This window comes from Podarcis vaucheri (assembly GCF_965113315.1).
Source record: "Podarcis vaucheri genome assembly, chromosome: 5".
NCBI lineage: Eukaryota > Metazoa > Chordata > Lepidosauria > Squamata > Lacertidae > Podarcis > Podarcis vaucheri.
The window spans coordinates 29,009,350-29,113,884 of NC_138763.1; the positions used below are offsets into that span (position 1 = coordinate 29,009,350).

The window sequence follows — 104,535 nt, forward strand, 5'->3', positions numbered from 1 at the left end:
ACAAACCACGCATGGTAACCTCCTGCATGTTGTTCCTCCCACACATTGTAACTGTCACACACACCCTTGTCCTCTTCCTCCCATGCATGTAGCCACCATTTGGTGTCCCATTCTTCAGACCCTTTCATGCCCCTGCTTTCATCTTCAAAGGTTAATTTGCAAGATACATTTCCCCCCCTGATATTTGCATTGCACTGTTCAGAACTGGAATCGTTAGCTTTATTTTGCTTTTCATTTTAGCTTTGGTGTTGTATATAGCAAAAACTATAACTAGACACAAATGACTTACCCCAAAAAAATTCACCAAAGGATCCAAGATTACTAGGTGAATCACTGGAGGAAAGTAGAATGAAGCGTATGAGTTTATCTTCCAGCCTTCAATTACTGGGACTTAGAAGTTCAATACTTTAAGAACAAAAGAAAACAAGATACACATATATAACAATCATAATTGGAGTCTATTGATCCCCATGTTAGGTGCTTTCATAAAATGCTTTGTGCAAGCAATACATGGGAACTAATAACACAAACTCCATTCTAGGAAATTTGACTTAGTCTATTTTGAAGTGTATACAGTGCATTTGATTTACTGCATCTTAGCTAGGATAATGACATGGTTTAATTAATGTTATCTGCAGTTAGGGGGAAACCAAGAAAGCAAGTGAAACACAAATTACTCGTGTGATCTGTTACATCCACCCTTTCATTTGTACCATATAGCCATCTTTCAAATGTTTATAATTGAGCATTGTAGTCATGGAAGATTTCAAGAGATGGACAGACTGTTGCATAGAGATTCCAGCTTAAAAAGGATGCCCCTGCATACTGATTAGGAGAAGCTGCCGGTCACACATTTTTTCATGGATACAATGGTAGAATTTGTTTGTATCAGAATGTTAGGGCCCTGTGATGGCAGCTAGCATCTTCCTTCACCAATCCAGTATTGTTAAACCCAAAGCAGTTGCAGCAGAAACTTGAACATGGGCCTGACAAATACACATCCAAGGATTGCCATTCTCAGTGCAAGCATGTCACAAGATCATGTTCCACACCTTTCATATGCGATCTGTCCTCCAAGCCAATGCATCTTCTCTTTAGGGACTGTGAAAATATCCTCCTGAAACAGATGAGGAGTAGTTCAAAGAAACAGTTTAATGAATAGAAAGTTTAATAATAATAATAATAATAATAATAATAATAATAATAATAATAATAATAATTTATTTATAACCCTGCCCATCTGGCTGAGTTTCCCCAGCCACTCTGGGCGGCTCCCAATCAAGTATTACAAACAATACAGTGTTAAATATTAAAAACTTCCCTGAACAGGGCTGCCTTCAGATGTCTTTTAAAAATAGGATAGCTACTTATTTCCTTCACATCTGAAGGGAGGGTGTTCCACAGGGTGGGCGCCACTACTGAGAAGGCCCTCTGTCTGGTTCCCTGTAACCTCACTTCTTGCAATGAGGGAACCACCAGAAGGCCCTCGGCCCTGGACCTCAGTGTCCGGGCTGAACAATGGGGGTGGAGACGCTCCTTCAGGTATACAGGACCGAGGCCATTTAGGGCTTTAAAGGTCAGCACCAACACAACAGAAAGTCTCCTATAGGAAGTTGGGCCATTCATCCATCAAGCTCAGTATTGTCTACACTGGCTGGAAGCAGCTCTCCAGGGTTTCAGACAGATACCAGGTATTGGACCTTGGACCTTCCCTCTCTGGAGGCTATATATGGCCAGCCTTGTGGGTTACTGCACATACAAATCAATGTGGGTGTGAATCAAGTCAAAGACTGAGAATACAGCAACTGGCTGGACTAGAGCAAGGTGCGTATTAAGTTGTAAAGAAGAAGGCGATAAGTGATTTAGAGAAACCATCGGCACCAGAGTGTTTCATTCCTAAAGCTAAGGTGGAGACAGGTGTGCTATAAACATGCACTTTATTTCTTCTTTGAAGTAAAGTAATTGGCTGGAATCTTTGACAAGCTTGAAATGAGAATTGCGGCTTTCCAAACTGGTTAAATCAAGCCTCCAGCTTTATGATGGGTTTTATAAGGGCTTCATGAAGAAAATTCATTTTATGTATGGAAAATTCTTAGAAAATCACCTTTCTCTTTAAAGGTGAAAAAATAGCAACTCGACAGACGCCTAAAGTAACCCGAATCTTGATTTTGACAGATAACCCACTGAACAGTTCTGCTCCACATCAAAAGAACTAAACTCGCTATTGAAACTGATGCACTCAGTAAAAATCAGTTGTATTGTCTAATGAGTCGGCTCATGACCCATTATAGCTAATGCCCTTCCCATTATCACTTCATATAGCAGCATCTAAGGCAGCATTGCCTGAATCACATTTAAGACTATAATACACAAATCAGACCCGAATAATGATTCACAGTTATAATAGATATCCACTTTTCAATCATCCTGCCGCAGTGCTAAATCAATCTGCATATTAAGGCTTCTGTTCAAGCTTTTACAAGATGAAGCTGAAGAGCGAAAGCTATGGAGTTGTGACTGCTCAGGGCTAAGGCAGCCAAAGGACGGGACAGTGCATACAGAATGGAACCTTTATTTTAATGCACCAAGTGACAGAACCCAGGACAAGAGGGGATGAGTTTCTTGTGCCAGAGCACTGCGGTGGGCAGGAAACCATCTGAATCCCTAATCTGTCCCGACTGCCCAATGCCAGGAACACATAGCCTAGATTTTCCCCCAACTGGGCAGAAAGCCTGGAAATGAGAGAATTTCTATTGTTGTTGTTTAGTCATTTAGTCGTGTCCGACTCTTCGTAACCCCATGGACCAGAGCACGCCAGGCACTCCTGTCTTCCACTGCCTCCCGCAGTTTGGTCAAACTCATGCTGGTAGCTTCGCTTCGAGAACACTGTCCAACCATCTTGTCCTCTGTCGTCTCCCTTCTCTTTCCCAACATCAGGGTCTTTTCCAATGAGTCTTCTCTTCTCTTGAGATGGCCAAAGTATTCGAGCCTCAGCTTCAGGATCTGTCCTTCCAGTGAGCATTCAGGGCTGATTTCCCTAAGAATGGATACGTTTGATCTTCTTGCAGTCCATGGGACTCTCAAGAGTCTCCTCCAGCACTATAATTCAAAAGCATCAATTCTTTGGCGATCAGCCTTCTTTATGGTCCAGCTCCCACTTCCATACATCACTACTAGGAAAACCATGGCTTTAACTATACGGACCTTTGCTGGCAAGGTGATGTCTCTGCTTTTCGATAGAATTTCTATAGACTGCAGCAACTCCTACTCCCTCAAACCTGCCCTGATGCTGCACCAAGTATCTAGGTGGGCACAGCTGGGTGAGACCAACTCTGCCCTGCTCACTCACCCAGGTCTCAGTGATATAGACCACATTGGCTTCCTCAGATCATGGATGAGGAAGGTCTTACTCGGAGTTGGCCTGGCATTCAGCAACAATAGCCGCAGACCCATGGACGTGTTGAGAGGACAACTGCAATTCCCCAGGTTGGATGAGGGGTTGGTACACAGCACAGTCACTAATTGTCTGTGCCATGTCCCCTTTACCCAGTCTACCCAACCTCCCACACCAAACCTTCCCTTGCCCAGAGCCATTGCGATTGGAGTTGCCCCTGCACTCCCTGGCACCTCTCTTCCCAGGTACAATATACACCCCTTAATTTGAAAAACAACAAAACCCGCAAATTTAAAAATACGCAAGTTAAAATGTAGCTAAAAAACATTTTAAACAATTAGGGCAATAATAACAGCATGAGAACCTCCCAACAAAAAAACCCTAATCTATACCCCAACTCATGTATGTAATAGGAATCTTCTTTGTATACACAAAAGTGCTGTGAAGGTGTTCAATGAATGTGTTCAAATATCCATCTTCCAGTAGAGGATGGAACAGGCTTGTTTGCTGTTTTTCCAGAAGGCAAGATGGCTAAACTATGAGAAATTTCCTAGTGGTAAAAGCTGGTTGACAGCAGAACAGGCTCCCTTGGAAACTGATGGAGCCTCTTTCATTGAAGGTATTTAATCAGAGCTTGGACAATGCCACATTTGCTGTCGGGCACATTGTAGTTGCATATTGCACTGTAGATCCTGCATTGAAGTTGGGCTACAGAACCCCCAAAGTCCATTAAACACTAAAATCCTATGATTCTACATGTAGGTCAAGGTGTTCCACCAGCCCATTCATTGAATGTGCTGCTTTTCAAATACCTCAGAAGGGATATAGCTTCTATCATGTATGAACAAGACCAAATTAGGAATGGTGCAGTTGTAGCAATTGCACCAATGCCCTGCCTGCAAAGGGGCCCAGACCCTGAGCTTTCCTTTCTTTTTAAAAATGTAGGTCAGTAAATCCCAATTTGCAGCCATATTACGCCTCCTATATCTTCCCAACAGCCATGTGTGGTTGGTTAGACTGGTGCTGACTGGCCCAAGTCAGAAAGTGAGAAAAAGAATAATGATAAGTTAAAGGTGTTTACAATGTGAAACAAAACATGCTTGGAGTATTTTTATTTTGTTTATCAAGGCTGGCAAAATGTATTGTGTGGGCATGTGCTTTGCTGACAGTTGTGAAACCCCACAGGCTCCTTGTATATTTTGTGGACCTTAAACATTTATGCCATCACCGTTGTTTTAAGTCTTTAAGATACCGCAAGACTTACTTTGTGATATTTTATTTCATATGCTTCTTATGGGGCAGGGACTCTTTTTGGAATTGCACCAGGGGCCCCAACCACCTTACAGATGATGCAGCCCTATATTTTCCCTTTGCTCTTGTAAATTCAACCCAAATAAGATGTGCCACTGAAGAAACATACAGAAGACAATGCATTGCACTTTGTCACATTTCTTTGAAATCAAACAATAGACAGCGAACTTGATAAAACAGGCCCTGAGCCCAGCACAAACACTTCGAGAACAGCTACTGAATTCCCTCTATTGACTTTCTGACACCTTTTATGCCACTTGGCTGAGATCATGGTGAAGATGCAGCTAAGTAAACAAGACTTTTAAAGCTCCATGTGGCTGATCATCCAACTGCAGGTTCAGGCACAGCCTTTACACATCACCAGGATACTGAAATGTACCCAACTTCATGACACATTAATTTAAATGGATGAACGAGCAACTCTATAGCCAGCCAAGGAAATGGCTTGTAGACAAGCACTGGGTTTCACAATGGAAGAAATATAATTTTAAGCACTGCTTCAGCCAAGTGCAAAACTGCATTATATCTGGCTTTTCTGAAAGAATATTCCAACCACTGGGTTAGACTTTCAATTGCTTTCTATGCAGGTGGGCCATGGCTCAGCCATAGAGCATCTGCTTTGCATACACAAGGTTCCAGATTCAATCCCTGGCATCTCCAGGTAGGACTGGGAATGCCCACCCCACCCCCACCCCCATGTGAAACCCTGGAGAGCTGCTGATGGTCAGTGCAAGCAGTACTGAATTAGGTAGATACCAGTGATCTGACTTGTTATAAGGCTGCTTCCTATGTTCCTAACCACTATCCTCTGTATTTGAACAGGCAAATGAATTGCTGCATTTGTTGCCAAACCTGCATCTCAAAAGGTGTAACAAATATTATCCAAGATGGCTGAATTACAGAGCTGGTCACTTAAATTCTGTTAACTTCAGGAATGAATATCAGTGTATATACAGTACTTGCAGTATGCATAGGCTCTACGTGGGTGATTTGGGGTTACTTTCTCCCTTCCCGAGTTAAAGTGTGATGTCAATAACTCCCTGCTCCCCCCCCCAAGTCATATTAACTGGGGTCCCAACAAAACATTCTATCTCTCTATTGCTTCTGACAATTAAAGCCATATGGTTCTCTAGATCTCTGTGTTTCTCCAGGTCTATGAATCTCTAAGAATGAGCACCCATCCAGGTGGGTCCTGCCCTCAAACAAGTGAAATACGAGGACAAATACGAGACAGGTAGAAAGGGAAATCTAGAAAATGGAAGTCCCACATAACAGGGCCTAAAACAGAGCCTAAATTCAGATCTTGTGTTGGGAAGCTTGGTTGCTCTTGTATGCATTCAACACCTTTTTGTTAGAAAGGTATGCTAACTTTCCCACCACTGGAGGAAAACTAGTCACTGTTGTGAGCTTTATCACCATGGAGATTGCAGAGTTAAGTGCCTCAGGGACACAACTCCAGTGACTCAAGAGTCCCCAGGCACCCATATTCAGGAGCCAGATGTCGGCAGATTCTTTGTCACTGACACACAAGTTTACAGAATGAATACTATCAGTCTCTCTCACAATTCACCTAGAGCTGCTTGGAGAATCATGGGCAGGTAATCCTTCAGTTTCAGATTACTGAGGTCCATGCAAAGAGAGGGGGGAACCTTAAACTGTTGTCCCCCACAGGGAGACGAGGTGACTAGCTGCTGGAGGAGGTGAGGGCAGAAGGTGAAGAAGAGCTGTGAGTGGAGGGGGGACACTTTACCCATCCTTTGGACCCCCTGGGAAACTCAACAAACCTGCTGCACCTGGAACTGGGTGTGGAGAGTACAACTGAATGGGGCACAGCTGTGGGAAGCCTGAGGAAGTGCCATCCACCCTCGGCCTGCCCATAAAAAGCAAGTCTAGGGTGAGAGACTAGGGTGAGGTCTGCTGCTTGCAGAAACTCTTCTCATTGAAAGATGTTTGTGGATGAGCTGAGAGTTTGTTTGGACCCTGAGTGAGAACCTGGAGTCTGAGAGGGAGGACGTGTCAGAAGGAAAATGAACTGATATCAATTTATATTTTTATGTACTAATAACTTTGTGTTAATGTAACATTTTTCTATGTGACTGTGTATTTTTGTAATACTTTGCTTCAGTTGTCTGTTGTCGCTGCCTTTGTACACTGCTTAGAGATATTTTTAATGGTATAGAGGTTAAATAATCAATGGTCTTTGGAGAGAAGAGGTGATGCTTCTCTTGGCTCAAAAGTCATTTGCTGACACAGCGGCCAGCCTTGAGTGCCATACACTGTATTTGTATTTAAGCACTCTTTAGCAGTCATGCCTTCTCCCAGTGCACAGATTCCCCACTGGGAATTGTAGTTTGCTTTTCACAGAGCTACAGTCCCCAGCACCCTTAACAAACCTCAGTTCACAGGGTTCTTACAGGGGAAAGTCATGACTGTTAAAGTGGTCGGCTGAGGAGGGGACCTTTATTCCAGCCATCCAGTTAGCCCCACACACAAACACACAAAACAACAACCTAACCTTTCTTCTAATCTCGCATGTTATGTACTGAGGTTCTCACCCTGGGCCAGCAGGGGGATACTGTAGATAGTTGTGCAAATAAGGGGTCGAAAGTGACATTCAGTGATTGGATAGTTTTAGAAAATTGTTACAGTTACATTGTACTGGAGCTCTATATAAGCAGGCTGACTGAACCCTTCAGTTCAGTTCTGTCCTGGCCTGTGAATAAACAAGAGCTGTTTGGAGAATCACTGTGTCATCTGATATCTTCTCCCACAACTTAACATTGCACATGATTAGTGGTGATTCTCACAGAAGATTGTGCTTGAAATACAGCATCAAGAATTGGGTTATAGCTTCTTCATGGATGCCTTTCGGAGACCTTTAGAGCAAACATGAAATCGAAGGAGAAGTGTGAATTGTTCCAGTGTGGAATATTGTCTTTCAGTTTTGTTATGCATGAAGGCTGGTGTGGGGGTGGATGTGTTGCACAAGGGACACACAAATAGGGCAGGCATTAATATTAACATCCATACTGAGTGAGGATCTCTATTTTCGCATATTAATCACACAGGACAATGGGTTGCCTCTTTGGCAGAAACTAAGCTATTGTCTCAAACAGATCACAGACCTTTTATCCCACACATTTTCCTCTCTTCATCACAGAGATTATTCATCAACTGATGCACAGAACATTCATCAGTGACGTAAGTGTTGCTGAGAGCTATAACATGAATGAGAATATGCTGATTCAAGAACAACTCAGAGTGTGAAAAGTCTTGTGTGAAGATTAATGTTCCACCCGAAACTCCAGTACTGTGAGGATCCTGATACAGTAAGGACTGTGAAATGCTTTCTCCTATAGTTTAAATTAGAACATAATTTCTGATCACTGATTATTTTCCTCTAAAAGGGAAATCTTAACTGTATGTTTCTTTGCATTTCTGTAACAACTTCCATCTCTCTTATTGGAGTTCCATCACACCAGATGTGTGCAACATGGGGTAAACTGATCTATGTTGAATGTGAAACTGCCGTTGCTGAGGAATAGTTCACATACAGCTCCCTAAGGGCCTTTCAGGAGTCACTTCCTTCTATGGCTGGATTACACCTCAACAGAAATGCGGGCCACCAGAACTAAAGGGAAGAGATACCAATTAGTGTGCAAAAGTCACTCTGCCACCTGAGCTGATATTGCTAGGCAGCCCCACTCTGTCAATTGGTCGAGCCGGAACCATCAGATCCCACATGACTTGCAAATACCAAGCTGGAAGCCAACACAAGCTTTTAAGAGAGATGAACGTGGTATAAGAGGCATCCTTTTTCTGTAGGGTTCACTCATTTATTTTGTTTCACTGCCATCTCTGGGATGAGTGAGTTCACCACAATGCTTCTATCACATCACCATCAACTCTTAGGACAGAAAGGAACTGTCCATTGTCCCTGTAAGCACAATGAATCAGTGTGCCTAATGCCCCAAATGTCATAGAATCATGGAATTGTAGAGCTGGAAGAGATCCCAGGGGTCATCTAATCCAAGACAGTGCAATGCAAGAATCTCAACTAGATCATACATGACAGGTGGTCATCCAACTTCTGCTTTAACCCCCCCCCCCGAAGGAGAATCCACTACCTATGGTGGGGGGTCTGCTCCACTATCGAACAGCTCTTACTATCAGAAAGTTTTTCTTGAAGCTTAGTCAGAATCTCCTTTCTTGGAACTTGAATCCATTGGTTTGGATCCTAGCCTCCAGAGCAGGAGAAAACAAGCTTGCTCCATCCTCCATGTGACATCTCTTGAGATATTTGAAGATGGCTATCATATCATATTAGATACTTGAAGATGGCTATCTCAGTCTCCTCTTTACCACAAGGCAGCAGAAGCTTAGGATCAGAGTTTTCCTTCTCCTAGATTGGCTACCTTCCTCGGTTGACAAACCCCATCTGCCACTTACTTCCCTCTACAGCACATGCAGAAACCGCCTTCTTGACTATTGACCCACTATTGGTGTTGTCAACTCAATCCACTAAAGCCTGTCTTCACATATAGGCAAAGTCCTTATCTCACGAAGGGTTTGAGGCCCATCAGCTACCCTCACCTGGTTTAGTCAGCGAGTGGCTGCTGTTGCATGCTGACAGCTTCTAGGAGCCGCAGGTGAGAGCTGAGTGCAAGGTAGGAACTACCCCTCCCCTAACACCCCATATGCTCCTTAATTGATTTAATTTATTGATACTTTTCTACTGTGTACTTGGAGACATCACAGTTTTAGTGCTATACTGCAACAAAACTCACCTGAATTATTGCAATGGCCCTAGTTCCCCAGTGACTATGCTTAAGATTATAGAATCGGTGTAATTAAACATTCTGTTCCATTTTGTGAAGTAGCCCTTATTCCGCTCACTTGCTTATACCAGCTAGTGAGAGCCTTCTTTGCTTTCTTGCTTTCTTGCTTTTTTGCAATGTAACAAGCTTTCTTAATACTGTAGTCTTACAATACATTACATATATATAGTACATCTCGTATTTCAATCATACACACACACACACACACACACACACACACACACACAAACATATACTTGTCTTTTCTCATATAGTTATAAACCTTAAGCTTCAGCTGTGTTTATGCTACTTTTTATGCAGTTATTAACAAAACTTATTAATAAAAATTATTAACGAAAAAAACCATAAAAACTTTGAACTTCCTGTCAATTCCCGTTGTATGCTTTTATTCTAATAGTGAATGTACCTACCATTATTAATCTATTCTTTATATATTCTTTAATACATTCCTACAACAATTTGTACCATTGATCTTATTTCTCCTATATTTCTTTATCCAAGGTCATTCAAATGTGGCCATAGACGAAGAACCATTGGTATATTTTTGTACATATCTCTTGCATTTATCCCATTTTTGTGCAAATTCTTGTCTTGAACTGCCCCTTAGGCTGTCGGTCAATTGCACCTTTTCCACATATTCTAGCAACTTATTCTGCCAATCCATTATAGTCAGAACATTTTCCCCTTTCCAGTTCTTTGCTACTAGTATTCCGGCCACTGCCGTAGCATATAGAAATATTTCTCTTAAATTTTTCAGGATATCTTTACCAACGATGCTTAACCAAAACGCTTCTGGCTTTTAAAAAAAATGTTGTTCCAAGGATTTTTTTCAGCTCATCATAGACGAGGCCCCATAATTCTCTTATTTTCCTACACATCCACCACATGTGGTACATATCTCCATTACTTTCCCCACACCTCCAACAGTTACTTGTGATATTTTTATACATCCTGGAAAGTCTTGACGGAGTAAGATACCAGCTATACTGCATCTTTAGCATGTTCTCTTTAATATTGTAACACGCCGTAAAATTCATAGTTGTATTCCAAAGGTTTTCCCATTCTGCCAGCATTATGGGATGCCAGCATTATGGGAGAGAGCCTTCTTTGCTTTCAAAGTGTAATTTCATCATGTGATCTTGGACTATTCCCTCAAAATTAGCTACTGCTGGATCCCTCCTGCTTGCTGCTGCCGAGGAAAAGCCCCTTCACTGCTAATTCATAATTAAGAATAGAAGCAGGCAGTAGAACCGATAGCCATGATGATAATGTTCCAGTGAGACTTAGTCCCTGGTAAATGGGAATAGGATTGCAAGTGGGCATCTCTGCCAGGCAATTTTTATTCACCTGCACCAATGCAGTCCCATTCAGTGGACTACATCACTATGAAGGGTTAATGACAAAGCCTCTCCTCTTCCCGGAGGGGAGGTGTTGTGAGCGAATTTTTGCAAAGATGCAACATGCAACAGGTAAAAATAGTGAAATTTCATATGATCGGTAATTCTACATCTGATCTTTATTTCAATCCTAGTCATCCTATCTATGGGGGATCTTGGTTGAGCTTGGGCTGCGTACACACTAACCTGTTTGTAAGACAAAAATGTAGTTTTTCCTCAGTCATACTCATTCATGCTCATACTCCACAAGCTGTTTTCCATCTTGTTTGATTCTAGTTCCTGCCCTCCTGCTATGGTATGTATATGACAATGTGTTTGATATGCCCTTGATCCACGCCTTTACCTCCCTGGACATGCCCAAACAAATGTAGGAGGATGTGGTGATTGCAATGTTGGCGCATGCTCACCCACGATGTCATTAGACAGGTGTGGATACTCTCTCCCTTTCTGGGACCACCCACAACTGATTTCATCTGTTTTCAAATGGTGACACTGCAGGATTATGCAGAGTCAATCTGCAATGACCTTGAGAAGAAGCACCTTTTGGGGGCAAAAAAATATGCAATAAATCTGGATTATGTGAAAGCATAGAAAAAACAAGTAATCTCCATTGACTCTAGAATAAAATGCCATGTGTACACAGGCTCTGTTTCACATTCCTGCTCTATATGCTAAAGCAGGCTTGTTTGGTTCATTTTTCAGGCAATCCTCTGCATACTCCTGTATAAACCGGTATGTATTATTATTATTATTAGCCTCTTGCCAATGGTCTTCAGTTTGGAATTAGCAAACTTTGTTCCCAGGATTCTATGCCACATTTTCGGCCAGGAAGGTAGAGAGAGAGAGTCATTTCTGTTTCCATATACAGTGGTACCTCGGGTTAAGAACTTAATTCATTCTGGAGGTCTGTTCTTAACCTGAAACTGTTCTTACCCTGAAGCACCACTCTAGCTAATGGGGCCTCCCGCTGCTGCCGCGCCGCCAGAGCACGATTTCTGTTCTCATCCTGAAGCAAAGTTCTTAACCCGAGGTAATATTTCTGGGTTAGCAGAGTCTGTAACCTGAAGCGTATGTAACCTGAAGCATATGTAACCTGAGGTACCACTGTATTGTCCTCTGCTATGGTGCTTATGGTACCATGTAAGCAGTAACTTACCTCCCATAGTAGATCAGGCACGGCCAGTATTAGAAATTATAACTGAGAAGTATGTTTGGTGTGGGACGCGGGTGGCGCTGTGGGTAAAAGCCTCAGCGCCTAGGGCTTGCCGATCGAAAGGTCGGCGGTTCGAATCCCCGCGGCGGGGTGCGCTCCTGTTGTTAGGTCCCAGCGCCTGCCAACCTAGCAGTTCGAAAGCACCCCCGGGTGCAAGTAGATAAATAGGTACCGCTTACCAGTGGGAAGGTAAACGGCGTTCCGTGTGCTGCGCTGGCTCGCCAGATGCAGCTTTGTCACGCTGGCCACGTGACCCGGAAGTGTCTCCGGACAGCGCTGGCCCCCGGCCTATAGATGTGAGATGGGCGCACAAACCCCAGAGTCTGTCAAGACTGGCCCGTTCGGGCAGGGGTACCTTTACCTTTACCTTTATGTTTGGTGTATTTTGTTAATAAGCCTAACTGTTTGGTTAATTAAGCATGTTCTGATTTTTGCTGGGGGGTGGGCAGAATTCTGGCTAAGCTTATCTCACCCCATATTAATGCTTTCATTCTCCGCTAAGTTACTTAGAAAGTGTGCTAACTTTCTAACTTTTGGAGTCGGAGGGACAGAGATTGGAAGCTGGCAGAATTGTAAGTCAGTCCGCCAACTAGATCTTGCCCCATGATACTTCAGAGTCCTGCTGTTCTTAAACTCAGTGATGGCAGCATCTGATTCACTGGGATATTTGAGAGTGAATCTAGTGCCATTGTTAAAGCTGAAACAATTAGATATCTGCCTAATTTGATGGGCATAGTGTGCCTTTGTTCCAAGAACTTTCCTAAGGTTCTTAGGGATGGCACAGCAAACATTTGTTGTCTTCCCATGTTTGGGCTGCAGAAGTGGGTGTGGGAATCTAGAATTTAAGCCTGAGTATATGCAATTTGTAAATAAAAGGAAACATGACTAAGAATTTTATCCACAGAATCTACTCTTCGGGTGAGAAACTGTTACGTTGCCAGGACACATATTTATTACAGCAAACTGCTGTTTACTCTTTAATAAAAACAGTACATTTAAAAAAGAAGCATTCATAAATTAACTAAAATGCTAGCAACCTCATTTGACATCAGGTTTTAAAAAACAAGATTCATCCCATGAGGGCTGGAAAGAACTTTAATTTGCTGCGGGGAGGGGGCCCTGCTTGCTTTATTTGTATTTTTACACCTATCTCTCTACTGCTCAAACAAGGAAACAAGTCGTCTCAAAGTGGTGTGTGTGAAAACAAAAGTAAAAAAAAGGGCAGAAGAACACAGAACTAGGAGAGAGGGCTCTGTAAGCATCTGAAATATAAACATTTTAAGCTGGCATCTAAAACCAAACACAGAGAGTGCCTGTTTAATATACAGAGGCAATGAGTTCCACAATACAGATCTAGTGAGTGAAGCTTCACACACAACACACTTTTGCATCATATAGATTACTCCTTTACAGCACCTGGAGAAGAGGAGGTTCATGTTGAGGCTCAAATGTCTTAATAGCTGGGTGACTAGGAAATCAGCAGGTGAAGCTTTCCCTAACATGGTTGTTCAAAGTATACCTGAAGGAGCGTCTTCACCCCCATCTTTCTGCCTGGACCCTGAGGTCCAGCTTCGAGGGCCTTCTGGCACTTCCCTCACTGCAAGAATTGAAGTTACAGAGAACCAGGCAGAGGGCCTTCTCGGTAGTGGCACCCACCCTGTGGAACGTTCTGTCATCAGATGTCAAGGAAATAAACAACTATCTGACTTTTAGAAGACACCTGAAGGCAGCCCTGTTTAGGGAAGCTTTTAATATCTGTTGAATTATTGTATTTAAATATTTTGCTGGAAGCCGCCCAGAGTGGCTAGGGAAACCCAGCCAGATGGGCTGGGTATAAATTATTATTATTATTATTATTATTATTATTATTATTATTATTAATTTTATCAAGGGACAGGAATTCAGGCACAAAATACATTAAGAATGTAAGAAGAGCTTTTGCTGGATCAAGCCAAGAGCCCATCTAGTCCAGAATCATCTTCTCACAGAGGCCGACTTTGGAAAATCTGCAAGCTGGACCTTAATGCAACAGCACTCACCCAAATGTGATTCCCAGCAGCCAGCAGTCAGAGGCATTCTGCTTCCAACAAGGTGATAAGAACATAGCCATCATGTCTACAATAGTCTTATCGTCTCTTCAAGCCACCCAGGGTGATGGGTGGGCATCACTACATCGCGTGGGAGAAAATTCCACAGTATACCATGTGAAGTACTTTTCTATTGTCTCTGCTGAATCTTCCAACGTTCCGCTTCATTGGATGACCCGGCATTCTAGTATTATGAGAGAGGGAGAAAAAATATTTGCCCTACTTAAACAATTAGCTGGAGACAATGCATAGTATTGTTTTCCACTTGGTAGATTTCTGGGTTAGTGACATGGCTCATTGTGCTAGGGAAAACAATAATTAATTTTGTTTCTTTAGTAAATTTATATTTTGGCATTCATCTGAGGATTGATTTACAGAATCTGCTAAGAAAGAAAGAAAGAAAGAAAGAAAGAAAGAAAGAAGAAAGAAAGAAGAAAGAAAGAAGAAAGAAAGAAAGAAAGAAAGAAAGAAAGAAAGAAAGAAAGAAAGAAAGAAAGAAAGAAAGAAAGACATCTAAATCACCTTGTTTTTTAGGCAGAATCTATATTTTTATTTTACAGCAGATGTTCTATGGGTAGTTACTGAATTCTGTCTCTGTAGTATCCCTGTCTCTTTTATTTTTCCCAGCCTTAAAAAATGTACATCTAGGAGTTCTTGCTTCTTAATTATGATAAACTGTCTTGTTACATTGCTGAGCTTGCTAGGACTACTTAGAAATACTCTGTTAACAGAACCTTTTCCTCCCGTTCTGAGCACTGCAGTCATCAAACATCCAATCCTTTTACAAGTTCTGCTATAATTTTCATTATATACATATAATATAATTTTGTGGACAGAAACTATAACAAAATACCGCCCACTATAAACACATGCTTATAGGGTTGGTTCAGATATTTGTAATTTTTTCCACAAGGAGCCACCCAAATGGCTCAAGGGGTGCAGCTGTATGGGGGGAAATGATGACTTCCTCAGCCATTGCACACATGGGAATTGTGGTCAGGGAGTGGTGTTCGCATCACCCAGATGAGGGCACCAGATCAGATGTGGCATCTTCTATGTGGCCGATTCCCCAGGGTCCATTTTTCTTCCTTTTTAAAAAATAAGTACAGTATAAATTTTATTTAAACAAGTTTAGAAACAGTGATGACAGGAACAGACTCTAAAACTAAGTTTCACATCACACTTAGACACCTGAACTCTTTCTGTGTGGAGAACCATATTTCTCGCTCTATAAGACGCACCAGACCATAAGACGCACGGCTAAGGCTCCCCCAAGAGCCGCGCTCCCTTTAAAGAGCACACGGAGTGTGTGTGCAGCTCTTGGGGGCTTTTCCACGAGGAGGAAGAAGGGCAGCCCTTCTCCCTCCTCGGGGAAAAGCCCCCAAGAGCCGCGCACACACTCCACACGGCTCTTTAAAGGGAGCGCTGAGCAGAGCCTCCCGCCTGCACTCGCTCCATCAGACGCACACACATTTCCCCTTACTTTTTAGGAGGGAAAAGTGCGTCTTGTAGAGCGAAAAATACAGTAATTAGTGAACTTATCAAGCAAAAAGTAACCAGACCTCATATACAAGCCAAGTATAGAAAGCCACTGTGTGCACATCTTGTGTTTAACTCCTGTTGGGTGGGTATCCCTTGACAGCATAGTCATTATTGAAGTTTTTTTTATTTCATTTGAGGTTTTTAAGCAGAGGTTGGATGGCCATCTGTAATGGCTGGTTTCACTGAGATTCCAGCATTGCAGGGGGTTAAGCTAGGTGGCCCTTGAAGTCCCTTCGAACGCTACAGTTCTATGATTCTATGATTTCTAGACTCACCCAATTGATTGTAATAATGTGTTGTTGTTTTTAATTGTTGTAACCCACCCCTGAGGTCTGTATGGGGTAGTACCTCTGTGGGGGACGCGCCATGCTCCTTCTTGGGTACTTCGTTCACCTTTGGTCCCCACTCTGTGCTCAGATCTCACCTGTGGCCCCTAGAAGCTTTCAGCATGCGACAGCATCCACACCCTGGGGAACTGCTTTGACAGGCTGGCTAAACCAGGTGAGGGTAGTCAATGGGTGTCAAAACCTTGGTGACTTCCCTTGCATACAAAGATAGGCTCTAGCAGATTCAGTCAAGACCAACTATGGGTCCAATGGTCAAGAAGGCAGTTTCTGCACGTGCTGTAGAAGGAAGTGAGTGGCAGATGGGGCTCGCCAACCTGGGAAGGTAGCCCACCTAGGAGAAAGAAAACTCTGGTCCTAAACCTCCACTGCCTTGCAGGATATCTGTGGGAGAAGAAAAAGCTAACCCTACACAAATCTGGAGTTGAGTCCCTAAGACAGTTCGATGGCTCATTGTACACCTTCTGGCAACTCCTGTAGCCAAGCTGGTGCCAAATGTATCGCTCTCCTTTCCTTTGGACCACATCAGCAAGGCCGAGAGCCAGGCATTGTCATCTGGGCAGCTCAGGACCTCCATACACCCTGCCCAAGCTTACACCCCAGGGAGGTCACTTTGGTGCTGCTAATGCTTTGACTTCACCCCCAGATGTGCACTGCATTGTCTATTGAGACAGACGGATGCCAACAACGCCTATGAACCATTTCCCCCAAGTGCAACCTTTCTTAGGTAATGGGTCACAATACACAAATGGAACTCATAGAATCATAGAGTTGGAAGAGACCACAAGGGCCATCGAGTCCAACCCCCTAGAACTAGATTCGTTCACCATAAGAAGAGTAGGGCTATTGTTCTCCTTTAACAAAAAGCAGTATCCCAGATTCAAATAAAAGTGTGCCTTTAATTCATTTATCATTTATTTATCTAACAAAGTTCTTTATTCTTCAAAGCTGCCTTTCTTGGAAAGAAATTCAGTAACTTCAGTGTGGGAATTTTCACACACTGCTCAGAAAAGGGGGGGGGGAGTGCATAGCTTTAGGCTAGCTATACACCCCTTTCCTTACAAGGAAGTGCAAATAAGAGCCCTTCAGTATGGAACTGTTGAGTTCGAAGATTGCTGCAGGCAAACCAGAGTCTTCCTTTTCCTTGATGATCAAAGCAGAGATTAAAGAAGCCCATTGTTCGCTTGGAGGGATCTTTCTCCTAAGCTCCAGGGATAGAAAGATTTCTGGCCTGTACTTTTGCTATGATCCAAGCAGCCATTTCCTTTGCACTCATTATCAGGACACCCACACATTCCCACATTATGCAACCAAATAGCAACAGCCTGAACGAATCATTAAAAACAATAAAGTGCCTAATGACATCTAACAGATTTAGCACAAGCTTTCATGGACTATTACAATGTGAAAACACTGAACTGCAAGATGTTTGATTCTATCACTTGTGGATTGTATTGGCACGATGGTGGTTTGTTTGTTTGTTTTTGTCATGCTACATGTATTAATTGGCTTCCCAATGCCATGATGTGTGTGTTATCAACACAATTGTGTTTTTTGTGCGTGAAAGGCTATTTTTTTCTAATGTCATTTGTAGTTTTCTGCATTTCATTGTTTTCCTGATCTCACTGTTTACAATGCCCCACTCCAGCTATGGATATATATACACCTATATCACAGGATAATACTTCATATATCCGATGAACTGGACTGTAGTCCATGAAACTTTATTCCATCCTAAGATTGCTTGTCTTTAACATCACACAAGACTCTGTTGTTTTTCGCTGCAAAAAGTTTACAGAGCTACTCCTCAATTTGCATATGTGCATTTTGCAACAACAAAGGTTTAAGCACATGGTAAAGATCTCTCACATTATAGAACATACAGGAAAAAATAAAGCAAGGTCTGGAACAAAAGAGCTTCTCCCCAGCCATCCAGCCTAGCAGTTATGTCTTGTGTGTCATAGCATACTAGTAATTCACAAATCATATGCTGGGAAATAAATCAAGATATGGAAGACAATACTACACAAGGATACTTGTACGGCTGAAGTCATGTCTTGGGGGCTGGAACAAAGGCAACAGTCATGGTAAGCCCACTTAATAAAAATGTGGACGTTACTGGCCTCTTGTAGTCAATAATATTAGATGTGAGCAGTACCGTATATCCAATCACATTTGATAACCCCCAGCCTTCATACCAACTAACAGGGAGAAAGCAAATTATGTAAGACTGCAACCTCCCAGATGTTATTGGACTACAACTCCATCAGCCCTGTTGGAAGGGCAAGGTGGTGCTGATGGGAGCTGGAGTTCAGCATCTGGATGCTTAGAGTTGACCCACTGAAATCATGACTGACTGAAGTCCCACTGAGTTCAGTGGATATACTGAAAGTCTGGGGACGTCTGGTTACAACATGTGTCAATTTGAATCAGGGGTGGGCAACTTGTGCCTTCCAGGTGTTATTGGATTCCAGCTCCCATCAGCCCCAGCCAAGATGGCCAATGTTCAGAGACAATGGGAGTTGAGGTCCAGCAACATCTGGAGGGCCACAGGTTCCCCACCTGATTTAAATTTATACCTCCTTTTTCAGTCATTAGGACAGCTGTTTAAATCATGCTTGCTGCAGAAGAAAGAGGCAGTCACCAGCTTTGGTTTGCTGATAAGCCCTAATGAGAGTTTCACTGACTACCCCTTGTAAAAGAAAGCATCTCTTTATGAGTTTGTATCATGGTTTTTTAAAAAAGACAATAAAAGCAAATGCTGCTATGCTTTTCACTTATGGAGATGCTCACACTGCAGTAATGGAGGCATTATTACTGTTTACTATCTGTGCATAGTTGTGCATGCATGCCACAATGTCATATATATTATAGAGAGATATAGGATAATTTGATCTAAATCCTACATCATCTGGCTCATGCCAATAGCATTTATCTCTCACTTTCAGGAGCACCTGAAATAATTGCAACATTATCACAGGTGCACACAGTAAATGATGTACACTATTCTCTAGTCTAGTTAGTTGGAGGAAAGCAGACAGATAGCAGGGCATGCATATGCATATATATATATATATATATATATATATATATATATATATATATGCTTTCGTAGATTTTCACGGGTACAGGAATGCAGGTTTTGGTGTCTTCGGGTGTCTTCCCGTGTAAGAGTCGGGGTGTCTGTGCGACGTTTCGACGAGGTCTCACTCGTCATCTTCAGGCTGGTGCTTTCGGCTTCTTGTTACTGGAACAGAGCAGAGTCTGGTGTTTGAGTTCCTATAAATACTGTTGAGGGGTGTGGTGTATAGCCTCCAACGTTCTGGGCAAAGAGGAAGTTCCTAGATTAGTGTGCCTTTTCTTCTTTTGTTCCTTAATTACTTGAGGGATATCTTGGGTGATTTCATGAGTGATATTCAGAATATCACTGGGTGGGTCATTAAGTGTAGATTAGTTGCTAAAGCTTTCGTGTCTTGACCTCTTGAGCTTGTGAAGAGTTTTTCTGAGAAGATGGCTGTGCTGCATTTAGTTGTGCTCTGGCTTGGCTTCGTGTATAGGGGCGAGCTATGGTTTTGTGCCTTGTGCCAGCCAGATCTGTGTAGGGATTGCAGGGGGATTGCAGTGATATTCTGAATATCACTCATGAAATCACCCAAGATATCCCTCAAGTAATTAAGGAACAAAAGAAGAAAAGGCACACTAATCTAGGAACTTCCTCTTTGCCCAGAACGTTGGAGGCTATACACCACACCCCTCAACAGTATTTATAGGAACTCAAACACCAGACTCTGCTCTGTTCCAGTAACAAGAAGCCGAAAGCACCAGCCTGAAGATGACGAGTGAGACCTCGTCGAAACGTCGCACAGACACCCCGACTCTTACACGGGAAGACACCCGAAGACACCAAAACCTGCATATATATATATATATATATATATATATATATACACACACACACACACACACACATATGTGTGCGCACAGCACACAGGGGATAAAAGTGTGGAAATGGACCTATAACCATCATGCAACCACAGATTACTGGGAAGCTTTCCTTATTGGATGGGAAAGGCCCATTAGTTGACAAGGGAGGAGTGCTTATAGCTCTATCACAGAGCCCATCCTTTGCATGCAGAAGAGATTGTGGTCTCTAGTTACAGATTTCCCCAGCAGTAAGCATGGGAAAAGTCTATTTCTTGAGACATTAAGGAGCTGCTGGAAGTCACACTAGACATGACTGAGCAAGAACCAATGGATAGGCTGAGTATAAGACACCCTCATATTGTTGCACCCCAATCCCTGAGTGGTGCAGGATTCCAGGGGTTCCAGACACTTACCCAGGGTTCATGTTTCCTCGGAATGAGGGACAGCGGAATCTGTGGTATCTTTAGGATATATGGTTTCTTTACACACATATACACCTGAGCCTACCATGGAGGGGTTCACAGCATTAACTTCCCAATAAGGTCTTGATTCTCCCATGGCCACAGCCTTGAATTCCAGCAGATATCAGGCATGGCTCTGACTCTTGGTCTTCCCAACCTGCTGCCTTTGCTTCCAGCTTTTAGCTCACGTAACTCAACTCTCCACTCTGGCCTTTGTCTTGACCAGTGAGTTGAGGGACCGGGCCCACTCATTTTCTGTTGGGCAGAGAGCCACTTCCTTTGTTACCATAATAGTCCATACTTAGAAGGCCATCACTTCACCAGGAAGCTAGCCTGGCTATTCCAGGAATTGAATCCATGCTGGACCCAGGAATTAGAAGGGTCTCAGACATACAGCCTACCCCACCACCAACTCATAACAGTTATGTTCCAATAAGCCTTGGGCAAGTTACTATCCCCTCCACACCAGATTCCCATCAGCCAAACAGGAATTACACCAGACTGCATGCAATAAGGAAGCAAGTTACTACCTGCCTTGACAAGAGCCTGAAAGATAGGTATGTTATAAATAAATACACAAAATGCTTTCACTTATCCATGTTATCTATATCCTTTTCTAATACACTTCAGTGATAAAACTCAAAATCCAATGACACCTAGTTAAACCTGTCCTACCTGGTGCTGTTGTTTCCTGCCCCCCCCCCTTTCCCCCTAGAGATGATCTTAGCTTTCTACAGCAAATGTATCACATCTAAAATCTCTCTGGTGGAGAGCATTTGAACAGGATGCGGGGAGGAAACTATTTGAGGATTAGAAGTACATTTCCGAATGGTAGGTTGAAATGGCATTTCGGACATAATATGCTGTGTGAATGCTTTTTATCGTGCTCTCGAGAATAAACTCATTTTTCCCAACAATGCAGCACCTGTTCCTGGCAAAGAAAGGTGAATGAGATTTGGTCTTAGGGAGGCAGAACCGCTGGCAGAAGGAAGCCAGAAACCAATATTCCAAGTCCCTTAGCACTTGACTCAGCAGGACTTCTTTCTTCAAGGCAATGCCCTCAGAAGAGTAGCCGGCATCCTCTCCTTATGGCAGTGAGCGCAGAAAGGCACCACAATCCCAGTAGAGGGAGCTCACCTCCTTAATCTCAGTGCTTATGGATACAGAGTGCGTCCATCAGCCGTGAATCAGCACAGCGTTCACCAACCTGGTGCCTCCAGATGTTTTGAACTTCAACTCCCACAGCTGATGGGAGCAGTGGTCCATAGCATCATAGGAAGGTACCAGGTTGGCAAAGGTAGAACTGGATGTATACAATGGAAGAAGAGAGGCACTTAATGGAACAGTAGGTGACCAGGGTGGGGGAAAACTATTTAGCAGCACAATCTTAGGCATGTCTACTCTCAGAAGCTAAGTTGTACATTCCATTAATATAAGTGCAGATGGGACTGCAGGCTTAATTGCCCGAAATCAAATGGTACCTCTGGAGGTGGAATTGAAATGAAGTGAGGCAAACAGCCTCATACAAAATGCTTGGGATCCTGTTAATACCTGGAATACTGATGTGGTAACAGGCACTTAGTTCTGCTGTTAGGATAATTCAATTAAGATACATGTTGTTGATAATTAACTCTTGAAGTCACCACTCAGTTTCCCCAGAGATGTGTTCAAACTCTAGAAGCTTTCCATTAGGACTATTTTTGAAACTCCGTTTTACAAGCAGAGCTGCCACAATAGCATTTCTTCTCATGCTGTTGGTGAGCCAATAGTAATTATTTCAGTTCTTATGAAGGACTATCATTAGAAAATAATCAGCAGCATTTGCTGGTTTCTTCACTGTATGAAACTGGCTAATTTGCAGCCCAATCCCAAACTTGAATATTAAGAAAATCAAGTCCCACTGGGCTGAACAGAGCTTACTCCCAAGTAAGAATAGGGCTGCAGACTTAAGATAGCATTTGCTTCTTTTCCCAAGCTGCAGTTGTACTATTATGAAAATATTAGCTCAGCAGTCTGTCTATCATCTGTTTCTTTAACGTAAAATTCATTGTTAGGATAAGAAACTTTATCACAGCTTTCACAGACAATCGCTCTTCAGTACCTTACTCCTAGAAATAGCTTTCCTAGATCTCATCATTATATTCCCTGGAGAAATTATCTCTGTTGTCTCACGGCACAATATCTAAGTAGGCAATGTCCCTGGGAAGCTCCATTTTCATTAATTGACACAGTATAGAAGGGAGACAATTTGATTTCATTTAAGCCTCAGACCTTGTAAGAAATTATTTTCATTTAAGAAAGCACTTGGAGAACAATGAACAAGACTGAAACAAAGTACGGTAGCTACAGTCTGCACATCAAAGGACATTGTTTAGGATTTTTGCAAAAAAAAGGCTCCTCCGGCAAATTAGTAAGGCTGAAAGTCTCTTACTTTTATCAGATATTATTGTAAGAGGCTGCAAATATCACAGTGGATGGGTGTCTCTCCAAAACCTTGCTATGGTAATGACTCTGGGATTTACCCATCACTTCATAGTAAGAACAATACGTTTCGCTTCACAGAATACACCTTATCAGTGCATGCAAGAGAAGAACGTTGCAACGTGATTTGAGCTTTCTACAGAGAAATGGCCTCTTGTGTCACTGCTTCCTTTTGACACTTGTCTCATGATGCCATGACAGAAATATCTATAAAAAGCTGTTTTCATTTCGCAACTGAAATAGGTATCATTGGAAACTATGTACATACAGCAACCTCCAAACTTCAATGCAAATACAAATACTGCCAGATTGGCAAAAGGCTGTAATGTTATCGCTATGGAAGTTTAAAACTATTTCACTTCTACTTTTTTTCCTCAACCTGGGAGTATTTACTAAAAAGTTCCTGCAATTATGTCTATCTGCCATTAAAACCTCCACCTGCACAGAGTCTGTTAGGGGTACTTTTTAACATCCCTAACTTTCGTGGGGATGGTTGCATTGTAAAACACACAGCCACACGCAATCCACGCTTTTCCAACTGCTATCTCAACAAACGCAAGCAACATTTCTGTAGCAATGCCCTGTAGATTCAAAATGAGCAGAAATCGATACGTGCAACCTCCCAAACAGTTAAGTCATTGTAAAATCAGCATCTTTTATTGATTTCTTTATTAATATCACATTTAAACATTTATACAAAAGTCCAGTCCTCTGAATTCTGTTTTATGGAGTATTCCCCCACCTTACCTTCCTCCTTGCTGCCCCAACCCTCCCCCCCCAAAAAAAAAAACACTGCTTCAGCAATTGTGCAAGTCCTTCATGATCACCATCACAACAAGAAGTATGTATGTAAAGGTTCTGGTACATACTGAATCACGTGCCTTGCACACTTTGGGAGAGAAAAGAGGCCTCACAAATACTCACTGGTGTGTGTGTGTGTGTTTTAAATTATTGACAGCCCAGCAATGGAGAAACATGGATGTATGTTATCCTCAATAGTCCCTGGAGGATTGTGGTGGTCTTCTTCAATGATATGTCCTCATGAAAGAGCCACGTTTTGCTTGCTCTCTGTCTCTCAGGTAAACATAATTCTCAGCAAAGTTGTAACCCGCTCTCCAATCCAACCCCTTTTCTGCAGAAGGCATGCAGCCCATTCACAACTTTGGCTTCCTGAGCAAGGTTTTGCTGAGGTCCTTGACTTCTTCTGGGCCGTTGACTCTCTCATAGCCTAGAATGGCCATGGGCTGGTGGCAATACTCCTCAACTTGCTTGATCTGCAGAAAGCTTAGCGCTGTCCTCCAGGCATTCACTGCCTGGCTAGCATTCCTGGCAGAAACCACAAAGGGCTTGGAAGAGTATCCAGGCCCACTGGTCATGTTGAGAGCAAACTTCTCCATCTCCGGGCTCACCGCCAGGTTGACAAACCCGTACACCTGCCGCAAAGTCTTGATGGGGTCCACTACCAGGTCCTCATAGCGGACAGCCATGTAGTTACCCTTCAGCCAGTCAGGCGGGCGCAACGCAGTTTGCAAGGTCTTGGCCATGCTCCCGCAGATCACCTCCATGGCCCCTAAGGCGTGGTAGTCAGAGCCACCTCCCCCTTCCTTCTTGCTGTTCAGCTTGTGGCCAGCATCCAGGAAGGGCATGCGATGGATCCGGGGGTCCCTGCTCCTCACCACCTGCAGGCTCTCACGGATCAGCCCGTGGCGGGACTTGATCCTGGAGCTGGCCACTGCGCGGGGGTCCCGGACCAAGTGGATGACTTTGAGAGCCAAGGAAGGGTCTTGCATGAGCGGCGCCAGCACTCCGATATCGAAGACCCTCACGCCCTTGATGACCAGAGTGTGATACTTGAGGCACTCTTCCTGGAGGAGGTGCAGCTGCTGCGGAGGGCACTTCTTGCACAGCTTGTCGTCCACCATGCCCACCACTTCCTTGCGGTAGGCTGGGCAGAGCGGCGAGGAGCAGATCACTTTGTTGGTGGCCGCCCCGAAAATGCCCAGCGTGGTGAGGTTCTTCCCCACCCCGGCCGTGCTGTAGAGCTGGAAGACGGAGAGGTCGCAGCGGTACAGGGAACTTAGCATGTCCCGCGCCGCGCCTTGCAGGGAGACGGCGTCGCCGGGGTACAGCTTCTGCCACACGTGCCACACCGGCTCGTAGAGGAAGAAGACCTCCGGGTTCTGGTTGAAGAGCTCCCCAAAGAAGGAGGACCCCGACCGCCACGTGGTGAAGATGTAGACCAGCTGCCGCTTGCGGGCGAGGGGCACAGGGGGGCCGTAGAGGGCCCGAGTGTCCGACTGGGACTGGTAGGTGTAATAAGGCAGCTGCTGAGGGTAAGGGGTGCGGCGGGCGGGCGAGGGCTCGCTGCACTGCTGAGGCCCCTTGTGCCACTTATAGTCCAGCAAATTGAGCATCGTCAGGAGCAGGAGGAGTACGTAGCCCAGGCACAGCACCAGCGCCTTCCTGCGGAACACCTTCATGCTGGCGGCGGTTTGGAGCCAGGGCGGGGGAACCAGCCCTGCCAACTGTTGCACATCACAGGCAGGCGCTTGCGCCAAGGTGGGTCCGGACGCCCAGGGGCTTTCTCCCGGGCAGAGAGGGCATGTCCATGTCTCTCAGGGAAGCTGGCTGTCCTTGGGGGCAGCCCCTTGTCGCCGCTGTTCTCCTGGGTGCCCACTGCACCCTGCTGGGGGCATGGGGCAGCTCCCCCCAGGGCTCTGTGGAAGCAGAAGCCGCTGTTCCCTAGCTACCTTCCCAAGCTCTTTTCTTCGCAGGACTTGGGAGCAGCCCCCCAGCGCCAGCAGATGCCCAGCCAAGCGGGCAGAGAGGAGGCAGAAGAGGAGGAGGAGGAGGGGACTGCTCTGCACCAAGTTAACGCATCATCCCAGCAAAGGGATGGTGCTCAGTCAGTTCCTCCGCCAGCCCGAGGAGTTTCCGCTCTGCAGCCCAAGCGCCAGGCGGGGAGCGGAGGCAGAGCCGGGGGAGCGGGGAAAGTTGCAGAGGCCCCTGTCGAGCCGCCGATATCCGGAAAAGTGCATTGCGCCTGGTTTTTTTCGGGTCGTTTTCCTAGGAGTGGGTGGCGGGCGCAAGCGAAGCAGCCGAGGCTCCCTCCTTCTCCCCCAGCCGCCTGCCTGCCTGCCTTGCGCCGATGCGGGCTGGTCCAGGAGGCTCTGGCCGGAGGAAGAGGAAAGAGACGAGGCCGGATGCGGGGATCCGCTAGGGCGATGCGAACGGCTCGCTGGAGAAGATCCCTCCGACTTGCGTGCTCCCGCCGCGGCTGCCCATCGCTCCCAAGCGCCTGCCAGGCACTCGATCCAGTCGGAGGGGAGGAAGAAGAGGAGAAGGAGGAGGAAGAAGAACCGGCCTCCCTGCAGCAGCAGCAGCAGCCGGCGGCGGCGAGGTCTCTGCAATGCTCAGGCGGCGCCGCTCCATCGCCAGCCCATGGAGACTTTGGGAGCGAAGCACTTCTTTGCCCGCCAGGCAGAGAGAGAGCGCGACGCAATCGGAGCCCAGAGGCACCAGCAGCGGCGGAGGCGGCAATAGCAGCGGCGCTCCAGCAGCGACGCCCGCCCGGCTCGCTTCCCCCTCTGCTGAATGGCCGAGGAGCTGCAGCCTCCAACGCAGCCGCCCGCGCCCGGCCCCCGCGGCCCTCTCCGGGCCTCCTCATTGGATGCCGCGCCTGCCACTCTTGCCGCTGACTCCCCTACCCCTCCCCTCCCTTCCCCGGGTCAGGGATGCTGCTGCTGGGTGTTTAAGGCTCTGCCGCGGAGCCTGGCTGGCTGGCTGGCTGGCCGGCTGGCAAGGAAGGGCAGCTCTGCTCAGCTGGCTGCCCGCATCGCCACAGGGCTCCCCCTCCCGCCCGCGTGCCGCCTGCTCCCACTCCAGTCCGCCCCGCCACACAATCCCCTCCGTTGGGAGATGGGCGCTGGGGAAAGTTTTCCCAAAGTGCAGCCCGCTGAGCTTCTCTGCTAGTCCCGATAGGAATCTTCCGCTGCTGCTTCTTTCCAAGGAATCGCAGGCCAGCACGCTCGCGTCAGACAGTCCCGTTTTATAAGGAATCTATTGAGCAGATTCCGCTTTTCTTTTTAGAAAAGTTTCGTCCTGCGCCTCTGTTCCTATTGCTGCTGCTGCTCCCGCAAGATACCGGCATGAACAGCAGTAGACGTGTGGAATGTTGACACGCGTTTAAATCAGGTTTTTAATTTACCGTTGGTTTTAATTGTTTTCGAATGCTTTAAATAGTTGCTTTTAATATTTTTATTTGGGGAAGTGGCGGTAATTTCATTGTTGCATTCTTTTTATATAAACAGCTTTGGGGTTTCCTTACAACCGAGCGGGATATACATTTCGTGAAAAACAGCCCCAGCAACAAAATCCTTGCTGTTTCTAAACAACCGTGTTAAACTCATGCAGGATACGGTAGAGTCAGGCAGACAGGCAAGCTGAAAACGCAGAACAATTTCGTGCACACCTGCAAAAGATTGCTATCGGCACATTCCTGGGCGTGCTTGCACAGAAGTAAGTCCCACTGTGTTGAGTGGGATTTCATCTCTGGAAAGAGTGCATAGAATTGCAGCCTGAAAGATGTGGTATGTTCATGTAAGAAACCGCTGAGAGTGAGATGATCCTTGAGATGCTTTTGCTGCTTAGGAGTATAGGAAACTGCCATCTGCCAAGCCAGATCATCAGTCCATCTGGCCCCATAATGTCTACACTGACTGGCAGTGGCTCTCCTGGGTTTCAGGCAGGGGGGTTATCCAGCTGTACCTGCAGATGTCAGGAATGAACCTGGGACCTTCTGCATCCAGAGCATCTATCCCCGGGCTTCAGCCCTTCTCCTAATTAAAATGGGCTGGACAGCTATCCTAAGATTGCGCTTTTTGCCTGTTGCCCCCCAGAAAAGAATAATGAGGCACTTTAAAGGCTGACAGGTTATTTGAGGCATTGTGGATTATAGGACATTCCATAAGATGCACTGAGTTGGCCGCAAAGAAACTAAATACTTAGCTCCAGAGATGGTGGTGGTTGTGAACATTTTGAAAGATGAGACTGAAAAGTCAGTGCAGACATTCCAACAGCAGAGGTATCGTATATTAGTCATCAAGTGAAGTAAACAAGAAACAAAGGGAAGATGTTCCCACACTGCAATATTGCATCTCTTAAGTTTTTCATGCAGCAGCTGTGTCCAACCCTGAATGCAATGCAATCAGATCTCTATAGTATGTATGTGATAAGGGGATGGGGGTGGATAGGGTTGGGCTAACTTAAAGTCCCATTGATTTCAGTGGGTCTACTCTAAGCATGGCGTAAGACTGGATCCAGCCTTTATTCATGTAGAACGTCATTTTTTACATGCATACACCCACTCTAAAATTGCATCTTCGGGGGGGGGTGCATCTTCAAAATACACACAAATCCAATGAAAGAGAACCCTTTGTGGTCCAAACTACATAGTTTTGTCTCTTTGAACTTCGGTGCTGCCTGGATACAGATATAAATTTTACCATATTGAAAAAGGAAAACCGCCCGACACAGGTATGCAAGATTATACTATTAATTCAGGCTATGCTTGCTGGAAAACAGTATGGATTCATTATACATTAAAAACCTAGATTTTGATGAGCACATCCAGGAATAATATACTTATGGTATTGGATTTAGAATGTAACTCAGACTCACATATTCTGCCAGTTGCAAAGGCCCTCAACATTTCACCTGCCCTCCAGCTTGCAATTTTCCTCTTCATCACTACAAGGCTATCCTACAACGCTTTATTTAATCTGAGTATAAAGAGGCTTTCACTATTCCTCATTTGCTTACACAGATTTTAAATTGCTTCCTTTGTGTCTCACATGGCATGCATTGTGGTTTTGATGCATTCACCTTCATTGTTTAAGGAAGTAAATATTTATTCTCTGTAAACATAGAGATCCGGGTGCCACATTTACACATATTTCAAACATACCATTTGCATTCCGGTTGTTTCTGGATTATCCTGAACTAAAATGTTATTCTGTAAAGAAATATCATTTAAACTAGGGTTACACTTCACTTCAGGCATCAATCTTCTGATTTAATATCTCTTTTAGTTGCATTATCCTCAAACCAGTGGTAGTCCCACCTTCTCCTGTTGGGAAAAGTTACCTCTGGTTACATTTGGTCTTGTCAAGCGAGTCTATCTGTTCAGTGCTCCATTTCTTATCCAGGAGTCTTCCTGGAGACAACACAATGCTGGGGGCAAGGGGAGCTCTACATAACAAGTAAAGGTAAAGGGACCCCTGACCATTAGGTCCAGTCGTGACTGACTCTGGGGTTGCGGCGCTCATTTTGCTTTATTGGCCGAGGGAGCCGGCATACAGCTTCTGGGTCATGTGGCCAGCATGACTAAGCAGCTTCTGACGAATCAGAGCAGCGCATGGAAACACCATTTACCTTCCCGCCAGAGCGGTACCAATTTATCTACTTGCACTTTGATGTGCTTCCGGACTGCTAGGTTGGCAGGAGCTCACCCCGTCGCAGGGATTCAAACCACCAACCTTCTGATTAGCAAGTCCTAGGCTCTGTGGTTTAACCCACAGCATCACCCGCGTCCCCTACATAACGAGCCTGCCATCAAATCACAGAACTGTAGAGTTGGAAGGGACCACAAGGATCATTTAGGCCAACCCCCTGCAATGCAGAAATCTCTTGCCCAAGTAAGTTTTTATCTGTGCTTTTTGCCATCCAATGGAGGCTAGTCCATTAGGCCAAGGGGAGCACTGTCCCACCAACTTCAGTGTGCTCTCAGCCAGGCTCCACCTGCCTCCTTACTTGCAGCCCAATCAGACGGGAGGAGGATGGGAACAAAGCTAGTTGTTTCTGTGGGTTTGTTTTCCTGTGAATTTCTCTTCTCACAGAGTTTGGTCTTCAGTGTTTGTAAATCCAATTTTCAAAAGAAAAGCAATAAAAGAGAAAGAGAAAACCACACAGAGCTGAAAGAGGAAGTAGGGAAAGCGATGCTCATCCCACTTCCTGTTTCAGCCTTATGTGCTTACCGCGGCTCAGATCAGCATTGCAAGGGCCAGTAGTCCAAACGTCTCTCTCTCTATCTATCACCACTGTCTGTTTCTGGGATAACGCCCCCACCACCACTTCATGATGAAGGGGGTCAGTGAATGGGTGGGAGAGGGGGACTCACAGGCTTCGTGGGCAGCCAAGGAAGTACCGTACTCAATAGCACCATGACACCCGCAGACGCCAACACTGGGGACCCCAGAGATGGACCAACAGATGTTCCCTGCATAGGGGATATTTTCAGATTCCTCACCCTTCCTATAGCCAGACTAAGGAAGCTTACAGTGTGTTACCGGTAATCATTGTGTTCAGTTAATCACAGATTGAGATATGTACGCCGAAGTGTAATATCCTAATCCTAAACTTCAGCAATTGCTGTAACAGAGTTGCCTTTATTAAGAGAGTCCCACTTTTTCACTCTTACGGCGAGTCTTCCCTGGTCCCTTTCAAAGTCCTGTGTCAAATCTTTATCCCTTGGCTTTCGTCCTGCTTAGCTTTGTATGCAGTTCTGGCTCAGACTCAGCAACCTCATTAGCTTTCTGAAGCAGGCTCATTTTCCTTGCATAAATGCATTTTTGCTCATGTGAAGTTCTGCCTTCTACTGAATTAACAGTAAGCTGCAAAATATGATTGATCTAGCTTTCGTAGATGTATCAGTCTTTGCATTTTAACTGTCTTCTTTTGTTAACACGCGACTTCTCTGTTAGAATATTGGGATATGTTTTGTCTTCAGTGTTGCATCGTATTATCTATTCTGCAGAAGGATATGTGGATCATAACAGCAAGGTTAAATGGAAAATTCAGATTTGTATTGCAGACTATATTATTCACTTGTTTTCGCCATCTGCCCCCTCTGGTGTCCAAATTGTTCCTGCTTGGTAAGAAAATAAGAATTTGGTGCCTTATTCAGGCAGTTTTAAAGAAACACCAGTCCATTGTCAAGCCACTGCCTTTAACTGTAACATTTTTAACTCCATGAAAAAAAGGGAAATAGACAGAACACAATCCCATTCATGTAATAAGCCCATTGGTGCTTACTTCCCAGAAGTAAGAGAGTTCAAAAGTGCAACCTAAGGTTTACCTGGGAGTAACCTTCCCTGAACGCAATTACGTCTGAGTAGATGTCACTAGGATTTTGCACTAGAGTGCAAACCTAGGCATGTTTGCTCTGGAGTAGCACTGTTTTCAGCAGGGACTTACCTTCTAGTGTGCATTTTAAGATTGCAGCCTTAGGGGGTGCCTTGTCACAGAAATCGTTATGTAACAAACTCCCCTGAAAGTTGGAGGAACTAATCAATAACATCCTTTTCATTCCTATTTCAATTAAATAACATGGAGCTTATATTTCCCATGTGTCCATTATAACTTTCTTTTCTCTTTTTTGTTTCTTAATATGAATTTATTCTATTTATGCCTTGCTTTGGTATCCACCATGTTACATTTACCGCCACCAGTAGCTCCTTGGAGGAGAAATTTAGGAATCAGCTCTGAACTATCTCCCTTCATATGAAGACCCTGCCCCTAAGATTGGTAGCTTCTATTTAAACCAAGCCACTGTGTCCCCATGGAGTGCAGCAACAGCCAGCATGAAAAATTAGGGTTGGGTTAGCAATTCATTTTTACTGTTAATCTTGAGAGGGGGGTTATTATCATTTAATAGTTGTTAATTTATTATTTACAATTATAGACCACTTACTATCCGAAAATCTCAAAGCAGTTTATCATAGATTTAAAAAAGCATATATCAACAATACAATAAAAATATGTCAAGTGATTAACATAATAGCAGAACAAATGCATAAACAACATTCCTGTACGTAAACAAACTCAATAGAAATGAAACCAGAGAGCATAATATAAAGTAGCATAATATAAAATTCATCGAACATAGCACACATTTGTTATGTATCCATTAGGTGTGGCTGTTCCATCTTGTATACTAGGAGTAGCCAATGTGCTGTCCTGCAGATGCTCCCATCAGTCTAGGCCAGCGTAGTCAATGGCCAGGGACAGGGGTGGACCTGGGTCATATAGCACCCTATGCAAGGCCAAAAGTTGCCCCCTCCCAGCCCTTGTGGTGCCTTCCAAAAGTCTGGTGAGGGGGCACCAGGCTTTGGGAAGGAGTGCAGTGCTCTGGCAGGGTCCAAGAGCCTTTCCCAAGGCTGAGAAAGATTTGGGAAGGAGGCAGGAGTACCTCAGGCCTCTGTTGGATCCCTCACACCTTCTTCACAAAGTAAGCGCTTACTGGGTGTTTTTATCTTGTATTTTATTCTGTGAAGATCCCTGAGATCTTATGATGAAGGGTGGTAAATAAATTTAATTAAATGATGTTGTTGTTGTTGATGATGATGATGATGATAGGCTTTGGGAATGAGGCAGGAAGGAGCCCCCTTGGGTTCCCTTCCAAATCTACAAATCTATGATAGGGATGTGGGTGGCGCTGCGGTCTAAACCACTGAGCCTCTTGGGCTTGCTGATCAGAATGTCGGCAGTTCGAATCCCTGCGACGGGGTGAGCTCCCATTGCTCTGCCCCATCTCCAGCCAACCTATCATTTCAAAAGGATGCCAGTGCAAGTAGATAAATAGGTACCACTGTGGCAGGAAGGTAAACAGCATTTCCATGTGCTCTGGCTTCCGTCACGGTGTTCCGTTGCGCCAGAAGTGGTTTAGTCATGCTGGCCACATGAGCTGGAAAACTGTCTGCAGACAAACACCAGCTCCCTCGGCCTAATAGCAAGATGAGCACGCGACCCCATAGTAGCCTTTGACTGGATTTAACCATCCAGGGGTCCTTTAGCTTTTATCTTTTACAAATCTATGATTCTATTACAGTGGTACCTTGGGTTACAGACACTTCAGGTTACAGACGCTACAGGTTATAGACTTCGCTAACCCAGAAATGGTACCTCTTTTTAAGAACTTTGCTTCAGGCTGAGAACAGAAATCTGCAGCGGTGGCGCAGTGGCAGCGGGAGGCCCCATTAGCTAAAGTGGTGCTTCAGGTTAAGAACAGTTTCAGGTTAAGAACAGACCTCCAGAACGAATTAAGTTCTTAACCCGAGGTACCACTCAGACACAATGGACTTGGCAGTGTTGCTCGACTATAATAGTAGGCCACCTGCTCAGGAAAAAAAATAGGATGTATGTTCTGTTTATCACACTTGTCTTCACCTCTTTGTGTGGCAACACTTGCTGCACTGCTCAGGCCAAGACTTTGTAAAACACCCCTCAGAGAAGCCTCTTTTCTTTAGCTACAGATGTGTCCACAGCTGGTTTATACTAGCAGACAGTTTGCCAGATAACTTTTACACATTTGTTTTTAACAGGCTCAGGCGTTCAGAAGCTCCAGGGAGAATTTTCCATGTGGCTTTCCAGCAAAGCCCAATAAAAAGAGCAGAACCTTCTGTGGCCATTCTGCTTTCACTTACTGAAGGACCACGTTCTGGGCTAAACACTTCTGATCCTCTTCCAAGATCTTAGCATATACTAAGGCTAAAAAAAAAAAAAGGAATAGTTAATAATTTATCTAACAAACGCAACCTATTTTTCTGCTTATTGAATATTTATGGGCAGATAACGTTTCTTCAAAACATTCACATTAATTGGAAGTAGTCTGTGAATTTTGTGGGGGGGTTTAAAATCACAGGAACATCCCTCAGTATCTACTGTGGGTCTCATTCTTCCTCCAATACATTTGTGCTACATTGTCCTTCATCTCTCAACACTGCTAGAGGTGAAGGGCCACTCCACACATTAGCTGCACTTTTCTAACACAGAAAGAAATTATAAAAGTCAGGCCCCAGAGGACCCAAGTCCTTTTAACATGAGTCAGCTTCCCATCTACACTTGCATTTTATACAAAAGACGAAGTAGGAAGGGCAGTAGCGCTCTGATAATGAATCTGCTTGGCTCACAGAAGATCCCAAGGTCAATTCCCAGCATCTAAGGGAGCGGTTGGTGCTATGGTCTAAACCACTGAGCTTCTTGGGCTTGCTGATCAGAAGGTCGGCGGTTCGAATCCCCGCGACGGGGTGAGTTCCCGTTGCTCTGCCCCAGCTCCTGCCAACCTAGCAGTTCGAAAGCACACCAGTGCAAGTAGATAAATAGGTACCGCTGTGGCGGGAAGGTAAACGGTGTTTCCATGCGCTCTGGTTTCCGTCGCGGTGTCCCATTGTGCCAGAAGTCATGCTGGCCACATGACCCAGAAAGCTGTCTGTGGACAAACGCCGGCTCCCTCAGCCTGAAAAGCAAGACAAGCGTCACCAGGGTCGACTTAAGTATATCTGGCGCCGTGGTGCAAAGATCCCTCCAGCGCCGCCCCCCGTTTCCCAGAGTTGCCAACCTTTTTACGGCGCTGCTGGCAGCTTTGCAGGGCTGGTGGATGTGGGCAGTGGCTGGAGGGCAGCTCCTCCAGGGGGGGGAAAGGCAGAAGCTCCGGGCACGGCGCTGCTTCAGCGAAGTGGGCGAGGGCAGCGAGTTGATGCGGGGAGGCACCGCGCCCAGCCTCCGCCTCCACCTCTTCCCTGGCGCCCTCCAGAACTTGGTGCCCTGGTGCCCCACGCCACTTGCCTCTATGGGCAAGACGCCCCTGAGCGCCACACCCCACAGTTGCCTTTGACTGGACTTTACATTTACCTTTTACCTCAGCATCTCCAGGTTGGGCTGGGAATGTCCTCTGAGTGCTGCTGCCAGTCAGGGTAGACAATATGGAGTTAGATGGGCTGATAGCCTGACATGCTCAACATCAGCTTCCTATGCTCGTAAGCAGCTAAAGGACTTTATGAGTCCCGTTAGGGGCCAGTGGGGGCAGCAGGCTGCTCAGCCCTATATCCCAGATGGGATCACCTCACTTTCCCTGTTCCATATAAACTGTCTTGAGCATCTCTTTTGAGACAGAAAATGCATTGTATAGGGAAATTTTTAATGTCTGACGTTTTACAATTTTTTATATGTGCTGTAAGCTGCCCAGAGTGGCTGGGGGAAACCCAGCTAGATGGGCGGGGTATAAATGATAAAATTATTATTTTTATTATCATTATCATAAATCACCTATAATTGCTTTCCCCTTCTCCCTCTCATTACTTTTTCCTCATGTGTCTTTTTAGATTGTTACCTCAGACCAGGGTCTGCCTTGGTCCTGATTTTTGTAAGCCACTCTGAGAGTGATTTTCGGCTAAAGAATGAGCTATAAATGCCTGAAATAAAATAAAATCAATGAACTGATTCGCATGATCACACTTTCACATGTTTTTAGGACTGCTGTACGACTGAATTAAGTCTATATACCCAGAGGTTGCTTAAAACTGTCAGTAAATTGGTGACCAATTATTGCAGGTGCTTCACACACAGCACCTAGCCTAAAAATTAGAGCAGCGAATGTGGGAATTTTCAAACTAATAACTGCTGCAAGGTGAGCAGGCAGGTCTACTTTTTAATCTGTAATGGAACTGTGTAGTTCTGTGTATCCTTTGTGGGACGTAGGTATTGTGATACAATGAGCTATTTTAGGTACCACTGCAATCTACTGTTCCATATATTTGTTTCCTGACAACGTGTGGAGTTCATGTCTTAGACTTCTATTGTAATAATATCTTTGCCATTATAAATGGCTGAAGCATGGTGACTCATGGGTCAGGATTTTGAAAAATATTGATTTTTCTATGATGGGCACCCTTCACACACAGCTTATTTAGAGCTTGAACAGCTAAAGAACAGGTTCCTTCAGAATGGGATTTTTGTAGCAGCACCAAGTTGCTGGAAAATACCGTAATTTTTGCTCTCATTTTTCCCTCCTAAAAAGTAAGGGGAAATGTGTGTGCATCTTGTGGAGCGAATGCAGGCTGCACAGCTATCCCAGAAGCCAGAACAGCAAAAGGAATCGCTGCTTTCGTTGTGCAGTGATCCCTCTTGCTGTTCTGGCTTCTGGGATTCAGAATATTTTTTTCTTGTTTTCCTCCTCCAAAAACTAGGGGCGTCTTATGGTCTGGTGTGTCTTATAGAGCAAAAAATACGGTAACTCTAATTCACCAAGGAATGTTCAGAAAATGGTTATCTTTCCTTCTAATCTATATTTTTAAAAGCCAGCAGTACTTCTCAACTGATCATTTTCAATCCTCTTGAGATGCACGGCACTGATTAACACATTCATTAAGCAGTGGAAATAAAGAAACCATTTGCCTTCTCATGTGAAGAATAATACCTAGGTAAGCTTTCTACAACCTCGGCCATGCTGACGGCGGTCCTGGGTCTGATGGGATTTGTAGTCCAAAATAAGGCTGTCCTAGATCATCATAACCTTGATGGTGCTGTTAGGGGAAATAAATGGTTTTCTAATAAGAGAGGAAAGCAATTAGAAACCTCAAGCAGGCACCTGTTTTTATGAAGCAGATACTGTCTTGAGGATTTTTAAAATTGCTAATCCTATCTCTTTTGAAATTGTTTTGTTATGTATTTTTTATACATTGCAAGCTAACTTGAGTGGCATGTTTACACTAGAAAACAGGGCATAAACACTCAAGCAAATAATAATAAATAATAGCTTCATGGTTTGCCATATCACTGTATAGTGAGAAAAGAAATCCTTTATAAGAGGCGAGCAATAGTATACAGAATGGGTAGAATCTCTGTCATTTGTGGTGGAACCCTAAATCCATTCGCATAAATGAGAACGCACCTATGACCCTTGATTTCTTTGCTGAAATTAATGGGCCCATAAAACCTGGGCTGCATTCTAATGGTTTCTCTTTATTTGTCATAGGGGATCCATATTCCGCCAAATAAGCAATTCTAATGAAACAGCGTTCCATAAGAATTTTGCCTACAGAATTCTTCCTGAAATTTCAGCAACACAGCCTTTGTTACATATTTTTAGGCAAAAACATCTCTCTTCTTCCAGACCTTTGGCTCATAAAACTATCTATGGCCTTTTAAACAATTGGGGGGTATTGTTCTTGTTTGTTATTATAGTTTATATTTTTTCTCTTTTTATTTTTATATTGTAAACTACCCTTTCACAAGGGTTTTTCCACACCAGTCAAAGAAAATGCACTCCAAACTCAATTTAGGACCTAGAATTGAGGATGAAGGAGAAATTTAATTCAGTTCACATTTGAAGGCAAATGTCCCTCCCTTAAATCACACTTTCCAAAACAATCTGAAAGCCACAACACAGCCATCCTTCAAAATTTACAGTTCTCTGAATTTGCAGTGCAGCCAGTTGCAAATACATATACCAGATTAAAGTGCACACAAAATGCATATGTCAAGGTAAAGTGTGCACAAAAATGCACATTTAGTGACAATAACATATAAAAATGCATCAGGGAAAATATAAATATTTGAGAACATGTGCAGTGCAAAAATGTATATATTAAGTGTAATTGCATACCAAAAAGTCTGTGTTAGAGAAAATGCACACTAAATTCTGGTTAATTTTCATGTGACTCTTTTAAACAACGGTAATGATAATGATATCACAAACTAATGTGGAGGTCTGAGCTTAAAATTTCAAAAATGAGAAGCTGAGGAAAACAAAGTATGGCAGATCCCGCTCCCCTCTTCTTCAGATGATAGGTACTTACTCAAGTCTCTTTGGAAAAGATTGATGAACTTCATGCAGCTATGGCCTTGCTAAATGGCGTGAACTAGCAGGACAACGAGGAGGAGGAAGAGGGTTTTAGCTGGGACTGGGACATACCAGGGCAAGCTGGAGAAAGGGAATAAAAGATGGGTGTAGGAAGTACTCACAGGATGATGGGGGATGGCAAGGAGATGGAGGCCAGTGCACAGGAACCAGATTAGCAGGACCCATCACAAACATGGCAGGCTCTGAGACTTAGGGAGCAGTGGGAGGGGTGCTCCAGGAAACTGAGGCAGGGAGGGGCCCACAGCCCAGCTCCCTTGCTGGCTAGCTTTGGGAGGAAGTGTGAGATTCCTAGGCTGGAGTAGGCTTGGAACAGGTGAGGGTCATACGCCTCATCAAGCCCAGATGCTGCAATCAGCATGCAAAGTTCCAAAGGGTAGCAGAGCTGAGGTGCTGTGTCTGCTCAGCTGCCCATGTTGAGGGACCTCTGCTTGGATGTTGTGAGACTGAGGTTCACTTTGGACGTGTGGACTGACCCTGGACTGGGGACTCAACATACTGATTTGCAGCCAGGTAGGCCAGGGGTTCAGAACACGGGGGAGGGCCCTTAATTTATGAATGGTATTCATTGATGGTTTTAGTTAAGGAAGAACTTTCACTTTAGCAATAAAGAAGGGACACGGATAGCTTGCAAAAAGCACAAATCCAACAGCTTTGCTTTTAGAAAAAACAACATTTGGATGTCTTGGACAGTTATCTTATGCTATGGTTGCCATACTTCCGGAATATCCCTGACATAGCTGGTATTCAGCAGTTGGAAAAAGTGTCCGGGCAGAAACTGGTGAATTTCCTTAAAAATAGTTCAGAAACTTCATATATATATATATATATATATATATATATATATATATATATATATGCTTTCGTAGATTTTCACGGGTACAGGAATGTAGGTTTTGGTGTCTTCGGGTGTCTTCCCGTGTAAGAGTCGGGGTGTCTGGGCGACGTTTCGACGAGGTCTCACTCGTCATCTTCAGGCTGGTGCTTTCGGCTTCTTGTTACTGGAACAGAGCAGAATCTGGTGTTTGAGTTCCTATAAATACTGTTGAGGGGTGTGGTGTATAGCCTCCAACGTTCTGGGCAGAGAGGAATCTAGGAACTTCCTCTCTCATCGAGATAGAGAAACACCCTCACAACATGAACAAGCGTGACGACACGTCCCGCCTGCCAGACATCTGGAAATTAGCCCTCCCCACAAAAACCGACACCAGAACCAGAGGCACACAGAACGCCGTCACCAATCAACCACACCAGACCCAAACCCAGACCCTCTCCACAGACATATTACAGACTCCATCCAGTAGCCAAACTATAGTGGCACCTCCGGATGCTGCACCCCCCTGCAATCCCTACACAGATCTGGCTGGCACAAGGCACAAAACCACAGCTCGCCCCTATACACGAAGCCAAGCCAGAGCACAACTAAATGCAGCACAGCCATCTTCTCAGAAAAACTCTTCACAAGCTCAAGAGGTCAAGACACAAAAGCTTTAGCAACTAATCTACACTTAATGACCCACCCAGTGGTATTCAGAATATCACTCATGAAATCACTCAAGATATCCCTCAAGTAATTAAGGAACAAAAGAAGAAGAGGCACACTAATCTAGGAACTTCCTCTCTGCCCAGAACGTTGGAGGCTATACACCACACCCCTCAACAGTATTTATAGGAACTCAAACACCAGATTCTGCTCTGTTCCAGTAACAAGAAGCCGAAAGCACCAGCCTGAAGATGACGAGTGAGACCTCGTCGAAACGTCGCACAGACACCCCGACTCTTACACGGGAAGACACCCGAAGACACCAAAACCTGCATTCCTGTACCCGTGAAAATCTACGAAAGCATATATATATATATATATATTCTGCAAAAAAAATCTCAACAACTTTGCCTTTTGCTTTTGCACATGTGCCTATGCAAGATTGTTGCCAGTAGGCCAAGTTCATGATCTCTAATAAACATCCTTCATAGACTAGTCAGTTTTAAAATATCCCATACTGAGATATCGGGGGATGCAGACGAGAGGAGAATAGTTTATCCTTCACTGAACCAGATTCACAGCTGCACTACCAATTTGACACCAGAGGGAACAGCATCTATTTTCAGTCTCTATGAAGATGTGGCAGTTCAGCAGCTGCGGTCACAGTAGGACTGAGTTGTGTTGTTTGAATTTAAAGGCCATGCTCACTAGAACAAAAAATAAAATAAAATCAAGGCCTTTTGTTGAACCTGCTTCTTCAGAAAAGTCTTCCCTGAGTTACTCTAAACCTGTTTGTTCTGCTGAAAGCCTAGTCACTTCCCTGTGCCATATCCACTATTCACTCATCCTTCGGTGTTTCATAGATGAAGACGGAGACACACTTGTAGTAACACTAGGCTTGCACACCGAGAATCACAGAGAATCTCCCCCACCCCATTACACAAGTCTGAAGGCTCTTTCCTGTCTGCTGCACGTTGTATTCATTTACTCTCGGCGACTGCCTGCCCCGCAGTGTCTTCTGCAGAAAGTGTTCACCTGATTGTACTTATTATAGAATCATTATAAAAGGTAAAGGTAAAGGTACCCCTGCTCGTCAGGGCCAGTCGTGTCCAACTCTAGGGTTGTGCGCTCATCTCGCTCTAGAGGCCGTGAGCCGGCGCTGTCCAGAGACACTTCTGGGTCACGTGGCAAGCGTGACGAAGCTGCATCTGGCGAGCCAGCACCAGCGCCGCACACGGAAATGCCATTTACCTTCCCGCTAGAAAGCGGTCCCTATTTATCTACTTGCACTTAGGGGTGCTTTCGAACTGTAGGTGGGCAGGAGCTGGAACCGAATGATGGGAGCTCACCCCGCGGCGGGGATTCGAACCGCCGAGCTTTTGATCGGCAGGTCCTAGGCTCTGTGGTTTAACCCACAGCGCCACCCGCATCCCCATAGAATCATTATAGAATCACTGCAATTCAAACATGTTCATCAATATTTGGTGGGAAGGGGGTGGAAGGGTGGTATTCTACCGAGTGCTTGAGATCAGGGTGCCTGCTGAGTAGGTAGAACACAAGACTCGTAATCTCAGGGTTGTGGGTTAGAGCCCTACGTTGGACAAAAGATTTCTGCAGTGCTGTGGGTTGGACTAGATGACCCTTGTGGTCCCCTCCAGCTCTACGTTTATAAGTTTTACCCAGAGGAGACCCATTGAAATTAATGACCCTAAGTTAGTCATGTTGATTACTTTAAATGGATCTGCTCTGAGTAAACCTTCGTTGAACACTCTTCCTTGTGTCCATGAGCAAGCATGTTTATATGCAGGGCTGTTGTCAGCACCCAACAAGCTTAGGCTGCTCCTGGAGCCCCATTGCTGATGGTGTCCCCTTTTCCTTGCATTCCAAGTACTGTTGGATAGTTGAGAGAACCACCATTTAATTTCCCCACAATACCCTGAGAAATAGGAATCGGCATCACTCCAGGGCATTGTGGGAAATCAAAATGGAGGTTCCAAGTCACCCAGTGTTCATTGGAGCAGTTTGCCTGCCTGCAGGTGAGCCACCACAGCTCATAAGGGAGGCCACAGACATAGAAGGGGGGTGCTCCAAAGGGCACTATGCTGAAGGCCCCCCAAAACCTGGAACTAGCCCTGTTACATGGGCATCAACTAGAGACAAGATATATTAGCTTTCCCATGAAGATTTGAGTTTGGAGAGGGGACTAAAGCTTGAAGAACTGTAGTGCTTTCCATGGTACAGTGGTACCTCGGGTTACAGATGCTTCAGGTTACAGACTCCGCTAACCCAGAAATAGTACCTTGGGTTAAGAACTTTGCTTCAGGATGAGAACAGAAATTATGCAGCAGGGGTATGGCAGCAGCGGGAGGCCCCATTAGCTAAAGTGGTGCTTCAGGTTAAGAACAGACCTCCAGAACGAATTAAGTTCTTAACCCGAGCTACCACTATATTCAAAACATCTCACCAAGAGGTGAAATGAAACAACCTAGAATTAGCTTGCACATCACTGGGACTGATGGATAGAGATAGTTAGTGTATATGGGTTGTATCCAATGTTGCTCAAGGGCTGCATACATACCGTATAATGAAAGCACATGACCTCCACCAAAGAATCCTGGGAACTGTAGCTTTCCCCTCTCAGAGCTGCAATTCCCAACACCCTTAACAAAATACAGTTTCTAGGTCAGGCTTCCTCAAACTTGGCCCTCCAGATGTTTTTGGCCAACAACTCCCATAATCTCTAGCTAGCAGGACCGGTGGTCAGGGATGATGGGAATTGTAATCTCAAAACCTTTAACAATGAACATGACTGACGTAAGTCCATTAATTTCAATGGTTCTACTCTTGCTACTAATGGCTTAGTTGGATACAACTCTTTGTATTTACTATCAATTCCTGACCTCTCCTTGCAATCCCTATTTTGGCTAATGGATATGGTAAGCTATCTGCAAGTCCAAACATCTCTAGTCTGTTCTTATATCGCTTTACAAACTATGGAGGGTTTATTGGCATATTTAGATAGTAAATTAAATATGTAAGCCAATCCAAGCTGTTGAACTTGTGATATAGTGATGCTTCCTTGAAAAAGACATTCAATGCTTCCAGATGCTAGGCCAGCACTAACAATAAATAACTCTTCAAAGAGCAAGAACAAAATGGGGAAAGATGTGATGCCCGTCCAGAGCAATGCAGTGGAAAATATGCCTTGAGAATCTGTGGTTACCACCCACTGAGATTTAGCAACCTTAGCAGTTCCGTCTAATAAAATGGAGAATCTTTTGTCTGTCATGTCGGGCACAAAGAGCTCTCCATCACTGGGGAAATCCATACTGGAAGAAAAGAACGTTGAACAGTTATGAATGGCAACATCTGTTAGTAAAGCTTCTGTAAAGAAACATAGCAAAGTACCAGCTTGGCTTGCAAGCCCTCACGTCTTCACAACTAAGGCAGGCTTCAGCTGCTGCCGGTCAGAAAAGAATCTGAATCCACATTCCAGGGAAATAATTTGCAGCATGTTGACAGCATACAGGCAAAGTTTCAACCCCATGCAAATTAAAATAATTGAGCCATAAACCTTTGACAAAATGATTTAAAGGGTTTACTTGTGACTTCTAATTTCATATGCTTAACCTATTCAGGCTTTATTATTAATTTGATAGCTTTTTTGTTTTTTTAAAAAAGCCTGGTCTATGAACTAGTGTACCAACAAACAACAGTTTAGTGTGGGGGGTTGGTTGCAAACCTATGGATCTATGTTGCCATTCATTTGGAAGGTAGTTGCTACTACCGTGCTAGAAATAGATGCCGCTATCAAACTCCACACAGCAGTGCCACTTAAACCTGTTCGTGGAACTATTAAATAGTTATTGACATGGTGGGACAGGAGCAGAACTGGAAACAACTTGTCTACAAAAAATCCTGAAAGCATGCTACTTTAAATAGAACACACATGCACATCCTTATTGGTCAGGTACGGCCCTACCATTAGGTGAGGCAAAGTGTGGTAGCTGCCTCAGGCTGAAGTTTATCCTGACTGTTTTCCTCCTGAGCCTCTCCAAAGCAGAGAAAATCAGCCTGCGCAAGTAGCTCTTCGTGGCTAAATGCAGTGCACTCTCTCACACACACAATAAAGGATATACCGTACCTAACATATTACAGACCAAATTCCACCTTACAGAAAATACTAAACTCTGGCTTCACCTCAGTTCTTTGGTTTTGGAGAACCTGTATCTTTGGCTCCATTGGAAGAGTAGGCAGGAGGCAGGGCCAGCAAAGTGAGAAGATCTCCTTGGGTGGTAGGACACACACACACCCCAAAACATTGTACGTGATGGAGATCTCAACTCGCGCCTTTTCCCTGGCAGGAATAGGGAGTCCACCATTTTGTGAATCACCTCAGGAACCAAATGTCTTAGGCCAGCCCTGACAGGAGGCCTAGTGATGTAAGGATTGCATACTGTATTCTCTATCTGCTTATTTGAAATGCAGTCATACCTCATGTAACGTTTGCTTCAGGTTGAGCGTTTTCAGGTTGCATCCCATGGTGACCCGGAAGTACCGGGATGGGTTATTTCCGAGTTTCGCCACTCGCACATGCACAGACGCAGAAAATGACATCATGCGCATACACAGAAGCAGCAAATCGCGACCCGCGCAGACGCTGGTTGCATTCTTTTCAGGTTGTGAATGGGCCTCCGGAATGGATCCCGTTCGCAACCAGAGGTACCACTGTACAACGTTCCTTTAAAGCCAAGTCTGTGCATGTTCGATGATACTATGCACCTTGATTTGGTGTGTGTTGGAGAGATTTGCTGCTCCACCTCAGGCAGCAAAATGTTTTGGGCGGTTGGGTGTGCATGTGGGTGGGTTATTTGGATGCAGGACACAGTATGTGGAGAGGGGAAGTCCCGTGGCCTCTGCAGCATGGCTCTGAATGAAATTGCATATTCTCCCAAGGCTGCTGCCACCAGAAGGGAAACTTACAGGCTCTTAAATACAACAGTTTCACCTTTATAAAGAACCCCTGACCATTAGGTCCAGTCGTGGCCGACTCTGGGGTTGTGGAGTTCATCTCGCTTTATTGGCCGAGGGAGCCGGCGTACAGCTTCTGAGTCATGTGGCCAGCATGACTAAGCCGCTTCTGGCGAACCAGAGCAGCGCACGGAAACGCCGTTTACCTTCCCGCCAGAGCGGTACCTATTTATCTACTTGCACTTTGACTTGCTTTAGAACTGCTAGGTTGGCAGGAGCAGGGACCGAGCAATGGGAGCTCACCCCGTCGCAGGGATTCGAACCGCAGACCTTCTGATCAGCAAGTCCTAGGCTCTGTGGTTTAACTCACAGCGCCACCGCATCCCTTTCACCTTTATAGGTAATGGCACTTTCAGGAAAATATTTGGATCAAAGCCATCATTCAGCATAACCCACCAATGTTGCTGCACCTGCCCAATCACCCTCAGCTGCTTTTTGTAATAGAAAACTGAGCGTTCCATGACATAGAAACATAGAACTGGTAGAGACCTACAGAGTCTCTAGTCCAAGCCTCTGCAATGCAGGAATCATAGCTATAATAATAATAATTTATTATTTATACCCCGCCCATCTGGCTGGGCTTCCCCAGCCACTCTGGGCAGCTTCCAAAAAAAATATTAAAATACTGTACTACATCAAACATTAAAAGCTTCCCTAAACAGGGCTGCCTTCAGATGTCTTCTAAAAGTCTGGTAGTTGTTGTTCTCTTTGACATCTGGGGGGATGGCGTTCCACAGGGAAGGCGCCACTACTAAGAAGGCCCTCTGCCTAGTTCCCTGTAACTTGGCTTCTCGCAGTGAGGGAACCGCCAGAAGGCCCTCGGTGCTGGACCTCAGTGTCCGGGCAGAACGATGGGGGTGGAGACGCTCCTTCAGATATACTGGACCGAGGCCATTTATAATAATGCCTTCTCAAACTTTATCTAAACTTTGCACCGAATTGCAGCCATGAGCCTTGATCCTATGCAGTGCTTTTTTCTTTAAAAAAAATAACAAATGTTTAGGGCTGCTCTACTTTTCCTACTCATATTGAAATACTGCCCCTCAATGAGGGCAAACTTAGATTCACAAAAATTTTAGGGGTATGCGTACCCCTGTGTCCCCTCATAAAAAAGCACTGATCCTATGTATATGTACTTTTGATCTTACTGTATTGGTGTGGCTAGCTCCTAGGTAAGTGTACATAGGACAATGGCCTTAGTTTCATTTTTAAGTTGGCAGGTATAAGATTGCACTGTAATTGCCACTGAGTGCAATGGAACTTACTCCCAGGTAAGTGGGCATGGAATTGCAGCCCTAGTTCCTTGGTTCCTTGGAGCTGTTTAACAAACCCAGCATTATTGGTTTTTTAATATAACATAACAAGCCTTTTCTCCTCCTCACCCCACTGCATATCCTGTTTGTGCAGGATCTAAGACTCAGGCCTTCCTTCTATTGCTGTGGGCAACTTGATATCCAAAAATGCTTGATAATCTTGCCTTGGCAAAAGAGAGATATCAATTATAAATGTCAGCTAGCACCAAGCAATATAGTTCATTTAAGCAATAAACAAGTCATTGTTTCCCCCCGATTTGATACATGCCATAGATAGCCTCAGACGTCAGCAGGACAGACACTAATAGGTTTTGGCAGTCGTAGATATATGGCCATTTTCTTAGTTAACACAGTTTGAGGGCATCCCAAGGGCGGGGGGGGGGGGGACTCTGCTAACAGAATAAAACTTGCAAATTATGGAGGAAAAAAATAGTACATTATTTTATTACGTCGTTTTGATTAAGGTCTCTGGTGGTAAGGTGGTCAGAATTAAGCATGTAAATCATATTGATTTCAATACTTTATTTATTTTATTTATTCGTGGATGTATTTCTTGGTAAGTACCCTTACACAGTGAAAGAGGAGAGCGCAAAATATGGTCTGGAGCTCAACATCAAAAAAACTAAGATCATGGCCACTGGTCCCATCACCTCCTGACAAATAGAAGGGGAAGATATGGAGGCAACGAGAGATTTTACTTTCTTGGGCTCCTTGATCACTGCAGATGGTGACAGCAGCCACGAAATTAAAAGACGCCTGCTTCTTGGGAGGAAAGCGATGGCAAACCTAGGCAGCATCTTGAAAAGCAGAGACATCACCTTGCCAACAAAGGTCCGTATAGTTAAAGCTATGGTTTTCCCAGTAGTGATGTATGGAAGTAAGAGCTGGACCATAAAGAAGGCTGATCGCCGAAGAATTGATGCTTTTGAATTATGGTGCTGGAGGAGACTCTTGAGAGTCCCATGGACTGCAAGAAGATCAAACCTATCCATTCTTAAGGAAATCAGCCCTGAGTGTTCACTGGAAGGACAGATCCTGAAGCTGAGGCTTCAATACTTTGGCAACCTCATGAGAAGAGAAGACTCCCTGGAAAAGACTCTGATGTTGGGAAAGATTGAGGGCACAAGGAGAAGAGGATGAGATGGTTGGGCAGTGTTCCCGAAGCTACCAACATGAGTTTGACCAAACTGCTGGAGGCAGTGGAAGACAGAAGTGCCTGGCATGCTCTGGTCCATGGGGTCACAAAGAGTCAGACACGACTAAACGACTAAACAACTAAACAACAACAACCCTTATACAGCAGTTAACAATACATATGTTGAAGACACACTTCTTTATCCTGGCCTTTGACACTTGCTATATATTTTAGGCGCCACTGTGTCCTCTTGACTGTAATATGCTTTAACTGCTTTTCATATTGCAGTTTCCAGTTGTTGCAACACATCCTGGGACCACTGAATGACGAGTGGATAAGGAATATAATAAAATGACAGTAAACATCCCGTATCTGCCTTGCTTCACCCAAAGACACCTCATTAATCCACAAAGAGGTCAATCCTAAATACAAAGAGCTGGCATAAACCAAGCCGGCATAAATGAAGCCATTGTGAAGTATGCCAGATCCAAACTCTGTTCAAGAGCAGGGATGCTGCTGGCTGAGCAAACCTAAGCCTGGCAGAGGGAAAACAAGCCTTTAAATAAAGCTTGAGTGACACCATCCTTTGGCCAGCTAATTTGTTCCCAGGTCTTGTGACCATGCTGAACAGGCTTAGGATCCAGCCCAAATCTCCCTCCCTCTGTCCTATGACCACCATGCCTCTGAAACATCCCTTTTCCCAGGACTTGCACTGAAGTAAGATCCACCAAGTCTGGCTCAGGCTGCTGGATCCTGGCTGAGACACGTTGCAGAAGATACACCAACATATCTCTGGCTGAGCCAGGATGAGGGAATTAAGCCAGCATAGCCCAGCTGAGGTGGGAACCTTCCAGCTCTATCAGTTCAGAACCACCTCACTCAGCACAGTGGATCTTCCTTTAGGATTCTCTCCCTAACCATTAAGTCCCATTGCTTAAAAAGGAATTCTTTCAGCCAAGGAATTAAGTTCATTTCTCTTATTGTACAAAAGTCTCACTGCATGTGGAAAAGTAATATCTATGGGGAAAACATATTTCAAATAAGTAACTGAATAAGTACTTTTCAAGTCTATTCTCGTCTTATCGGTGTGGAGAAACAATTGTCAATTTCTTGTCACTTCACATTAGCTACATTTTAGTAACATGTTATTTATTTACTTCCAACCTCTTTGCAACTGTAATCCTTTTCAAAGCACTTAATAATTTTATAACCACATAGGCAAGTGCTTTGGAGCATTTTCTGCAGATAGTTTAATTCCAAAACAGTTAAATCACCTGGAAGAAGAAAGAGGGAAATGCCAGATTTATCTGAAAAGCAGCCCAGTGGCAGATGTCCCCCTCCCTCCATATGCTTAGTATGAGAAGCTGTGTGGTGGGAAGAACAGAAAAAAGTTCAAGAGATAAAAACAATGACTCCTGATACTAAGACGTATCAATTGATTTCCCATCAGAGGTGTCCTGGAACGCTCAAAGAGCCTGACACCTTTTTCCCCCCTTAATGAGTTCAGAAGTGGTCTATCTAGAGTGACTAAGACATAATAAAGACACACGAAACAAACTGAGATTCTGAGCACGTCTGGCTGTCTCTAGGAATCCTGACATGTTCCTTCCAGCCCAGTTAGGTTCAAAATTGGAGGATAAACAAGGTTTTAAGCAATGGTCCTTTACTACATGTGGGAGCCTGCTGTCATGTCAAATCAAAATCGGGATTTTAAATAGCAGAGGTACCTTTCATTTGGAACATGCTGGATTTCTGACATTCAGTAAAGAGCTTTTTATTTCGGTAGGCATTTTAAGGATGTTTTACGGTTAATTTGAACGGATTTTATTTTTGGTAACCTTACTGCACACCTGCTTAGGCTACGGTTTTAAGTGGTGTACAAATTGTTGAAATTGGTAGACGTGCAATCTCTTTGCGTTAGCAAATGTCATCAATAGTATTAGTTTCACTACACTGTTTAAATTTGGGGTTCCATTAAGACATCATCCAATCCAGACAGCTAGCCTGGCATCTGCATTCCATTCACTCAACCAGTGTTCCCCACAAAGAGGCACTTACACAATACTTGAGTGCTAAATGAATGGATCATGCATACTGAAAATGGAGAGAATGAATGAGTTATGTACTCTAATGAATACGTGCTGAAGGATTTTCTTGCAATGGAAGAGTTATACATTTCTTAAAGACTAGAAAAAGATTGTTCAGAAAAGGGTGTGTGTGTAAGGAGAAATACATAAATTTTCTTTCTAGTACTGCCTATCTGTTATAGCTCACCCGTCACACAGATTTGAACCGCTAATCTTCCGATCAGCAAGCCCAAGAGGCTCAGTGGTTTAGACCACAGCACCACCCACATCCCAATACAGTGGTACCTCGGGTTAAGAACGTGATTCATTCTGGAGGTCTGTTCTTAACCTGAAACTGTTCTTAACCTGGAGCAGCACTTTAGCTAATGGGGTCTACTGCTGCCGCTGCACAATTTCTATTCTCATCCTGAAGCAAAGTTCTTAACCCAAGGGAATATTTCTGGGTTAGCAGAGCCTGTAACCTGAAGCGTATATAACCTGAGGTACTACTGTAGCTTGTTCACTGTTTCCTTGAGTCATTGATATACAGTGGTACTTCAGGTTAAGAACTTAATTCGTTCTGGAGGTCTGTTCTTAACCTGAAACTGTTCTTAACCTGAAGCACCACTTCAGCTAATGGGGCCTCCTGCTGCTGCACCGCCGGAGCATGATTTCTGTTCTCATCCTGAAGCAAAGTTCTTAACCCGGGGTACTATTTCTGGGTTAGTGGAGTCTGTAACCTGAAGCGTCTGTAACCCGAGGTACCACTGTATATATTAAGACATTGTGTTAATGTAGCAATCTCTCTGCTGTTCTCCCTTTGGTAGACTTCTGAAATGACTCTCAGATAAGCTAGACTATGTTGCCATGATGGTGATGACCTATAATGAACATACAGGGCCTGGGTACCTGAAGAGGAATCTTCTTCTGCCGGAGTTATCTGATCTTTACAATATTCTTAAATAAGAACATAAGAAGAACTAGCTGGACCAGGCCAGGGGCCCATCCAATCCAGCATCAATCTCACAGTGGCCAACCAGATGCCTGTGGGAAACCCACAAGCAGGATTTGTGGCTTCCAGCCAGTGGCGTAGCATGGGTTGCCAGCACCCGGGGCAAGGCAAGTAATTTGCGCCCCCTAACCCGTGGATTTGCGCCCCCTAACCCTAACCCCCAGATGTTGCGCCCGGTGCGGCCGGCCCCCCCTGCGCCCCCCACGCTACCCCACTGCTTCCAGCAACTAGTATTCAGAAGTATTACTACCTCCAACTGTAGAGGCAGAGCATAGGCATCATAGCTAGTAGCCATCAATAGCCCTCTCCTCCATGAATTTGACCAATCCTCTTTTAAAGCCATCTAGCTTGGTGGTCAGGGACGCGGGTGGCTCAGTGGGTTAAACCACTGCTTGCTGATCAGAAGGTCGGCGGTTCGAATCCCCGTGACGGGGTGAGCTCCCGTTGCTCAGTCCCTGCTCCTGCCAACCTAGCAGTTTGAAAGCACATCAAAGTGCAAGTAGATAAATAGGTACACTCCGGCGGGAAGGTAAACGGCATTTCCGTGTACTGCTCTGGTTTGCCGGAAGTGGCTTAGTCATTCTGGCCACATGACATGGAAGCTGTATGCCGGCTCCCTCGGCCAATAAAGCGAGATGAGCGCCGCAACCCCAGAGTCTGTCACGACTGGACCTAATGGTCAGGGGTCCCTTTACCTTTACCTAGCTTGGTGGTCATCACTGCCTCCTGTGGGAGCGAGCTCCATAGTTTAATTATCTTCAGAGGCCAATCACATTCTGCTGCAAACCTCACTTCCTGAAGTTAGGCAGGGGGTGATTGGACAAGGGTTCTCTCAATTCTGGTGGCCATAATAATAATAATAATAATAATAATAATAATAATAATAATTTTTATTTGTACCCCGCCCATCTGGCTGGGTTTCCCCAGCCACTCTGGGCGGCTTCCAACAAAGATTAAAAATACATTAAAATGTCACACATTAAAAACTTCCCTGAACAGGGCTGCCTTCAGATGTCTTCTAAATGTCAGGTAGTAGTTCATCTCTTTTACATCTAATGGGATGGCGTTCCACAGGGCGAGCGCCACTACCGAGAAGGCCCTCTGCCTGGTTCCCTGTAGCTTTGCTTCTCACAATGTGAAACATTAAACATGGAGTGGTTCTCTTGGCACTAAATCTGAGTTCTTTCCTATTAGATGTGGAACTGGCCTTGGTCTGGAAACTCCAACTAGTGTAGAAGGCAACAGCTACACTGCTGATGGGAGCAGATAGTTGACAGTATGTGACACCTTTGCTAAGACATCTGTGCTGGCAGATGTCTCCTGGAACAGGTTCAAGGCTCATGTGTTAATATACAAAGCTCTGAACAACATGACTGTATGATACTTTGAAGATCACCTGAGTCCTTACATCCCTTATATCCATGAGAGAAGAACTGTGGTTTGTTGTTTTCTCATTTGTTGCAGAGGTCCAATTGGCTTCAGCTAGAAGTCAACCATTGTGTGTTGCCAAGTCCGTGCTGTGGAATACAGTTCCACCAGAGATTCGTCAGTACTGACTTTCAGGCATCTCTTGAACTTTTTATGACAACAGGGCTATTTTGTATTGCTTTTATGTTGTTCAGTGCTTTGCCATACTTGTCTATATTGTTGTATGCTGCTATGTTTTATGAGTTGGCAGGTGATAAACACACGCGCAGAGACACATACAATCAGCAAGCAAAGAATCCTTTTAGTTGGCCAGGCCTTATTACTGAGCAAATTACTGCAGTAGTTTTGATAGATGTTGGTCAGGGGTGTTAAATCAGGTCTGACAGATTTTTATTGTACATTGCTGGTTTGGCAGTAATGCACTCTATTCTGTTGTATCTTCTTGTTCTACGTCAGCCACACTAGGAGTTTTTAATTGAAGGGTGGGATATGAACAATATAAAGTTATTACTGTTAAGTAAATAAAATGTGAAATGCTACAATGCAAAATGGCAGGTATCAAAGTGAAGGCTTCACAATGGTGAATATGGAATAATCAGGAAGCCAAATCAATATCAAGTCATTATCTGTTGTATTTGGGCAAGGCAGCACAACTGGGCAATACTTGCCTTTTGCTTTGACAGTGTTTTGCATCCTGAGAAATGCTTTGAGTTTTATGAATGTCCTCAGGACACGAGGATGAGTAAGCCCATTTTTCAGAGTTGCACTGAAATAGCAATTTTTTCTAGGGTTACATAACCGTGTAATATTCTTCAAGGCAATTCAATATCTTTAACGTTTTTCAAATATTTGCTGTGGCTTAACAGCATGATTTCTCCCTCCCTGTCCCTGGCGTTTGTGTATGAATGCTTCCAAGCTGTCAGATAATACTGCTCAGTATTACAAACTTCAGTATAGAACGCATATAAAAATATTTTAAACATAAGTGATTGAAAACTTCTTACACCTTCCAGCTGTATTCTATTTGGTTTATTAATCCAGTAAAACTATTGTCACATCCCTCCACCCTAATTAACTTTCCCTAATTAATTTTAATATAAGTGTGCATAACTACACTTACTTGCATTTGTCCTTGCTTTCTGAGGCCTCTTCCTTGCTTCCTTTTAACTTCCTCCCAGAATCTCAATTCAGATTGTATGTTCCTTGTGGCAAGTGCCTATGTTGGAGTGTTGTGGGGTTCTGTTTAACTTGCCTCTCTGTATATTGCAATGTATATTACTTAACATACACATTTGCCATCTTCCTCCATCCCTGTGGGGAATTGAATGAAAGAGGCAGTGTTTTTTTTTTAAAAAAGCCATCTTCCTCATTACATCCAGTTATAGCAAATAAACTAGTCTAAGCCTGTTTTTAAATGGAACATTCATGCCTTAATAGCTCCCACTAGGAAAGTTTTCCTTAAAAGTTTTGGGCCACCTCAACAGAAAAGGCTCAGTTTGGTCCCTGGAGTTATCTTATTTCTTGGTTCCAAGCACAGCAGATCTGCACAGGTAGGGTGTTTTCCATGGTGATCAGTGTCAGATATGCTGAATTATGACAGATGTACCTGTTAGACATTTAGGGCTTCTCCCATAAATCAACTAGCTTAGGCTACATCTGTTGTTGTTGTTTTGTACAAGGTTGCTTTCAGGTGTCTACGTAAGGCCATATAAAATTTACTCTATCATAAATAAAAATACCTTCATGTTTGATGAAAGATAATGTCCTTGTTGAACCAAAAACATGATGGGATTTTTGTTGCTGTTGTTTTGCTTCTGAGCCCTTTTCAACTATTGATGAGCTGCAAAACTAATGGCATTAACATAGTTTAAAGCATCACCTGTGTTTTCCAGTTGTCTGGGACTGAAACTGGGATATTGTGCTCTGGTACCAATGAAAACTATAAAGTGATGCTGTCAGATGCACCTCCATGGGGACTCAGGTTCTATAAATGAAAGGCTGCCACAAAGAATGGTGTCTCCCAGGCTACTCGAACTTTTGAAGGCGGTGGAAATACCCCCAGTTGAAATTAAACAGATGTTTCTCACCACAAACATCTAATAACAATTACAGTGGTACCTCAGGTTACATACGCTTCAGGTTACATACGCTTCAGGTTACAGACTCCGCTAACCCAGAAATAGTGCTTCAGATTAAGAACTTTGCTTCAGGATGAGAACAGAAATCGCGCGGTGGCGGTGCAGTGGCAGCGGCAGGCCCCATTAGCTAAAGTGCTGCTTCAGGTTAAGAACAGTTTCAGGTGAAGTACTGACCTCCGGAACGAATTAAGTACTTAACCTGAGGTACCACTATATTCTTACTCAGACACAATGGACTTGACTTCATGTTTAAAAGTGAAAATAGATTACAGGTCTAAGAACTTTTTAAAAATTCTGATCAGTCTTCAGTAGATAAGATGGATCATTTAAACGAGCAATAATTTTTAAGGGAATAAATCTGAACACTCATTCAATTAACTTTTACAGCTCAAACTTTACAGCAACCGTGGAGAACCGATGGCACTCCCGATGTTGCAAAACTACAACTCCCATCAGCCCCAGAAAGCATGGCCTATGGCTGCAGCTGTAGCTCACCAACATTTCTGGAGGGCCGTTAGTTCCCCACTCCTGCTTGAAAGCATTGTTAGTGTTATGTACTGAGGTTCTCACCCTGGGCCAGCAGGGGGATACTGTAGATAGTTATGCAAATAAGGGATCGAAAGTGATGTTCAGTGATTGGATAGTTTTAGAAAATTGTTACAGTTACGTTGTACTGGAGCTCTATATAAGCAGGCTGACTGAACCCTTCAGTTCAGTTCAGTTCTGTTCTGGCCTGTGAATAAACAAGAGCTGTTTGAAGAATTGCTGTGTCGTCTGATATGTTCACCCACAACTTAACAGTTGGTTAGCCAGATTGTATTTCAGTATATATTTTGAAAATGACAAAATTAAACATTTTTCAACCTGGTCCTTTCACATCTGAAGGCTGTAACAGTGAAACTGGTTGGAGGGGAAATGTAACCTGAATAGGCTTTATAAAACATAATTTTCAAACAACCCAGATTCTGCGGTACTGATGTTTAGAAGAGAAAGCTACAGGGGAGAAACACTAGCTATTTATATATATATAGAATGAAAAGAAATTCCTTTGATAATGCTCGTCTTCTACATACACGAAGCTTGTCTTTTTTGTTAATGGGACAAAAGGGGGGGGGAATTTGACATCTTTTTCATGCTTAGGATATGCATTTACTGTGGGGGAAGAGTGGTGTCTAAATTTAGGAGAAAACCTCTGGAAACCTATTGCAAGGAGGGTGTTTGTATTTAAAAGCTTGGTGTGGTGAGAGAGAGGTGAGGGGAAAGGAACTTGGAAACATGGTAGCAGAGTGATTGGTTCTCACAAAGTGCCAAATGATTCATAGTTTGGTATGCTGCTTCCACTGTGCTCTATCCAATTAGTCATACCTCGGGTTGAATGTGCTTTGGGATGAGCACGTTCAAGTTGCACTCTGTGACAACCCAGAAGTAACAGAGCACGTTACTTCCGGGTTTCGCCGCTTGCGCATGCGCAGACGCTCAAAATGACGCCATGCACAGAAGCGGCAAAAAGCAACGCGTGCGTGCGCAGATGTGCCATCGCTGGTTATGTTTGCTTCTAGATGCGAACTGGGCTCCAGAACGGATCCCGTTCGCATCTAGAGGTACCACTGTACCATACTTTATACCCCGTGTATAAGATGACACCTATTTTTTTGGGGGGGGATTGCCAAAAATCGCTCAACCATCTGACTGACTCTGCCAATTGCACGCGTCACGAAGCCTACATTCGTCTGCCCGCTCGCCGCCATCAGCCGCCAATCACCTCCCAATTGCCACAGCAGCAGCCAATTGTCAGCAGTCCTTGCTGCACCAACCAATCACCCACCCAATCCAAGATGGCAATCTCTTGCTCGCAGTGGCAACCCATCGTCTTATACACGGTAAACTACGGTACTTCCTGGTTTAAAACCCCACACATACATTAAGTAAAATCTAAACATCAACAACCGACTACACCCCAATCACCACGGCCCCCTCCACCTCTTTCCCCCTTTTCTTCCTAATGTAACACTATTGTCTCAACAAATGAAAGTGATCTGTAGAAAATGTACGGTAACTTGGAAAAATAGACATTGCACATACTTTTGGAAACCAAGAAATTTGTAATAAAAAATACATTAAAAATTAAAAAAAACCTATGCTTTGATATTTTCCCAACACACCAGGATTGCACACCAAGCTCAACTCTTGATTTGCAGGACATGGATCACAGTTTTGGATATGTAATGAGATGGATCCAGAGACGTGGACAGAAGAGAATGGTAGAAGTGGACTTTTGTGCCTTTGATCCCTTTGGGGGGGGGGTTTGGTGGTGCGAGCCAATTTCAAAAATAGGTGGATGTTCCTGGATACTTACTCTGGTTACCAAAAGGCATATGCACCTTTTGGCCTATTATACAATTTTCTGTGGCTTACCTACCTCATTCTTTTCAAAGTTCAAAGGACAGCATGGGGCACAATTTTGTTTTGCAGCCTTCCGCTAAATGTGCAATACCGTGAAATATTGCACAAATTGATACGTTAACCATTAACTGTTGAACACAACTCCTTAAATTATCTAACAATCTGAGAAACACATTGGCTTTCCTTACTACATATATACCATTTAGCTAGGAAATGTAATTAGTTACCTCTCTGAGTGGAAGCAGGAGACCAGCTTTCAGGAGAAATTCCATTGGTTTTTGGTGTGGTAGAACCACTCACCTGTGAAGGGAAACGCATGTGTCTCTCAATGGGCAGTCAATACATTTCACGGAGAACCAATCAATGAGCAGTTCCCTAGCATATGCCTCTGGGTTGTTTGGGGGACAAATGCCCATGAGAAATATCTGGCTGCATTGTAAAGTGAGAAACAGTGTTAAATATGTAATAAACAGATTAAGGGATGGAGTTTTTTGGGATGGGAAACATGCATGTGTCTGCACCCAGGGCTAGGCATTTATTTTTTTTAATTACTCATGCATCTCAGCTCATTGCCAATATTAGTTATGCAAGCATGCCACTTTTACTTTAATTTCTTTTGTTGCTAGGGGGAAAATATATTTTTCTTTAACTCCATTGGGTCTTCCATAAGGATGCACTCATTATTCCAGAGGCCTTGATGCTCCCTGCACTTCCATATGCTGCTTTCTATTTAGGCTATATTGAACTGACCTAGTTTTATTTTTATTTTTTTTAAGACAACCCCTCTAGGGTTATACAGATATTGTATTGTCCCAATTATTATATTATATTATATTATATTATATTATATTATATTATATTATATTATATTATATTATATTATATTATATTATATTATATATATATGTAGGTTTTGGTGTCTTCGGGTGTCTTCCCGTGTAAGAGTCGGGGTGTCTGGGCGACGTTTCGACGAGGTCTCACTCGTCATCTTCAGGCTGGTGCTTTCGGCTTCTTGTTACTGGAACAGAGCAGAATCTGGTGTTTGAGTTCCTATAAATACTGTTGAGGGGTGTGGTGTATAGCCTCCAACGTTCTGGGCAGAGAGGAAGTTCCTAGATTAGTGTGCCTTTTCTTCTTTTGTTCCTTAATTACTTGAGGGATATCTTGAGTGATTTCATGAGTGATATTCTGAATACCACTGGGTGGGTCATTAAGTGTAGATTAGTTGCTAAAGCTTTCGTGTCTTGACCTCTTGAGCTTGTGAAGAGTTTTTCTGAGAAGATGGCTGTGCTGCATTTAGTTGTGCTCTGGCTTGGCTTCGTGTATAGGGGCGAGCTGTAATTTTGTGCCTTGTGCCAGCCAGATCTGTGTAGGGATTGCAGGGGGGTGCAGCATCCGGAGGTGCCACTATAGTTTGGCTACTGGATGGAGTCTGTAGTATGTCTGTGGAGAGGGTCTGGGTTTGGGTCTGGTGTGGTTGATTGGTGACGGCGTTCTGTGTGCCTCTGGTTCTGGTGTCGGTTTTTGTGGGGAGGGCTAATTTCCAGATGTCAGGCAGGCGGGACGTGTCGTCACGCTTGTTCATGTTGTGAGGGTGTTTCTCTATCTCGATGGCTTCCATGATTATTCTCTTGTGGTGATGTTCCATGTTAAAGAGCAATTTGGAATCTGCAAAATTAATTTCGTGTCCTGTTTCTTTTATGTGTTGGAAAAGAGAGGAAGTTTTTTCTTCTTTTTTGACGGCATTCTTGTGTTCTGCGATACGTGCATTTATTCGTCTGTTTGTTTGTCCAATGTACGTGGCTGGGCAGACTTTGCAGGGTATTTCATAGACCCCTTGGTTTTCGAGCTGGATTTTGTCTTTTGGGTTTCTGAGGATATTGGCTATTTTTTGGTTGGTGCAGAAGGCTGTTTTGATATTGTGTTTATGGAGGATTTTGCTAATTTTGTCTGTAGTGCCCTTGATATAAGGAAGGAGGGCCATGCCATTGTTTTCTTCTGTGTCTTGGTTTTTGGGGGGTGTTTCTTTTTGGATTAGCTTCGTAACCTTGTTTTTCTGGTATCCATTGGTGATTAACACATTTGAGAGATTCTGTAACTCAGTTGTCAAGTGGTCTTTGTCAGCCAGGCGTTTGGTTCTGGAGATGAGAGTCTTGGCTACGGAGTTTATTTGTGCAGGGTGGTGGTGTGATTGTGCATGTAAGTAGCGGTTGGTGTGTGTTTTTTTCCGGTAGATAGTGTGTCCTAGGGAGCCATCAGGTTTTTTGTAGATTAGGACGTCAAGAAAGGGGAGTTGGTTGTTGTCTTCTATTTCCATAGTGAATTGTATTTTGGGGTGTAGGCTGTTGAGATGTGTGAGGAAGCTATCTAGTTTTTCTTTCCCGTGTGGCCAAATTACAAAGGTGTCGTCAACATATCTGAGCCAAAGTTTGGGTTTGTGTTCTGACTTGTCTAAAGCATTGGTTTCAAAGTGTTCCATGTACAAATTTGCGATGACCGGTGAGAGGGGTGATCCCATAGGTGCTCCTTCTATCTGTTTGTATCTTTGTCCATTGTGGATGAAGTACGTGTTGGTTAGGCAGTGGTTGGTCAGGTCCAGAATGTATTTGGGGGGATTGTATTTGTTTTGAATGGCTGTCAAGGCTTCATTAATGGGCACTTGAGTGAAGAGAGATACAACATCGAAGCTCACAAGTAGGTCATCGGGATGTAGGTATTGCTTCTTTATTGTTTCTATGAACTGGAAGGAGTTAGTAACGTGTGAAGCGATGGATTCTGCATAGGGCTGAAGTTGCTTAGCGAGAAATTTAGCGAGATTTTGTAGAGGTGAGCCTATGGAGCTGACTATTGGTCTGAGTGGTGTTCCTTCTTTGTGTATCTTGGGGAGACCGTAGAGTTTGGGGCATCTGGATGATTTTTCTCTGGGGATGATTCTTAGCTGGATTTCTTCACTGATAGGAGAGGCTTTTATTTTGGATTTGGTGGTTTTTTCCAGATAGGTGGTGGGATCTGTTTTTATAGGTTGGTAGGTAGGGTCTAGGAGTCCGCATACATTCCTGTACCCGTGAAAATCTACGAAAGCAAATATCTCACCTCTACGGGGAGGAAACCTTCCAGCTGACAAGAACCTACGAGAAACTAGAAATCCGAAGAGCCACTATCTTATGTGATCTCCTGTTCCTACGCAATTGCCGAGACAACAACTTAACTCCCACATGCTTCCAACTTAAATTCCACTCTAAAACCCCAGCTACCGAAAGGATCCTGAAACGAACTGAACTATCCCTAATCAGAAACGAAATACATAAGAAAAGATACCTACTAAACCAAACCAACAAAGATCTGCTCACTCTTCACCTCAAACTATGTAACAAAATCCACCCTGCACTCTGGGACAAATGCAAACAACTAGCCGTCTGGAGAGCTGAAACTGAGACCTCACATAAGACAGACAGACACACCAACAAACTCTACAAACTAGAGAAACGCCAGAAGCCCAGCCACCCTCCACAACAACCCATGAAACAAACAGTACATAACATATCAGACAGGATCCTCACCCCAACTGAAACCAAAGTACTCTCCAAAGGTTTCAACTTTGCAGTCGCCCCGAGACGCATCCCCACGGAAAACATCATATGCGGAGTCGAAGCTAGCCTGACCAAAATCGACCCAGATGAAGCCAATAAAATCAGACTTGAAGTCACCAACATCCTCTGCTCCAGCAAACCACCCAGAAGCAATTTACACAAAGAAGAACAGAAAGCACTCACCAACCTGAGAAAAGACAACAACATAATCATTCTCCCAGCAGACAAAGGCAACGCCACTGTTGTGATGAACACATCGGACTACCAAGCAAAACTATCAAATCTACTCCAAGACCCTACCTACCAACCTATAAAAACAGATCCCACCACCTATCTGGAAAAAACCACCAAATCCAAAATAAAAGCCTCTCATATCAGTGAAGAAATCCAGCTAAGAATCATCCCCAGAGAAAAATCATCCAGATGCCCCAAACTCTACGGTCTCCCCAAGATACACAAAGAAGGAACACCACTCAGACCAATAGTCAGCTCCATAGGCTCACCTCTACAAAATCTCGCTAAATTTCTCGCTAAGCAACTTCAGCCCTATGCAGAATCCATCGCTTCACACGTTACTAACTCCTTCCAGTTCATAGAAACAATAAAGAAGCAATACCTACATCCCGATGAACTACTTGTGAGCTTCGATGTTGTATCTCTCTTCACTCAAGTGCCCATTAATGAAGCCTTGACAGCCATTCAAAACAAATACAATCCCCCCAAATACATTCTGGACCTGACCAACCACTGCCTAACCAACACGTACTTCATCCACAATGGACAAAGATACAAACAGATAGAAGGAGCACCTATGGGATCACCCCTCTCACCGGTCATCGCAAATTTGTACATGGAACACTTTGAAACCAATGCTTTAGACAAGTCAGAACACAAACCCAAACTTTGGCTCAGATATGTTGACGACACCTTTGTAATTTGGCCACACGGGAAAGAAAAACTAGATAGCTTCCTCACACATCTCAACAGCCTACACCCCAAAATACAATTCACTATGGAAATAGAAGACAACAACCAACTCCCCTTTCTTGACGTCCTAATCTACAAAAAACCTGATGGCTCCCTAGGACACACTATCTACCGGAAAAAAACACACACCAACCGCTACTTACATGCACAATCACACCACCACCCTGCACAAATAAACTCCGTAGCCAAGACTCTCATCTCCAGAACCAAACGCCTGGCTGACAAAGACCACTTGACAACTGAGTTACAGAATCTCTCAAATGTGTTAATCACCAATGGATACCAGAAAAACAAGGTTACGAAGCTAATCCAAAAAGAAACACCCCCCAAAAACCAAGACACAGAAGAAAACAATGGCATGGCCCTCCTTCCTTATATCAAGGGCACTACAGACAAAATTAGCAAAATCCTCCATAAACACAATATCAAAACAGCCTTCTGCACCAACCAAAAAATAGCCAATATCCTCAGAAACCCAAAAGACAAAATCCAGCTCGAAAACCAAGGGGTCTATGAAATACCCTGCAAAGTCTGCCCAGCCACGTACATTGGACAAACAAACAGACGAATAAATGCACGTATCGCAGAACACAAGAATGCCGTCAAAAAAGAAGAAAAAACTTCCTCTCTTTTCCAACACATAAAAGAAACAGGACACGAAATTAATTTTGCAGATTCCAAATTGCTCTTTAACATGGAACATCACCACAAGAGAATAATCATGGAAGCCATCGAGATAGAGAAACACCCTCACAACATGAACAAGCGTGACGACACGTCCCGCCTGCCTGACATCTGGAAATTAGCCCTCCCCACAAAAACCGACACCAGAACCAGAGGCACACAGAACGCCGTCACCAATCAACCACACCAGACCCAAACCCAGACCCTCTCCACAGACATACTACAGACTCCATCCAGTAGCCAAACTATAGTGGCACCTCCGGATGCTGCACCCCCCTGCAATCCCTACACAGATCTGGCTGGCACAAGGCACAAAATTACAGCTCGCCCCTATACACGAAGCCAAGCCAGAGCACAACTAAATGCAGCACAGCCATCTTCTCAGAAAAACTCTTCACAAGCTCAAGAGGTCAAGACACGAAAGCTTTAGCAACTAATCTACACTTAATGACCCACCCAGTGGTATTCAGAATATCACTCATGAAATCACTCAAGATATCCCTCAAGTAATTAAGGAACAAAAGAAGAAAAGGCACACTAATCTAGGAACTTCCTCTCTGCCCAGAACGTTGGAGGCTATACACCACACCCCTCAACAGTATTTATAGGAACTCAAACACCAGATTCTGCTCTGTTCCAGTAACAAGAAGCCGAAAGCACCAGCCTGAAGATGACGAGTGAGACCTCGTCGAAACGTCGCCCAGACACCCCGACTCTTACACGGGAAGACACCCGAAGACACCAAAACCTACATATATAATATAATATAATATAATATAATATAATATAATATAATATAATATAATATAATATAATATAATATAATATAATATAATATAATATAATATAATATAATAATTGGGACAATACAATATCTGTATAACCCTAGAGGGGTTGTCTTAAAAAAAATAAAAATAAAACTAGGTCAGTTCAATATAGCCTAAATAGAAAGCAGCATATGGAAGTGCAGGGAGCATCAAGGCCTCTGGAATAATGAGTGCATCCTTATGGAAGACCCAATGGAGTTAAAGAAAAATATATTTTCCCCCTAGCAACAAAAGAAATTAAAGTAAAAGTGGCATGCTTGCATAACTAATATTGGCAATGAGCTGAGATGCATGAGTAATTAAAAAAAATAAATGCCTAGCCCTGGGTGCAGACACATGCATGTTTCCCATCCCAAAAAACTCCATCCCTTAATCTGTTTATTACATATTTAACACTGTTTCTCACTTTACAATGCAGCCAGATATTTCTCATGGGCATTTGTCCCCCAAACAACCCAGAGGCATATGCTAGGGAACTGCTCATTGATTGGTTCTCCGTGAAATGTATTGACTGCCCATTGAGAGACACATGCGTTTCCCTTCACAGGTGAGTGGTTCTACCACACCAAAAACCAATGGAATTTCTCCTGAAAGCTGGTCTCCTGCTTCCACTCAGAGAGGTAACTAATTACATTTCCTAGCTAAATGGTATATATGTAGTAAGGAAAGCCAATGTGTTTCTCAGATTGTTAGATAATTTAAGGAGTTGTGTTCAACAGTTAATGGTTAACGTATCAATTTGTGCAATATTTCACGGTATTGCACATTTAGCGGAAGGCTGCAAAACAAAATTGTGCCCCATGCTGTCCTTTGAACTTTGAAAAGAATGAGGTAGGTAAGCCACAGAAAATTGTATAATAGGCCAAAAGGTGCATATGCCTTTTGGTAACCAGAGTAAGTATCCAGGAACATCCACCTATTTTTGAAATTGGCTCGCACCACCAAACCCCCCCCCCAAAGGGATCAAAGGCACAAAAGTCCACTTCTACCATTCTCTTCTGTCCACGTCTCTGGATCCATCTCATTACATATCCAAAACTGTGATCCATGTCCTGCAAATCAAGAGTTGAGCTTGGTGTGCAATCCTGGTGTGTTGGGAAAATATCAAAGCATAGGTTTTTTTTAATTTTTAATGTATTTTTTATTACAAATTTCTTGGTTTCCAAAAGTATGTGCAATGTCTATTTTTCCAAGTTACCGTACATTTTCTACAGATCACTTTCATTTGTTGAGACAATAGTGTTACATTAGGAAGAAAAGGGGGAAAGAGGTGGAGGGGGCCGTGGTGATTGGGGTGTAGTCGGTTGTTGATGTTTAGATTTTACTTAATGTATGTGTGGGGTTTTAAACCAGGAAGTACCGTAGTTTACCGTGTATAAGACGATGGGTTGCCACTGCGAGCAAGAGATTGCCATCTTGGATTGGGTGGGTGATTGGTTGGTGCAGCAAGGACTGCTGACAATTGGCTGCTGCTGTGGCAATTGGGAGGTGATTGGCGGCTGATGGCGGCGAGCGGGCAGACGAATGTAGGCTTCGTGACGCGTGCAATTGGCAGAGTCAGTCAGATGGTTGAGCGATTTTTGGCAATCCCCCCCAAAAAAAATAGGTGTCATCTTATACACGGGGTATAAAGTATGGTACAGTGGTACCTCTAGATGCGAACGGGATCCGTTCTGGAGCCCAGTTCGCATCTAGAAGCAAACATAACCAGCGATGGCACATCTGCGCACGCACGCGTTGCTTTTTGCCGCTTCTGTGCATGGCGTCATTTTGAGCGTCTGCGCATGCGCAAGCGGCGAAACCCGGAAGTAACGTGCTCTGTTACTTCTGGGTTGTCACAGAGTGCAACTTGAACGTGCTCATCCCAAAGCACATTCAACCCGAGGTATGACTAATTGGATAGAGCACAGTGGAAGCAGCATACCAAACTATGAATCATTTGGCACTTTGTGAGAACCAATCACTCTGCTACCATGTTTCCAAGTTCCTTTCCCCTCACCTCTCTCTCACCACACCAAGCTTTTAAATACAAACACCCTCCTTGCAATAGGTTTCCAGAGGTTTTCTCCTAAATTTAGACACCACTCTTCCCCCACAGTAAATGCATATCCTAAGCATGAAAAAGATGTCAAATTCCCCCCCCCTTTTGTCCCATTAACAAAAAAGACAAGCTTCGTGTATGTAGAAGACGAGCATTATCAAAGGAATTTCTTTTCATTCTTTAAAAAACCATAATTGTCGTCCAAGGGTAGACGACTGTTTGAAAGCCTATCATTACTAATAAGCTTCGCTGAAATCAGAAGTTGGAGAGAAGAGGCAAATCCAGGACAAACGCTTGCAGGTAAAGAGTCAGACTAAAAACCAACTGATTTGCCCACCACCTGGTTATAAGGCCCATCAGTTTCGCCTTGCAATTTGCTTAGCTATTAACAATAAAGACACTACTCAATTGCCCACTCATATTCAGGTGGTGGTCATGTTTGTCACGGCTAAAAATTGGCCAGTTTCTTTAATGCTAAAAGAACTAAGTCAGCATGAGTCGGCGACCTACAATGACTCATGCAACCTTTCACCTAATTGTACCTGTATATATATATAGAGAGAGAGAGTGGTCAATGTTGGTGTGGTGGTGGGTTGGTTGGAGAAAGCTGATAGTGTGGGACGCGGGTGGCGCTGTGGGTTAAACCACAGAGCCTAGGACTTGCTGATCAGAAGGTTGGCGGTTCGAATTCCCGCGACAGGGTGAGCTCCCGTTCCTCGGTCCCTGCTCCTGCCAACCTAGCAGTTCGAAAGCACATCAAAGTGCAAGTAGATAAATAGGTACCGCTCCGGCGGGAAGGTAAACAGCGTTTCCGTGCGCTGCTCTGGTTCGACAGAAGCGGCTTAGTCATGCTGGCCACATGACCCGGAAGTTGTACACCGGCTCCCTCAGCCAATAAAGCGAGATGAGCGCCGCAACCCGAGTCGGCCATGACTGGACCTAATGGTCAGCGGTCCCTTTACCTATATACAGTGGACAATGTTGGTGTGGTGGTGGGTTGGTTGGAGAAAGCTGGTAGTGTTGATGTGTGTACAGTTGGTCGTTCGTTTTGCAGATAAAGGCTTTAAAGAATAAAAGCAGAAAATACTCTGCAAGGACGCTCTTCTCGTGGACTCTTTTAGGCCGACAAGGGTCCAAGGACCAGGCTGAGGAGACAAAGGAAGCCAGGACTTTTTCCTTTTCCAACACTGACAGTGTTTGTATTTGAAGCTTTTTCAGCACTTTATGCTTTCAGTATTTTACACATTAAAACTGTATCTAAAGATGCATGCAGAACAGCACTCTTGTTGAATTTCCGTTCAGCTGCACACATATTAACCTGTGCTAACCTCTCAGAACGTTGTGGTTGGCTTATTTTTGTAAAAAGTTGAGTCTGAGCTGTACTTCCACATACTCATATTTGTAATGCCGCATGCCAAAAATAGACCTTTGAAACAGGAATGAAGTAGCTTCTGCTAAAATACCGCACACCACCCCAATCTCCCCAGCAATGTGAGATTCCAGGGGTTGCAAGATGTGCTTTGCCCAGGGTCTGCTTTCTTTTGGAAACAGCAGAGACTGTGGCGTCTTCATGATATATGGCTTATTTACACATATCTACAACCTGAGCCTAGATGGAGAGGTTCTGCACCATCACTTTCCACAAGGTTTCTGTTCTTCTCGTGCCTAAAAGCCATGTATCTCTCGTTTCCCCAGCTTCCTTCTGTCGGCTCACACCACACTGTTCCTAAGCTTTCATCGTCTCTGCGTTTTCGAACTAAAGTGGCGTGTAACAAGACTTTAGCTGGGACTACTCGGAGGTCCACAAAGACTGAGCGGAAGGCTGAAGAGAATCCCAGGTCAGTGATCTCATACCATCCATCTGCTCCTGAAGAGCGGTGATGTGGTGGAGCATAAGCAAGTCTAATCAGGCATCTAATGAACCCTTTTATTTGGGTAAACTCAGATGGTAACTGACCCAACATAATGTGGTGAACTTCATGGGTAATCAGGGACATGAGCCCAAGTCTTCCGAAAGACCACCCAGCGCAACATCCTTTGCGAACTCCATTCTTTGACTACCCATGTCCTTGCTTCTCTTTAGAGAACAATGCAGCTGGCATCGGTATGGGGGCTGTCATAATCAGATCCGGCACTTCAAAATTTACCACTGCCGAGGAGACCTCTATTAGCTTCAGAGGGTTTGGCTGTTTCATACCTTTTTATTTTCATCATTTTGAATTATAAACCGCTTGGATATACCTTGGAAAAAAGGCAGGATGTAAACACAATTAAAAAAATTATATATTTGAATAAAGAGATGTAGCAAGAATGGAAAAAATCAGTAGCACCTGTATGAGAATGTGCAAGCAATACAGGTAAGCAGACAGGAAATCTGGGTCCTACCCTCCAAATGTGTATTTTAGGTATTTTTGCATCATATTCCTCTAACAAATACAAATTTTGTCTCTCAAACACTTAAAAACCCCATATATAGCATAAAAGAGCACGTAGCTGTCTATAAACATAATTATGGATTTTTTTTAAAAAAAAACACTTCACCGGAGTCCAGATCCCTTTAAACTTTGCATTTTTATTACAATCTGCCCACTCCTCCAGGAAACAAACAGTGAACCTTTGTGACTTTTCTTTCATGGAAAAAAAGTTAAGTGACCCAGAGGAGGTGCTATGTTATATCAATGCCAAAAGAGGAAAAAAACAGGTTTAAAACAAAAGGGCATCCAAAACTGGGGAAGGAGAAGGGGGAAGGAATACAAGTATATTAGAAAAAGATACAAGTTAAAAAAATCTAATTTCTGCTACTCTTTCAACAATTTTCACAGCCAAAGGAGGAATTCAATACAAAAATGCATTTACAAGGTCATCTTCTGGAATAAAATCCACTTTATAAAGACACTTCATGATGTGCATTTTAGAGTTCTGATCATTCTGACAGTATTTGTTGTAAGGGGGAAATATAATTTGTTCTCTTTTCACTATTCATGGAAAGTAATTAAAACACTTAATACTGTGGCTTCAATACCGTTTCACCGAAGATACCAGCTGAAAGGATTTCATGTTCAGTGAAGAACTATGTGCCTTGAAACCATTCCTATGAAATATGTGTGTTTCAGACGGAAACAGCAAATTTCACATCTGAGTAAAAGGGGAGAAAAAGAGCATGCAGGAAGAAACTGAATAGTGGAAGTCTGCCAGAGTCACATTTCCAGAAATGTGTACTAAAACTGCCCTAGTGCATTGGTTTAAATCTAATCTAATCAATTATGTGATCCTGCTACTATGAATGACTCGAGAGATTTATGGTGTCGAAAGGGAAGAGTTTACAAGCAAACAGAAGAGGCCATGGGCCCAAGTTTGCATTTGAGGTTCCTAATACCCACAAGCCCTGCTTTCCTTCCTTCTTATGTACTTTGCTGCTCAAGTATCTATAGCACCAGACAGATAGAAAGTAGCTGCAACAGTGATAATCACTCTCCAGTAAACAATCACATTGCTTAGTAGGTATGGAAGAAGCAGACCTGATGTCCCTGGAAAGAACTATCAACAGACTCATTCTGGCTGCTAGGCTGTAAGATGAGAGAGAATAAGTGTTCTCAAAGTGCCTGCAGGCTATGCTTGGAAATTCAAGCAAGAGCTCGTAACATTTAAGAACATCTGTACTGCATAAATGTCCCTGCATTAAGTAAAACGTATTGCCAAGTGACAATATTCATGCTATAGATCCCAACATACCCGGAAGAGTTCTATAAGCTGACCATCGTATGAAAGATTCCTGCTAGAAGCTCGCATTGGCAGCTCTGTATGATGGAAAACTATGGCTGGGGGGAGAGAACTCGTGTTTCAGAGGGGCAAGAAAACACCATTATTATTTTTTTACATTTTCTTTTCAGATTTTATTTGAAATCTAATTCAAGTTGTCAAAGCTACAAAAAAGGGGGGGAGGGGGTAAAACAATTGTGTGTGGGTGGGGTTTTTTCCTAACTCACAACATTCTAAAACAAAATATCACTACTGCCAGCAGATCAGTTACACACATTTCAGATGAAGTTTCTAAACACAAAATCTCATTCTGGGAAGTAGCCACAATGAAGGTATTTTGTACAATATAAAACAATGACAGGTCTACCGATGCAGTTACTCATGAGTATACACGTGCATTCACAAAAAAAAAATATTAGGAATGCTTTTTTTGTTTTGTGTTTTTTTTTAAACAGACTCTTCAGGCACAAAAACAAAACCGCATTTCCAGTAAGTGACAGCATCATAAAAATTAAGAGTTTGTCAGTGTTTGCTCTTCTTTGACTTCTTGTGGGATCTGTGTGGAGAGCGGGATTGAGATCTGGATTTTTTTCCTGACTTTTTAGGTGACCTGGATCGCGACCTCCTTGATCTTTTGGGTGTCCTTGAGCCAGACGGCGACCTAAAAATAAATTGTATTAATGTCAATAGATTGTTTATTTGGCTTCTGCCTGCCAAGATCAACCCCATTCTTAGAGTAGTTCAGAACCATGCTGGATCTGATGCACTCTTCCCCAAACAGATTAATTCTATCCTTTAACATGTATGTATAAAAGTGGACAAGAAAATACTACCTGTACCTTTTTACTACATATGTGTCACCCAAGAATTTTGTAATGCCACAGTATTACACAAAGATAACTGTTCCTATTTATTTATTCAAAGGATGATTTCAGGTTCAGACGACAGGCCAAGCCAAATGATGGCTTAGCTGCTGAGTCACACTGACCAAAAATGGATTTCCAGAAATGAACAACATTACCTTTTAGCTTTTTTACTGGCATCTCTGGGAGAATCCTTGTGAGATGACCTGGAGCGCGAGCTTTCTTTGTGGGATCTTTCAGATCGCTCCGAGCGTTCCGATTTTGGCGACGGTGATTTTGCTCGCCTGCTTCCACAGCTGCGGGATGGGCTGGGTGATGTGCTGTGTCGCCTTTTCCTTTTTTTAAAAAAAAAGAGAAATTATGAGCACCTATACAAAGATGCCCATCACCTCACCAAATATATTAATATATTAAAGCAGTTTGACATTGCTTTCAGAACATTAAATGCATAAATATTCAAAATCTCTTTATGCACATTTCCAGAGCAATAGGAGTTACAGCGGCAATCAGGCTGCCCATCAAAACTGCATGGTTAAATAAAACTTGGGACTTAATTATACCGCCTTAAAAAAACACAACTGCAACTGATTGTCCGAAAACCTATGGTAAAATTTATTTCAGATGCTTATCAGTAATGATTAATATTTGAATTAATCAGCAGTGACTTCAAGCCCTGCTGGGATTGAATACACTCCAGTTCCCAGTACTGAATGGCATTGTATTCAAGATTTGCTTTTGGCAGGGATAAGCTTTACTCTAGTGTTCCTGATTGGCAACTTGAAGGTGTAGCTGATCCAGCAGGGTCTGAAGTCTGTGCCAAACAGCATTTAAAGCCTTCCTGATTATTCCTTTGCAGCCACACCTTTAGCTGCCCTACACCTGACAATCATACAGGTTGGGTGTGCATGGCTTGTGGGGAAACAACCTTGCAGGTTAAATTAGGCCACCTGCTGGGCCAAAATAGGCCCACAGCCTACTGATTCCCCACCAATGCTTTAAGCTATAGCCTTGTTCTTCAGATATTGTAACTTGTGTGCACCCTTGTTTGCCGTTTTATCCTGACATGCTTAACATTTAAAAAAGCAACCATTGCTTTAAATGTTCCTTTTAAAGTGGCTGTATATATTTATCGTCACTGTTATCAGTTGACTGGATGATAATTTTCTTCTAAATGCCAAGATCCTTGATTGTGAAATTGCAGGGTAAACAATGGCAAGGTTGCAGAAGCAATACTGTCTTCATACACACACACAAACGTGATAACTCACATCCCACTGAAAGTATTATTTTCCAATTCAGACACTCAAATTTAGGTGACCAGAAAAACAATTCAAAAACAGAGTGGCCCCCAAAGTTTCTGCTCTGCTGGTGCAAGAGACTTCTGCTTGCGGAATGTAACTTCCCTTCCTTTCCCCTGCAGCCCACCCCCTCAAAATTGGCTCTGAAGGGTTGGAGGAGCCCCTGGAGCAAATTTGGGGGGCATGCAGGGGAAGAAGGGGAAAACTCATTGCATTCTATCTAGCCGTCTTAAGTTATATACCTGTCTTTTCTTGTTGGTGTACATTCTTCTTTCTCTTTCTTCTCTTTTGATCTGGATTCAGATTTCTCTTTGTCCTTCTTGTCTCTTTCCCTTTCCCTCTCCAGCTCCTTTTCTTTCTCCTAGATTAAAAGTAATTGGGCACTTCAGAGAATTCAGAATTTATCATACAGCAAGATGTATATGTTAATTTATTTTATGCCCTACAAAACAGAGCCAAAGCTTGACATTGAGGGAACAAGAAACAGTCTAAAGCAGCTTCCTATGACTCCACATTAGATCACTGATCCATTTAGCTGAATGCTGTCTATCTACCCTGACTGGCAATGAGTCTCCTGTGTTTCAGAGAAATGACATTCCCAGCGCTACCTAGATACATAAGAGAACGAACCTGGGATCTTCTGTATATGCTCTACTACTAACCAACAGTCATTGCCATACAGTCAAACATTAAAATCAAGTAGCCACTTTTAAAACAAGTTTGGAAACATCTTTGTCTTCTTAATCGCATTCTTTCGGATTCTCAAACATCTTTATCTCAAAGCTACAAAACCTTTGGCACTTAACTTCTAAAAAAAAATATCGAGCTAAATGTGCCCGTTATACGTGGCAATGTGATCATTAAGCATAGTAACCTTAAAATTGAGGTTTTGATGCTAAATCGCTTTAAAAATAGATACAGTAACAACAAATATCATGAAGTTATTGCAGGACAGTAAATACCAAGCTATTTATTATTTTGTCTAGTTTACACAAGTCTATCACTTTAATATGCTTAAAAAGGTAATGAAGCCTTGTGTCAGTTTCTGTATGCTCATATTCAATTTTAAATGCAGCCCTACCACAAAGCACCTATCACCCACAGAAATGACTTTAGATATCATGCACTTATACAGATCAAATAATCTATCTGGATAAGTCTAAAACACTAAACAGGCAAACTATTAACTGCTCCAAAAACTATTCTTATTTAAGATTGCCAAGTGTAACGTGAGGCCAGTACCATTCAATGGGCTGGATCCAGACTGCAAGTGGATTTGAGCCTGAGATGTGCTGCTGCTTGTGCATATCATGCTAAGCAATAACTTAGAATTATACTCAAAACAGGTTCCAGTAATATTAATAGAAATCTGTATCTAAACTAAATTAAAAAATCCAGAACAGTAGCACTACTTACCCTCTGGAGCAGTTTGTCACGGTAGTGTTCGACCTGCTCTGAAAAACTCTGACCTGGCTTCTTGGGTCTTTTTCCAGATTCCAACTCATCTTGAAACTTCATCACCTTCAGCTGTGAAAATACACAGGCAACTAGAGTTACTTGCAAGTTTGGCAAAGTTACAACACACACATTTGGATTAGGCTTTTTATTTACTTCGTTTTGGCCCTAGGGTACATGGTTTAGATACATTCACATAAATTTCTCCTCAGTGGCGAGTTCTCAAAACAATTAATTGGTGCAATTACGATAGTAAAGCTGGCATGTATTTTAATATGTACCTTTAGTTTATAATGAAATTTAAACTGACTTTATGTTTTGATCCTTTAAAGCTTTGACCATTTTAATGTATATTTTATATTATTTGTACATCACTTAGAAGTTTTATTTATCATTAAGCAGTATACAAATTCTGTTTGATAAATAAAGAAATAAAATCCCACCACACGCCTCAGATTATCAGTGAGGCTGAAAGACTCTGGAGTTGGTCTCTTCATCAGGTTCGATAAAAAGGAAAATTATGACTTGGCATTACATGAATAAGCCTTGGGTTTGGAAATTCTCCTCCACAGTCATGACAAGATCTGAAATTCTGGCTTTTATTTAACCAATTGCAGTTTAGCATTATCCCGGGACAAACTGCTGTTAGCTTTTACCACTGAAACAAGCCAAATTAGGAACACAGGAAGCGACCTTATATCAAGTCAGTCCACTGGTCATCTAACTTAGTACTGTCTAGACTGGCAGGTAGTGGGTCTCATTTAAGATTATGCCTGAACCCTAAACCACAGGTAAACCTGAACTGTGATTAATTGAAAGCAACCACACAGGAGGAGAAAAAAAGAAAGGGGCTCATTCACATAACGCTTAACAATGGTTAAGCATTACATCTCAACACAACTGCTAAATCTCAAAAAATGAAAGGAAAATTAATACAAAGTTCCTCGCTCTCAAGTAGGAATGCAGCTTAAAACCTTAATGGAGATCATACAATAAATTTAGAGATTATTATACCCCAATGTACTGACTTTCATTGGGCATTACTACTCCTAATATTTGAGATCATATTTAGAAAAGGGATCCTTAAAATAAGCATCCATGAATAAGAATCCATTAATCCTAAAGGACCAATCTCATTTTGCAATACAGTTATACTCTTCTCACCAGCAGAGGGCACCCTAGACTTTCCAAGTAGTTATGACTAGAATACACTTTTACCCAATAGTTCTTCCTACATTCTAGGAATGCAATAAGTGCTTTAGAAATTCAAAAATAAAAGCACCACTCTCTTCTAACAATTGAGAAGAGATCAAATATCATCCTTAAATCAAGACTGAATAAAGTGCATAGGCTCCAATAATTATGCAAAATAAGTAGCTTAGAAATATACTTGCTCAGTACATTATGGGCTTCAAAGTTCTAAATGTTCAAGGCTTCTCATGTGTATGGCTCAATTGTTGCCTCTTCTGCCCTTCCCTATTTATTTCCCAACACTTGCTATGATTGAATAATGCCCTAATTGTGTCCACTGAACTGTGTAATAGTTTTTTGCTTGTGCAATTTAACTTTTTCCTCTTCTCCCATCACATTCCCCAAAAATTTGCCCAGGAGAGTCCTCCAGGTTGTACCTATGTTTCCCTTATGTTACATCTCTCAATAATAAAACTAATAATAATAATAAAAATAATAAAAATAAAATAATAAGACCCGGTGCCAGCCTCACATATACACAGTACAAATACAAGTAATTCTTAAATATGATAAAATTTGATTAGCACTCCTGAAATCCAAGTGAAAAATTTGAAAACAGGGAAACTATGATTATTTTTATGCTTGATCAATTATGTCAGAGTATAAAAATAAATTTTATCCATGTTTTTCTCACACACCTCAATTTCTCTGAGTTTGGCACGCTTTTCCTCACTCATTTCTGAGTATTTGCTTGAAGATTTTGAATCTGACATTTCTTCTCTGATTGGATTGGAGTACATGTGATGCTCCTCCGATTTAGAACTCTGGGTGTCCTCTTCATCTTCACTTTCTTCCTCTTGGCTTTTTAAAAAAATGGAAGTACGGGAATTAATTCTCTCTGGGGGAAATCTGCTGTTTATCATTTTCCAACAGAGCATTTTGTCATTACATAAAGTCAAGCACAGATACATGTGCCAGCATACTTTGCTTCTATTTTTGTTCTGTAACATCCTCTTACCATTATTATACAATATCCTTTTTATTTAAAATACTAGGCGTGGACGGCAAAGAAAAATTACTGAGGAGAAGAACAGCACAGGGAAAACGGGGAGGATGGGTTATATCTGTTTACGCTTCCTCTCAACCCTTCATTCACGCTTTCACAAGCAGAAGCAGCCTTCCATATAAATGTCACTTGCTTGACCAGGAACAGGAAATATAACACAGGTATAATCGAGCACAATGAAGTGTGGCTGCAGTATATCATTGCTGGATTGGTTTCAAAGTAACTATGGGAGGGGATACACATCTCAGCGTGAAACCAAAGCAGTGCAAATGTGCATCTGATTTCCCCGTTACTGACCCAGCAATGAATCAAAAGTGACTGATCCAACAATGCATGGAGTGCTTCATTGATGAGGATGCCCACATCTATGGAAAGCCAGTGCAGCACCTCTCTTTGAGCCAGGATGTGTCTGGATTCAAGAAGAAGACCATGTGTCCCAATTTGGCTCCATGCATCCAACTACTGAGAGAGTGCCGCTTCAGCTCCCCGAGCCAGTTTGGGGCATCATTTGGGCCCAATCTGACCCCAAATCCAAATAGGGGCCTCACATAGCCCTATGTATATGTAGGGTTTAAAACCTTAATTAAACATGCAGCCAGCAGCCATGGGAGGGAGGGAGGGAGGGAGAAGGACAGGCAAGCGTCTTTGCTTGCATCTACTTCTGCCCCACCCCAACCATATATTTAACCAGGGTTTAAAACCCATTCCTTTTGTCCTCCCCTTTGCTGAACCCAACCCGGGGCTGCCTCAACCCACTTCAGGCAAATCTCAGGTAGACCTCAATCAGTCAGATTCAGTCTGGGATAGAAGCCACATATCTTTTTTTAATGTTTTCCCATAAAACCTGAAGGATCTCCCACATATCTAGGAATCCACTCTTGCCTTTTCTCTAGGCTGTTTTGGCACCCACATCATTTATATCTGAGATACTAATGGAGAAGAGATTTTACCATTACTTTCTAAAATAACTCTACAGAGCCTAACTCACATGGGACATTGAACAGATTTTCACTGGGCGTGGAAGCAGGAATAGACAGTTCTTTGGTCTAACATGCTACCAGAGTCCAGTAATTAAAGGAAACATGTGCATTAATGGATGAGGCTACAACTTTTGTATTTATCCATGGGAGGCTGATCTCTTCCCTAATATGGGACTCCAGAAGCATAGACATTTCACACCCCCATAGCATGTTTGAAATGATCCTTGTTATTGTGTAATATGTTTAGGATCAGAGTGGCCACGGGAAAAGGGGGAGAGAAGACATACAGAACACCTTAATTCTTACTTCTGATTTTCTTCCTCTTCAGATTCCTCATGCTGGTCAAAAAGCTCCCATTTAGATGTTGTTACCGCTAGTAAGGGGGGGGGGGAATGCAAAAACATTGGCCAGTGTTACATAAAATTATATAAATCTTATTTTTTTAAAAGGTATTTGTAGCTATGCTGCATAGCAGTTAAATTCTAACTTTTTTATTTAATGGCACTGTTCCAGAATAAGAGCAGCACTTGTGATGTCTGCTAGTGAATTTAAAGTATTGCTTCATTAATATTTAGCAAGAAATGCTGAACTAAAACCCATTTAACTGGAATGTACGTAACGAAAGTGGCAGAAGCTAGATACGACACTAACCTTGAGCTTCAAGTGCAGCTTCATCTACTGCTTCCCACTTTGAAGGGGCAACTTTGAAAATTGGCTCATTTTTTTTAGACTCTTCAGAAGCATCCACTGTTGAATAAAAGATTATAGCAATGACCAACATTCCAAAGTAGTCCAGCTTAGTATGCTCTCTCTTATATAGGGCACTTGAAAAAGAGAAGCTATTTTAAAAGGTGCAGGCTTCAGCATACGTTGCTGCAAGTAAAAGATTACGTGCAGAGCAAGTCTCTGCATGTTTACTCAGAAGCATCCCACCAATGGGATCTATGACCTTGTGCTTTTAGAATGGCAGACCTGAATATTCAGGAAGGGCCCATAACGCAATCTTCTAAGGCCCATGCCATTTTAAAGTAAAGGCAGAGGATTCACTTCACATAAAAGCCTACTGCATATGGAGACTTGTATGTCATGGAGAAGACCAAGACATAGACAGAGATCATAATTCTGGGAGACATGCACTCAAGCCCCTCTAAATTCCAGAAATTATGCACAAATTAGGAAAGGCCTGATCTAAAGCTCTGTGGGATCTAGGAACATTCGAGCTAGCCTGTGCAAAGGAATCGCTGTAGTCTTTTTGCTGTGTTATCATTTTGCACTGAAGCTATCAATTTTAGGAGGCATTCAAGATAAACCTGTAATAAAAGGGTTTCTGCCCCAAGTTGATTTATGGCCTAACAAGGTAATGAAAATACAGATCTTGCTTATATATGATTGAACACAGACAGAATAGTAATAACCAACACACTTCACATCTTCCATTTTTCTACTATTATTCTATGGAAGCCAAATTTCTAATAAAAACACCTGTTCTCAAATCTCGGCAAAACTGCATTTTAAACGCCAAAGTACCAGAAAAAACGGGGCCTCAGTTAAATGTGCGTTTTGCAGTGAGAAAGTGCAGGCTTCTAAGTACACTAAATCTAATATTCCTTACAGGGAACACCATCAAGGTCATCATCAAGCGTCTTAATAGGGACTCCATCAAGATCATCAATTGGAGCAACATCAATAGGAATTCCATCCACATCTTCTAGAGGAGCACCATCAAGCTCTTCCTCAATGGGAGCTCCATCGAGATCATCGGGTACTTCCTGTAAACCAAATGTAAGTTTTATATGCATAGTGTTTTCCTCAAGTTGTTACAGCTTCATTTCAGATACATTTTATGCATTTAGTTCACAAAAATGTGCAGAGCTATTATGTTCACCTCCTATTACGGGGCAATTCACAAATCCAGCACTTTTCCTTGTGGGCTGAAGTGGCCCAGTGTGTGCACCCGGTATACAATGTGACATGGGCATCTGCACAATATATCTGATTCCCCCAGTCTTTCAACCTGCAGCATACTGTTTTCCACATCTGGATGCTACTAGCACCACTAGCATGCTAGCATCACAGTTTGTTGTACAACCGAACACATAGGAAGTTTCTGGATTTACTTGACGCATTAAACACCTCTGTCCAGTATGCAAAGCAGTTTACCATTCACAAAATACATGAAGATGCCAGAAGTAAGACCCTGGTTACAGATATAATACATTTTTCTCAGGGCCCATAAATGTAGTAGATGCACAATTTCTTGGGTGGGAGGAGGGGGGGGGGAAGGGGACACCAATGTTTGTGTTTAATAAAGAGTTCAGCACATGCAAACGCTTTCCAAGTTTCCATGTTTTCCTTTAGAAACCAGTTAATAGATAGCTGAGTTCCCATATTTCTGTAGTTCATTTATTGTTTACACTGCAGTAAGTCTCCGTACAAAGTATGTAATCTCTCCTGCTTACTTTGTTGAATTACTTCACAAAAGACACTGGCATGAGTAGTACATGTTTATGGTTTGGCTAACCCAATAATTTTGGCATGGCCTGGCTTGCACTTCACATGAAATAGTACTTAAAATAAACTATGCTTTACACATGCTGATGAAACTATGGGCACTGCTACTGTGCAGGGGAGGAGACAAACTGTACTGTGACTTCTTGTCAAACTTAGGCTCATTTGCTTCTCTCCAAACAAACCATGAGCAGTAAGACAAGAACCAGGCCCTAAGTTGTTTGTATCTTCTGCTCTAATTACAAAACCAACCAACTCTCAACAACTATACGTTTCTCAAAATTGCTTCTCCTTGCACCTGTGAGGAATTAGCCACAGGTTAGAAATTCTTGGCTCTAACAACTTTTTAGACACATTCCAGCTTCTTGAGACAAATGCCCTAATAGACAACATGTATTTTAATCCGTTAATTCCAACTCTAACCACATAATGTGGAAGAGATGGAGGCTGGTCTCAAGCATTCAGGTATTTTGAAATTCTCTCTCACTCACAAACACACACCTGAATACTGATAAAGAGGCAATGCACGTGCTTCAGGTTCCAAGTAATTTCCAATACGTAACTGGTAAATGAGCTAGTTCAAAGGCAAAGGTATGGACAATGTTAACATTCACATTAGGGGAAAACTGTGTTTATGCAACTTCAAATGAAAGGAAAGATTCATTTGGGAACCAAGAGAAGCCTTCATGCCCTAGAGTCCAGCTACAAACCTCTGCTATGATTTCCTTACCTGTAAGGCTTCAGATTCTCTTGTTTGCTTCCAAACGAATAGTACCAATAATGGTCTTATCTCACACTTACCTCCACTTCCTTTTCTTCAATAATATTTACAAGCCCCAAGAAAATATTCTGCAGTTTGATCAAAAATGGTTCTGGATAAATCGCCCAGTCTTCCCATGCTCTGAAGCATGTCATTACCCGTTGCTAAAAGTAGTAAACAATGCTAGTCATTTGTATTGAGAAGTACTTTAAGAACATTACACAAAGCACAACGCCACCTATCTAATTAGCACTGCACCCGTCACAGAATGTTCATATCGGTTTTGATGTGTTTAGTAAACTTGGGGGGCATCCAGCAAAGTCATACTCAAAGCAGACCCACGGAAATCCTTGTTAGGGACTAACTTGAGTCCACTGATTTCAATGGGTCTACTCCAAGTATGACTTAGACGGATACCACCTTTTGGGTACAGCCAATAAAAACCAATATATTTGGTGCAGACTGCAATGGAGTGTAGACTGCACTATTTATATTTAATTGGGATTTTATTTTCACAGCAAACTATACAAAAACTTTGCTTTGGTGATAAACAAAGTCATTTTTTTCTGACATGAAAGGTTGTATATTTATTGAAGGGCAGGTTCCTAATTCAATTTTCTCTCCAGAGAGGCTTGCACTAATTATTTTTTGGCACCAAGCAGAACAGCTTTTATTTAATACTTATATTTTTACAACACTACTTTGTTTGCTGTTTTGTATTATTTACATTATATATTTATAATTTCATTTTTTATGTCAAGAAAGGAACAAATGAGGTTGGCAGTAGCGAGGGCCTTTCCAGGGTTGGCATCCTCAGAGAGGTCTGTCTTTTAAGGTGCCAGGTGACATTTTCAGTCACATGTTTTTGGTTTTTTTATTTTCTATTTGTTGTACTGATGTCATTCTCTGTGGCTGGTTTTACTGTGTGTCAAGATGTTAGTTTCCTATCATATTTTATGCTTTTAATTTTTACTTGTAAATCACTCAGAGGACTTTTGTTGTTAGGTGGTATATAAATATTGGAAATAAAAAATAAACTTCTAAGAGAAAGTTCCATGGGATAGCACTGAATTGAAACACTTGATAAATTGTATCACCTGTGGCAAGAATTGATATTATTGTTCCACTCTACTTGAATTAACTAGTTTACCAATAGCAAGATGTGTGTGTTATGGCCTTGTAAAATTGGTCACTGCAGCGAATCTACTTTTAGATACGTAAATATCACTGTCTGTTAGTGGTGGTTTCGTTCCTCATTTCCCTCTGAATCAGTTCTCTACATTTCCCATCTCTTCTCTCTGTTGCCCTGCCCCCATCATGCATATATATGTTTGCCAATTCACAGCTACACTTCATTCATCTGCTGAAGTGGTCTATGATCCGCAAAAGCTTGCATGATAATAAATTGGTTAGTCTTTTAAGTTGCAACAGACGGCTGTTTTCACCCTGAAACTGCTCACTGCATGGAAGTAAACAAATTCAATAAATAATCATACACATACCTTAAAGTTTTCAGACTGTAAATGGCCTTGTATTGTTCGGTATGTAGCATTCAGATCAGAGTATATCTGGCAAAGTTTTGTCTCAAAACTGAAACAACATTTTCATATATTACAGTTTGCATTACTGAGTAAGCCACAGCAAAAGTCATTCAACTTGCATCTAAGCTACAAAAATGTGCACCCAAATTTCTTACTATTCAGAAGAGGCCCTAAACACACCCATTTAGGAATAGGTCTAAAATTAGCTTCACAAATAAAACCTTTAGAAAGGTTACTACAATTTGTCAAAATTTATTGCTATAGGCCAACCCAGCCTTTCAAGACACCTAGCACATGTATATGCAGTGGAACCTCGGGTTGCAGACGTAATCCGTGACGGAGGCACGTCTGCAACCCGCAGCAGTCGCATCTTGAAGCGCCGCGTCTGCGCAGGCACGATTCAGCACTTCTGTGCATGCGCAAAGCATGATTTAGCATTTCTGCACATGTGGCGAAACCCAGAAGTAACCCGTTCCGGTACTTCCGGGTTTCCCACGGTCTGTAACCCAAAAACAAGTAACCTGAAGCGTCCGTAACATGGAGTATGACTGTATTCACACATACAGAGAGAGAAATTATCCTAGTTTAACCATGAGTGCATGCTACACAGGAAAGTTACACAATTTTAAGTTGGCTCCAAATTGATCAAGTGTAAACATTTTTTTAAGGATTGGTACTCCTATAGATTTGTCAAGGTGCCAGACAGTACTAAAAGGTAGCACATGAAAAATTCAAAATCTACAAAGGTTTTTGACTTTTCTTGAAAGCTTAAAATGTTGATACTTACAATTTTCTGTAATATGAAGCATTGGCAACCTTTGCAGAAGAATTGTACAACACATCCGACACCAAATATAATCTTGCAATCTGCAAAAAAAATTAGAAGTGTTACCAATATTACTGTTCCACAAATAACTTTGAAAATCCAGTTGAAATTGCCATTTTAAGGGAATAGCATACCAGTTTTTAAAAAATAAATAAAGCCTGTTCAAAAGTGCATGATATACCATATTTTTCGCTCTATAAGATGCACCAGACCACAAGACGCACCTAGTTTTTGGATGAGGAAAACAAAACAAAAAATATTCTAAATCTCAGAAGCCAGGACAGCAAGAGGGATGGCTGTGCAGTGAAAGCAGCAATCCCTCTTGCTGTTCTGGCTTCTGGGATAGCTGTGCAGCCTGCATTCGCTCCGTAAGACGCACACACATCTCCCCTTACTTTTTAGGAGGGAAAAAGTGAGTCTTATAGAGCAAAAAATATGGTAAACTGCTGCTACAAAAGGCCAAACTATCCAAAGTTCAGCACCAAAATACTCAATGTCCAAGTTGTGGAGGGGGCGGGACGGCAGGGATTCATGAACAGTTGGCACAATCTGACAAAAGGCAAATACCTGTGCAATTTATTTTTAATCAAAGAGGAAAAACACAAAAGGAACATGTGGCTATTATAAAGCTTTACAACTAGGGTAGAAGACTATTTTAATTAAGCAAAAAGCATCTTTCATAGTTGGTTATTACTATATACATAGATACTGATTGCTTTGCAGCCAATCAACAATGCACAAATTTACACATAAAACATAAAAACTGTTGAGAAATCAATCATACCTTTTTAGGAAGTGGAGTCTTCAAGATGGATAGTGACTCAGCAATGCAGTCTACAATTTCTTCAGCAGCTTCAGCATTATTAAGACAGAAAACCATTGCATCTCCAATATCATTCTTACGCGGTGTTAACCCACGCAGGATTTCCTCTAACTTGTCCCTCTGTCTAAAATTCCAGTTTCAAATTTTTAGAAAACTTAGCAACACCTTTTCTGTATATTTATAAATGAGCCTTATTGAACATTCTATTTCAGAGTCAAAGTAACTGAGAACAATCTGCAATACATTTTTTTACTGAGACGAGAGAATTTTAGTAGTAGTTTATCATTTTCACCCATACTCAACAGGAGGGGAAACATGGATGTTTAGAAATTAGTTACTTCTAAGAAACTTTGTGTTAGGATGCTTTCAAAAAAGTTGGCCAGCTCTTCCACATACTGGAATTTCTGTGTAGGCTCCTATCTCTACACACTGGAATAGTGCAGATGAGCTATCACTTGTCTATGTGAAAAGATGACATATTAGGTTCTTTAAAGATGCTTACTCCTCCTTAAGTGCACCCTTCTTGCTAGGTTCCTCTACGAATGCTTCAGGCTCTTGTTCTTCTGACATCCCATGGAGATACGGATTTAAAGGAGGTGGCCTCCAAAATGACCCATTTTTAAACATACGGAAGTCTTCAGTCCTCCATTTGGTTGGTGATTCACCCTAAAAAAAAACCACACGCATCCATGGTCAAAGCAGCCAGTATGCCGATCACAGGTAATATTAGAAGTTGCAGTTAAAAGTATTTTTACCTGTAGAATTGAATAAAGCTTCCACCGGTAGTATACATGGGCTGGAGTCTGGTTCTCAAATAAAAACCTAAATAAAAAGCAGAGGGTGTGAAATCAGAGCATGTCCCTATTGAGATCACTAACATAAGGAAAAGCAGCATTTCAACACCAGAAAAAACCTAGTTTCTACCACTATACCACACCCCTACCATTCTTTGATCAATGCAACATTCAAGACCTAGATCTTACAAGCAGCAGATCTGGTAGCATACCAGTATTTGCACTATACCACTTCAGGCTGCTGGTGAATATTCACATGAAACACTATTCAATCATAAGAGAACGGGAGTGAGAGAGATTTTGTGATTCTTATATTGGAATTTTATATTGTGAACTGCCCTGAGATTCTACAGGTATAGGGGCAGTATACAAATTTGATGATGCTGATGATGGTGGTGGTGATGATGAGAAGAAGAAGAAGAAGAAGAAGAAGAAGAAGAAGAAGAAGAAGAAGAAGAAACAAGACTGACATGTCAAGGAAAATGTTAGGTCAGTTTCCTATCCACTGTCATTTATTTTTTTAAAGAAATATAGTCAATTGTGTCTGAAAAGGTGCACTACACACAAATACTTGAAACCTCATTTTCTGCTTGCGAGAACTATGTCTACAAAGTAGTCGGGTTTGCATAAACACCTGTGAATAGCTGCACACAGCAGTACTGAAGCAACAATGACAGTACATGCAACAAAGACAGCACTGAACAGAAATAGAAAAATAAGCACCTGAACATTGGATTGTTGATTTCTCTGTTCATAATCATGGCTTCAAACATAGGTCCTTCACGCACCACAAACTCTATCATTCGATGTATCAGCGCAAGCAAATTCCTACAACAACAACACAGTTAAAGAAAAATTGATTCAGACCTAACACTAAACAAACTACACTCCACCTAAGGTATTAATAAATGGAGAAGATTATTTTTGCTGCACAGTTAGGAAGATTTATACAAATTAAGAATTTGGAGCAGTGTTCTGAACACCATGATGGGCAAAAATAAAACTAGTATAAAGTAGTAGTAGGTCCTGTGGCTCATTGAATTATATTAGAAAGAGAAATGCAATATTCTTTTCCAGTTTGTTGTTCACTTTTGCCTGAATCAGAACTAATGCAATAAAAACTGTGTTTCTAAATATAATAATGCAATTCTATGCACACTTATCAGGGAGTAGGGCCAATGAACTCACTGGGGCCTCCTTCTGATTAGACATGCATAGAATTGTGCTGCAGGAGTATACTCTTCTCAAAATTAAACTTTTTGTTTGATAAAATCTTTTGCTTAAGCTCAATTAAAATTTAAAATATTGTGCATAGACACACAAATGCTAACAATCAAAATACAACAGAGGCGGAAGGAAACGGTATGGCAGCTTATGCTTCAGTACTGCTGAAAGTTGAGTGCCTAAGAACCTGATCTTAATCAGGTTCCTTGGATGAGAAGCCACCAGGATACAATTTTCATTTTACTTTCAAGGACACTAGGAAAAACACTTTTCTTCAGGCGAGTATTTATGCCATGAAAAGGAAGCTGTCAACAGTGACAACATACCGCTTAGTAATAATAATTATTGAGCCACAAGTTCTAAACGCTTCTCTACCATGAACAATAATTTAAAGATTTTCAATCATTAGGCATTTCAAATTGCACTCAAGGATTTAAGTCAACTCATAAAAACAATGTAAAAATCAACTACTACAATATAGTAAGAAAAGTTTTTAATTTTGAAATATATCCGATTTGCTTACATCCTAAGTTAAGACAAGTCAAGGAAAGAAAGTTTCTTGAGCCTTCGTCTGCCTGTAACCACCTGAGCTTCCACAAATGCTTGACTGGAGAGCCAGGGGCCCTCCTCCGAAATGAGGGATGGGGTGGGAAGTTAGCCAAAACAGGAGGCGGGGGAAATCAGCCCAAACTGAGCTGGCCAACTTTGGCCACATCCAAAATTGCTGAGGAGTTCCCCCACCCCAACCCTCCAGAGAGGCTTTTCATGGGGTACAGGTGGCTGCAGCAGAAGAAAGTTGAAAACTTTTCTTCCATCAAACTCCATTGAATTAATTTATCTTCAGATACAAGCCTTTGACCACAATCCAGAGAAGAGCAAAGAGATCCATACACAATGGGGCAGGGTATTGTTTTTAAAAAAGAAGTATTTTTCTGAACAGCAGTAGTTTGTTGCAGTTTAAGCTTTCCAGAGTTTAAAAAGAAATCAATCCAATCAATGAAAAACCCATGGTGCATGAATGCTCATTTGCACATGAAAAGGGCTTCCCTGGGTTGCTCAGTTGTATACCAAGACAGATATCACAATATGTAATAGGTATTAGAATAAAAGCAGTACATTTCCCCCCCAGCAGCCCCAATTTCATCCTACTACAGATGCTATTTGCATTAAATCAAAGCAGTATTGGCTTCCTGCCACATTCAAAAGGTGTTTGTGACTACTAAACGAGATGCATGTCTCAGTATTTTAAAACTACAATTATTCCTAAGTGTCATACTCTGCTTAATGCTTTTCATAGATCTTCAATGTGCATATCATTGCACATTAGGACTTTGTCCAATCTTAATCACTCACAGGTAATGCACATCTGTTTGACAACTTAAAAAGGGAAATCTGTTCCTACCTTCATGAATATTAGGACTATTCTTACTACAATTAAAACATGCTGTTAACTACTAGAAGCAGTCTAGAAGTCTTATCCTAAAAACTTTCTATGATCATCCAAGAACCGCTGCTCAACACACATTCCAAATAACTTAGTAATCATTTTACTCACTGCAGTTTTCTGGAAGTCTCAAGTGGAGAAAAAAATTCTGAGTATCCACAAACTGTATTTGAAAATACTGGGAAGTCATTTTTGGTTTTGACCTTTAAGAGCCTTTGGGATCACATTACTTACAAGTAATTGGGGATATTCAGTAGTGGCACACAAGTTATAAAAAGCTATTAACTGAGGTGCTTAGGCTTCACAATAAGCCCTGATGGTAAGCCACTTCTCCTCTAGCACAAACCTGCCCTTCTTTGCATTCCTTTATTACATTTGAAAGTATTACGTCCCCCCTCCCCAATGTTGATTCTGCATATCAGCCTCTTATGCTCCAAATGAAGTTTTTTAAAAATTAAACCAAACCCTTTATCAAGGAATAAGAGGTCTGCAGCATCCAATCTCTGAAAACTTTGCATCACACCCAGGAGCAACAACAGGACAGGATGGCAAAGTTGTTAAAGATGAGCTACAATCTTACCACTTCTTACTGTTCAAAGCTGATGCTCTTGCATTTTGGTCGCTGAACAGCATCACAGATAAAACTAATTTACTAGAAATGTTGCGGTCTCAGTAGATCAAAGGATATACTGGAAATGTTCATTAACTGTTTCACCAAAATTATGTCAATAGAATATCTAGTAGGAGGTTCAAAATACTTCATATTAATACTTTCAAATACAGTTATAGATGTACATAGGAACAGTTTCTATGGCACAGACTGAAATGCTGCAGTGAGCAAAATAGGAGCACTGCTTTTTCTAAAAGATATTAATTTAAACGCTAGCCAACAAAAATCTATCTAAATGTTTGCAACCACGTTCTATTGGCCCATCTCAACTATCCCCCATTGCACTAGTACTCCTCAACACCAGAAGCTGCAACTCCTCTACGTTAATACTGTGTGTTTTATGTATGGAAAAGATGTCTTCACTGCTCTCTCAAAAACTTACAGCCTTGCTACAAAAGTACTGAGAATGTTCATGACAAAAAACAGTGTAGCATGAAAGGATGATAAGTTTAAAAATTTCAAACATTACGTTGGCCAACAAAAAAGTCTTTTCAGTTATAATAAAACCACATTAATTGGAGCCGATCGTACCAGTGTCTGGTCAAAAACTGTATACTTTCCCAATCCATCCCATGATGTTTTCCTGGTCCCCCGCTGCCGCAGACAGTTCAGCTGGTGTTGCTCACCAAGGCCAATGTCAAAGAGAATTTGAATTCTTTGGTGTTCCTTTTTCTTTTCTTTTTTTAAAGCAAGTGTTTGTGTTACAATGTTTGAGAATAATTTTATGCTTGGCTGAGCAAGGGTATGCCTAGCACTTACACTGCACTAATCCTGAGTTGCACCCTTGGTGTCAAATCTCTGGGCTATGTAGCTATCTTCCATATTTAGACACTCTTAACTCGGGGAAGCAAAACGTAATTGGGGCAAGTGCAACAAAACAGCCTTTAAGGAAACATTACAGAAAAGAACATATAGTTATCCTAACTTTAGTAACCAAATTCTTCCAATGATCCCAATTTTATATCCTCCATTAAACCTTCTGATAATGTAAGTAGCATTTATATCTTTCTGGTTATCTGTGTAGTTAAACAAGAGTGCCCAAATTGCAGCTCTGCAGATGTTGTTGGACAACTGCCATAATTCCTTACCCCTGCCATGGTGGCTGGGACCGATGGGGTGTTCATAATCCAGCAACATCTAAAGAGTCACAGGTTAGCTGAGTAAATGCTCATGGGATACTCTTAGACTATCTGGATAAGAGAGACTATACTAATATACCCCATTAAGCCATCAGTCATTCGGCAAATATATACCACTCAGAATTTTACTGAAGTACAGCAGTCTTCATTCACCTGCAAAAATAATCCCATATTTAATCAGTTTAAATTATTATTCTGAACTGAAATACTAGTTAAAATAAATGAAACCTCAATTTTAATATAGACCCCAACATTCTCACTGCCAACCTGGGTGGTATAACCATTGCTCAGTCAAGCCTAAAACTTTCCTCAACATGACACTTTTTCTGTAAAATTCCAAAAGGGGATATTTGCTATATTTAGATCAGTAATAATAAAGAAAAAAATGTACCTTTCTGTTGGGATAACCACTTTGACTATGGCTTGCGACAGAGTCTGTATATGAAGTCACATCAGATAATAAACATAGAATATGTGAGTATTGTTAACAAGTAACAAGCAAAAAAATACATATGCATTGAAAATACTACACATCTATCACAAGTTTTGCAGGCAATCACTGCTGCGAAGTAATACACTACGGATTTACATAAAGAGCAAATGGCTGTGTGCAGCGAACCACTGAAGGTTCACGAATTTCAAAGCACTAGAACATTCCTGAGAGAATGCACATCAATGCACTGAATAGGTGCTATACTGGCAATGGCAACAATCTAGAGGAGCAGGCAGGATCCATGCACACAGCAGGGCTTTTCTTTTTCCGAACAGCAATTCCCCACTACTTCATCAGTAGCCATTTCCAAAGGCCTCTTGCGTTTTGGAAACAGTTTCCTAGTACAGAATAGGGGAAAGGCTTTAAAGGAAGTGGAAAAATCAAAACCTTACTGTGCCCTGGCAAGTCCACTGCATGCATATGAAGGGGCTTGCTAGATGAAAGACCAATGTAAAAAGAAAAAAAGAAATCTTCTTTCCCTTCCATATGCTACTTGGGTCCTGCACAAACTATAGCTTATGGTTTACTTAAGCATGATTAAGTAATCAGGCTGTGAGACTATGTGCTCCTTTCCATCCCCTCCTTTCTGAAGACTGATTTCTCCAATCTGCACCATTGGCTTTAACCACAGTTAATCATTACATCTGCAGTAATATGGACTACATTTAAGGCTAATCAGGACTCTCACTTAACCAGGATGAGAATGCAAGCTTGGACCTTTGATTTCAGATCCTGCTTGGGGGAGCGATCCCTGGGTAGCCTTGCTCACAGCCAGCAACACTGCCAACACAACTGTCAGCCATGGTTAAGGCCAACATTGGCCAATTTACACTTCAGAAAGTGATGGGGCACACAACCTTGCAGCCAGCTCTCAATTCAAACAAGAGTGTTACATTTGCACTGGCCTCTAGTTCCCAACCCGTCCAACTCTAAAGAACTTTACAACTTATTAAATCATTGTGACCTTACACTTGGTTTTAAGATATACTTACCATGTTCTAAAGACTAATATCCTTTTAAATATCCTGCCCTCTTCAGCTACTGAATCAATGTCTGAAATAATTTTCTTCATTTAAAAAAAAACTAATTGTGAGCTCAGTTTAGTGTTAATTTATCTGCCTGGATTTAAAATTTAGCCTTTTAAAGTGAAATAATTTAGATAATGCAAATCTGGCAGCTAACAAAAAGGGGGACATAAGAGGGGGGAAAACCAGGGAGCGTGGAGGGGGAAAAAAACCCCAAGATGGTCAGATTTAAAAGTGCAATGAAAAACAAGGCCCAATTCTGTGGCATAAATATACCAAGGCAATGCCTCTGAAATGAGGCTTCTTAAGCTAAGGCAGGGAACAACTCAGTTTTAGCTAAGACCTGGACAGTGCAATTCTATAAAGACAATATTAAAGACTACCATAGATTTAGCATTTATAAAGATGAGGTATGGCCCTGGTTAACTTTTTACCTTCTCAAAATCCTCCTTGTTTTTTGGCGGCGGCAACATTGGAGCATTTGGGTTCTTCAACCTCTCTCTGGGCTGAGCATTAAATGGCAGGCCTGAAGGAGGTGGCGGGAGAGTATGCTCCATCATGGAGGGGGGAATATATATAGGATGTGGAGGAATAGGAACAGCTTTGCCCCAGCCTAGTTTCATTTCAAAAGACATGATCATCTTGCCTGCCAAATGAAAGATTGCATTGGTTTAGAAATAGGCAAGTTGAAAGAAATAGCAGTATTTCAATGAAAACATGTGGTGTCCACATAAAAGCTCACTTATTGTGTCATGTATCAAAGAATAATGCTGCCTGCTGCTGCCAGAAAGTGAATTCTCCCCTCTCCGCTAAGTCCTGCACTCTCAGTTTTATTTAGGAGAAATGTATGCTTCCAATCCTTAAGAAGGACAAGAGTAAGAATCTAGCTGGACATACTGCGCCTATAACAACTAAGCATTGCTGACCCTGAAGACCAGCAAGCATAGTAAAACTTTATTACATATAAAGGAGTTCTAGTTCAAGTATCGGAATACTCACTCATGTGCCTTCAACTTTTATGAACTGCCTACACAATCTTCTACACTGGAAGGCAACTCAGGCAGCCTTTTAGATTACAAGTCCTTTTTGACAGGAACACAACTTATTTTTGTGAAGTGCCCAATACTTGCATAGGGTGTACAAAAGTGGGGGGGTTTTCTCCCCCTTTCCTGGATTCTTTCACTCTGGAATCGTCAAAGAAATTCCATTGCTACCTCCTAGCCTTTGCCTTTTATTAATTTGTGCCCCACGAGGGAATGATTAATGTAAGCAAAGATGTCTCTTTGTTGTCTTAGTTCCACTTGAGTTGGCTCAGAAGGGTTCTTCTAAAATTTTGAGCACCCCACAATGGGGGGGGGGAGACATGGAGCACAAATGAAAGAGAAAATATACCTCTACCCCCAATTAATTTCTACTAAAAAGTACATTGCTTCTCCCAATGCTTTTCCTCAAATGTCATATTTCGAAAGTTTTTTTGAAACCCTCTCTTTACCGTTTAAGTTCTTTAGCGCACGTTCAGCATCCCTCCTATTCATGAAAGCAACAAATCCACAATTCCTCTCTCTCGCTCTTTCTTCATCAGTTCTTGGCCACATAATTTTGACACTTGCCAGAGGCCCAAAGCGTCCAAATTCTTGACACAGCATCTCTTCATTCATCTATAGCAAATAGGAAGAAACCAGAATGTGATTCAACGATTTCCTTTCAACTGGACACAAGAAGAAAGCAGCTAAGGAACCAGGCATTGTAAAAGTGTTGTGAGAAGGCCATGAATAAGGCAGACACAGATTGAAGGCTCACTGTCATAGCACCAAATCATGGTTTGGAACTAGTTCTAAAACATACTACTCTGCTGTACCTTTAACTTGCAATACAGATTTACTTCCTTGCTCACTGACATAGCATGTGGCCACTTATCCTGCAATTAATTCCAAGGTATGGGAATGGTGAAAAATCTGCCAAATATATGCTGGTCCAAAAGCCTAGGCTGTGTGAGGAGAAACAATTGGCCACTCCTCCCCAGACACAGCAGGAAGGTGAAGGGGAGAATAAATCAATGGGGGAAAGATTAGACATAAAGCAGAAAGACTAACAAAAAAGATAATGGGAAGTGCAAGTGGGCAAGCAGAGATTTTTTTCTTTTCTGTGGCTTTTATGCCTGGCATGAGAATGTTGGTATCTCATTCCATCAATCTTTTTTTAAGCAGGAGGGTGCACAACAAAGTTATAGTGAAGTATCTTCACTCATGTTGTTAGAGCTTGAACCATACTTTCCACTATATTTAAACATGAGAATATAGGCCACTTTTGGAACAGCTTTCTGCAAAAAGTACAGTGGTAACCTCAGGTTAAGAACTTAATTCATTCTGGAGGTCCATTCTTAACCTGAAACTGTTGGTGCTGACCTTTAAAGCCCTAAACGGCCTCGGGTCCAGTATACCTGAAGGAGCGTCTCCACCCCCAGCGTTCTGCCCGGATGCTGAGGTCCAGCGCCGAGGGCCTTCTGGCGGTTCCCTCATTGCGAGAAGCAAAGCTACAGGGAACCAGGCAGAGGGCCTTCTCGGTAGTGGCGCCCGCCCTGTGGAACGCCCTTCCAGCAGATGTCAAAGCGATAAACAACTACCTGACATTCAAAAAAACTGTTCAGGGAAGTTTTAAACGTGTGATATTTTACTGTATTTTTGGTTTCTATGGAAGCCGCCCAGAGTGGCTGGGGAGGCCCAGCCAGATGGGCAGGGTATAAATAATAAATTATTATTATTATTATTATTATTATTATTAACCTGAGGTACCACTTTAGCTAATGGGGCCTCCAGCTGCTGCCATGCGATTTCTGTTCTGTTCTTAACCCGAGGTACTATTTCTGGGTTAGTGGAGTCTGTAACCTGAAGCATCTGTAACCCGAGGTACCACTGTAAACAAATAAATGGTCGCCAAGTACAGCAGATAAAGCTGGAACTCAGAGGCCGAAATTCAAATCTCTACTCAGCTACTGATAATTTCATGCAAAGAGATTCTATCAATTCCCTAGCTGTAAAATGAGAATTGACATTTCATGGTTGTTCAGAAAAAATGGTTTTAATACACCTAAGTGCTATCCGAAATATGTACAATAATATTTGTATACTGCAGACATGGGAATATATATAAAGTTAACACAGGAAGGATTGGTCCAAACATCAATTACTGCAATCATTACCTGGGGATTAATGTTTCCCAGGTACAAATTTGTCGTACTTGGATCTCCTACATCATGTGAACCTGGAGCATAGTCATCCAATACTAAAAAGAAAAAGAAAACAGGATGTAATCTAAAGTGTAAGTTTTACATTAACAAAAGATTTTAATTCAATAGTTATGAAACTTTATTACCACCCGAAGATCTGTTTCTTCTTGAAGGCGTATCCACTAAGGGAAGCAAAATATGCCTATTAATTCCACAGCTTTTGTAGACTTAAATAACTACAATAAAATTATAATAACTACTTACTGGAACGGCGTTGGCCATCTGAATCCGATTGAGGCGGCTCAAAACGACTTAATCTACCTTTGGTTTTATGTCTTTCATCACGCTCTTCTTGAATTCTACAGAAGATATTTTATGAAAGTGGTAACTGGTTGGAATCCTAATGGCTATAGTTAAATGGGTTTTTTATTTTAAAAAATTCAACACAGAGAGCAGCCTGAAGCATTTTTAAATACTTTAAAATAAAGGTCCCACAGGATGACTGTTCAATTATCCTTGTGTCAAGTCATCATGTTTAGCCCAAGGTAATTCCACTTCAAACAGGAGCAACTTTCCCCATTTCTCCAAATCTACAACGGGCTGGATCAAGACTAAGTTTATTTAAATCCCACCGCAATCAATGAAATTAGTTATAACTCTGATTTCAATAGGGACTAAATTCAAGAGTCTGGATCCAACCCAATAAAAACTGCATGCACAATTCAAAATTTCACAGGTGACACTTTCGTCTCATTGATGTAGAGCAACCAGGTGCCTTCCAGAGCTCTGGACTACAACTCCCATGGGCCCAGCCCTGTAGTCTTTACTTTCGAAACGTAACTTGCATTTTCATGTTATAGTTCAACATTTCAGTGCAAGTGAATGACAGCAGTTCTGACACAGTCTATTATACTGTACTTATGCTACTTTTTAACACAAAAAAATGTATTTTAAAACTCAATGAAAATGTAACTTAACCGTAGGCCCGTTATATTATCAATTCTGCATTCTATGCATGGCATAGCAGGTAAAGAACACCTCCACTGGCATTTTGTTCATATTTTATTAAAACCAATGAAAATAGCCTACATTTGTAAGAAAAACACATATAAACACCAGAAAACAGAATAATTATGTAGATCCATATTTATTACTGGGCTAAAATAAGAGGAGCCAGGATTTTTCAGAACACCCAGTATGTTTTTTTATCTTCCCTAATTCATATATATTCTATTGCTTCTATATTTTGTGCAATTTTCCAAATTCTAAACAAATCTTTACAGAAGGGATTATAGGGCTACAAAATTTCCAAGGCATTAATATTTTTGCTAACATTAGAAGACACTATCTAAAATTCAAGCAATATACTAACAGGACTTAGGTTATTTATTCATCACCAATCTGTCCTATGTTGATGTTTTAACAGAAATCAAATTCTGAAAATCTGATTATCTGAACCAACATGAAGGCAAATACTTACTGTTTTAATTCTTCTTTAAAAAGCTCCAAATTGCTCTTTTTCTTTTCTTTCTCCCCCTTCTTCAAAGGCTAATAACACAAGTTGAATAATATTCAGGAACACACAATGACCATTTTATCAACATCTCAAAGCAGTTTACAGAAAGAATAAAACATTATCAGTAAAAAAAATACCAGTTAAAGGCAACTGTTTAAAACATTCAACAAATAATTATAATGAACAATTAGCTAAAAACCAGATTAAACCAGTGGTGGAGAAGAAGAAGAAGAGGAGGAGGAGGAGGAGGAGTTTGGATTTGATATCCCGCTTTATCACTACCCGAAGCGGCTAACATTCTCCTTTCCCTTCCTCCCCCACAACAAACACTCTGTGAGGTGAGTGGGGCTGAGACTTCAGAGAAGGGTGACTGGCCCAAGGTCAGCCAGCAGCTGCATGTGGAGGAGCGGGGAATCGAACCCAGTTCCCCAGATTACAAGACTACCACTCTTAACCACTACACCACACTGCCACAGTGGAGGTCTGGGAGCAGAGGTGTTATATGCTGGAAGGGTCTTACTTCTGTCAGCAACCATACACAGCATTCTGCACTAACTGCAGCTTCCATATGGGAGCACAAGGGTAGCCCTACATATAGCACAGTGCAGTATTCCGGTCTTGAAGTAACCAATGCATGAACTACTGTGAATAAGCTTCTCCAGTCCAGAACAGTTACAGCTGTCTTACCATTCATAGCTGATAAATGGCTAAAAGGGCTGAGGCTACCTGGACCCCCAGTGACAAAGCTGTATCCAGAAGTACCTCTGGACTGCAAACCCGCTCCTTCAAGGGGATGCAACCCCATCCAGGCTACAGAATTGCTCTGTTTCAAGGACACAGGAAAACACCTACGCAACCTCCATCCTGTCAGGATGCAAGCTCAAAACCTATTCACACTTCATCAATATCACACGTCAACACTAAAATGGCCTGTAATTCAACACAGAGAAGCTGCAACGCCATATAAGAGCATTATGTTGAGGGGTATTTCAGGTGAAGAGGAGAGCCACAAATCACTTGCACCCCATCCCAAGACCCGCAGAAGGCTGTGGTATAATCCCTGAGCTTCTCATAACAGCCCTATCCTGTGCTGGCTGGTGATGAACAAGATGCCTTTCCTTATGTTTGGATAAAATGGGGAGAAGACTCACTAGCCTTCAGGTAGGATTTCACAACCTTTTCCCTCTTATTAATTTAGTTATTTACTGAAACTAATATAATTAGAAAACAGCGCATTCTTCTAGAAATGTTTCTTAAATCAAATACCACCAGAATTGATGTTATTTTAAATTCTGCACTGTTTATGCTTTCACAACTGTAAGTCACTTTGAGATATTTTATATGGTAAACAACAAATAAATGCAATAAATAATGATAACAATATTGACTTTTTCACTTTTCGTAAATAACACCAAAACATGGTTTGCCACTACAGGAATTTCCTGTTTGTCTTTTCTGCTTTATTCCATAATTTTCATCTACATCACTTTATAAGATTCACTTGAAAAGCATAAATAACTAAAATAGTAATTAATGTATTTTCAAAACAAGATATAGGGAAACAAAAAACTTGCAAAATCTAAACTTACTGGCTTTTTGGTTTCTATTATTAGAAGGGATGGAGGCCTCTCATTAGAAGACGATGACTGGCTCTGGCTCTGGGTTTTTTGATCTGCAAATCTTGATGAAGGTTTGTAGATTTTCCCTCGTTTCTCATCAGTTTCGTGTTCTTCTGAAAGACAGGCTAATAGTTACTGAAAGATTCTATTTGAACACACTAGCAATGTGCCTTTTAACTTCCTCCCCTTTTAAACAGTTTCCCAACCCGCAATATCACAAAATGAGAAATGCACACCTTTCCAAAGGTGTGTTTTTTTCCCCTCCTTCTGCCAGATTACATGGGAAGCAGGGTGTTGCTGTTCAAAAATCTCAAATCTAAAGCCCCACTGGGCTCTCAAAATGAGATGCATGCTTTTGGGGAGGGGCATAACAATTGTGCTTCATGGTACTTCATCATTACAAGGAAACATGTCAGAAATATTTCTTAATCTGAAACCCAAACATTTTAAGTGGCATAAAAAAATTAAGTAATCAAAATATTCCTGATAAATAATTCTATGTAGTATAGTGGCATATCTTACCTTTAGATGCGTTAACAATACCTCCTCTGACGAACGTCTTCACTTTATTACCATCACTTCCTTCAAAGGCAGCAAGGAATTCTTCATAAATTTCTGCAGCTGCCTTCTCATCCTCCTACAATCACCAAAATGTTTTGCAAATTACTAATTCTGAGAGATTTTCATATTGTTTATTCATTTTTGTACCCATGCTAACCTGAACGACCAACAAAGGTGTAGGATACAAATTCTCTTGCCACTATACTTTATCCCCACATGAAGAGGAAACTCATAGATTTAAGTTAGCATTACTGGATTGGATCCTAAACTGCTCTTTCTTTAGTTTAAGGAAGGGGATTTCCATTAAGTCCTTCCTCCATTTGCAGCCTCCAACAACATATCCCATACCATGCCCAAGGTATCTCAGCATTCATGAGCAGACACTGAGAGAAGGGGAAATTCTTTAGCAAAATAGAGATAATATAATACTGCCCAGATTGGATATCTTCAAAGTTGCAATTAACTTTTTTCAGGTGGCAGTCGTTAGGAATTGTCATTTAACAATGCTTTCAGTTTTTCCATTTACCAGTAAATGTAAGAAGCCTGCACTATTGAGATGCTTTGTCTTAAGAGTATTCCAATAAAAATAACTGTCATTAAATGAGCTTACATTTTTTTCTCCACTATTTAAATATTTTTGCTTCTACTCCCTATGGCCACTGGAAACACTTTTGATTCATCCAGGACACAATAGTAAACATAACTAAAAAGGGACACCTTGTTACTAAGTAAAACATGTCAGATCCAAATTGATGACGACACTGGAAAAATTTCTCTAAAACCTACATCACGACTACAAATAAAACTATGAGTATGAAGGATACAATCTCCATTTTCAAAGGGAAGACTCCAATCTCAAGATAGAATCTGGGACTAATTAGAAACATAACGGCTACAAAGAACTGAGACTGGAAAACCAGGACATGGTATAGCCAACTGCTGTGCCTGTCCCTGATGGCAGACATACTGGGGTGTTCAGTCCCAATTAGTTAATTTGCTTCTCTTGAACTTTCTTTAAGACTCAGTTAGAAAAAAAAGGGACCCCCCCCCAGGTTCATTATAACCAGGATTAAAAACAATAAACACCACACACAATAGCCAAACTGGGCTGAGAAGAAATTTGCATGCAAGATGCAAAGAGTGATCCTGTGGCCCAACCTACTCTTGGTTAGAACTTGCATCTTACTGGGCTAAACTTTTCTGTCTGAAATCTGTCCATTGGTTTAGAGAAACAGCTGTGTGCACAATTTAGATTTGGCAGCAAATTTTAAGAGTACAACAGGAAAAACAACACTAAACAAAGTCAGTATTATCCAAATAAAAGCTTCTGATTTTATCAGCAACAATCTGTGAGTAGCAGCAATAAGTAGAACATATCCATCTGATTAAATAATAAAAAAGTTCCAAAGTATTACCTTCTTTTTCAATTCTTCCTGTTCTTTCTTGCTTAAAGTTCTCTTGGCAGCACTCATCTTGCCAATACTAAATGCTTTAAGTTTGCTTTCTAAAAGTGGCTGCAAGAGAAAAAAATATTAATTCGATCATAAGACTGGGATTTTAGATGCATTCATTTATCCAGTAACACCTGAAGTGCTCTGGGAGGAAACTGAATTCCTAGATCCATTTCAATCAGGGTTTAGGTTCTGTTTTGGCACGGAAACGGTTTTGTTTGCCCTGTACGATGACCTCTGTCGGGAGAGACACAGGAAATGTAGTCCCCATCTGGATAGGGATAGCCTAACTTCTGCCATCTGTGCTCTGGTAGCCTGTGGGTTAGATTACTGCAACACATTATACGTGGGGCTGCCTCTGAAGACAGCTCAGAAACTTCAGCAGCCAGGTTGCTCAACGGGGTAAGAGAGTTTTGAGCGTATAATGTCAATCCTGGCCTGCCTGCATTCACTGACAATTCAAAGTGCTGTGGAGGCTCCCCGCTTGTGGAATGCTCTCCCCAGGGAGGCTCACTTGGCACCTTTGTTATGTATCTTTAGGCACCAGGTAAAAACATTTCTCTTCTCCAAGGTCTTTGGCAGACTAAGAAGTTCTCCTCACAGTTGGAAGGATCTTATAGGTGGGGAACCTGGACTTAGGGGACACACACCTCTGCCACCAGGAAGACAGAGAGCTTGTGCCTGTGACACTGCCCCAAAACTCCACATTTTCCTGGGATGGGGTGGATATGAAAAGACTGGAAAGTTATTTGCACCACTGGAAATCAGCAACCAAGCTAGGCAACTTTGAGATGCTGAAGACTAGGATTCTTACAGGTAGAGAAACCTGTTAGTCAAAGGCACAAGACAGATATCAGGAAGATACAGAAGAAAATGTTTGGGTAGGGAAGGGCTGGGGGTTTACAGGCCAAATAAAGTTTTAGAAGAGGGAAGAGACAAGGGAACAAGACATGGTGATCTGGGAGGCAGAACAGTAGAAAAATCATAGGTTATAGAAGGGATGGGGAAAGGGTTCAAAGATTAGGTGAATTTAAGTTTATATTAAGAGATCGGATGTAGGGTGGCATACAAATTTAATTAACAACAACAAAGTACTTTGTGATTTTGAGAAGATCCATATCTCAAAGCAGGATCTATATCAATGAGCATGGTCTTTAAAATACGTTTTACAGAACACTTCTTGAAATGCTCAACCACATTAAAACTCATTCACACCAACAGTATACAATGATATTAAAGAAACTGCAGGCCATTGTACTATATCCAACATGTAGTACAACTGACAAAAAGCCCACTTTGGGAAGGGAATGAACCAAAGTAACAACAATCATTTTTAAAGAGACAACAGCTCATACATATCCATTGGTGAGGACAAGATTTTTGTTAAGATTTTTGCTCATCCACCTTGAGACTTACATGATTCTCTGGAGATCCAGTTACACGTGTTGTGTCCGGCACTCTGGCCTAAAAATGAAGGATATACAAGAATTACATTCTGGAGGCATTTAATTGGTTGTCAACACATTTTACACCCATAAACAATCAATTTTCTTTTGAACTACCTTCACCATCAACTCAAAACTCAGGTTTGACCATTCTGAAAAGAATTGTGAAAAATACAGTCATCTCTCTACTCCAGGGATTCTAAAATGAGCTCAAGTTCTATAAGGGCAATATACTTTTAAAAGGAGGGGCAATATTCTTCAAAATTATCTGGCTTATTTTTAACTGAACTAAGTGGTCACCTCACCATCTAGGATCTTTGATATAACACTTTTCTTCACTTTGTAAGGCTTTTCAGCAATAATCCTGAAGTTGTCTATTCCAGGTACTCCAATGTGACTATCTTCATTTCCAGCTGCTGATCCAGAAATTCCTTTATCTACCTCATATGTAATCCACTTGCTATAAAGGACACAACATTTTAGTAAAATTTTATATTCCTCCTATTTTCATTGACCAAAATCCAATCTGCTATTCAGACCCTGGAAAGAAACCACATAATTTCATTGCAGAATTTAATCGGTAACTTTATTGCTTTGTTTCTTTTTGACGTTCGTGAATGATTTAGCTTTTGAATACTGATTTGAAAGGAGCCGATTAAATCATGCAATGAAATTATGTGGTTTCTCTCAAATTAGTATTCAAAAACTAAATTAATTCACAAAGGTCAAAAAGCAACAAAACAAAGTAATAACGTTATGATCCAAACACCTGCAAAGGTTCAATTTTAGTCTATTTGTTTTGATCAACTGAACTCTATACTGTTTATTAAGGTACCTGCTATTTGAGACAGAACGAGTTTTATGGTTCATTGGATCTGTAATAGTAATAGGGGTTACTCGTGCGTAAGTTGCCGCCACTCCTGGCTAGGTTGCCTGGTTAAACCTTTCTGTCTGGACAGCCCTTCACTTCGTGGCTGTTTCAGTCGATAGCAGAATCCGTCAGTGGGCGTTTCTTAAACCCTTTCCAGCATAAAAACGCCAAGTCTCCTCCTACTCTCCCTGCACGGAAGTCTTCTGCGCATGGAGGGTGTGGGTAGCGGAGGACCCGTGCTCTCCCCGCTGGTGTCCGGCGAGGAGTCCTGGAGCCCTCTCGCCGATTCCCCCATCTGCCCCCCTTTATCCCTGGTGTTGCGCTGATTTCCTTCCCCAGCTGATGAGCTGCCTCTCTCCCTGCTGGGTCCTTTTCCAGCATCACTTGGGAGCCTTCCCTCCGCCTCTGGCTCCGATGTCAGTTCCCTGACAGGATCCTTGCCTCAAATTCTCTAAACAAGTCTATTCTGCCATGTTATGAAGAAAACCATTTGTCTAACTTTCTTGTTCAATAAATATGTGAACACTGGAAATAAAGTAATAACTGAAACTGAATCACAACCTGGTAATTTATTTTCTAATACAAAAAACTATCCAACTTTATTGAAAGCCAAGCACTGGTAGAAAATGGATTTTATTAGTATCTAGAAAAGAAGCAGGTTTCAGAGACCATGCATCATTATTACTATTGTTCCGTTCCCATACAACTAAAATGGCAATCAGTAACAATTTCTCATTGATTTTAACAGGCTAAATTTCACTGATTTTACTACAGCCTAAATTTTGTTGTTTGTGGGACTTAAGAACAGATCTCTCAATGCATCTGCATACAATGCAAGTGGAAGCCTTTCCCTCTTAAAATAAAGGCAAGAATATTGCATTTCCTTTACTATACAAGTAATATTTGGATAGATAGAATGGGGGGGGGGGACTTGCCAGTGTTTTCTACAGAAATAATCCAGTTGAAGACCGTATTCCAGGCAATGGCTAAGATTCCAAAAGCTGCTCGAACACACACAAGTGGCTTGCACTGCATAAGTGAAACTCATTATCCTCTCCCCTCTTGGAAGAGCTGAGCCCTATCCTGTACCACACAGTACTTTTGAAACTGTTCAGTTTCAAAGGCAGTTTGCCAGATGATGTGGCAGGGTATGTTACAGGGTGGGGAGAAAAGAGAGTTAACCAAAAAACTTGGGTTTCAGCTTCACAGTTATTGAATTGGGGTGAATAAGCTTTTCTTTACTCAACTCTGCACTGTGCAGTCTGCTTAAATCACCGCTGCTCTATATTTCTTCAAACTGTCCCAATATTTTAGGAAAACTTGCTTTCCCATAGAAAGTACATCAACTAAAATCACTTGAAAGAAGGTGGATGCTGTGCAACATTTGGTCAGGTTAGACATAATAATCCCTGCTTCATAAATGATTGTTTTATGAAGTCACTGGTGATTCTCACCACCACTACCAAATTGTAGCGTGGGGGTAGCCAACTTGGGGGTAGCCCTTCAGATGTTGGAAGTACAGTTTCACTCTGCCCGAGTCATTATGACCAACAGTCAAGGTTGATTAGAACTGTAGCGCAGCAGCACCTAATGAACCAAGTCCTTTTTTTGTATATTAAACTTTTAACCTGCAAATGTAATAAGAGTTTGGAGCAGAGCTGGCAACACTCCTCTCAGAAGGGCATTCCACTTGCTCATTAAACATTAAAAAACTAGTGCCTGAATTTGCTTTGCTTTCTGTTCCTTTTCTTTTTTTGTATCATGTCTGTTAAACTGTAAGAGTGTAGGTATGGACAATTTGTTTCTTAAATATTTGTACAGCATCTAGAAAAAATATACCAGTAGGTGCTTTATTTATTTATTTTTAAAAAGGTAAAGCCACAACACCACATTTTCCCAGTACTGCTGATTATTTTATTACTTGATTTAGAACAAGGATAGCCAATGTGGTCGCCTCAAGTTAATACATTGTTGGACTACAATTTCTGTCAACCCCACTACTGGCCAAGCTGGCTGACGCTGATGGGAGTTCAACATCTAGAGAAGTCTACTGGCTACCATTATTTAGATGGTTCTTGATCTCCAATAATGCACACATAATCCTTAGAAATACAACCAAAACAAAAATACCTACATGAATATATGAATAAGAATATATGTCAAACAATTCATGTATAAAAAGACTAAGGAAACAACTAGCTGAAGACACATTATTCAATGTGGTTGTGTACTTTTGATGTTTAATTTATTGTTTATGACTACTTTTAGTTTTGTTATGTTTGTAATTATGTGATTTTTTAATATATATGTTGCAGACTGCCTTGAGCATGGTTTTAACTTTGGAAAGGCAGTATACAAATAAAATGATTAATTGGTCCCAAGTTAAAAGCATAAGCTATAACCTCTGTACCCTCCTTTATAGTAAACATAATTTAATTCCAGAAACCCAGTTAAGGTGGCAGCACAAAACCAAGGGAAGTATTTTCAATCTATACCTAAAAACAAGAAACTTTTTGGGAACGAAATCAGTCAATAAAATTCTGAAATGTAACTCATGTAAGGAGGAATAAACTGCTCTAGAACAGCTTTAACGTGTCAAATAAGGAAGGACCATTTCACTCAAGTCTATATCCATATTTTTCCCCCATGTAACAAAAGGCCTTGTACATCATAACGTACTTTATGGTGTGTAAATTCAATGAAAAGCCAGTCATGAGAATTGTGCAGCCTTGTTAGCAATGATCTACAGTTTAATCATTTCTGTCATTTTTAAGTATTGCATCTCCTTCGTGACAATGCAGGACAATACATTCAAAATACTGTAAACTGCTACACTGTCAGCTATCTTAAATGGCCCCGCGTCGCAAATATGTGCCAATATTACCTAAGTAAAATGATCGCCAGGATGCCTAAACTGAATGTCTATGCGACTCGGAGGTGGAGGGGATGCTCACAAGCCTGGATCACACACACCAGACCTCTCTCTCCAAGCACACGAGGGCTTAAAAATGGGGAGGGGAGGTTAAAAGTCCACACCGAGATAAACTCCCAATAATAATAAATGCAGAATGGAATCGTGACCCATATACACCCCACGTTTTTGCAGCCTTTTCCGAAGAAACACCAGAGAGACGGTGCATCGGAGGAGCGGGAGAACGAAAAAAGAGAAGCAGCTCTTTCCCGGAGAGAAGGGAGAATTTTTTTAAAAAATGCATAAGGAAACGGAGGCGACGCGGCCGCTCCGCTTCCTCCCCGCTATAAGTCCCCCCCCCTATCCGTCGCCCTCGCACCGCCACCGGCCGAGCTGGGAGGCGGGAGAGAGACTAGGCCGCGAAGCCAACCGAGCTCGCTCCCTCGCCCGCCTGCGCACCACGTCCCGCAGCGGCGGCACGCGCGTCTCCAGGCCGGCTCCCCGCGCCCACCCACCGGCACTTGCCCGTATGCCCCCCTCGGACCAGGCGGAGCCGCCGACTCGGCCCCAAGAGCGGCCTCACCTTCGCACTGGCCTTCTGCGAACCGCCTGGCGTCTTGTCCGCCATCTTGATTCTGTTCCCCCGCTCGAGCCTCAGCGGCGGGAAATCGAGCGCCGACTCCACGGATTGGGAGAGAGAGGGATTCTAGGCGGAAGGAACGGCGGCGGCGGCGAGGAGGAAGGGCAAGGCAAGGCGAGCCGATAGCCGAGCGCGAGATTTCGGAAGGTTAAAAAAAAAAAAAGGTTGGGCAAAGGAGGGAGTCTAGCTCCGCCTAGCCCGCAGGGCATAAGGCGAGAGAGAGGGGGGCGCGTTGGCGCGCATGCGCGGTGAAAGGGCTTGCTTCGAATGCGATGCAGATTTCTTAAATCCTATTGACGTTTTGTCAGCTTGGCATGTGCTGCAAACGCTAATCCGGACACTCAAGCAAGTCGCCCAAAGCCGGCCAACCCATGAGCCCAATTGCTGCTAATTAAGTAATGCATATACTTAATACACATATAATACACATATATACTGTACACGCATATTCATATATACACATATATATGTGTGTGTGTATTCATTATGCAGGGATATATTCATTTTATCTCTCGCTCTCCCCCCCCATATATATATATATATATATATGCTTTCGTAGATTTTCACGGGTACAGGAATGCAGGTTTTGGTGTCTTCGGGTGTCTTCCCGTGTAAGAGTCGGGGTGTCTGTGCGACGTTTCGACGAGGTCTCACTCGTCATCTTCAGGCTGGTGCTTTCGGCTTCTTGTTACTGGAACAGAGCAGAATCTGGTGTTTGAGTTCCTATAAATACTGTTGAGGGGTGTGGTGTATAGCCTCCAACGTTCTGTGTTCTTTTTGGAACAAAAGAAGAAAAGGCACACTAATCTAGGAACTTCCTCTACACTTAATGACCCACCTAATCTAGGAACTAATCTAGGAACTAATCTAGGAACTCCACTTAATCTAGGAACTAATCTACACTTAATGACCCACCCAGTGGTATTCAGAATATCACTCATGAAATCACTCAAGATATCCCTCAAGTAATTAAGGAACAAAAGAAGAAAAGGCACACTAATCTAGGAACTTCCTCTCTGCCCAGAACGTTGGAGGCTATACACCACACCCCTCAACAGTATTTATAGGAACTCAAACACCAGATTCTGCTCTGTTCCAGTAACAAGAAGCCGAAAGCACCAGCCTGAAGATGACGAGTGAGACCTCGTCGAAACGTCGCACAGACACCCCGACTCTTACACGGGAAGACACCCGAAGACACCAAAACCTGCATATATATATATATATATATATATATACACACACACAGTATATAGAATCCTGGCCATAAGTAAATTATATGCATTTCCTATAGCGCTGAGTAGCTCCAGTCGTAATGTGTATAATAAATAGCGTTACGGGACAGAGCTTTCGGGCGGATTTTATTTCAGGGATAATGTGAGTCAGAGAAGAGCTGTTGAAATCCTAAACTGGCGCCTTGGAGACAGTTCTGGGATGAGGGCAAACAGATTAAATCTGAGAAAACTGGAGGTCCTGCAGGTTCCAAGATGCCCAGCTGTAGAAGGAGGCTTACAGCCTGTCCTAGATGGGGCGGCACTCGCCTTGAAAGACCACGTGTGCCGTTTGGAGGGCCTCCTGAACTCATTGCTGGCTGGGAAATACCACGTGGCTTTGGTAGTCAGGAGTGCGTTTTCCCATCTTTCGGCTGGTATGCGAATTGCAGCGCTATTTGGAAAGATTCTACTAGACTACTGCAATACACACTGCAGATGTGCTTGAAGATGGTTTGAAAACTTGAGGTGGTCCAGAGTCCTGTTGAGGGGAAGCTTCAGTGCATTTATAGGCTCAATTTAAAGTGCTGTTTTTAATGTTTAAAGCTCTAAATGTTTTGGACCAAAGCTGGCTTCACCTATTCTATCCTGCCTGCGTAATGAAGTTGGGTGGACTGTGGCTATTTCCTTTTTGTTTTGTTGGTCTTTTTATCTTTGAGAAGACTAGGTGGTTTTATCTCTTACTTGTGTGCTTAAGGTACTGCGTTGTTGTGACTCATAGAATCATAGAATCATAGAATCATAGAATCATAGAGTTGGAAGAGACCACAAGGGCCATCGAGTCCAACCCCCTGCCAAGCAGGAAACACCATCAGAGCACTCCTGACATATGGTTGTCAAGCCTCTGCTTAAAGACCTCTAAAGTAGGAGACTCCACCACACTCCTTGGCAGCAATTTCCACTGTCGAACAGCTCTTACTGTCAGGAAGTTCTTCCTAATGTTTAGGTGGAATCTTCTTTCTTGTAGTTTGGATCCATTGCTCCGTGTCCGCTTCTCTGGAGCAGCAGAAAACAACCTTTCTCCCTCCTCTATGTGACATCCTTTTATATATTTGAACATGGCTATCATATCACCCCTTAACCTCCTCTTCTGCAGGCTAAACATGCCCAGCTCCCTTAGCCGTTCCTCATAAGGCATCGTTTCCAGGCCTTTGACCATTTTGGTTGCCCTCCTCTGGACACGTTCCAGTTTGTCAGTGTCCTTCTTGAATTGTGGTGCCCAGAACTGGACACAGTACTCCAGGTGTGGTCTGACCAGAGCAGAATACAGTGGCACTATTACTTCCCTTGATCTAGATGCTATACTCCTATTGATGCAGCCCAGAATTGCATTGGCTTTT

General features: G+C 42.4%; 2 protein-coding genes and 2 long non-coding RNA genes across 10 annotated transcripts; 1 reads left to right on the plus strand and 3 right to left on the minus strand.

Annotated features, from left to right (window-relative positions):
- Positions 1-287: 287 nt before the first annotated feature.
- LOC309533385 lies at positions 288-14,397 on the minus strand. The gene is made up of 3 exons (XR_014220196.1): positions 14,193-14,397; positions 1,053-1,117; positions 288-405 (listed from the first exon to the last, which is right to left on the minus strand). It is a non-coding gene; the product is annotated as an uncharacterized lncRNA (long non-coding RNA).
- Positions 14,398-23,627: 9,230 nt separating this feature from the next.
- On the minus strand, positions 23,628-26,102 carry CHST2 (carbohydrate sulfotransferase 2). The gene has a single exon (XM_082224450.1). It carries the CDS (start codon positions 25,470-25,472, stop codon positions 24,147-24,149), a length of 1,326 nt encoding a protein of 441 aa, XP_082080576.1. The 5' UTR covers positions 25,473-26,102; the 3' UTR covers positions 23,628-24,146.
- Positions 26,103-26,113: 11 nt separating this feature from the next.
- Positions 26,114-71,152, plus strand: LOC309533370. 3 transcript variants are annotated; one of them, XR_014220177.1, is made up of 5 exons: positions 26,114-27,186; positions 62,332-62,404; positions 64,032-65,020; positions 65,521-65,663; positions 70,960-71,152. It is a non-coding gene; the product is annotated as an uncharacterized lncRNA (long non-coding RNA). The 3 variants fall into 3 exon arrangements; XR_014220178.1 differs by lacking the exon at positions 70,960-71,152 and having other exon boundaries at positions 65,521-66,345; XR_014220179.1 differs by lacking the exons at positions 64,032-65,020; positions 70,960-71,152 and having other exon boundaries at positions 65,521-66,345.
- On the minus strand, positions 66,378-101,996 carry U2SURP (U2 snRNP associated SURP domain containing). Of its 5 annotated transcripts, none has more exons than XM_082224009.1 (27): positions 101,868-101,996; positions 97,474-97,521; positions 96,022-96,120; positions 94,568-94,682; positions 94,016-94,155; positions 92,391-92,458; positions 91,175-91,269; positions 91,060-91,092; positions 90,884-90,966; positions 89,177-89,342; positions 88,119-88,330; positions 86,558-86,601; positions 82,413-82,517; positions 81,651-81,717; positions 81,398-81,561; positions 80,857-81,019; positions 80,034-80,113; positions 79,208-79,295; positions 77,747-77,869; positions 76,050-76,206; positions 75,089-75,184; positions 74,744-74,810; positions 73,090-73,252; positions 71,162-71,272; positions 69,988-70,106; positions 68,606-68,782; positions 66,378-68,245 (listed from the first exon to the last, which is right to left on the minus strand). In XM_082224009.1, exons 1-27 carry the CDS (start codon positions 101,910-101,912, stop codon positions 68,107-68,109), a joined length of 2,967 nt encoding a protein of 988 aa, XP_082080135.1. In that variant the 5' UTR covers positions 101,913-101,996; the 3' UTR covers positions 66,378-68,106. The 5 variants fall into 5 exon arrangements, with proteins under 5 accessions (XP_082080135.1, XP_082080134.1, XP_082080133.1 ...); XM_082224008.1 differs by having other exon boundaries at positions 91,057-91,092; XM_082224007.1 differs by having other exon boundaries at positions 94,016-94,158.
- Between the last annotated feature and the right edge of the window lie 2,539 nt (positions 101,997-104,535).

Excerpts from the sequence above, each read along its gene's own strand:
- CHST2 (XM_082224450.1), bottom strand. The coding sequence starts at position 25,472 with ATGAAGGTGTTCCGCAGGAAGGCGCTGGTGCTGTGCCTGGGCTACGTA.
- U2SURP (XM_082224006.1), bottom strand. The coding sequence starts at position 101,912 with ATGGCGGACAAGACGCCAGGCGGTTCGCAGAAGGCCAGTGCGAAG. Across the intron at positions 91,093-91,174 it reads AGATGGCCAACGCCGTTCCA|TGGATACGCCTTCAAGAAGA; the intron begins GTAAGTAGTTAT and ends TGCTTCCCTTAG. Across the intron at positions 70,107-71,161 it reads GTGACAAACTGCTCCAGAGG|GAGAAAGAAAAGGAGCTGGA; the intron begins GTAAGTAGTGCT and ends CTTTTAATCTAG.